The sequence below is a fragment of the Hypanus sabinus genome, chromosome 27 (assembly GCF_030144855.1).
Source record: "Hypanus sabinus isolate sHypSab1 chromosome 27, sHypSab1.hap1, whole genome shotgun sequence".
Lineage (NCBI taxonomy): Eukaryota > Metazoa > Chordata > Chondrichthyes > Myliobatiformes > Dasyatidae > Hypanus > Hypanus sabinus.
The window spans coordinates 44,626,025-44,730,678 of NC_082732.1; the positions used below are offsets into that span (position 1 = coordinate 44,626,025).

The following is a 104,654-nucleotide window of genomic DNA, read 5'->3' on the forward strand; positions in this document are numbered from 1 at the left end:
ATCATCAGTTTATACTAACAACACCAAGACTTAACATACAAACATTTAGCAGAGCGTCTGCAAATAAACCTGTGCCTCTCTCTGGACAAACGTTTCTGAAAGCATTCATGAACAGAGGACGGTGTTGAAGTATTTTGAGACCCAATGCAAGCTTTTCTGACCGTTCCTTTCTACCCCTGATGAAGGGTCTCGGCCTGAAATGTCGACTGTTCTTTCATTTCCACCGATTCTGAGTCCCTCCAGCAATTTGTGTGTGTTCTGGATTTCCAGCATCTGCAGAATCTCTTGTGTTTGTGATTTCCACACCGATGTCTGGCAAGAAAGCAGATTAAAAAGAGGTTAGAGATAGATATTTAAATTCTGGTTGGCCACAGCTGATGGGCAAAAAAAAGCAAGATGGTGTTGGTGAAAAACGACGATTGCAGAATCTATATTTAAGCTTTCCCTTTTCTTCCTCTGAGGGGAAGTCAGAGTTGTGGTAAAATGCATTTTGTGAACACGGCTGAACAGAATCCAAACAGAGTCTGAGTTGTCAACAGGCAACGATATTATTGTTGCTAAATGTTGCAGTGAAAATCAAACAATGATGTCCAATGATAATTCAGCCAGAAGCCAACGTGAACTTGATTAGTGACCCACACATCACAGAGGATTCCATTCTGATGTGCACGAGGATGGAGCTCAGGATGTTTGGGGAGTTTTATTAATTTAGGGAAGAATGCAATTTGCAAGAGCAAATGAGTTTGGCCTAAGGTTAAAATAGTCTTAACTAATAGCTGGGTAATTTAAATTAATGGCATTCTGAGGTCACCCTGCTACTGTGTGTAAGACAGGGTTGTGGGTTTAATTTCAGAGGGGCACTCTCCCTACAGTGACTAGTGCTCGGCTGAGCCCTGGTCATTTGAAGCAGGCTCACTCAGTGGCCTTTGGCTGCTGCAGCACATTGGTTGTTTCTCAGTCTTCGTTTCTGTGCAGTTTTTCATTGATTCTGTTGTATTTCATTATCCTACTGCGAATGCCTGCAAGAAAGTGAATCTCAGGGCAGTATATGGTGACTCTCAGTGGCCACTTTATTAGGGACGGGATGGACCCTGCTGTGGTCTTCTGCTGCTGGAGCCCATCCACTTGTTGTGCATTCACTGATGCTGTTCTGTACACCACTGTTGTAATGTGTGTTTATCTGAGTTCCTGTCAGCTTGATTCAGTCTGGCTATTCTCCTCTCACCTCTGGCATTAACTAGGCTTTTTTTGCCCACCGAACTGCCACTCACTGGATGTTTTTTGTTGTTTGCACCATTCTCTGTAAACGCTAGAGAATGTTGTGTCTGAGGTACTCAAACCACCCTGTCTGGCTCCAGCAATCAAATCACTTAGATCACATTTGTTCCCCATTCTGATGTTTGATCTGAACAACTAAACTTCTTGCCCAAATCTGTTAGAACTCTTCGAGGAAGTAACAAACAGGGTGAACAAAGGAGAGACAGTGGATGTCATTTACTTTGATTTTCAGAAGACATTTGATAAGGTGCCAAACATGAGGCTGCTTAACAAGATAAAATCCTATGGCATTACAGGAAAGATTCTGGCATGGATAGAGGAATGGCTGACAGGCAGGAGGCAGCAAGTGGGAATAAAAGGGCCATTTCTGTTTGGCTGTCAGTGACTAGTGGTGTTCCTCAGGGGTCAGTACTGGGACTGCTACTTTTCACATTGTTTGTCAATGATTTGGATAATGGAATTGATGGCTTTGTGGCAAAGTTTGCAGATGATACAAAAGTAGGTGGAGGGGTAGATAGTGCTGAGGAAGCAATGTGATTGCAGCAGGACTTAGACAAATTGGAAGAATGGGCAGATGGAATACAATGTTGAGAATTGTATGATAGTGCACTCTGGTAAAAGGAACAATAGTACGGACTATTATCTAAAAGGGGAGAAGGTTCAAACTTCACAGGTGCAGAAGGACTTAGGAGTCCTCGTGCAAGGCTCCCAGAAGGTTAATTTACAGGTTGAGTCTGTGGTAAAGAAGGCAAATGCAATATTGGCATTTATTTCAAGGGGAATAGAATATAAAAACAAGGAGATAATGCTGAGCCTTTATAAGACACTAGTCAGGCTGCACTTGGAGTATTGTCAACAGTTTTGGGCCCCATATCTCAGAAAGGATGTGTTGGCATTGGAGAGAGTCCAGAGGAGGTTCACGAGGATGATTCCAGGAATGAAGGGGTTAACATATGAGGAGCATTTGGCAGCTTTGGGCCTGTACTCACTGGAATTTAGAAGAACACGTGGGGATCCCATTGAAACCTACCGAATGTTGTAAGGGCTAGCTAGGGTGGATGTGGAGAGGATGTGTCCTATGGTGGGGGTGACCAGAACTAGAGGGCACAGCCTCAAAATTGAGGGGGTGACCTTATAGGACAAAGGTAAGGAGGAATTTTTTTTAGCCAGTGAATAGTAAACCTGAGGACATCTCTGCCCCAGACTGCGGTGGAGGCCAAGCCCGTGGGTATATTCAAACTGGAAGTTGATAGATTCCTGATTGGTCGGGGCATCGGGGGATATGGTGAGAGGGCAGGTGTATGGGGTTGAATGGGATCCAGAATCAGCCATGATGGGATGGTGGAGCAGACTCAATGGGCCAAATGGCCTAATTCTGCTCTTATGTCTTATGGGCTTATGTCTGCATGCTTCTATGTGTTGAGTGCTGCCACATGATTGGCTGATTAGATGTCTGCATTAATGAGCAGGTGTACAGGCATACCTAATAAAGTGACCACTGAGTGTACGTTGATAATACATTCAGCTTTACTGTGATTGTGGTTGTGCCGTTCCTCGCGAGACACTGAATGACAGGTGGAGGGCCTCACAGTTATCATGCTGAGGCGCTGCAGTCCCCGCTGGTGACCGTGCACTCTGGTGGTCAGCAGATGCAGAGAGTGATGGATTATGGACACCTCTTTGATCTTTCTTCACTCCGAGCTGGGAGCAGGCCTCTGTTCTCCCGATTATGTGTGAAGTTTGGGGAGGCAGGAGCTACAGATGAGAATTCACAGCCTCATGGCTTAGCAGCAAGACTTAAAAGGCCGGACCAGGGTCCTGACTTCATCAAAAGGCCAACAGTTCGTTGAGCTCATCGTAAACCATTCACAAATCAGCCCTTTTATAGCCCACAGGACGTGAACAATAAGGGAAATTCCAAAACAGTGGAGCGTTGTTCCAGGAACACCCTGATGTAGTGGAAGGGAAAGTCTCTCTCCTTGTTTATTTTCTACAATTGAAACTACCTTGCCAGAGTTTGGCAAAGAGATGCTTTTAACATTTCACCCAATTCAAGATTCAGGATTGTTTGAGGTATTGTCATTCTTCAGTACAGGAATGTAAAGGAGAACAAAATGATTGTTACCTTGGATCCCATGCAGCATAAAGAAAACACTGTAAGTAGAAATAAACATAGAAAAACCTACAGCACAATACAGACCCTTCGGCCCACAAAGTTGTGCCGAACATGTCCCACCCTTAAAAATGACTAAGCTTACCCATAGCCCTCTATTTTTCTAAGCTCCATGTACCTATCTAAAAGCCTCTTAAAAGACCCTATCGTATCCGCCTCCACCATCGTTGCTGGCAGCTCATTCCACGCACTCACCACTCTCTGAGTAAAAAACTCACCCCTGACATCTCCTCTGTACCTACTCCCCAGCACCTTAAACCTGTGTCCTCTTGTGGCAACCATTTCAGCCCTGGGAAAAAGAACACAATAAATATAAATATAAAAATAAAAGCAATCCAATAAAACATATGGATCAATAAACTGAATGAATTTCAGGCATGTGTTTGAACTTATATTTTAAAAGAGTAAAGGTTTCCTTCCTTTTAATCGTCAGCTTGTTTACGTGTACTTTGGCAAATACTCACACTGATGTGCCTCTGTACAGGGAGCTCACACTACCCCCTTCTACAGTCATTCACAGATCCCCAGGTACAGAGATTGTCAGAATTGTGAGGAGCGATCCAGGGTAGATTCCTGCCCTAAAGAAAAACCCCACAGAAGATTTATCTTATCAAGGGAAGGAGCAGGCCAGCCCCAACTGAAGAAGCAGCTCTGACAACTCAAAGAGTCTGATTGGGAGAACACAGAACAGTCCTCATCAAAGGGATCCACCGTGGAAAGGGTGAGCTCCTTTAAGTTCCTGCGTGCCAGCATCTGTGAAGATCTATCCTGGGCCCAACATATTGACACATTTACGAAGAGAGCATGCCAGTGCCTATATTTCATTAGGAGTTTGATGAGATTCGGTATGTCATCAAAGACACTGACAAATCTCCACAGAAGTACAGGGAAAAGATTTCTTACTGGTTGCATCGTCACCTGGTAGGGAGGGGCCACTGCACAGGATCAGAAAAAACTGCAGAGGCTTGAAAACTCAGCCAGCTCCACCACGGGCACTAACCTCCCCAGCATCAAGGAGGTCTTCAGAAGGTGGAATCCATCGTGAAGGACCCTTGCCATCCAGGACATGCCCTCTTCTCATTGCTACTATCAGGCAGGAGGTACAGGAGCCTGAGGCACATACTCAATGTTTCAGGAACAGCTCCTTCCCCTCTGCCAACAGATTCCTGAAAGGTCCATGAACACTACCTCACTATCTCGCTCTCTTTTTGCAATACTTGTTTATTTTATTTATGTATTCATATTTTAATTTACAGTCCACTCAGTGACCATTTTATTAGGTACCTCCTGCTCTCCTTCACCACTCTTTCAGGTAATAAGTTTCAAATTCAGGTGGATCATATCTCCTCACCTCCCTCTAACCCAGGGGTTCCCAACCTCGGTTAGGGTCAGGGGTCCACGGTATAAGAAGTATTGGGAACCCCTGTTAGAACCCTTTCACCAAGTACACTAAACATCCCCAAATTGTTGGCCTCACTACCAAAGAAAGTAACTTTCTTCCTGTTCACCGATCCAATCTCTCATGCTTTGTGCACTTTACTCTCAGCTGTTCCAAAGAAAATATTCCCAGCCTGATCAATGTCTCCTCGGAACTGCAAGTCATTAGATCTGCCAAACCCTCTCGACACCTCTCCAGCGCCACCACACTGTACTTGTGACCAGCACGGTCCGCACCGGCTGATCCGCCTTACAGTCAGGCTATGCAGCGGTATCATGAACAGTCTCTTCCTGTACCTGAACCACACCCTCCACCTCTCTACTGGTCAAGAGCACATCTCCCACATGTTCACACTTTAATCTGGACACAGTTTCAAGTAGACACGGAAACACTGATGTCAGAAGAATAGGTACCTCCAGCGAGGAATTATGGGAGGTGGGGGGAGATATGTCCTGACCAAAGAAAGTGTAAGGCACTCCTCCCTATGGGTCACCCTGGGCAAGGTGTAGCACATGTTCAGTGCCCCGATCAAGGTCATGTGAAGCCATGGGAGCAGGTGGTGGATGGTCGTATTAGCAGCTTGTGCACATCACAAGTCCTGGTTATGTGACCACTGACAACAGGTAGGGTTCCTGAATAGACAATAGGTGCAGAAGTAGACCATTCGGCCCCTCGAGTCTGCACCGCCATTCTGAGGTCATGGCTGATCATTCACTATCAATACCCAGTCCCTACCTTGTCCCCATATCCCTTGATTCCCCTATCCATCAGATATCTATCTAGCTCCTTCTTGAAAGCATCCAGAGAATTGGCCTCCACCGTCTTCCGAGGCAGTGCATTCCACACCTCCACAACTCTCTGGGAGAAGAAGTTTTTCCTCAACTCTGTTTTAAATAACTGACCTCTTATTCTCCATCCATGCCCTCTGGTACTGGACTCTCCCAACATCTGGAACATATTTCCTGCCTCAATCCTATCAAATCCTTTAATTATCTTAAACGTTTCAATCAGATCCCCTCTCAACCTCCTCAGTTCCAGTGTGTACAAGCCCGATCTCTCCAATCTCTCTGCGTTTGACAGCCCTGCCATCCCAGGAATCAACCTAGTGAATCTACGCTGCACTTCCTCAATTGCCAGAATGTCCTTCCTTAAACCTGGAGACCAAAACTGTACACAATATTCCAGGTGTGGTCTCACCAGGGCCCTGTACAAATGCAAAAGAACATCCTTGCTCTTGTATTCAATTCCCCTTGTAACAAAGGCCAACATTCCATTTGCCCTCTTCACTGCCTGTTGCACTTGCTCATTCACCTTCATTGACTGGTGAACTAGGACTCCTAGGTCTCTTTGCATTTCTCCCTTACTTAACTCTACACCGTTCAGACAATACCCTGCCCTCTTGTTCCTGCTTCCAAAGTGGATAACTTCACACTTATTCACATTGAATGACATCTGCCCACTCACCCAGCCTATCCAAGTCTCCCTGTATTCTCCTAACGTCCTCTTCGCATGTCACACTGCCACCCAGTTTAGTATTGTCAGCAAACTTGCTGATATAGTTTTCAATGCCCTCATCTAAATCGTTGACATAAATCGTAAAGAGCTGTGGTCCCAATACAGAGCCCTGTGGTACCCCACTAGTCACCTCCAGCCAGTCCGAGAAACACCCATTCACTGCTACCCTTTGCTTTCTATCTGCCAACCAGTTTTCTATCCATGTTGAAACCCTGCCCCCAATGCCATGAGCTCTGATTTTACTCACCAATCTCCTATGTGGCACCTTATCGAATGCCTTCTGAAAATCTAGGTACACTACATCCAGTGGCTTACTCTCGTCTAACATCCTTGTTACACCCTCAAAAAACTCCAACAGATTAGTCAAGCATGATTTGCCCTTGGTAAATCCATGCTGGCTCGGCCTAATCCTATTACTGCCATCAAGATATGCCACTATTTCGTCCTTAATAATGGACTCAAGCATCTTCCCCACGACTGACGTTAGGCTAACAGGGTGATAGTTCTCCGTTTTCTCCTTCCCTCCCTTCTTGAAAAGTGGGATAACATTAGCCACTCTCCAATCTTCAGGAACTGATCCTGAATCTAAGGAACATTGGAAAATGATTACCAATGCATCTGCAATTTCCTGAGCCACCTCTTTTAGAACCCTCGGATGCAGACCATCTGGACCCAGGGATTTATTAGCCTTTAGTCCTACCAGTGTACTCACCACAGTTTCTTTCCTAATGTCAATCTGTCTCAATTCCTCTGATATCTTATGACCCTGGCCCATCCATACATCTGGGAGATTGCTTGTGTCCTCCCTGGTGAAGACAGATCTAAAGTACGCATTAAATTCTGTTGCCATTTCCCTGCCATAACAATTTCTCCCAATTCATTCTTCAAGGGCCCAACATTGTTCTTAACTATCTTCTTTCTCTTCACATAGCTAAAAAAGCTTTTGCTATCCACACAAATGATGAGTGTGTGTCTTCGGGCTTCTGTACCTGCTCTCTGATGGTAGCAATGAGAAGAGGGCACGTCTGAAGGTCCTTAATGATGGATGCCACCACTTTGAGGGATCACCTTTTGATGGTTTCTTCGATGTTGGGGAGGCGAGTGCCCGTGATGCAGCTGGCTGAGCTTGCAACTTTCTGCAGCTCTTTCTGATCCTGTGCAGTGGCCTCACCGTACAGACGATGATGCAACCAGTTAGAGTGCTCTACACAGTAAAATCTATGAGAGCAAATCCATTCATTCCTGGCCCCTGTAAGCCCACTCACATCTGGGACAGGCAGCTCTGGGGAACTGATAGGAAGCACACCGCCATAGGACAAAATAAAAACAAAACACCGTGATGTAATGGCATATTGCGCAATTACTTTTGCATGTCTGGGAGAAAATTGACACAATTGTCCCCTAGACATTAGATAAATTCAAGTTAAGGAACTGCACAAGATTGTGGGTTGCAAAAACCAGGTGGTTTGATTACATTTTCATATGGTCTTTATTAAAACCATTCCACCAAGGAAAAAATATTATCAAGTGTTTCAAATTCCTCAAACTCTTATAAAAGTCTGTGGACCTGAATTTAATCTCTGCTGGTAATGTAATTATTTTTAAAGTTTTCTCTGGAATGATTTTTAGATAAAGTCCTATAATTGCATTTCACTGTAGATAATTACATAAGTTTTATTAATACAGATATTTTTAGCATGACTTTCATAATGATGAAATTTTAAAGATGAAAATGTGTAAGTGTTAATTTAATCACTGCTGGCAATCTAGTTTATTAAAATTTTCAGCTCTCTTTCTGAAATTAATTATCTGTTGGCTAAAATTAACTGCTTGTATTGTTTGCTGAACAGAAAAATCACTGTTGTCAATTGAACAATGTGAAGATTAATATTAAGATGGCGCCAAGCTGCAACACCATGGTTCACACGTCGTTGATTTTAGGCTTGTAGGGATGGTTTTGGGGACAGTGCGGGGGTTAGGGATCAAGTTAGGGGTTAGGGACAGGGATGAGGTGGAGTTAAAGGTCAGGAGCAGTAAATGAGGAGCCATTGGTCAGAGTGCACCGTTGTCAAAGGTCAGCATTCCCAGAGAGCAGACTGACAAGCACTGAGGAGGCCAGTGATCCTCAGGACCAGGCTGGTTCCAGCTGACAGGAAGGCGACAGTAACTCAAATATCCACACATTACAACAGCGGTGTGCAGAAAAGCGTCTCCAAATGCACAGCGCGTCAAATCTTGAAGTGGATGGGCTACAGCAGCAGAGGACCATGAATGTACACTCAATGGTTACTTTATTAGGTACAGGAAGTAACTAATGAAATGGCCACAGAGTGTATGCATATGTTACCAAATACGCAGCACATGGTGATTGTAAAATAGATAGAAATATGAGCGAGCGAAAGGTTAGACTGGTCTTAGAGTGGGTTAAAAGGTCGGCACAACATCGCTGGCCAAAGAGCCTGTTCTACACTGCAGTGTTCTATGTTCTATGCTCTGTATACTACCCAAAGTCAAAGGCAATGTCAAAGTAAATTATTATTGAAGTACGTATATTTTCTCATAGGCATTTATGGAAAAGTAAAGAAATACAATAGAATTTACAAAAATCTATACATAAAGACTGGCAAATGACTAATGTGCAAAAGATAGAAAAAATGTGCAAATAAAATGATAATACACTTATTAATAATAACAAAATTAATACAGGATAAACAAGTAAGAATAACTTATTTAAGCGATATCGTCATTCCAAACACATAACATACAGAAATCAGTAAGTGAAAAACACCATGAATTGAAAGACTATGAAACACAAACAAGGTATACATTGTCCCGATAGCTATACCTACGACTGGTATCGTCCCAAAGTCACCACACAATAGCATTAAACAATTACGGCTACACAGCAATATCTATGTAAACCTTCAGAAAGCCACAATACTAAACACCACTGGAATAGTCTGACTGTTCCTAGCATTTGACAAATGAGCGTGCTTGGCTATGCCCGTACCTCAGGTTTTACCAACTTGAGCTGAAAAAGAATAGTAAAAAATTAAAGCTCTGTATTATTATTGCTGACATGTGGGAGCAGAGCAGGGTGACACAGTAGCCAGGTGGTTAATGCATCACCTCACAGCAGCAGTGCCCCGGGTTCAATTCCCACCACTGTCTGTAAGGTGTTTGTGCAGTCTGCATGGTTCTCCTCCCGGATGTCCCAAAGATGTACGGCTTAGGATGCTAATGGGTATAATTGGGCAGAGCAGGATCACTGGGCTGGAAGAGCCTGTTACTGAGCCGTATGTTAACGTAAATGAATAAATAAGTCTATTGGGTCAGCTCAGTCATTCCATCATGGATGATTTATTTTCTCTATCAACTCTATTTTCCTGTCTTCACCCCGTAATCTTTGACATCCTGACTAATCAAGAACCTATCAACCTCCACTTTGACATGAGGAAATCCCCAGATGCTGGAAATTCAAGCAATACACACAAAATGCTGGTGGAACACAGCAGGCCAGGCAGCATCTATAGGAAGAAGTACTGTCGACTTTTCCGGCCGAGACCCTTCATCAGGACTAACCAAAAGAAAAGGTAGTAAGGTATCTTACCTCCACTTTGAATATACCCAATGACTTGGCCTCTGCAGCCGTCTGTGGCAACGAAATTCACAGATTCACCCTCTGGCTAAACACATTGTAGTGTAGCAGTTAGCATAATGTTTTACAGTACCAGTGACCCGGGTCCATTCCCACTGTAAGGAGACTGTACTTCTCTGCGTGATTGGGTGGGTCTCCTCCAAGTGCTCTGATTTCCTCCCACATCTCAATGATGTGTGGGTTACAGTTAGTGAGTAGGTTATGTGTCTGCATAGCTTGCTCTCTTATGTACATTGGTTGCTTGTCTGTCTTTGTCGTGTGTGGTTTTTCACTGATTCTATTGTGTTTTTTCTTATTTACTGTGAATGCCCACAAGAAAATGAATCCCAGGGTGGCTTATGGTAACATAATATACTTCGATCAAAAACTTACTTTGAACTTTGAAATTTGTGAATATGTTTTGTTGACACCAGAAGCATGCCAACAGTCAGCTCCCAGCACACCCTTAGACTGCGTTGGTTGTTGACACAAAACAAGACATTTCACTGTATATTCCAATGTTTGGATGTATGCGTGACAAATAAAGCTATTCGTTAAATAAAAAGGTCTTTATCTTCCCAATGGAAGGTTCACAGCACACTGAGGTAAACTGAATTGAATTGGCTTTATTACTTACATCATTCACGTTACATCTCCATTCAAATGTGCAAAAGTCAATTATAATAATTTATAGTAAATAATATATACAACAGGACAGTCAATATAGCATAGAAATACAGTAGCGTCAGCATCTCTCCCATTTCCCACACATCTGCCCTCAACCCATCCACCCACCACCCCACTTGGGATAGGGTTCCCCTTGTCCTCGCCTACCACCCCATCAGCCTCCGGATCCAACGTATAATTCTCCGTAACTTCCGCCACCTCCAACGGGATCCCACTACCCAGCACATCTTTCCCTCCCCCCTTTCTGCTTTCCGCAGAGATCGCTCCCTACGCGACTCCCTTGTCCATTCATTCCCCCCCACCCCCCAATCCCTTCTCACCGCTCTCCCTCCTGGCACTTATCCTTGTAAACGGAACAAGTGCTACACCTGCTCTTACACTTCCTCCCTCACCACCATTCAGGGCCCCAGACAGTCCTTCCAGGTGAGGCCACACTTCACCTGTGAGTCGGCTGGTGTGGTATACTGCATCCGGTGTTCCCGGTGTGGCCTTTTATATATTGGTGAGACCCGACACAGACTGGGAGACCGTTTCGCTAAGCACCTACGCTCAGTCCGCCAGAGAAAGCAGGATCTCCCAGTGGCCACATATTTTAATTCCACGTCCCATTCCCATTCTGATATGTCTATCCATGGCCTCCTCTACTGTCAAGATGAAGCCACACTCAGATTAGAGGAACAACACCTTATATACTGGCTGGGTAGCCTCCAACCTGATGGCATGAACATTGACTTCTCTAACTTCCGTTAATGCCCCTTCCCTTCTTACCCCATCCCTGATATATTTAGTTTTTTTTTCTCTCTCTGCCCATCACTCGGCCTGTTCTCCATCTCCCTCTGGTGCTCCCCTCCCCCTTTTCTTTCTCCCTAGGCCTCCTGTCCCATGATCCTTTCCCTTCTCCAGCTCTGTATCCCTTTTGCCAATCACCTGTCTGGCTCTCAGGTTCACCCCACCCCCTCTGGTCTTCTCCTATCATTTCTCATTTCCCCTCCCCCTCCTACTTTCAAATCTCTTACTATCCTGACGAAGGGTCTCGGCCCGAAACGTTGACAGTGCTTCTCCCTATAGATGCTGCCTGGCCTGCTGTGTTCCACCAGCATTTTGTGAGCGTCAGCATGAAATAAGCAGATGATGGGGTTTGAAACAACCTTTGCTAGGCCCTATCAGCAAAGCATCTGAGAATCAGTTTTACAGAATAGAATTCTGCTGTCGTAGTCATGATTTCTGAATTAGAATCAGATTTAATATCACTGGCATAAGTCATGAAATTTGTTGTTGTGAGGCACCAGTATATTATAACACAGAATAATAAAAAAATCTATAAATTACAATAAGAAATATATATAAAATGCATAAATAGTGCAGAAATGAGTGAGGTATTGAACCTATCAGAAATCTGATGGTGGAGGGGAAGAAGCTGTTGTTGAAATGTTGAGTGTGTGCTTTTAGGCTCCTGTATCACCTCCCTGATGGTAGCAATGAGAAGAGGGCATGTCCTGGGTAATGGGGGTCCTTAATGATGAATGCCGCCTTTTTCAGGCATCACCATTTGAAGATGTCCAAAAGACATAGGAGCAGAATTAGGCCATTCAGCCCAACAAGCCTGCTCATGGCTGATCCTGGATCCCACTCAACCCCATACACCTGCCTTCTCGCCACATCCTTTGATGCCCTGACCAATCAACTTTTGCTTTAAGTATACCCACAGACTTGGCCTCCACCACAGTGTGTGGCAGAGCATTCCACAGATTCACTACTCTCTAGATTTTAAAAAATCCCTCCTTATCTCTGTGCTAAAAAGTCACCCCTCAATTTTGAGGCTGGATACCCCCACCATAAGAAACACCCTCTCCACATCCACCCTATCAAGTCCTTTCAACATTCAGTGGGTTTCAATGAGATCCCCATGCATTCTTCTGAATTCCAGTGACTACAGGTCCAAAGCTGCCGAAAGTTCCTCATATGTTAACCCCTTCATTCCCAGAATCATCTTCGAGAACCTTCTCTGGACTCTCTCCGATGACAACACACCCTTTCTGTTATATGGGGCCCAAAATGCCCTCAATGCTGTAGGGCAGTGGGGGCGGGCGGGAGGGGTTGCTAGTACCCAGCATTCTTTTTCCTGCTGCCATACTCAGCAAATCTATAGAACAGTAATAATAACAGGCTCAACGAAAGATCAAGTAAAGCATGGAATGCTGCATGAATGCTTTAAAGAGAACATCTCGGGTGCTGGCTGAGTTTACAACTTTCTGCAGCTTTTTTCAATCCTGTGCAGTGGCCCCTCCATGCCAGACAGTGATTCAGCCAGTTAGAATGCTCTCCACCGTACATCCGTAGAAATTTGCAAGAGTCATTGGTGACATGCCAGTTCTCCTTAAACTCCACACTTCTGTTGAAAGGTCTCCAGCCTGAAGCATTGAGTCTGTTTCTCTTTCCAGAGGTGCTCCCTGACTTGCTGAAGGTCTCCCGCCTTTCCTAATAGGAGTCATTTACCAGTTTGACCTAATGACTTCAAAGAAAATAGAGACAATAAAATAAAGCGCTTTACAGCTTGTTTTTAGCCAAACATCCCTCTGCAAAGCTAGCCCATGTAATTTACATCTAGAAGCTATTCATTCACAAAGCATTGATGCCTTAACAGCCTCCGTTCCAAGTTAAGTGAGAATGGACAGATGTTCGATTAGAGTACAATGCTATGTGAATGCTTTAAAGAGAACATCTGGGGATTATAAATTCTTCTGATCAAACAGAACTGGATGGGAACCTCTTTGTTTAAAGTTCTACATATACGTATCAATTAAATGCAGTCACTGCTCATACGTGTTCTGGACGTTGGGTTATTTAGGTAAATAAATAGTGCAAAGAGATAGGGGAAAATATTAAGGATGTGTTCATGGGTTCATTGTCCATCAGAAATCTGATGGCAGAGGGGAAGAAGCTGTTCCTGAAACACTGAGAGTGTTTAAGATCCTGTACCTCCTCTCTGATGTTAGCAATGAGGAGAGGGCACACCCTGAGTGCTGGGGGTCCCTAATGATAGATGCTGTCTGAGGATGGCCTGCAGACACCGCGATGGACGAGAGCAGGAATTCTGCAGCTCAATGTAACTGCCTGCCTTTAATGAGAGCAACCAAATCTTATTTATTGTAGCAATTAAACGGCAGAGCCCACTGAGCCAATAAAGCACGAGTAATTTTTAAAGCATCTGTGGTTCAACTAATGGCAGATCATATCAGATTACAAATTGGTTTGAGTTGGCCTAATTCAGCCCTTACATGGAACATAACTGGATCTGTCTCTAACCAAACTGATTCGAACAGCACAACAAACAAGTCAAATTTCAAAGTAAATTTATTATCAACATACATGCCTGTTACCATATACAATCCTGAGATTCATTTTCTCATGGGCATTCACAGCAAATACAAAGAAACACATTAGAATCAGTGAAAGATTGCACCCCACAAGGTAATTTTTGCAAAAGACAACAAACTGCACAAATACAAAAAGAAAAAAGAAGGGAAAAAAGAAACAAATATAATAATAATAATAATAATAATAATAAATAGATAAGCAATAAATATCGAGAGCATGAGATGAAGTGTTCTTGAAAGTGGGTCAACAGCTCAGTGATGAAGCAAGCAAAGTTGACTGAAGTTCTCCCCTTTGGTTCAAGAGCCTGATGGTTGAGGAGTAATAACTGTTCCTGAACATGGTGGTGTGGGTCGTGAGGCCCCTGAACCTCCTTCCTGATGGCAGCAGTGAGAAGAGAGCATGGCCTGGATGGTGAGGGTCCTTGATGATGGATGCTGCTTTCCTGCGACAGAGGTCCATGTAGATGTATTCAATGGTGGGAAAGGATTCACTCATGATGGACTGGGCTGTATCTACTACTTTCTGTAGCCGTTTCAGTTTAAAAAAGAGAGAGAGAGAAGAGATTCTGCAGATGTTGGAAATCCAGAGCAACACACACAAAATGCTGGAGGAAGTCAGCAGGCCGGGCAGTGTCTTTGGAGGGAAATAAACAGTTGATACTGGGGGTTGACACTCTTCATCGGGAGGAGATAGGTTGTAGGTTGTGGGGAACAGGCAGGAAAATCTTGCAACCACTGGACTACAATATGATTCTGGTTTCCTTATCTAATGAGAGATGTACTGTATAGGAGACAGATCAGAAAGGTTCACTGGTTGGCTCCTGGCATGAAGGGACAAACCAGTGAACCTTCTGAAAGCTGACGCACCAGATTGTGACCAGTGCCCTCAAGAACCTGATTGAGTGGTAATCTCACCGAAACGTCAGTTTCTGAGCAACAGTGACCTGTTTTTCCAATGTAAAGTGACATATATGTGATAAGTAACTCTAAATTGGAGAATGTTGTCCCACAGTTTCTTGTCTGAGGAGCAATAATAATGCTGTGAGGTAATGTTACAGCTCTATAAAACCCTGGTGAGACCACACTTGGAATATCGTATTCCGTTCTGGTCGCCTCATTACGGGAAGGATAGAGAAGATTTGGAGATGGGTGCAGAGAAGATTTACCAGGATTACAGAGTGTGTCTTATGTAATAGGTTGAGTGAGCTACAGCTTTTCACCTTGGAGTAAAGGAGGATGAGAGGTGACTTGATAGGGGTGTACAAGATGATAAGAGACAAAGATTGGACAGTCAAAAGCCTTTTCCCAGGGTACACACACACACACACACACACACACACACACACACACACACACACACACACACACACACACACACACACACACACACATCCAAACCTCTGGTCTGTCACTGGAAGATTCACTCTCACACAAAAGGGAACAATTCTTCTACATAGATGAATTTGTGTTATCTCTCAGCTTCTTTATTTCAGGGATTGCCCTGGGATCAAGGGTGACTCATTTCAAAAGGAGTGGGAGTTGCCAGGGTGTAAATCAGTTTAATATGGTCGGCTCTTTGATCACCAGCTCCCACACATCCTGGAGAGAGACCTTGATCCAGCAGCGGGGAGACCCATGGGAGCAGAACACACCCTGCAGCTCAGACAGAACACACAGGTACTGGTGAGGCATACAGATACACACACACACACACACACACACACACACAGACTCACAAGCTCAGACACACTCACACACACAGACTCACACCCATATAGCCTCAGACACACACACATTCACACGTATGACTTAGACACACTTACACACTCACAGACACACACACACGCACCAACAGACACACATAGACTGACACATTCACACATGTAGTCAGACATATTTACACACTCACAGACACACGCACCACACGGAAACACGCATACGTGCACATACACAGACACACACCACACGGAAACACGCATACATGCACATACACACACGTACATACACAGACACACATACGTACACACGTGCACTTTTTGTTTTGCCGGTGTGGGGAGGGGGGGGGATTGTTGTTCGTTGCCGCTTACGTGCAGGTGGGGGGACCTGAGGGGGACTTTGGGGTTCACACATTTAACTGTTGTTCATTCTTTGGGGCACTTCTCTGTTTTTGTGGATGTTTTGCAAAGAAAAAGCATTCCAGGATGTATATTGTATACATTTCTCTGACATTAAATTGAACCTTTGAACATAGACTGAGAAACACACACACACACGTGTGTTGGGCCAAAGGGCCCATTTCGCCTCTGTTTGATTCTACAAGTCGTGATGAGGAGAAAATGAATGGTTATCTTTTTTGTTAGTGTGGATTAGTTGGGCCAAATGGCATGCTCCATGCTGTGTAATTCTATCAGATTTCCTACAGGAAGCACCATTGACAAATGGCCGGCAAGACAGTGCACAGACTGGCCAGTGAAAGGTTCAGCTCTGACTTGATGTCCTTTAGCACCCTGACTCTCCCCTCCAAAGGCAGAAGTCTCGGGACAGGTTTGTTTGGAAAACCAATTCGGGACCTGGACTTGTCCCAAAGAGTACTGTGGATTCTGTGAACTCGGCTTCACCCTCCTCTCTGGGTGCAGCAGGGGCTGGGTTGCTGAAGAGTGGCGAGTTCCCCTGGGATCCTCCAGCCAACCTTGAATGGATTTCTCATCTGCTTGTCTGAGGTAAATATGAATGACAGGTGGTGAAACAAAGCGCGCCTATAACCTATCAACCCTAACTGGTACATCCTTGGACTGCAGGAGGAAACCCACGTGGTCACGGGTAGAATGTACAAACTCCTTACAGACAGCAGTGGAAACTGAACCTGAGTAGCTGCCACTGTAATAAAGTTATGCTACCATACTGCCCTCTACACCACTGTGCCTCCCACAAGGGCTGGGCCTCTGTCCTGGACAATAACACGGCAGGGACACCATGGGACAGCAGTTAGGGAACGGCTCAGATGTGCTCAGACACTCTGGAGCTTGGAGTTCTATTCTGGTGACGTTCTGTAAGGAGTTTGTACTTGCTCCCTGTCAGTGCGTGAGGTTCCTCCCACAGTCCAAAGACCTACGGGTTAGCAGGTGAGTTAGTCACTATAAGTTGTCCCTTGATTAGGTAGGTTGCTGGGCAGTGCAGCTCATTGGGCTGGTAGGGCCTGTTCCACATTGTATCTCTAAATAACATTTTAAAGGTTATCAAGCAGTAGTCTGCCTCAGTGATTTTGACTGAGTGATAAACATTGCCCAGGAGATTAGAAAGAACTGGCCTGTTCTTCTCCAAAACAGCCCCATGGGATTTTTTTTGTTCTATCTACTTGGGAGCAGACGAATCTTGGTTTAAAATCTTTCATCCACCAATAATATGTTCAACCCATTGTCTCCTGTGGAAAATTGCCTCCTTCCCTGCTTTCCAAGGCTGTTTAACATGCAAGATTGTTTAATGTCATTCCCAGTACACAAGTGTAAAGGAGAACAAAATAATTGTTACTCCAGATCCGATTCAGCACTTAAAAGACATAATAAGAGAAAGAACATAATAATAATTAAAGAAACACAATAAATATAAATTCATAAGAAAGCCCATGTACATAGATTGATTGTATGTCCATAAACTGATACTAGGCTCAGGAATGTCTGTACATAAAGTGACTCGGACAGGAAATGATAAAGTAGTGGTGGTTGGGGTGTGGAGGGGTGGGTTAGTGGGTGGAGGTGTTGATCAGCCTTTCTGCTTGGGGAAAGTAACTGTTTTTGAGACTGGTGGTCCTGGTGTGGATGCTACGTAGCCTCCTTCCTGATGGGAGTGGGACAAACAGTCCATGAGCAGGGTGGGTGGGGTCTATCATGATGTTGCTGGCACTTGTCGTGACTAACTTTCATGGGGGCATTTATAACACCACAGCGAGAGAGCTGTCAGTATTCAGATGGAATGTGGGCAAGTGAGTTTGATTAACACAATACTATATACAGAGATTCCCATAATTGGGGCTTTTACTGCCTGTGCATTTTTGATGAATGACATGAACCCATGGTTGGGTAGTTAGCCAATCACAGTTCTATGAGCTTGAAAGCCAATTCAGGTTGTAGGCAAGCTAGCTGAAGCAGTTCCTTTGTTGAATCTGAGCCAGAATATTGCTTACAGTCATATTCAACAAGAATCTCATCTTTAACAGGAACCTCATTTTTGACAACAATCTCATTTTCAATAGAAATCTCCCATCCAACAGGAATCCTGTCTTCAGTAGGAATCTCACATCCAACAGGAATCTCATTTTCAACAGGAATTTCGTATTCAACAAGAATCTCATATTCAAGAGCAATCTTATATTCTACAGGAATCTCGTTTTTAACATGAATTTCATATTCAACAGCAATCTCATATTCAGCAGGAACCTCATTTTGAACAGGAATTCTGCTTTCAGCAGGAATTTTGTTTTCAATGTGAATCTTATATTCAGCAGGAATTTCATATTCACCAGGAACATTGTTTTCAACAGGAGCCTCACTTTTAACAGGAGTATCATTTTCAACAGGAATCTCACATTCAACAGGAATCTTGTTTTCAACAGGAATTTCATATTCAACAGCAATCTCATATTTAACTGGAATCACGATTTCAACAGAAATCTCATCTTCAACAGGGATCCTGTTTTCAATAGGAATATGCAGGAAACAACACTCAAAGGTAGGCGTTTAATAAACTGAGACAATTCAGTCAGGATAGTTCTATCATTCTAGCACTTTCAGAAAAGATTTCAGTCCACAACATTAGTTTCCTGCACAGCAAAGTAGTATTCCTTTCGTAGGCATGCAGGAATTTACAGGCAATCCTGATGAAGGTCCTTGGCCTGAAACATTGGCAGTTTATTCTTCTCTGTAGATACTGAGTTGCTCCAGCATTTGTGTGTGTTGCTCTGGATTTCCTGCATCTGCAGAATTGTGTGTTTACATTTTGATGTTCAAATTCCAAACTGTTCAGCACACTCTTTGGGCAAGATTTTCCTTGTGGGCAGCTGGTGATATTTGTGACCGTGTGCTGTGGATTCATACAGGCATTCAGAACTTGGTTGTCGAAGCAGATATGGTAGGCACTGGATAGGTACATGGAGCATGGGGTTTAGAGGGAGATGGGCCAAATGCAGGAAATTGAGACAAGCTGGGTGAGCATGGACTGTTGGGCTGAAGAGCCTGTAAATACGCAGTGTCACTCAATTACTCTGCAAATGTCAGTATGTTACTCTGTGACACTCACTGGACAGCAGCATCCATAATCAGGGGCCCCCACTATCCAGGTTCATCTCACTGCTGCAGGAGGTACAGGAGCCTCAGGACCCACACTGCCAGGTTCAGGAACAGTTATTACCCCTCAGGCTCCTAAACCAGAGGGGATAACTTCACTCAGCCCATCTCTGAAATGATTCCACAATCTATGGACTCACTTTCAAGGACTCTTCATCTCCTGTTCTTGATATTTATTGCTTATTCATTTATTATTATTTATTTCTTCTGTATTTGCTCAGTTTGTTTTCTTTTGCACATCGCCTGTTTGTCTGTCTCTGCTGTGTGTAGTTTTTTGTTGATTTTATTGTGTTTCTTTGTATTTACTGTGATGCCATGATGAATTTCAGGGCTGGATATGGTGACATACATGTTCTCTGATAATAAATTTACTTTGAATTTTCAATTAGAATTTCTGTCTGAATATCATTTGGGAAAATATTACACTGCTGATTATTAGGTGTACAGGATTAAGATCAGTCAGCGGTTGAGTGGTGTTCAAACAACAACCTTGCACTCAATATCAGTAAGACCAAAGAATTGATTATAGACTTCAGGAAGGGGAATTTGAGGGAACACACATCAGTCTTCATCGAGGGACCAGTAGTGGAAAGGGTGAGCATTCATGGTCCCAGGTATCAACATCTCTGAAGTCCATTCTGGGCCCAACATATTGATACAATTACAAAGAAGACGTGGCAAACAGCAATATTTCATTAGAAGTTTGAGGAGATTTGATCTGTCACCATAGACTGTTGCAAATTTCTACAGATGTACCATGGAGAGCATACTAACTGGCTGCATCACCACCTGGTACGGTGGGGCCACCACAGGATTGGAAAAAAAAATTATAAACTCCATTGTGGGCACTAGCCTCCCCAGCATAGAGAACACCTTCCAAAGGTGGTGACTCAAAAACACCTCCATCACCAAGGACAAGTCTCCTGCTCAATGCCACCATCTAGAAGGAGGTACAGAAGCCTGACAACTCACACCTAACATTGTCAGAACAGCATTTCGCCTCCACCATCAGACTTCTGAATGGACAATGAACCCATGGACTGTACCTCAAAATTTATTCTCTTTTACTGTACTACTTAGTTTATTATATATATACACACACACTCATGGGAGAGGGGGGGAGAGAGAAAGAGGGAGGGAGATGGATCTCGTTGATCTATGTAAGTGGTGAAGATCTTGTGCTCTGTAATTATAATAATGTGTGTGTGACTGTGTATCTGTGTGTCTAACTCTGTGTGTGTGTGTATGTGTTTATGTGTATGCCTGTGTGTCTCTGATATGTATATGTCTGTGTTTGACTCTGTGTGTGTGTGTGTGTGAGTGCACACGTGTGTATGTCTGTATATATATGTGTGTCTGTATGTGTGACTCAGTGTCTGTGTGTGTGTATGTGTGTGTGTGTGAGTGCACACGTGTGTATGTCTGTATATATATGTGTGTCTGTATGTGTGACTCAGTGTCTGTGTGTGTGTATGTGTGTGTGTGTGTGAGTGCACACGTGTGTATGTCTGTATATATATGTGTGTCTGTATGTGTGACTCAGTGTCTGTGTGTGTGTATGTATGTGTTTGTGTGTGTGTGCGCGTGTGTATGTCTGTATGTATGTGTGTGTTTGTATGTGTGACTCAGTGTCTGTGTGTGTATGTATGTGTGTGTGTTTGACTCTATGTGTGTAGATGTGTGTGTGTGTGTGTGCGTGTGTCTTTGACTGTGTATGTGTGTGGGGGGGGGGTGAACACGCAATAAATTAGCATTAATTGAGAATCAGTTATGGTGTATGGGTTTGGCACCACATCACCGGGTTCCAGCGAGTAGCTGGCATTTGCTTCCACTGGGCGATGTCTGAGCTGGTTGCCTGGCAACGGAGGCTGCAGCTAATAATCCCTGCCTGCTGCTGACATACTGATTACCGAGACATCGCAGATTCCTCACCAATATCTAAATCAAATAAAAACCCGAATGCAGCAGAGCGCCTCTCTTGGAGTGCATTCCTTGGATTTAACGATCTGGGAGCCAATGGCTTCAGGCGACATAGCAGCAAAGTAACACACTCAAAATGCTGAAGGAACTCAGCAGGTCAGGGAGCATCCATGGAAATTAGTGAACAGTCGAGACCCTCCATCAGGACTAGAAAGGAAGGAGGCGCAAGAATAAGAAGATGGGGGAGGGGGGAGGAGATCAAGCCGGAAAGTGAGAGGTGAGGTGAATCAGGAGGGACGGAGTAGTGAGAAGCTGGGAGGAGATGGGCGGTACAGGTAAAGGGTTGTGAAGAAAGCCTCTGGTAGGAGAGGAGAGTGGATCATGGAAGAAAGGGAAGAGGAGGGGAACCAGATGGAGGTGACAGGCAGGTGAGGAGAAGAGAAGAGATAAGAGTGCGGAATAGAAGATGTCTTTGTAGGGTCCTGTCGGTGTGCATCCCACAAAATGCTGGAGGAACTCAGCAAGTCAGGCAGCGTCTATGGAGGAGAATTAACAGTGAATTCATTTCCATAGACGTCGCCTGACCTACTGATTTCCTCCAGCATTTTGTGCGTGTGTCACTGCAGGTTTCCAGCATCCGCAAAACCTCTTGTGAAAAGCTAACATCTATGTCAGGACCACCAGACTCAAAAACAGTTACTTTCCCCAAGCAGTATGGCTGATCAACACCTCCACACCCCCAACCACCACTACTTTATCATTTCCCATCATATGTACGGACGCTCCTGTGCCGAACGTCACTTTATGGACATGCGATCAATCTATGTACATAAGCTATCTTATGCATTTCTATTTATTGCGGGGTCTTTTGTGCCGCATTGGATCCAGAGTAATAACTATTTCGTTCTCCTTTACACTTGTGACATTAAACAATGTTACAGACGCCCCAGGTCCGGGGTAGAGCAGCCCCCCGGCTGCACCGCGCTACCACACAAGCCGCTCAGACGGCAGACCTGACCCGAATGCTTTGGGGGTGGGGTTTGCTGCCTTGTTCCCTAGTTATTGGAGAGTTTTCGTCACGTGCTGCAATTTTTAGGGGATGCAAATGAATGTGGCATTTTCTCTGCTCCCCCCCGCCAGCTCTCGGTGGGAAGGGAGCGATGGTGCGAAGCGCCGGGGCCAGGGCGCAGGCTGAAGGTAAGGGCGACCCGCAGTCGTGCTAATGCGCGACCGGGGAACCGGTGCAGGACGGCGCTGCATCAGCCTCGCATCGCTGGGGTGCGGGGCTCAATCGTCTGTAGCTAGATTTCATGTTGGCAATTCGCTGGGATCAGGCAAATGGTCTTCCCCAGCGCTGTGGAGAGCGGGTTGTCACTGTTAACCTGCCGAGGCAGGATGTGCGGGCATTGCTGCAGGAACGGGGCGGATTGGAGGAGTGTGCCAATCGCACATCAAGAGGCAGCGCACTACAAACACGGGCTGTCTTTATTGTTATCGGCATGCCCCTGGTTCCCTTTTCATTCCGCCCACAAGGGCCAGAGTGCGGGGAATGGTCCCGTGCGGCAGGGAAGCAGTCGGCCTGGCATTCTTAGACTTAGACTGCTGGGGTTTCTCATTTGCAAAGAACTGCTTGTCTTCTGGGACCTCTGCGCTGTGCGTGTTTGAAATGATGTCTGGTAGACACAACATCTCCAGGACGGGTAAGTTCTGGAAAAGCTGTTGCTGTTCTCGAGCGTCTGTGTGCGAGCGAGGAGAAATACTTAGTATTGGAACCACTGAAATTAAATAACTTTGCTCAGGGATGATTGAATGGGAGTTGACTGACAGAAGACAAATATTTGCGATCTGTCTACTGGCATGTTCAAAGAGAATGCCAGTGGGCTCTGGGTTGATCTAAATAATACTAGCAATGACTTCTAATAATTTTATTTTCATGCTTATGTGTTTGGGATTGTTAGTGCCCTGACCATGCACCAGGGTATACAAGGAGTCATATTGTTTTATGCACACAAAATGCTGGAAGACCAGTCAGCATCTATGGAGGGAAATTTGTAAGTCACCCCTTCAGGCGGAGACCCTTCATCAGGATCTAGCTTGACCTCCTTTCCTCTCCCCCAACTTCTTTGGCCTTCTGCCCCCTTCCTTTCCAGTCCTGATTGAAGTTCTCCATTCCTCTCCATAGATGCTGCCTGGCCTGCTGAATTCCTCCAGCATTTTGTGTGTGTTGATCTGGATTTCCATCATCTGCAAAATCTCTGGTGTTTTTGTTATCAATCAGGATTAAAAGTTTTAATTTGAGGAAAAAAATGATGACTAGCTTCTTAGTATCATGGAAGATGGAAATGGGCCCTGGGGCTCACCTTGTTCATGCTGCTTGTCCCTTTAGTCTGGTGGCTGTTCGTTATGGTTGGTTAAAACCTGCAGTTTGTTTGCTGAATCACTGCTTCTCCCGAGATGTTCAACAAATCGGTGGATGCATATCAGAATCAGGTTTAATATCACTCGCTTGTGTCCTGAAATTCCACAAACTCGGAGAATTCCACAAACGCGGAGAATTCCACAAACTCAACAAGACCAGCCACGTAACCACTGTGGTTAGTAAGAGGTTGGGTAACGCTGGGGGATTGACTTGCACCATGACGTCACTGTCTACAAGGTACATGCCAGGATGGGATGGAATAATCACCACTTGCCCTCACGAACAGAGAGCCAACAATTCAAGGAGCCCCAACAAAAATGTTGGAGGAACCCAGCAGGTCAGTTGGCAACTGTGGAGGGAAATGAACTGATGACATTTTGAGCCAAGGCCCTTCACCAGGACATAAGACTTTCAGATGTATGAGCAGAATTAGACCATTCAGCCCATTGACTCTGCTTTGTCAGTCAATGCGGCTGCTTTATTTTTCCTCTCAACCCCATTCTCCTGCCTTTCCCCCATAACCTTTGACACCTTGACTAATCAAGAAACTGTCAACTTCCGCTATAAATATATGCAATGACTTGGTCTCTACAGTCATCTGTGGCAATGAATTCGACATTCTCCACCCTCTGGCTAAAGAAATTCCCCCTCATCTCTGTTCTAAATGGACGTCCCTCTATTCTGAGGCTGTGCTCTTCGGTCCAAGACTTTCCCACTATAGGAAACATCCTCTCCACTGAAGCAGGGTTTGTCCAGGATTTGAACCTTGGATCTTGCACACATCAGAGCAAATATGTCATTCAGAGAGGATTGTACCCTTGGTCCATTCCTGCCGCTCCCATCCCCCATCCCCCAACTGCCCTGGGTTGTCCATTTATGGTCAGCTTAGCATCGTCGAGAGAAATTCCAAAATTGGAATTGTCACATGTACCAAGGTACAGGGAAAGGTCTGTCTCGCTATCGGTTCATTCAGTCTGATCATTACACAGTGTATTGAAGTAGAATAAGGTCAAACAATAACAATATAGAATAAAGTGTAATAGCTACAGAGAAAGTGCAGAGGAGATAAACAAAGTAGGCATCATGATAGATTAGCGGTTAATATGACGCTGTTGTAACTCAGGGCATCTGAGTTCAGGGTTCATTCATGGTGTCTTCTGTAAGGAGTTTGTATATGCTCCCTGTGCAATGTCTGGGTTTCCTCCCACAGTTGAAAGCCATACTGGTTAGTAGGTTAATTGGTCATTGTAAATGATCCTGTGATTAGGCTAGGATTAAATTGGTGGGTTGCTGGGCGATGCATCTCATTGCACCAGAAGGGCCTGTCTGTGCTGTTTCTGTAAATAAATAAATCATAACAAGTTAGCTTGTGAGGTCAATAGTCCATCTTGTCATGCTAGGGAACCATTCAATAGTCGTAGAACAGTGGGGCAGAAGCTGTCCTCTAGTTTGCTGGTACGAGATTTCGGACTTGGACCCGCCCACTACAGGAAACATCCTCTTCACGTCATCTTTATCTCAGCCTTTGTTCTTGAGGAGTTTGGTGTCTAACTTTCTACTGGTTCTTTGGCTCAATTGCAGAGTTACCCAGTGACCTGTGAGAGAGTTCAGAGGCAAGGTCTATGCTTGATGTGCCGTTGCTATTCGCCACCATGCTCTGAGGGAACATTTTAATTCTCTCCTGCCTGACAAAAGGCATTTTGATAAACTTTATTAAATTCAGCACAAGTTCTTTAAAAATTTGTTATTCCTGCTTTTTATTTTGTCAGAGTCCAAATACTTTCCCTGAGGCTCTAGTAATGTGAATCACTGTTTTTATTGCAATACCTGGAATTCCAGAATTACTGGAGTTAATGATTATAAGCTGTGAGAAAAGGATCGCTTCCCTTCCAATAACACGAGGCCAGACACACAAGTGTTAAGTGTTTGCTGTGGAGTGGAATGAAAAGTGCATTACAGCATAGAGCTGAGAGCAGAAAAGGGCAGGTATTTACAGTGTGAACCAGTCTCAGAATAGGATAGAATATAAGGTGGAGAATCTGTGGAATTCATTGCCTCAGACGCCAGTGGAGTCTAAATCATTGGGTACATTTAGAGTAGAGGTTGATAGGTTCTTGGTCATTAAGGGTGTTAAAGGTCACAAGGAGAAGGTAACAGAATGAAGTTAATAAATTAGCCAACACACACAAAATGCTGGTGGAACACAGCAGGCCAGGCAGCATCTGTAACGAGAAGGACCTTCGTCAGAAGGGTCTCGGTCCGAAACGTCGACAGTGCTTCTCCTTGTAGGTGCTGCCTGGCCTGCTGTGTTCCACCAGCATTTTGTGTCTGTTGTTTGAATTTCCAGCATCTGCAGATTTCTTCGTGTTTGTTTAATAAATTATCCATGCTGGTTTGGCAGAGCAGACTCGTTGGGCCAAATGTCCTCATCCTGCTCCTCCATCTAATGGTCTTGAGACTTGATGAAGGATCTCACTGAAAATGTTGACAGTTCATTTCTCCCCACAGATGCTGCTCAACCTGCTGAGTTCCTCCAGCATTTACAGTGAAAGTTGATAGGTTCTTGATTAGTTAGGGTGTCAGAGGCAGGAGAATGGGTTTGAGAGGGGTAATAAATCAGCCACAGTCAAACTCAGAATTACCGGCACAGTTTGTGAAATTTGTTGTTATGCAGCAGAGCACATTGCCATATGTGATTTAAAAAATTATATATATAAACATTAAATAGTGCAGAAAGAAAGCTAAAAAAAGAAAAAAGAGAGTGAGGTAGTGTTCATGGATCCTTCAGAAATCTGATGGCAGAGAGGAAGAAGCTGTTCCTGGATCACTGAGTGTGTGCCTTCAGCTTCCTGTACCTCCTCCTGATGGTAGCAATGAGAAGAGGGAATGTCCTGGGTGTTGGGGGTCATAATGATGAACACCACCTTTTTCAGGCATTCCGTTTTGAAGAGGGCAGATATTCACGGTGATATCCCCCCAAGGTTTGTTTTACTGCTGTTGTTTCTTGGCCGAACTCAGCAACGAAGTGTTTAGGTGAGGAGAATGATTGTTCTGTCCCAGAAGTGCTCAACACTTCAGAGTTCAAGGCCCAGGACAATAAATGGCCCAAACGAGCAGCCCCAGTATTAACTATTCTGGGCCCAGCATATTGATGCAATTACAAAAAAGGCATGACAGTGGCTACATTTCATTAGGAGTTTGAGGAGAATTAGTATGTCAACAAAGACTCTTGAAAATTTCTACGGGACATGGAGACCATTCTAACTGGTTGCATCACTGTTTGGTATGGGGCGGGCACAGGATCGAAAGAAGCTGTAGAAATTTGTAAACCCAATCAGTTCCATCATGGGCACTGGCCTCACCAGCATTGAGGACACTTTCAAAAGGCGATACCTCAAAAAGGCGGCATCCATCATTAAGGACCCCCGTCACCCAGAACATGCCCTCTTCTCTTTGCTATCATCAGGGAGGAGGTACAGGAACCTGAAGACACATACTCAATGTTTCAAGAACAGCATTTTCTTCTCCACCATCAGATTTCTGAATGGACAATGAACACTACCTCATGATTTTTCAGTTTGCTCTTTCTGTATCATTGATTTTGATATATCACTGTTTTGCTGCTGCAACATAAGAAATTTCTTGACATTTGTCAGTCAAAAATAAAATGGAGGGTTATGAAGGTACGGAGGGTTAAGGGCTGAGTGCAGGTTGGTGGGACTAGGTGAGAGTAAGTGTTCGGCATGGACTAGAAGGGCCGAGATGGCCTGTTTCCGTGTTCTAGTTGTTATATGGTTACATGGTTATACAAGCAACAAATGTATTTTAAAAAAAACATAGTTCCTGCTGTTACAATCCCAGCTTATTTTCAGTTCACACATTTGTATATCAACTAGTTATGTATGCACTATGTAAATAAATAAAGCAAAATATACAAAACCGGTACGGTAGTGGCAATTCTAAAAAACAATACCAACATCATTAGAATACCACCAACCCTGTACCTTATACACAACATCAAAAATATTTTAAAAAACCATCTCATCTTGACGGAGAGGTATACTCACTTTGGCACACAGGTGCTTAACTTTCAAACATATGCAGGCTAGACTGTGAAACAAAATTTCTTCTATATTATGTATTGCATTGAACTGCTGCTGCTAAATTAACAAATTTCACATCACATGCCGGTGATAATAAACCAGATTCTGATCCTGAATTCTCCTTGCTCACGCTACGTGAACAGATATTACCACATTCACATTACTCTGTTACATTGACATTTGGTCATGAAATCAGAAAATGAGACAAAAATAAACCATCACAAAAGCTTTTATGATATATTGCCTTGTAGTTAAATTACTGGAAAGACTAAAGGCTGATTTATACTTGTGTGTCACATGGACGCCATAGGTGCCCCGTACCCTACGCCGTAGGATGATGTGCACCTCTCCAGAAAAGTTGCTGGTGCATCATGGTGACACAGACCACAACAACTGTGATTGGTCGGTTTGGTAGCATCGCATTTCCGGTTGCTTCTTCTCCGCCATGTCCGTAGGCTGTGCGTACAGCGATGCGAAATTGATAAACCAAATCGTCAAATCTACCTGCCGACATGGGAAAATGTTTGAAGTGCATTTCCCCGTCCATGCCTCTCACGAAGAAACTCAACAAAGTGGCATAGAAACCTCACCGCCAACTAGTGTTTTGGCGCACACCAACGCATGCTGGCTATGGCGTAGAGCGACGCAGAAGTGAAAATCAGGGCTATGGCGTAGGCTGTGGTGTAGCCCGTACGCCAAGTATAAATCAGCCTTAACCTACTCGGTGCACAAGAAACTTCGCACACCCACTCTATCCAGTGCCGATACCTGACTGGCAAAAATCTAAAGCATCCACATGTAAAGCGTGTCAAAGTACCAATATTCTAGATTTACAAACAAGTACAAATTAATTTATATGGATATTATAAAATATTAGTCACCTTTCCTCACCCTTTGACCAGTATCCCTGGGGGGGGGGAATAGCCCCCAGTAACTGATGTGCTTTCTAGAACATTGTATTTTTCCCTTCCACTCCACACATGCATAATCACGTCACTGTTTTCTCTTGAAGGTGCAGGGAGATAGTTTAGTGTTACCAGGGTGAATACACAAGTGACTTTTAACAATAACAAATCATATTCGATGGTCACCTGGTTACATATTAAACCTGATTCTGATTCTCTTGCTGGTTGCTGACTCCTTCCCTTACTTCCTTTCACAAGAGGTGGGATCTTCCAGCTTTCTCCTTCAATAGATGCACCTCACCGCTCCCCATGTCTCCAGCTGGCCCCTGTTGCAGGGGTAGGTGAGGTAAATGGCTCCTGCTGCAGGATTGTCCTGCTCAACCCTTCTCTAGCCTGATCGCAGAGAGACATCCGGATCCAAATGTATTTTCCAGCCTCTGAGGTCTAATGATCCCCTGGGTTCTCAACTCAGCTAGGCCGGTCTTTGAGGCCCTGTCATCGGTGGGTCCTTAGGGTCGAGGCCCGAGAGTCGAATCCCTGAGACCTGATGTCTGCAAGTGCAAGGGTGAAGAAGATGTGCTGTCCTGGGGTTGAAGGACTGCATGTGCGTGGGAAGGAGGGGAGAACAGGGCCTGCTTTGCTCTGATGCTGTTTTGTTGCTTGTTCTGTTCTGAATACTGTGAACATGTTATGTTGGAGCCAGAGTGAGTGGCAACACTTTGATGTACATGTGATAAATTTGTATCTTAATAAATTCTCCCAATAGATTGGTGAAAAATTATAATAAGCAGTTCCATATATCACTACTTGAATCACCCCTTTCTATTAGGAATCCCACAGCACACCACGATTCCTTCAACACAATCTCTCAAAATGTCCTCCATCCTCTATCAACCTCACACCCATTTTATTGCCTCAGGAGTCGCAGCACATCCCAACAGCAAACATGTTGTTCCACTGGACAAGGTAGACATGTTATGTTGGCACTGGAATGTGTGCTGACACCTGCAGGTTGTCCTCAGCACATCCTTGGATGTATTGTTTGTTAACACCACTCTCTTAAGTGTACAGGGGGTACGTTTTAAATCTGGGTGATTCACTCAGTCTGACCATCCTATGCTGTGCTCATAATCGGGCTGGGTCTGACTCATTCAATTAGTCCCTAATGGTTAACAACAGCCATGGTTCCTGTCATCCACGAGAGGGCACTTTGTTTGCTCATCACTGGCTGCATGCATCTTCCTTTAAGCGCTCGGTTTGTCTTGGGATATTTAAGGAATATATGGCAGTTCGAATTCATCAAGCACTCTACAACATTCCGACGTATAAACTTCACTGAAACACTGTCAATTTAAAAGAAGATGAGCGAATTGTTCAGTGCGAGCAAAACCACACAGTCGCCACTTCATTGGATATCACCCATAATTAATTAAGACTATTAGACATAGGAGCAGAATTAGGCCACTTGGCCCACCAAGACTGTTCTGCTATTTCATCCTGGCTGATCTAATCTTCCTTTCAGCCCCAATCTCTTCCTTCTCCCCGTATACCATTCATGCCCTGACCAATCAAAAATCTGTCAACCTCTGCCTTAAATATATTTATAAAGACTTGGCCTCCACAGCTGTCTGTAGCAAAGAATTCCACAGATTCATCTCTCCAGCTGAAGAAATTCCTCCTCCTCTCCATTCTAAAAGGACACCCTCTATTCTGAAACTGTCTCCTCTGGTCTTGGACTCTCCCACCAAAATAACATTCTTTCAACATCCACTCTATCAAGGCCTTTCACCATTCGATAGGTTTCAATGAGTTCACCCCCTCATTCTTCTGAATTCCAGTGTACACAGGCCCAGAGCCATCAAACACTCTTCACATGACAAGCCATTCAATCCTGGAATCATTTTCTTGAACATCCTTAGAACCCTCTCCAGTTTCAGCACAAGCATTCTGAGATAGGGGGCCCAAATCTGCTCACAATACTCCAAGTGAGGCCTCACCAGTGCTTTATAAAATCACAACATTACATCCTTGCTTTTATATTCTTGTCCTCTTGAAATGACTGCTAACGTCGCTTTTTCCTTCCTCTCCACAGACTCATCCTGCAAATTAACCTTTAGGGAAGTCCGCACAAGGACTCTCAAGTCCCTTTGCACCTCAGTTTTTGTTATTTTCTGTCCTTTTAGAAAATAGCCATTCCTTTCATTTCTTCTACCAAAGTACATGACCATACAATTCCTAACACTGTATTCCATCAGCCATTTCTTTGCCTATTCTTCTAATCTGCTTTGGTAGCCTCTCTTATTTGCTCAAAACTAACTACCTGTCCCTCCACCTATCTTCATATCGTCTGCAAACTTTGCAAAAAGCCATCAATTCCATCATTCAAATAATTAACATATAATGTAAAAAGAATTGGACCCAACACAGACCCTGTGGAACACCACTAGTCACCAGCAACCAGCCAGAACAGGCTCCCTTTATTCCCACTCTTCGCCTCCTGCCAATCAGTCACTGCTTTATCCATTCTAGAATCTTTCCTGTAATACCACGGGCTCGTAGCTTGTTAAGCACCCTCGTGTGGCTTCTGTTAAAGTTCTTCTGAAAATCCAAGTACACAACATAACCGATTCTCCTTTGTCTATCCTGCTTGCTATTTCTTCAAAGAATTCCAACCGATTTGTCAGGCAAGATTTTCCATTGAGAAAACCATGCTGACTAGGGCCTATTTTATCATATGCATAGAAGTACCCTGAGACCTCATGCTTAATAATCGACACCAACATCTTCCCAACCACTGAGGTCAGACTAACTGGCCTGTGGTTTCCTTTCTTCTGCTTCTCTCCCTTCATGAAGAGTGGAGTGATATTTGCAATTTTCCAGTCTTCCAGAACCATTCCAGAATCTAGTCATTCTTGAAAGATCATTACTAATGTCTAATCTCTTCAGCCACCTCATTCAGAACTCTGGGGTGTACACCGTCTGATCCAGGTGACTTATCAGCCTTTGGACCTTTCAGTTTCCCAAGAATCTTCTTTCTAATAAAGATAACATCACAAACTTCATGACCCCTGACACCTGGAGCTTCCACTATACTGCTGTTATCTTCCACAGTGGAGACTGATACAAAATACTTGTTCAGTTCATCCGCTATTTCATTGTCACCATTACGACCTCTCCAGTATCATTTTCCAGCAGTCCAGTATCTACTCTTGCCTCTCTTTTACACTTTATGTATCTAAAGAAACTTTTGATATCCTCTTTAATATTATTTGCTAGCTTCTTTCATATTCTATCTTCACCTTAATTACTTTTTAGTTGCCTTATGTTGGTTTTTAAAAGCTTCTGAATGCTTCCACTTCTCACTAACTTTTGCTCTATTAATTAAGCCCTCTCTTGGGCTTTTATGTTGACTTTGACTTTTTTTTAGCCATAGTTGTGTCATCTTTCCTTTAGAATATGTCTTCCTCTTTGGGATGCATATATCTTGTGCCTTCCAAATTGCTTCCAGAAATTCCAGCCATTGCTGCTCTGTCATCATCCCTGCCAGTGTTCTTTTCCAATCAGTTCTGGCCAACTCCTCTGTCATGCTTCTGTAATTCCTTTTACTTCACTGGAATACTGATATTTTAGCTTCTTCTCAAAGTTCATAGTGAATTTGATCCTATTATGGTCACTTGCATCTAAGGTGTTTTTTTTTACCTTAAGCCTTTGAATCATTGCACAACATACAATCCAGAATAGCTGATCCCTTGTGGGCTCAACTGTGAGCTGCTTTAAAAAGCTAACTCATAGGCACTCTAAAATTTCCCCCTCCTGGAATTAAGCACCAACCTGATTTTTCCAATCTACCTGCGTATTTTCATCATTCCTGCTGAAGGGTCTTGGCCTGAAACGTTGGCTACTCTTTTCTCACGGATGCTGCCTGATCTGCTGAGTTCTTCCAGCGTTGTGTACGTATTCTTTGATCCACAGCATCTGCAGTTGTATTTTTGTGTACCTGCACATTAAAGTGTCCCATGACTATTGCAACATTGCCCTTTTGACATGCATTTTCTACCCCCTGTTGTAATTTGTAGGCCACATCCCTACTACTGTTTGGGGATCTGTTTACAATTCCAATCAAGATCTTTTTACCCTTGCGGTTCCTCAGTTCTATCCATAATGATTCAACACCTTTCTACCTTTTGTCACCTTTCTAATGATTTGATTTCATTCTTTACCAACAGAGCAACACCACCCCCTCTGCCTTCCTGCTGGCCCTTTGTATACCACTGGACATTAAGCTCCCAGCTATAGTCTTTCATTCATGATTCCATGATGTCTGTAACATCACACGTGCTAATCTACAACTTACAATCTACAATCCAGTTCATCAACCTTATTCTGTATACTGCATGCTTTCAGATACAACATCTTCAATCCTTAATACGTCCTTTTTGATTTTTGATTGCACCATGCTCAACCTTTTGGTTCCTAACTTTGTCTGAGGTCTGACCAGCATTTGCCTTCATAACCTCTCCACTAACTGTTCTGGCACTCTGATTCTCTGTGCGACAGTAGAACGTACGTCATGGTACAATAGTGTCTGCTTTGTTATTCTGAACAATATTATTGCACATTGGTACATTATTATTGTGTGTATTATAATTCAGTACTTTATTATTAGTTAAGTCTGCACACTGTTAAGTGTGTTTTTAAATGTTGCTGCTGTAACCAAAGAATTTCCCACTCAGGATCAATAAAGTACTTCTTAGTATTGAAGTCATTATTATCATCCCCCAATGTTTCATTTAAGCACCTCACCTGTGGCTAAGGATATTTTAAATATCTCTTCAATTTCTGCACCTGCCTTTCATAGGGTATGAGGAAACACCTTGTCAGGTTTCAGGGGTTTATACACCCTAATTTGACTCAAGGCAGCAAACACCTCCTCAGCTCCCCTTCTGTAGTCTGTATAGGGTCCATGACCTCACTGCTGCCTCACATCTATAGACACTGTCCATCTCCTGAGGAAATACAAAAGATCCATTTAAGATCCTCCCATCTCTTTCAGCTCCAGGTATAGATTACCACACTGATCTTCCAGACGACCAATTTTGTCCCCTTGCTATCATTTTTCTCTTAATATATCTGCCAAAGCCCTTGGGATTCTCCTTCAGCTTGTCTGCTAGCGCCTACCTCATGCCTTCTTTCAGCCTTCCTGATTCCCTTCTTAAGTGTTCTCTTGCATTTAAACTAGAATTGCTGGGGGGTGGGAACCAAACTGAAGTGATGGAGGAAGGGACAGTTGACCCACAAATGGAGAAAGCTTGGAGACGCAAGAGGGCGGATAAGCAGGCGATAGAGGAGGGACGCGCTGAGACCGATGGTTTGAGATGTGTCTATTTTAATGCAAGAAGTATTATGAACAAAGTGGATGAGCTTGGAGCGTTGCTCAGCAATTGGGGTTATGATGTTGTGACCATGATAGAGACTTGGATGGTGCAGGGGCAGGCTACTTCAAATGCCAGGCTATAGATGTTTCAGAAAGGTCAGGGAGGGAGGCAAAAGAGGTGGGGACGTGGCACTGTTGATCAGAGATAGTGTCACAGCTGCAGAAAAGGAGGAAGTCATGGAGGGATTGTCTACGGAGTCTCTGTGGGTGGAAGTTAGAAACAGGAAGGGGTCAATAACTCTACTGGGTGTTTTTTTATAGACCACCCAATAGTAACAGGGACATTGAGGAGCAGATAGAGAGACAGATTCTGGAAAGAAGTAATAATAACAGGGTTGTTGTGGGAGATTTTAATTTCCCAAGTATTGATTGGCATCTCCCTAGAGTGAAAGGTTCAGATGGGGTGGAGTTTGTTAGGTGTGTACAGGAAGGTTTCTTGACACTATGTAGATAAGCCAATAAGAGGAGAGGCTGTACTTGATCTGGTATTGGGAAATGAACCTGGTCAGGTGTCGGGTCTCTCAGTGGAAGAGCTTTTTGGAGATAGTAATCACAATCCTATCTCCTTTACCATAGCATTGGAGAGGGATAGGAACAGACAAGTCAGGGATATGTTTAATTGGAGTAAGGGGAAATATGAGACTATCAGGCAGGAACTTGGAAGCTGAAATTGGAAAAAGACGTTCTCAGGGAAATGTATGGAAGACGTGGCAAATGTTCAGAGGATATTTACGTGGGGTTCTGCGTAGATACATTCCAATGAGACAGGGAAAGGATGGTAGGGTACAGGAACTGTGATGTACAAAGGTTTTTGTAAATCTAGACAAGAAGAAAAGAAGAGATTACACAAGGTTCAAAAAGCTTGGTAATGATAGAGATCTAGAAAAATATAAGGCTAGCAGGAAGGTGCTTAAGAATGAAATTAGGAGAGCCAGAAGGGGCCATGAGAAGGCCTTGGCAGACAGGATTAAGGAAAACCCCAAGGCATTCTACAAAAAACAAGAGAATAAGATGTGAGAGAATAGGACCAATGAAGTGTGACAGTGGAAAAGTGTGTATGGAACAGGAGGAGATAGCAGAGGTACTTAATGAATACTTTGCTTCAGTATTCACTACAGAGAAGGAACTTGGTGATTGTAGGGATGACTTACAGCAGACTGAAAAGCTTGAGCATGTAGATATTAAGGAAGAGGACGTTCTGAAAGTTTTGAAAAGCATCAAGTTGGATAAATCACCAGGACTGGATGAGATGTACCCCTGGCTACTATGGAAAGCAAGGGAGGAGATTGCTGAGCCTCTGACGATGATCTTTGCATCATCAATGAGAACGGGAGAGGTTCTGGAGGATTGGAGAGTTGCCGATGTTGTTTCCTTATTCAAGAAAGGGAGTAGAGATTGCCCAGAAAATTATAGACCAGTGAGTATTACTTCAGTGTTTGGTAAGTTGATGGAGAAGATCCTGAGAGGCAGGATTTATGAACATTTGGAGAGGCATAATATGATTAGGAATAGTCAGCATGGCTTTATCAAAGGCAGGTCGTACATTATGAGCCTGATTGAATTTTTTGAGGATGCGACTAAGCACGTTAATGAAGGTAGAGCAGTAAATGTAGTGTGTATGGATTTCAGCAAGGCATTTGATAAGGAACCCCATGCAAGGCTTATTGAGAAAGTAAGGAAGCATGGGATCCAAGGGGAAATTGCTTTGTGGATCCAGACCTGGCTTGCCCACAGAAGGCAAAGAGTGGTTGTAGACGGGTCATATTCTGTATGGAGGCCAGTGACCAGTGGTATGCCTCAGTGATCTGTTCTGGGACCCCTACTCTTCTTGATTTTTACAAATGATCAGGATGAGGAAGTTGATGGATGGGTTAGTAAATTTGCTGATGACACAAAGGTTGGGGGTGTTGTGGATAGTGTGGAGGGCTGTCAGAGGTTACAGTGGGACATTGATAGGATACAAAACTGGGTTGAGAAGTGGTAGATAGTGTTCAACCCCGATAAGTGTGAGGTGGTTCATTTTGGTAGGTCAAATATGATGACAGAATATAGCATTAATGGTAAGACTCTTGGCAGTGTGGAGGATCAGAGGGATCTTGGGATCGTATCCATAGGATACTCAAAGCTGTCATGGGATTGAGTTTAAGAGCCGAGAGGTAATGTTGCAGCTGTGTAGGACCCTGGTCAGACCCCACTTGGAGTACTGTGCTCAGTTCTGGTCGCCTCACTTAAGTAAGGACATGGAAGCCATAGAAAGGGCGCAGAGGAGATTTACAAGGATGTTGCCTGGATTGGGGAGCATACCTTATGAGAATAGGTTGAGTGAACTCGAATTTTTCTCCTTGGAGCGACGGAGGATGAGAGGTGACCTGATAGAGGTGTATAAGATGATGAGAGGTATTGATCATGTGGATAGTCAGAGTCTTTTTCCCAGGGCTGAAATGGCTAGCACGAGAGGGCATAATTTTAAGGTGTTTCGAAGTAGGTACAGAGGAGATGTCAGGGGTAAGTTTTTTACACAGAGAGTGGTGAGTGCGTGAAATGGGCTGCTGGCGATGGTGGTGGAGGCAGATATGATAGGGTCTTTTAAGAGACTCCTGGGTAGGTACGTGGTGCTTAGAAAAATAGAGGGTTATGGGTAACCTTGGGTAATTTCTAAGGTAAGGACATGTTCAGCACAGCTTTGTGGGCCAAAGGGCCTGTACTGTGCTGTAGATTTTCTATGTTTCTATGTCTTGTGCACTATAAGCACCTCGTTTGTTCCTATCTGCCTGGACTTGCTCTGCACCTCCTTATTTTTCTTAACCAAGGCCTCAATATCTCTCAAAAACCAAGGTTTCCAATACCTGTTATTCTTGCTTGTTATTCTGAGAGAAGCATGCATACTCTGTACCCTCAAAATTTCACTTTTAAACACTTCCTATTTATGAAGTATACCTTTGCCAGAAAGCAGACCAATGTAATCCACACTTGCCAGATCTTCTCTGATACCAACAAAATTGGGCTTTCTCCAATTCAGAATCCGAACCCAAGGGCCAGACTTACCCTTTTCCATAATTGCCTTTTTCATAATGGTATTATGATTACTAAATGCAAAATGTTCCAGTACATATATTTCTGTGTCCTCCTCTGTCTCATTTCCTAATAGGAGATCTCGTATTGCACTCTCTCTAGTTGGGACTTCACTGTATTGATTAAGAAAACTGTCCTGAAAACATTTGACAAATTTTTTCCCATCCAGCCCTTTTGCAAAATGGGATACCCAGTCAATATAAAGTATAAAATATAAAGTATGAGCAGAATTAGATCATTCGGCCCATCAAGTGTGCTCCACCATTTCATCACGAGTGGTCCAATTTTCTCCTCAGCACCAATCTCCTGTCTTCTCCTCATATCCCTTCATGCCCAGACCTATCAGGAATCTATCCTAAATATATATAAAGACTTGGCCTCCACAGCTGCCTGTAGCAAAGAATTCCACAGATTCACCACGCTCTGGCTAAAGAAATTTCTCTTCATCTCCATTCTAAAAAGAAGTCCCGCTCTCTGGAGTGTGTGTCCTCCGGTCTTGGACTCTTCCATCGTGGAAACATCCTCTTCACATCCACCCTATCGAGGCCCTTCACCATTTGATAGGTTCCAATGAGGTCACCCCTCATTCTTCTGAATTCAATTGAATACAGCAGGCCCAGAGCCATCAAACACTCTTCACATGACAAGCCATTCAATCCTGGAATCATTTTCATGAACCTCCATTGAACCCTCTCCAGTCTAAGACAAGGAGCCCAAAACTACTCACAGTACTCCAAGTGAGGCCTCACCAGTGCTTTATAAATTCTCAACATTACATCCTTGATTTTATATTCTAGTCCTCTTGAAATGACTGCTAACATTGCATTTTCCTTCCTCACCACTGACTCATCCTACAAATTAACCCTCGGGGAATCCTGCACCAGGACTCCCGTGTCTCTTTTCACCTCAGTTTTTTTTATGTATTTCTCTCCATTTTGAAAATAGTCACCCTTTCATTTCTTCTACCAAAGTGCACGATCAAACACATCCTGATACTATTCCATCCGCCACTTATTTGCCCATTCTCCTAATCTGCCCAAGTCCTTCTGTGGCCTATTTACTTCCTCTAAACTACCTGCCCCTCCACTTAACTTCATATCATCTGCAAAATTTGCAACAAAGCCTACAATTCCATCATCCAAATCGTTGACATATAACGTAAAAACAATTGGTCCCACCACAGACCATTGTGGAACACGACATCACCAGCAGCCAGCTAGAAAAGGCTCCTTTTATTCTCACTCTTTGCCTCAGCTACTGCCTTATCCATGCTAGAATTTTTCCTGTAATACGATGGGCTCATAGCTTGTTAAGCAGCCTCATGTCAGGCACCTTGTCAAAGGCCTTCTGAAAATGTAAGTATACAACATCAATCGATATGTGGAAAATTAAAAATAATCACCTACTCTCACAGACTTGTTTCTTGCAAAAGCCTGTGATCTTTCAACAAATTTGCTCCTCTAAATCTTGTGGGCTATTTATACTATAATCCTATTAAGGTGGTCATACCTTTCCTATTCCTCACTTCCGCCCATAAACCCTCAGTTGACGATCTCACCAGTCTGCCTTGTCTGAGCTGTAGCATTTTCCCTGACTATAATGCCACCCCTTTGCTCTTTAAACCCGACCACTCTGTTGCATCTAAAACAATGGAACCCCAGAACATTGAACTGCCAGTCCAGCCCTTCCTGCAACCAAGTTGCATTAATGTCTACAATGTCATAATTCCACATACTGATCCATGCCCTAAGCTCAACTCATCTGCCTCTCCTACAATATACCTTGCATTGAAATATAGGCAGCTCAGAACGTTAGTCCCACTGTGCTCGACCTTTTGAATTTTCTTACCTTTTTATGTAGGCTTAACAATGTCTTTCTCCACAACCTTTCCACGATCTGCACTGGCACTCTGGCTCCCATCCCCTGCAACTCTTGTTTAAACCCCACCATGCAGCATTAACAAACCTTCCTGCTAGGAAATTAGGCCCCCTTGAGGTCAAGTACAAAACATTCCTTCTGTACGAGTCTCACGTTCCTTGAAAGAGAGCCCAATGATCCAAAAATCTGAAGCCCCCCCTCCTCCACCAACTCATTAGCCATGTGTTAAACTGTATGATCTCCCTGTTTCTGACCTCACTAGCACATGGCACGGGTAGCAATCCTGAGGTCATAACTCTGGAAGTCCTGTCCTTTAACTTGGCACCTAACACCCTGAACTCAGTTTGTGGCACCTTGTCACCCTGCCTACTCATATAATTGGTACTGACGTGAACCATGACCTCTGGCTGCTCATCATCCCACCTAAGAATGCTGTGGACTTGATCCAAGGTGCTGCCGACCCTGACACCCTGGAGGCAACTTTCCGTCTGGGAATCTCATTCTTGTCCACAGGACCTCTAACTCACAAATCCCCTATCACTACAGTTCATCTCTCATCTCTTCTCTCTTCCCCCCCCCCCCCCCCCCACCGAGCCACTTAGCCATTCTCGGTGCCAGAAACCTGCTCATGCAGCTTCTCCCTGATAGGTTGTCCCTCCAACGGTATCCAAACCAGTATACTCATTACTGAGGGGAATGGTCACAGGGGTACTCTGCACTGGCTGCTTATTCCCTTTCTCTCCTGACAGTCACCCAGGCACCTGCCCCTGCCGCTTAGGGGTGACTACCTCTCTGCAGGTCCTATCTCTCACCTTCTCAATCTCCCCTGTGAGCTGAAGGTCATTAAGCTGCAGCTTCAGTTCCCTAACACAGTCCTTAAGGAGCTGCGCTTCATGTAGATGTAGTTATCATGGAGAGTGGAGGTCTCCCAAAGTTTCCACATCTCACACAAGGAGCATGCCACTAACCCTGTACACATTCACAGTGCATCAGCTATGTACTAATAGGAAATAAAACACTTACTTACAGTCTGAGTCTGTGCTTGCCCAAGCCTTTTCTCACTGAAGCCTGTTGAGCCAAAGCCAGACCACTCCAACAATGGCTGCTCTACCTACACCTCTTAATTGGCTAAAACAATGACTCAATCCCGATGAGACTTGCAGTTTTCACATTGCTCCCACCCTGCAAGATGGTACTCTCTCCCTCACTACCTCAAACAGTGACTCACTCCCGACAAGACTTGACTCGCTCTCAATGAGAAGGTGTGATGTGTTGTGTGTTCAGAGATGCTCTTCTGCACACCACTGTTGTAACGTGTGGTTATTTGAGTTACTGTCACCTTCCCGTCAGCTTGAACCAGTCAGGCCATCCTCTGCCCTTCCTCAGTAACAAGATGTTTTTTCCCACAGAACTGCCACTCACTGGATTATTTTTATTGTGTTTTTTGCGTCATTCTTTTTTTGTGGCATGTGAAAATCCCGGTAGTTCAAAGTTTCTGAGATACTCAAACCACCCAGTCTGACACCAACAATCATTCCACAGTCAAAGTCAGTTGGATCACATTTCTTCCCCACTCTGATGTTTGGTCTGATCGACAACCGAACTTGACCGTGTCCACATGCTTTTATGCATTGAGTCACTGCCACTTGATCGACTGATGAGATATTTGCATTAATGATCAGGTGCACCTAATATTTATTGTATACTTTAATAATAAATTTACTTCGAACTTTGAAGGTGTTAAAGACACAGACTTTTAAAATGCAGAGAAATTCCTGAGTTTCAGTGTCTCTGCAGCTGAATGAGACTATCAGTTTTAGAGAAAATTGGTACTCATTCAACTGAGATCAGAATGAGGTGTGATCCGGTTTTTGGTGATGGACACTGCCGATGCTCTTTTAGTGATGGATGCCATTGATGCTCTGTAACAAAAACAATGCAATCTTCTTGTGTTCTAGAAATATTATTTCCATACATCTATTTGGAAACAAATCACATGTGGACTGTTGTATTGAACTTGGGTTTAATTAGCAGAGTTGTGTTAGAAGTGCAGATGGTAAGGATTAATTGTGCCTTAAGGGAAGATATGGACTGGAAGTCTCCACAGGCCTGAGATGTTGCCAAAAGCTTCCACTGGCCTCCACAGCCCAGACGTGGTAGTTTTACAGCAGTTCCGTGGTGGTTCAAGCTTTCTCCTTCTCCTATCCATGTAATCTCAAATAATTACTAACATTTTTGATGTATAGAACAAGGACTCTTCTCCTTCAGTCCATCAGCCCTACTTGGACACAGGCCACCAACACCAGCTCACCAGAATCTTCTGCCCTGGGCCCATCTGTCAGTCTGTCAAGCTGCAGCCGCTTGAAGATTCTCTTCTACCAGGAACGAGGTCTTTGGAGCTTCTGTTGGCATTTCTGTAACTCTTGGATGTTGCGAGCCCCATGCTTGACCCTCCTCCTTTCACAGCTGGGCTTGGGACAATCCATGGCAGAGTTAACAAAAACTCAATATCACCGAATTCATGTGGGAAAAGTTAACTGGGAAAGGAACATATATTTTAGTCTTGTAATTCAAGCTGAAGTTGTAAGAGAATGGACCATGTTATAAGAAGGATCTGTGTAACTTGTGTTATCTGTGATGTGTCTACCCCCAAGTCTACAGATGCTCAGTGAAGAGTATCCTAACTGGTTGCACGACAGCCTGGCATGGAAGCACAAATGCCCAGGAACAGAGGAGTCAAAAAGAATTGGGACACCATGCTGCATAGCAGTTAGTGTGATTCTATTACACCTTGGGGGGATCGGAGTTCAGAGTTCAATTTTGATGCCCTCTGTAAGGAGTTTGTACATTCCTTCCCGTGAGCACATGGGTTTCCTCCGGGTGCTCTGGTTTCTTCCCACTGTCCAGAGGTGTACTACTTAGTAGGTTAATTGGTCATTGTAAATTTTCCTGTGATGAGGCTAGGGTTGTGGGAAGAGTGATTGGTTGGGCCAGAAGGGCTTGTTTCGTGCCATATCACTAAAATAAAATAGCATATCTCCAGAAAGTGGTAGATACAACCCAGTCCATCACAGGCAAGGCTCTTTGGTTGATTTTCCTCTTCTTTCTGCAGGGTATCAACCCAAAAAGCATCCCTTTCTCTCCACCCCCTACTCATGCAGATGCTGCTCAACGCACTGAGTTCCTCCAGCAGTTCATGTTTCCCCAGGATCCTGCATCAGGAGTCTCTTGTCTCCAATCTACCTGAACCTCTTCCCCTCTCCCCTCTCCTCTCTCTCTGGCTCTGTAAACCCCTCCACTTTTTTACCCCACCTGCATCCCAATCTTGCTTACCATCCACGACTGAGTTATAGAGAAGCGTGAATCAGTTTGGACTTTATTCTCTGGAACGTAGGAGACTGAGGGGAGATTTGATAGAGGTATACACAATTATGAGGGGTATAGATGGGGTAAATGCAAGATGTCTTTTTCCACTGAGGTTGGGTCAGACGAGAACTAGAGGTCATGGGTTAAGGGTGAAAGGTGAGATAATTAAGAGGAACCAGGATCTTCACTCAGCATGGTGCAAGTGTAGAGCGAGTTTCCGGCGGAAGTAGTGGATGCAGGTTTGATTTCAACATTTAAAAGAAGTTCAGATACATCCATAGATAGGAGGGTTTTATGAAGGGCTGTGGCCCTGGTGCAGGTCAATAGGACTAGGCAAAATAACAGTTCAGCACAGACTAGATGGGCTGAAGGGCATTTTCTCTGCTGTTGTGCTCTACAACTCTAAGATGGGGTCATCTATGCCTCATATGTTGAAGTGCTTTCCTGAAGCCCTTTTCTCAGTAAGGAACCTTTTGCTAACTGCTCGAACGTTCCCCATGTTGCTGCTAGCAGACTGGCTGATTTGAATGCTAAAGGCTTTGTACCCTTTTGTTAAGTGCGTAACTGCGCTAAATATAGTTTGATGTTCCTTAATACATTTTCCTCAATGTTAAGGCTGGCAACGTCATTTCCAATTCCGTTGTTAAATGTTGCTGCGACTCCTGAGGTGATGAAATGGGTGAGGGGTCTGCAGAGGGTGGAGGGCATGGTGATGTTCACGGGGTGACGTTGAATGGGTTGTGGTGTGCTGTGGACTTCCTAACGTAGGAAGGTGAGTCGAGTTGTGAGCTGTGGTACTGCTTATTATAATTTTCCACCAATCTACTGTTGAGAGAATTTATTAAGATTCAAGATTCGAATTTATTTATCACACACACACAGTGAAATATTTCATCTGTGTTAATAACCAACACCCGAGGATGAGCTGGGGGCAGCCCACAAGTGTCTCCACACATAGCATTCCCGCAATGATCGGCAGAACAACACAGAACACAACAAGCAAAAACCAACAGCAGCAAAACAAGCCCCATTCCTCCCTTCCTCACGCATCTGTACATCTCTGTATGTCCTATCTATCACTCCTTCAGCCTCCCGAAAGATCCGCTCTCAGCCAGTTCCAGCTCCGGTTCCTTGACGCAGATTGTTAGAAGCTGCAGCTGGGTGCACTTCCCGCAGAGACACGGGAGATCTCCCTGCCTTCCCACATCCACTATCCTGCCTGGCATCCCTACTGCTCTAACTGAGTAAATGCAAAGTGTGGGGGTGGCGGGGAGCTCTACCTACAAATTTTTTCTGGCCTTCTGTAGTACAGTAGTAATTTTATGTATTGCACTGTTCTACTGCTGCAAAAAACCCCACAAATTTCATGACATGTAAGTGATGATAAACCTGATTCTGATATAGGTCTCCATTGTGGACTGAGAGTGGGAAGGGGGCAGGGAGAGAGGAATCACGTTTGAGAAAAATGGAAGGAAGAGGGGAGGGAGCAGGAAGCACCAGAGAGATAGTCTGTAATGATTAATAAAGCAGTTGTTTGGAATTGTATAACCTTGTCTGGTGTCTCAGGGCAGGGTGTGCATGCATCCTTGCCATCCCCTGCTCCTGGCATGCGTTCTCTGCCAACCCGCAGTGCTCCACTCTCATCGTTCCAAAAATCTTTTGCTCCTGCCAGATTTACAAACTTGTTCTCCGCACCATGTTGACAAGTACTGTGTTGTGGAGGGGTGGCACAGTACTCAATCTTATGCATATCAAGAAATGCAATAGAATTTAAGTAAATTGTCCATAAATAAAGACTGACAAAGAATGAACCACTGTGCAAAAGCTGCAATGTGCACTTGAGAGGGAACAGCAGAAGTAAGCCAGGTGAACAGCCTGTTTTGGGAAAAGGATGTTTAAACTCTTGTAAAAAGCTAAGATAGTGCTCTAGTGTAATGGTTAACACTAGTCCAAGAGCTCTTGAAGTATGTCAATCAGTTACAATCTTTAATTCTGTTTCCTTGCAGGATTTTTAACTGTGGCCGAAGGATTTGTTTGAATAATGTTCCGGAGCAGAATTGTGTGTTGGATTCAAGCAGACAGTGTGGTTGCTTTTAGGATCCTGACGTGAGTAGATCCTTTCTCCGCATTGCCTTTGTATGCACAGGTTTTTGTAAACCCCAGCACCGTCTCTTCTTAATGGCTGCAGAGTTTAGAAAAATGAGGTAGGATTATATTGAAACATAAGATCTAAGAAGGTATGACCGGGTAGAGGTTGATGTTTCCCATGAGGAAACATTGAATTGAATAGAACTTTATTCTTATTGCTCAGGACAATGAGATTGCAGTGCCACTCTAGTCCATGCAAAATAGATATTTACAGTACATGCAGTACGGCTTAATTTTTTTTTAAATCCCATATTTATATGCAGTAAGTGACCCCAATAGTCTGTAACACTCGCAGACCATCAGCAAGCTGGGGTGTCGCATTATTCCGCTGCACAACAGCCCTCAGGAAGAAGCTGTTTCTCAGTCTTACTGTCTTGGCCAAGATGTTTCTGTATCTCCTACCAGATGGCAGGAGATTGAACAGACAGTGTCTGTGATGGGATGGGTCTTCAATGATGTTCCAAGCACGCCGTAGGCATCGAGAGTTGTACATTGTCTCTACGTCCAGTAGTTGAGTCCCCAGTGGTGTGCTGAGCCATCCCAGTCACCCGTTGGAGCGCTTTGTGATCTGTCTTGCTGCAGCTGGATCCACATTGTTACCCGTTATGTCAGTATGCTCTCTATCATATAAAAGTTGGCCGGCGGTTTTTTGGTCAGACTAGCTCTGCTTAAGCACCTCAGGTGGTATAGTCACTGTTGTGCCTTCCCTACTATCGAGGAGTGTTGACCCACCAAGGGAGCCCCTCGGTGATGTTCATCCCCAAAAACTGAATAGCGGGGCTTGATCGAGACCTCTTGCCTTCCTGAAATCAATTATAATTTCTTTTGTCGTCTTGATGTTGAGTGATTGGTTATGGTTCCTGCACCAATTGGACAGTTACTACACCTCTCTATATGTGGGTTCGATATCGTTTATGATTATGATCATCACAGTGTGTTGTCTGCGAATTTGCAAGAGTCTAGAACTGCCAGACTGGATAACAACTTCTTCCCTCGGGCTGTGAGACTAACGAACACCCAGCCACCACCGAGGTCTGGTCGCTAGGACAGTGAGATGTTTACTGTTTATCTGTGCTGTGCATTACATGCACTTTGAATTATATTTTATTATTTGTGATAATATTTTAGTTTATCTGTTGCGTGGGTACACTGTGGTCTGGAGGAATGTTGTTTAGTTTGCTTGTGTATAGTCGGATGACGATAAACTTGATTTTGAACTTGAGAGTGAGACTGACAAGGCGACACACAGCCACGGAAAGCTGAGGCACCGGGGAATTTTGCCCTGCAGAGAATGGTGAATCCCTGGAGTTCTGTAGCCCTGTGGGTTGTGGAGACTGCATCAGTGGGATGTTGAAAGAGGTGATGGATAAATATTTGAAAGTCTGAATAGCCATGGAAGAATATGAGCCAAGGTCATGATCAAAGAGCAGCCTTGGTCATGTTCAAACTTCAAAATATATATATGTCACCATATACGACCCTGAGATTCCTTTTCTTGTAAGCATTCACTGTAAATACAAAGAAAACAAAAACTGCAAACAAAATAATAAAAACAGGAAAAGCAATGAAGATTGAGAACACAAGTTGCAAAGTCCCTGAGAGTGAGTCCATGGGTTGTGAGGACAGTTCAGTGTTGGGGTGAGTGAAGTTGAATGAAGTTATCTCCTCGGGTTCAAGAGTCTGATGGTTGAGGGGTAATAACTGTTCCTGAACCTAGTAGTGTGGGTCCTGAGGCTCCAGTACCACCTTCCTGATGGCAGCAGTGAGAAGAGAGCATGGCCGGAGTGGTGGAGGTCCCTGATGACGGATGCTGCTTTCCTGCGACAGTGCTCCATGTAGATGTGCACAATGGTGGGGAGGCTTTACCATCCTCGGTTTAGTAATGGGATAGAGTTGATGAAGTGTCCAAACAAAGACTGTGTGCTTTGGGAAGGAGGGAATTATTGAAGCTCTCCTCAATAACCCCTGCCTCCAAGTGCATGAGCACATTCCAGCCTTGGATAAAGCTTTGCTTTTTGTTATTCCTACGTGGGATGTGGACATCAGAGCCAAGGTCAGTGTTTATCAACCTCGAGAAGCTGAGCTTTCGCTGAGCCCTTGTGATGCAGTGCTGTTGGGATTTCAGTCAATGACGATGAAGAGCTGGTGGTAAATTTTCAAGTTAGGTTGGGTTGGGCATTTGTGGCCTTGCACAAGTGAGGCTGCCCCATGTTTTGTGGAGGAATGACCCAACTTGGACACCCAAGCAGGTTTGATGGTTGTCTGCTAGGCTGGTTACTCAATTTTTTTTGTTCTTGGTGTCCAATGCGCACATCACTGATGTCCTTAGATTCAGATTTATTTGTAGTGTGTGTATTGAAACAGACAATGACCCGTCATTTGCACTAACAACCTAAGGCTGAGCTGGGGGCAGTCTGCGAGTGCCAGCATAGCATGCCTGCAAAGTTCAACCCCTTTCCTCCCTCCCACCCACTCAGGCTGCCTTGGTTCTTCCAGAGGACTTGCGGACATGCAGGGTGGGTGTTTGCTCCTGTACCCATCCCATTATACTCCCACCCACCCACTGACCCTCTCGCTACTCCACCTGCTCCTAATCTCACTCCCATCGGTCTCTGCTTGCCTCAGCAGCAGGTCATTGAGAACAGACCATCTGCTGCTGGACAATCCTGACATACCAGCAGCTTTGGGGCTCCTGGTTGTTTGTCTTGGGGTAAGGTAGGTGGGCAGACAGCAGTGCCCTCACCCTCACTCCAGTTCAGTGTGAGAGAATCTCCGGCTGAGATCCAGCCCCATCTATTCCTGAAATTCAAGTTCAAGTCTGTTGTCATCTGACTGTACATGTATACAACCAAGTGAAACTGTGATCCTCCAGTCCACACGCAGCACATGAAACAAAATATTACCACAGTGGTGCACAGCACAGATAAACAGTAAACAGCTCGGTGTCCTGGTGATGAGACGTCTCACAGTGTCATTAGTCTCACAGGCTGAGGTTTCTTAGCTGTTACCCAGACTGACAGTTCTAGTCCCAGTACTCCTGTACCTCCTTCCTGATGACAGGGATTCAAAGAGATTGTGGGATGGGTGGTAGGGATCCTCAACAAGGCTCTCCGAGCCCCTCGTCCGCAATACCCCATAAATGTCACAAATCCAATCAGAATCAGCTTTAATATCAATGGCATATGTTGTGAAGTTGGGGATGGGGTGAAGACCCCAGTGCCTTCCTTGACAGTTTTTTTTTTACTGTCTCTTGTCCTTATTAGTTTGTAGTCTCTAGTTTTTACTGGTCCCTATAGGGATTGGCATCCAACCCATTCAGTTGGGTTGGGAACTCAGCTGCTGGGTAAATAGTGCTGTTGTGCCTGTGTAAATCTGTCCTTGAACACTGACAATCACAGCCATTTATATCTACATCTGAAGTGGTGACCGTGCAGTTCATGAAGTAAGTGAAGCAGACGCTTGGCTTATTGTCTCATGCTTGGGCAGTCACGGTATTGATTTCAAATTCTGTTTCTAAATAAACCACTGAGGCTTTCCCCGGTTTTCTGTCCTAGTCACTGCTCTCGTCAGCGTCTGTCCTGCCTTTTTTAAATAAGAGTATTCACCAATACATCGTTAAAAGCAGTTACTTACCCCAAGCAGTAAGGCTGATCAACACCTCCACTCACTAACCCACCCCTCCACACCCCCAACCACCACTACTTTATCATTTCCTGTCAGTCACCTTATGCAGACACTCCTGTGTTGAGCATCACTTTGTGGACATACCATCAATCTATGTATACAAGTTATCTTATGTATTTATATTTATTGTGTTTTTTTATTATTGTGTTCTTTATCTTATTGTGTTTTTTTGTGGTTCATCAGATTGGGAGTAACAATTATTTTGTTCTCCTTTACTCTTGTGTACTGGAAATGACATTGAACAATCTAGAATAGTGAATGCAGTAATCAGGTCTTCATACACTACAGGTTCAAATCAAACTACAGTGACCATCGACAACACAATTTGATGAAGCTGGCGCATAATTTTAAGATGATTGGATGAAAACGTGGGGTGTCGGAGGTTAAGTTCTTTACACAGAGATTGGTGGGTTGTGGAATGCCCTGCCAGGGGTGGAGGGTTGGTGGTACATATAGAGACATTAGACATACTTAAGAGACTCCGAGGTAGGCACATGGATGATAGAAAAAATGGAAGGCTATGTGGTAGGGAAGGGTTAGATTGATCTTGGAGTAGGTTATGCATTGACACAATGACCTGTAGTATGCTGTAATGCTGCACTCGAGCCCCAATGTCTGTACCGCTGATGCATTAGGTCCACCTTCATGTGTGAATTCCCTCCATCGAGGAATGGTACAGTAGTGTCACGCCATGGGTGGCGTGGACTTTAAAGATCAGATGGCAGGCCACAATAGCACATTCAGTGCAAAGGTGTTTATTGGGTGTGAGATATAAACAAAATAGAAAAAATGTGAAAATATTTGGCAGAGTGTTCTGTGCACACAGCACTCTCTACCTCTGACATCCCCCCTACCCCCTATACCTTCCTGCAAACACCTTAAAACGTGAGCAGTGGAGTCCAAGACCAGGGATCGCAATCTTCAAATATTTTTTAAACTGAGAATCAGCACGGAATTGGCCTGTTGAACCGCACCGCCCAATGATCACCCAATTTAACCCCAGCCTAATCATGGGACGGTTTACAATGACCAATTACTCTACCAGCTGGTATGTCTTTGGACTGTGAGAGGAAACTGGAGCACCTGGAGAAAACATACAAACTCCTTACAGGCAGTGGTGGGAATTGAACCTGGGGTAACCACTACGCTACTGTGCTGCCCACATGGGTCACGTCATTCAGTATAGATAGACCACACAACATAGGAGCAGAATTAGGCTGTTTGGCCCAACGAGTCTGCTGCACTTTTCAATTATGGCTGATTCATTATCCCTCTCCAACCCATTCTACTGCCTTCTCCCCATAACCTTTGACACTCTGACTAATCAAGAACTGTTCAATCTCAATTTTAAATAGACTGAATGACTTGGCCTCTACAGCTATCTGTGGCAATGATTCACCATCCTCTGGCTAAAGAAATTCCTCACCCCATTCTAAAGGGATGTCCCTCTACTCCAAGGTTGTGGCTTCTGGTCCTACATTCTCTCAGGATTGAAAATGTCCTCTCCACATCCATTCTATCTAGGCCTTCCAGTATTTAATGGGTTTTAGTAAAATCCCCTCCTTGTTCTTCTAACTCCAACAAGTACAGCTCTGGAGTCATCAAATGCTCCTCATATGTCAACCCTTTCATTCAGGGGATCGTTATTGTGAACCTCTGGACTCTCCCCAATGCCATTTCTTAAAATAAAGGGCCCAAAACTGCTTACGATACTCCAAGTGCAATCTCAGCATTACATGCTTCTATTTACAGTGTTTACGGTATGTACAGTGCAGGGTACATCAGCTAGAAATCTTGTTAACATTAATAAAAAACATGAGTTTCTGCAGATGCTGGAAAGTGCTGGAGGAACTCAGACAGCATCAATGGAGGGGAATAAACAGCCAGTGTTTTCGGCTGAGATGCACAGTCCTGATGAAGGATGTTGGCTCAAAATGCCTACTGTTTACCCAGTGACTTAGCCTTGTGCAATGAATTCCAGATTCACCACCCTCTAGCTAAAGAAATTCCTCCCCATCTCAGTTCCAAATGGACGTCCTCTATTCTGAGGCTGTGACAAGTAATGTGTATCTGGAGGAGATAGGTGAGGGGAAAGTATTGCCCTGAGAGGAGATCTCGTCTGCTCTGCATACATTCCCTCAAAGAAAGAATTTGTAGAGTGCTTACGAGATGGCTTTTTAGAACTAAGGAAAAGGCAATTCTGGATTGGGTAATGAACCAAATTTGATTAGGGGCTTAAGGTAAAAGAACCCTTAGGAGGCAGTGATCGTAATATGATACAAATCACCCTGTAGTTTGAGAAGGAGAAGGTAAAGTCAGATCCATCAGTATCACAGTGGAGTAAAGGGAATTACAGAGGATTGATAGAGGAGCTGACCAAAGTTAATTGGAAGGGGACACTAGCAGGGATGACAGCAGAGCAGCAATGGCTAGAGTTTCTGGGAGCGATTCAGAAGCCACCGGATAGATACAGATTCACTTCACTGTTCAAGAAGGGAGAGAGGCAGAAGAAAGGAAACTATAGGCCAATTAGCTTGATGTCAATGGTTGGGAAGATGTTGGAGTCGATTATTAAGTATGAAGTTTTGGGGTACTTGGAGGCACATGATAAAATAGGCCATAGTCAGCGTGGTTTCTGAACAGGGAAGTCTTGCCTGACAAACCTGTTGGTATTCTTTGAGAAATAACAAGCAGGACAGACAAAGGAGAATCAGTGGATATTGTTCAATTGGATTTTCAGAAGGTCTTTGATAAGGTGCCACACGTGAGGCTGCTTAACAAGAATAGAGCCTATGGTATTATGAGAAAGATTCTAGCTTGGACATAAGATGGGCTGACTGGCAGGAAACAGAGTGGGAATAAAGGGGCTACCAGTGACTGGAGGTATTCCGCAGGGATTGCTGTTGGAACTGCTTATTTGCATGATGGAATTGATTACTTTATTGCCAAGTGTGTAGGCAGAGGGGCTCAGGTGTTGGCGTGGGGTGGAGCATTTGTCCTCTTTCTGGGTTGGGACGTGCCAGAAGTTTAGTTACCATCTCCTGCAATGCCCCTGAGCACAGGCACCTGTCAAATACCAGAGACCGGGTTGAATTTGTGCCAGAATCAGCTTTATTATCACTGATGTATATCATGAAATTTGTTGTTTTCCAGCAACAGTACAGTACGATACATAAAATATACTATAAGTTGCGATAAACATCATATACAGTATAAATGCTGTACACTGTAGGAATAGATATAATGTAATTTAATTAGATAGCCAGAGATAAAATTAAGTAAGTAATGCAAAATGAGAGCAAAGATATTGAGGTAATGTACATGGGTTCATTGTCCATTCAGAAATCTGGAGGCAGAGGGGAAGAAGCTGTTCCTGAAACACTGAGTGTGTGTCTTCTACCTCCTCCTCGATGGTGGCAATGAGAAGAGGGCATGTCCTGGGTGATGGGGGTCACTAATGAAGGATGTCACCCTCTTGACACATCGCTTATTGAAGACATCCTCGATGCTGGGGGGACTGACTGAGCTTCTAACTTTCTAAAGCCTATTCTGATCCTGTGTAGAGGCCTCTCTGTAGCGATGCAACCAGTCAGAAAGGTCACCATGGTTAGAATGCCGTGAAGTTTGTGGTTTGTGGCAGCAATACAGTGCAATACAAACAATACAAGATGCAATAGGATATGTAAACAAGTAGTACAGAAAGAAAGCAAACTGTTGAAGTATTGGGTACACTTTATTCCATCTACCAAAGTGCACGACCGTACTCTTCCCTATAATACACTCCATCTGCCTCCTCTTTGCCCATTTCCCCCAATTGGTCAAAGTCCTTCACAGACTCCCTGCTTCCTCAACACTATTTGCTCCTCCATTTATCTTCATGGCTGTTCCTGAAACACTGAGTGTGGGTTTCATGCTCCTGTTCCTCCTCCCTGGTGATGGCAATGAGAAGAAGGCGTGTCCTAGGTGGTGAGGGTCCTTAATGATGGGTGCCGGGTGTCTCTGTGAAACAGTAACACAGCTGTTTGAAAGCTGCCGACAGCAGCTGTACAGTGAGCCGACGGCCCTGTGTGTTCCTGCTCCGAATGACGTGCGTGGTATTAAAATGTAATGATAGTGGGAGAGGAATCTGTGACAGTAATTACTCGCTCGTGACATACTTGTGTAAATGAACAAAGACTGTGTGTGACCTCCAGAGGCACGTTATCTGCTGCCAAAACATTCTCTGAAACCACTGAAAAGGCCAGTTTTTCAGTTTATCACAGTTGAACTAAGCATCTATTGACATTAGAAACAGGGCAACGAATCTGAAATCTCTTGCAACCAGTTGGCTTTTGGCTGTCGAACAGAAAAGGTTGGTCTCTTGCAGAAGCCTCCCTAAAATGAGACAGCTGGCTCCATGCTGGGTAATTAATGCTTTGTTTCCCGATTTTTAAATGGCCGAAGCTTTTAGCAGCTTGAGTGTTTTCCTGATTCCTGGAGCCACATGAGGTAAAGTTTTATTTTCCCTTTTGGCGGTTGTCCAGACAGAGACTGCACGCTTGGTTTCTGTCCAACTTCTTTGCATTTCGTTGCCGGAGTGCTCTATCTTTCAGCTAAGAAGGATTTGATTTTATCAATTCGTATGCTAATTATTCCTGTCAAATTATATTAATTATTTTAATGATGAAAAGGACATTTCAGCCCTTTATCAAAGCAGAAAGTAGTACATTCCACTTTTGTTTTGGTGTACACACCTGAATTGTGTAGGGTGTCGGTGTGCGGGTTGGAGGGGGTCCAGAAAAGGATCACAGGAATCATTCCAGGAATGAAAGGATTGAAACATGAGGAACGTGCGATGGCTCTGGGCCTGTATTCACTGGAGTTTAGAAGAATGAGAGGGGATCTCATTGAAACCTATCAATAATTGAAAGGCCCGGAAGAGTGGATGTGGGGAGGATGTTCCCTATAGTGGGGGAGTCTAGGACCAGGGGACACAGATAGAGTGGATGTGGGGAGGATGTTCCCTATAGTGGGGGAGTCTAGGACCAGGGGACACAGATAGAGTGGATATGGAGAGGATGTTCCCTATAGTGGGGGAGTATAGGACCAGGGGACACAGATAGAGTGGATGTGGAGAGGATGTTTCCTATAGTGGGGGAGTCTAGGGCCAGAGGACACAGATAGAGTGGATGTGGGGAGGATGTTCCCTATAGTGGGGGAGTCTAGGACCAGAGGGCACAGATAGAGTGGATGTGGAGAGGATGTTTCCTGTAGTGGGGGAGTCTAGGACCAGAGGACACAGATAGAGTGGATGTGGGGAGGATGTTCCCTATAGTGGGGGAGTCTAGGACAGGCGGACACAGCCTCAGAATAGAGGGATGTCTATTTAGAAAAAGAGGAACTTCTTTAGCCAGAGGTGGAGAATTTGTGGAATTCTTTGCTGCAGACGGCTGCGGAGGCCAAGTTAATGGGTATGTTTACAGTGAAGGTTGATAAGTTCTTGATTAGTCAGGATGTCAAAAGTTACGGGGAGAAGGCAAGAGAATGGAGTTTAGAGGGATGATAAATCGGCCATGATGGAATGACAGGGCAGACTTGATGGCCCAAATGGCCTAATTCTGTTCCTTATCTTGTGTCTCATTTGGTGAGGGAGTGCTATGTGTGAGTGCGCGGCATAGTGGTGACAGCAAGTGCCAAGTGTAGGTATATGAAACAAATTTCACCACGTACTCCTGATGGCCAGTTTATTAGGTACAGGATTGACCTAACGTACTGTGTGCACGTTCATAGTTTTCTGTCGTTGTGGCCCATCCTCTTCAAGGTTCGACATGTTGCTCATTCAGAGATGATCTTCTGCACACCACTGTTGTAACGTGTGGTTATTTGAGTTACTGTCTTCTTCCTGTCAGCTTGAACCAGTCTGGCCATTCTCCTCTGACCTCTCATTAACAAGGCATTTTCACCCACAGAAATGTCGTTCACTGGATGCTTTTGTTTCTCGCACCATTCTCTGTAAACTCCAGAAAATGTTGTGTGTGAAAATCCCAGGATTTTTTGAAATATTCAAATCACTCCATCTGGCACCAGCTATCATTCCACAGTCAAAGTCACTTAGATCACATTTCTTCCCCCATTCTGATGTTTGGTTTGAACAACAACTGAACCTCTTGTTCGTGTCTTCATGCTTTTATGCATTGAGTTGCTGCCACGTGATTGGCTGACTAGGTCTTTGCATTAACGAGCTGATGTAGTGCGGGTGAGTGACGATAAACCGGATTGTGATTCTCGTTCTGACTTGCTCGTTTGAGGAAAGAAGAGGATGGTTTTGGAAGGACTTGCCCTCTGTCAGGACAGACTTTCAGCCTTGCCCGGGTTCAGAACTGCTGGAGTCAAGTGTCTGTTATGAAAGGTGTGGACACTGGCTGAATTTCAATGCTTTGATGGTCTGCATGAGACTGTACACTGTCCTTTGGAAAAGGTGTAGAACAGGCTTCCCAGAATGCTGCTTTGATCAGAGGGACTGGCGCGCAGTGAAATGCATCGTTTTCGCCAAATCAAATGAACAAGGATTGTGCTGCACGTACCTCACCCACAAGTTACTAACCCTAACCTGTACACGTTTGGAGGAATCCAGAGCACCGGGAGAAATCCACACAGTCACAGGAAAAACGTGCAGGCTCTTTCCAGACAGCGTTGGGAATTGAACCTGGGTCACTGGCTCTAAAGGAGCATTACACAAGCCATTCAATGAGACTCAATTCAATCAGATTCCGAAGAGAGAGAGCTAAAGATTAGCTTTCTTTGTTGCATGTGCATCGAAACGTACAGTGAAATGTGTCATTTACATCAAATTAAATCACTGAAGGTTGCACTTGGCAGTCCACAAGTATTGCCACACTTCTGGCATCAGCCTTGCATGCCCACCTTCCTAACCCGACCCATGCGGTACGTCTTTGGACAGTGGGAGTAAACTGGAGTGCCCGGAGGAAACAAGAAGAATGAACAAAGTCCTTTCAGGCAACGGGGGGAGGGGGATTGAACCCCATTCGGTGATTGCTGACTCTGTAGAGCCATTTAATGAGATTGCGACTGGGTCAGTGGCATACCAAGGCTTTGCTACCATCGCCTTGTCCTGCTCCTGAATGACCCTCCTCCTCTTCCAGGAGGGCAGGGACCGCTGGCTCAGTCCTCCTCCACCAGGGAGAACTTCCCTCCTGGATTCTGCTTGCCATGGGGTGGCTGGCTGTGCAGAACAATCGCAGAGGGTGGTTGCTGATGTAATATACGGTCACTGCTTTGAGAACAAACTCCCAGTTCTCTAGAGTTTGTTCTCAAAGCAGTGACCGTATATTACATTAGCAACTACCCTCTGCGATTTACTAGTCCTGATGAAGGGTCTCGGCCCGAAACGTCGACAGTGCTTCTCCCTATAGATGCTGCCTGGCCTGCTGTGTTCCACCAGCATTTTGTGTGTTTTGCTTGAATTTCCAGCATCTGCAGATTTCCTCGTGTTTGCCATCTCTCGAGTGCAGGAATCACACAGACTGCCAAACAGAAAAAACAGTGGATTTTGTTCCTTTAATATTTTTGTTTCCGACTACTCATCACCGTGGACAACTCGCAGATGAAGGGTCTCTGCCTGAAATGTCGACTGTTTATTCGTCTCCACTGATGCTGTCTGACCTGCTGAGTTCCTCCAGCATTTAGTGTGTGTTGCTCTGGATTTCCAGCATGTGCAGAATTGCTTGTGTTTAAAATTCAGGGCTTCCTGGATTAGAACTTACATCTGCTTTGCATCACTCTAATTATTATCCACTTCTTCTGCATAAGTGTAATGTTGGCACGTGTCCAAAAATGAGCACATGTAGTCCTGGAGCTCTCCACTGTGGTTTGGCCTGTGGGAAACTGCTCAAAGTCTGATGTGAGGTTTGGTCTGGGTTATCAACCTTCTCCTGCCTGCAAGGGGCACCACAGTAGAACAGCAGTTAGCGCAATGCTTTTACAGATCAGGGCATCGGAGGTCAGAGTTCAATTCTGGCATCCTCTGTAAGTTTGTACGTTCTCCCTGTGACTGCATGGGTTTCCTCCAGGTGCTCTGATTTCCTCCCACTGTCCGAAAACGTATGGGTTAGTAGGGTAAATGGTCATTGTAAATTGTCCTGTGATTAGACCAGGGTTAAATCGGTGGGTTTGTTGGGTGGTGTGGCTCGTTGGGCCCAGAAGGTCTGTTCTGTGTTGTACCCCTAAATTTAAAAAAAAGAATAATAAAAAAGTCTCGGAGTCACCGGTGGTGCCGAGTGTTTGAAAAACCTCTTTCTTCATCGCTCTCTCACTCCAGTTGAAGGTGAGATCCCCAAGGGCATGTTAGCACCTCCTGAGTCCTGGACACTGGCACAGAGATCAGCACAGAGCAACAAAGGGTGAGGGGTGAGTGAGCTATTAAGAGGCACAAGTTGATAATACAAACAACACATTTCACTGTATGTTTTGATGTAGATGTGATAAATAAATCTGAATGTGAGGATGGGGTAGACAGCCAGCACCTTTTCCAGCGTGGAAATAGAATAACTTTAATGTGATTGGAGGAAAGTATAGGGGGGGATGTCAACAGTATGTTTTGTTAGACACAGAGCGGTGGGTGCATGGAACATGCTGTCAGGTATGATGCTGGAGGAAGATACATCAGAGATATTTAAGACTCTTAGATAGTCACGTGGATGAGAGAGTTAGGTTAACGTTGGAGTAGGCTGAAAGGCTGGCAGAACATTGTGGGCCAAAGGGCCTGTACTTTTTGTTCTGTGTTTCATTGTGACTACAAATACAGTGTTTGCTTGTATACAGTGAAGACAAGACTTGTTTGGATTTTAATTTTTTTTTTGCAATGCTGTGGTACATGGTTGTCTGACCAGCTTTGCGCAGTGCCCCACCCTTTGTTCACTAGGAGTTATTTACAGATTGAAAGGAACAATGCTCCTGAGAGGGAACGGTTTAAAACACTTCTCAGGGAAAGACGAGGGCTCTGGGTGATAAGCCTAAAGGTTATAACTGACAATAACAAAATCCTGTTACTGCAACATCTGCACAGTGCTGCTTTAGGGTTGGGCAAGTTCAGAGGGCACTGTCTGAGAACAGAGGGACATCCCATTAGAACAGAGATGAAGAATTTCTTTAGCCAGAGGGTGGTGAATCTGTGGAATTCATTGCCACAGACAGCTGTGGAGGCTGAGTCATTGGGTATATTTAAAGCAGACGCTGATGTGTTCTTGATTCGTCGAGGTGTCAAAGGTTATGAGGAGAAGGCAGGAGAATGGGGTTGAGAGGGACAATGAATCGACGATGGAATGGCAGAGCAGGCTTGATGGATTGAGTGGTCTAACTCTTCTCCTATGCCTTGTGGTCTAATTGGGGATACCGATTAGACCATTAGACACAGGAGCAGAGTGAGGCCAAGTGGTCCATCGAGTCAGCCCAGGTGCCTGTTTTCTGGGCCCAATACGTGACTTATTCCCACCTCTCAGGCAGCTCACTGGCCTCTGTGAGTTTGTTTAAACATCAGTTCCATTTCCCATACGCCACAGGACTGCGGATGACTCTGTAGTAACATTGGATATTGTTCCCTTGTTATTTTTCCGGGAATCCTCTCTGTAAGATACATTCAGGAAGAGTATTCGGATGTATCTTGTTTCCCTCTTCCTCTTTCAGCTCAAGTTCGATGCTCTGGAGACTTGCCCACGGTGACCTCTGCCCTCCCTGGTGTTCTCTTCTGCAATGGGCTCTGGCTCTCTGTCTGCTGCAATGTCTCTGGAGTTTAGAAGAATGATGAGGAATCTCATAGAAACCTGACAAATACTGAAAAGCCTTGATAGAGTGGATGTAGTGAGGGAGTCTAGGACCAAATAGAGGGACATCCCTTTACAGCAGAGATGAGGAATTTGTTTAGCCAGAGGGTGGTGAGACTGTGGAATTCATTGTCACAGAGGGCTGTGGAGGCCCACTCATTGGGTATATTCAAAGTGGAGGCTGATAGATTCTTGAGTAGTCAGGTTGTCGAAGATTGCAGGGAGAAGGCAGGAAATTGGGGTTGAAGAGGATAATAAATCAGTCATGATGGAATGGTGGAGCAGACTTGAGCCGAATGCTGTACTTGGGCTCTCGTCACACTGAGGTATTGCTCCTGGGCAGGCGGTGGGAACCCACTGCACCTGTACCATCCACAGCCTTTGGCAATCCTGAAAGAGTGTGACTTGTTCCACTCGGGCTCTTTGAGTCCTCAGGAGGTAGGGAGACCAAGCCAGACAGACTCACTCTGACACTGACGGAGGCTGTGTTGTGCACTTCCTTCTCTTGCTGCAGGGTCTTTGGGTAGTCTTATTAAAACTCCGTATCAAAAGAGGCCTCCACAACCCTCTGTGGCAATAAATTCCACAGAATCACCACCCTCTGGCTAAAGAAATTACTCATCTCTTCCTTCTGTTTTGAGGCTGTGTCCTCTGGTCCCAGACTCCCCCACTACAGGAAACATCCTCTCCACATCCACTCTATCTGTGTCCTCTGGTCCCAGACTCCCTCACTATAGGAAACATCCTCTCCACATCCACTCTATCTGTGTCCTCTGGTCCCAGACTCCCTCACTATTGGAAACATCCTCTACACATCCACTCTATCTGTGTCCTCTGGTCCTAGACTCCCCCACTACAGGAAACATCCTCTCCACATCCACTCTATCTCTGTCCTCTGGTCCCAGACTCCCCCACTATAGGAAACATCCTCTCCACATCCACTCTATCTGTGTCCTCTGGTCCTAGACTCCCCCACTATAGGAAACACCCTCTCTACATCCACTCTATCTGTGTCCTCTGGTCCCAGACTCCCTCACTATTGGAAACATCCTCTCCACATCCACTCTATCTGTGTCCTCTGGTCCTAGACTCCCTCACTATTGGAAACATCCTCTCCACATCCACTCTATCTGTGTCCTCTGGTCCCAGACTCCCTCACTATTGGAAACATCCTCTCCACATCCACTCTATCTGTGTCCTCTGGTCCCAGACTCCCTCACTATTGGAAACATCCTCTACACATCCACTCTATCTGTGTCCTCTGGTCCTAGACTCCCCCACTATAGGAAACATCCTCTCCACATCCACTCTATCTGTGTCCTCTGGTCCCAGACTCCCTCACTATTGGAAACATCCTCTACACATCCACTCTATCTGTGTCCTCTGGTCCTAGACTCCCCCACTATAGGAAACATCCTCTCCACATCCACTCTATCTGTGTCCTCTGGTCCTAGACTCCCCCACTATTGGAAACATCCTCTACACATCCACTCTATCTGTGTCCTCTGGTCCTAGACTCCCCCACTATAGGAAACATCCTCTACACATCCACTCTATCTGTGTCCTCTGGTCCCAGACTCCCTCACTATTGGAAACATCCTCTACACATCCACTCTATCTGTGTCCTCTGGTCCCAGACTCCCTCACTATTGGAAACATCCTCTACACATCTGCTCTATCTGTGTCCTCTGGTCCCAGACTCCCTCACTATAGGAAACATCCTCTCCACATCTGCTCTATCTGTGTCCTCTGGTCCCAGACTCCCTCACTATTGGAAACATCCTCTACACATCCACTCTATCTGTGTCCTCTGGTCCCAGATTCCCTCACTATTGGAAACATCCTCTACACATCCACTCTATCTGTGTCCTCTGGTCCCAGACTCCCTCACTATTGGAAACATCCTCTACACATCTGCTCTATCTGTGTCCTCTGGTCCCAGACTCCCTCACTATAGGAAACATCCTCTCCACATCTGCTCTATCTGTGTCCTCTGGTCCCAGACTCCCTCACTATTGGAAACATCCTCTACACATCTGCTCTGTCAAGGCTCTTCAATATTAGAAAAGTTTCCATGAAATTTCCCCTCATTGCCTAAATTACAGAGAGTACAGGCCCAGAGCCTGTACCTTTTCATTCCCAGTATCTTTCTTGTGAACCTCCTCTGGATTCTGTCCAATGCCAGCACATAATCACTGAGATATAAGGCACAAGTCTGCTATTACAGCTTGAGGCATCAGAGTTTGGAGTTCAATTCGGACATCATCAGTAAGCAGTTTGTTTCTTCCTTCCCATGAACCATGTGGGTTTCCTCCAGGTGCTCCAGTTTCTTCCCACAGTCCACAGACATACCGGTTAGCAGGTGAAGTGATCAAAGTAAGTTGGGCTAGGGTTAAAATCAGTGGTTTAATGGCAGCACGGCTTGCTGGGCTGAAAGGATCTGTCCCACTCCAAATAAATAAATAAACGAGCAAAAACTCTGCGGGTCAGGCAGCATCTGTGGAGCAGAATAAAGAGCCAATATTTAGGGCTGAGGATTTTCGTCGTCTTAATTCCTCTCCGTAGATGCTGCCTGATCTGCTGAGTTACTTCAGGCATTTTGTGTGTGTGTTACACAACAGTAAGAACTGCCAAGTAAAGACTGGACGTATTGAGTTAGTGGTCTGGGTTTTTGTTCAGTTGCACTGACTAGATTTGGAGTTTTAACACAGTTTTCCAATCCTGCAAGTGATGGTGTGAACATTGTTTAGTGTTTGTAAGGTTGCTGCATTACTGCAGACTGGCCCCACCTATCCTGCCACTCCTTAAAATCTAAGCTTTAACCTCTCCCACCGTCTGCCAGCTTACAGATGTATAAAATCAGATACTCTTAAAAGTGTTCTGCCCTTGTGGGGACCTGTTTGTTAAACACTTACCAACTCAAGCAGTACTGTAGAGAATTGTGTTGGAGCTCTGAGCTTTGCAAGGAGCACTTTTGCCCAACCTGAACCAGAGTTTCAGTCGCAGTTTTATCGTCGCAAATTCAGAATCAGGTTTACTATCACTGACATTCAGTGCCTATAAACAGTATTCACCCTCCCCCACCCCACAGTTGGAAGTTTTCTTGTTTTATTGTTTTACAACATTGAATCACAGTGGAGATAATTTGGCTTTTTTGACACTGATCAACAGAAAAAGACATTTACATGTCAAAAGGAAAACAGATCACAACAAAGTGATCTAAATTTATTACATTATTAAACACAAAATAATTGATCACATTATTACTCGCCCCCTTCAAGTCAGTATTTAGTAGATGCACCTTTGGCAGCGATTATAGCCTTCAGTCAGTGTGGACAGGTCTCTATCAGCTTTGTACATCTGGACAATGCAAATTTTCCCCATTCTTCTTTACAAAACTGCTCAAGTTCTGTCAGATTGCATGGGGATCATGAGTGAACAGCCCTTTTCAAGTCCAGCCACAAATTCGCAATTGAATTGAGGTCTGGACTCTAACATGGCCACTCCAGGACATTAACTTCATTGTTTTTAAGCCATTCCTATGTAATTTTGGCTTTATGCTTGGGGTCATTGTCTTGCTGGAAAGCAAATCTTCTCCCAAGTCACAGTTCTCTTGCAGACTGCATCAAGTTTTTCTCCAGGATTTCCCTGCATTTTGCTGCATTCATTTTGCCCTCTACTTTCACAAGCCTTCCAGGGTCTGCTACAGTGAGGCATCCCCACAGCGTGATGCAGCCATCACCATGCTTCATGGTAGGGATGGTGTATTTTTGATGACGTGTGGTGTTTGGCTTTTGTCAAACATAGTGTTTAGTCTGATGGCCAAAACATTCAATTTTGGTTTCATCAGACCATAGACCCTTTGTCCGGCTGACTTCAGTCTCCCACATGCCTTCTGGGAAACTTTAGCCAAGATTTCATGTGAGTTTTTTCAACAGTGGCTTTCTCTTTGTCACTGTCTCATAAAACTCCAAATGGTGAAGCACCTGGGCAACAGTTGTTGTATGCACAGTCTCTCCCATCTCAGCCAATGAAGTTTGTAACTCCTCCAGAGCTGTCATAGGTCTCTTGGTGGCCACTTAACTAATTATGTGGCTTCTAAAACCAGTTGGATGCCCCAGTGATGATTTAGTGTGTCATATAAAAGCGGGTGAATCATTTTGTTTTGTATTCATAATTCATTTAGACCACTTTGTAGAGATCTGTTTGGCCACGAAAGAGTCTTTTTCTGTTGATCAGTGACAAAAAAGCCGAATTAAATCAACTATGATTTAATGTTGTAAAACAATAAAACATGAAAACTTCCCAGGTGGGTGAACACATTTTATAGGCACTGTATGTTGTGAAATTTGTTGTTTTGTGGCAGCGGTACATTGCAATAAATAATAATTTAAAAAAACTATAAATTACAATACAAAAATTAAATTAATTAATGCAAAAAGGGAGGTAATAAATCGTGAAGTAGTGTACAGGATTCAATGTCCATTCAGAAATCTGATGGGGGGAATTGTATTTTTCACAAACAGAATTAGGTTTATCATCACTGACATTATGTTGTGAAATTTGTGGCAGCTGTTCTAAGGTTCATTTATTATCAAAGCATGTATCCATATACAGCTCTGAAATTTGCCTTCTCCAGACAGCCACAAAACGAGAAAGAACTTGGGAGTCGTTCAGAGAGAAACATTAGACCATCACCCCCAAACAAATAAAGAACAGCATCCCAATCATCAACCCCCAAAACCCCAAGCAGAACTGGAATATAAACCCCCAAAAAACTAATAGAACATCAACCCTCAAACCCCCTCCCCTTGCACAACAAAACAGAAAAGGAACAGGTGATTAAAAACAAAATACAAAATATAAAAACCATAAGTCTGGAAAAAGTCCACAGTCCGTAAAGGCAATCGTCCAATCCATAACCGCAGAACCACAATACCATCCTCCAGTATCACTGACATTCATAGAAAGAGAACACCTCACGAGTACAATGCTATACATAAAAAATTATATAAATTACAAAAATAGTGCAAAAGAGGACGATTCAATGTCCATTCAGAAATCTGGTGGTGAAGGAGAAGAAGCTGTTCCTGAAACTTTGAGTGTGTGTCTTCAGGCTCCAGGACCCCCTCCCTGATGGTGGCAATGAGAAGAGGGCATGTCCCAGATGGTTTGTGCCCTTCATGTTGGATGCTGCCTTCTTGAGGCATCACTGTTTGAAGCCATCCTGGATGCTGGGGAGGCCAGTGCCCATGGTGGCGCTGGCTGAGTTTGCAACCTTCTGCAGCTTTTTCCGACCCTGTGCAGTAGTCGCTCCATATGTCCTTTACCAACTCCATGGAAGTGGTGGGAACTGCCTCAGGAATTCTCCTGGGAATCCCAGCAGCAGGCGGGCAGAGCGACTGACGCAGTGAGTGCAGGTCTGATCTGGCATGTCTGGGTAAACGGGGCCTGTCTTCACTGAGACGATGAGGCCACCACTACTGGCGCCGTGCATGACCTCAAAGAGGCTGGCCTTCTTGGGAGGGGGAGTGATGGAAGATTTGGGCTGTACACAGCTCAGGGTGGACTCCTGGGTTAAGGTGTTGCCCACAGTGAGGCTGGCTGTCTACTGTTAGGACAGGAGGCTGGAGGAATGATTTACTGACTGAACCAGAGGTGACGATAGCATAAATCTCTTCACCGAGCGGCGTTGCTGTGGCGACAGTAACCAATTAGAATTGCTTCCATTATTACGCTGACCCCATAAGCTCGTGTTACAAGGTCTGCCAGTGACACTTGTCTGCACAGTGAAGCTGTTTGTAGCAACTGTCAGATCCCGAGGTTATCCCCACTGAGATCCCTGTGTCCGTGGGCTGGGCTCGTCCTTGTAGGTCCTGTAGTTGCTGCCAACTTTACCCGATGGGCAGAACTCATTATTGTGAGTGCCGTGAACGTTGTTTGTGGAGGTTTGCTCTTCACAGCTGGACAACACTGTGGGACTCGTCAGAAAAAACGTTTCCCTGCTGGCTTCACAGCCTTGAAGGTTCACCAACAACCTTCCGAACAAAGTTGCACACAAAGAGCCTGGCCCCCAGTGGACGCCAGTACGCTGCCGTTCCCCCGATGACTCTGCTGGAAACCTGCCGTGTGTTATGGGAGGGGAATCCCATTAACTTTCACAAAAGGACCAGCATCAATGTTGTATGCCACCAGATGAAGGGGCGTCAGTTGTCTCTGCTGTCTCTGGCTGGAGGGATTCCTGTGGTTTCCATGGAGATGCTGAGGTTTGGTTTGGGCGGGCGGCTGGCTTGCTGTTTTCAGAGGGGGACAAAGTTCTGTGATGGTCAAAGTCAAAGTAAATTTATTGTCACTGCATGTAGTTTAGATTCATTTTCTTGTGGACATTCACAGTAAGTACAGAGAAACAACCAAAACAGAAGCATAATAATAACAATGAATAAATAAATAAACAATAAATATTGAAAACGTCAGATGAAGTGTACTTGAAAGTGGGTCCATAGGTAATGGGAACAGTTCAGTGATTGGGTGAGTGAAGTTGAATGACATTATTCCCTTTGGTTCAGGAGCTTGCTGGTTGAGGGGTAATAACTGTTCCTGAATCTGTTGGTGTGGGACCTGAGGCTCCTATACCTTCTTCCTGATGGCAGCTGCAAGATGAGAGCTTGGCCTGGGTGGTGGGGGTCTCTGATGATGGATGCTGCTTTCCTGCGACAGCTTTTCATGCAGATGTGCTCAGTGGTGAGGATGGCTTTACCTGTGATTGGGCCGTATCCACTACTTTCTGTAAATTTTCCAGTCAAAGTGTTTCCATAAACAGGCAGTGATGCATCCAGTCAGTATACTGTCCACCACACGAACGTGGAAGTTTGTCAGAGTTTTAGATGACATGCCAATTTTTCCACAGACTTCTAAGGAAGTAGAGGTGCTGCCATGCTTTCTGTTTAATGGCACTTGTGTGCTGTGCCCAGCAGAGATCCTCCGAGTGATAACACCGAGGAATTTAAAGTTGCTGCTGAGTGTTTTGTGTTTCTGAGCTGTCACTGTGCTTGCAGGTGTAATCTGATCATTCAGTTGAGAAGGATGTTGTCTATTGGTGGGTCCTCAGGTGACCGTGGGGATTGTCTATTGGTGGATCATCAGGTGATCGTAGGGATTGTCTATTGGTGGGTCCTCAGGTGACCGTAGGGATTGTCTATTGGTGGATCATCAGGTGACCGTGGGGATTGTCTATTGGTGGATCATCAGGTGACCGTAGGGGTTGTCTATTGGTGGATCATCAGGTGACCGTGGGGATTGTCTATTGGTGGATCATCAGGTGACCGTAGGGATTGTCTATTGGTGGATCATCAGGTGACCGTGGGGATTGTCTATTGGTGGGTCCTCAGGTGACCGTAGGGATTGTCTGTTGGTGGGTCCTCAGGTGACCGTAGGGATTGTCTATTGGTGGTCCTCAGGTGACCCTATGGATTGTCTATTGGTGGTCCTCAGGTGACCGTAGGGATTGTCTATTGGTGGATCATCAGGTGACCGTGGGGATTGTCTATTGGTGGGTCCTCAGGTGACTGTAGGGATTGTCTGTTGGTGGATCATCAGGTGACCGTAGGGATTGTCAATTGGTGGGTCCTCAGGTGACCGTAGGGATTGTCTATTGGTGGTCCTCAGGTGACCGTAGGGATTGTCTATTGGTGGGTCCTCAGGTGACTGTAGGGATTGTCTATTGGTGGGTCCTCAGGTGACTGTAGGGATTGTCTATTGGTGGGTCATCAGGTGACCGTAGGGATTGTCTATTGGTGGGTCCTCAGGTGACCGTAGGGATTGTCTATTGGTGGGTCCTCAGGTGACCGTAGGGGTTGTCTATTGGTGGGTCCTCAGGTGACTGTAGGGGTTGTCTATTGGTGGGTCCTCAGGTGACTGTAGGGATCGTCTATTGGTGGGTCCTCAGGTGACCGTAGGGATTGTCTATTGGTGGGTCCTCAGGTGACCGTAGGGATTGTCTATTGGTGGGTCCTCAGGTGACCGTAGGGATTGTCTATTGGTGGTCCTCAGGTGACCGTAGGGATTGTCTATTGGTGGGTCCTCAGGTGACCGTAGGGGTTGTCTATTGGTGGGTCCTCAGGTGACAGTAGGGATTGTCTGTTGGTGGGTCCTCAGGTGACCGTAGGGATTGTCTATTGGTGGGTCCTCAGGTGACCGTAGGTATTGTCTATTGGTGGTCCTCAGGTGACCGTAGGGATTGTCTATTGGTGGGTCCTCAGGTGACCGTAGGGATTGTCTATTTGTGGGTCCTCAGGTGACTGTAGGGATTGTCTATTGGTGGGTCCTCAGGTGACCGTAGGGATTGTCTATTGGTGGGTCCTCAGGTGACCGTAGGGATTGTCTATTGGTGGGTCCTCAGGTGACCGTAGGGGTTGTCTATTGGTGGGTCCTCAGGTGACCGTAGGGGTTGTCTATTGGTGGGTCCTCAGGTGACGTAGGGGTTGTCTATTGGTGGGTCCTCAGGTGACCGTAGGGATTGTCTATTGGTGGGTCCTCAGGTGACCGTAGGGATTGTCTATTGGTGGGTCCTCAGGTGACCGTAGGGGTTGTCTATTGGTGGGTCCTCAGGTGACCGTAGGGGTTGTCTATTGGTGGGTCCTCAGGTGACCGTAGGGGTTGTCTATTGGTGGGTCCTCAGGTGACCGTAGGGGTTGTCTATTGGTGGATCCACAGGTGACTGTAGAGACTGATCTGGGATCCACATATTATGCTGCAGTGTGGGCAAGAAAAGTGGTGACTGTGTCCATGCAAAAGGTCTGATTTCAACAGTCCGAAATCCCACAGAACTCTGTCTGTTGAAATAATGGAGAAACTAGTGGCTACAATTGCTGGTTCCAGGTGCAACAATTTGCCGGGTGAACTGGGTGGGCCAGGCAGCATCTGCTGGGTGAACTGGGTGGGCCAGGCAGCATCTGCTGGGTGAACTGGGTGGGCCAGGCAGCATCTGCTGGGTGAACTGGGTGGGCCAGGCAGCATCTGCTGGGTGAACTGGGTGAGCCAGGCAGCATCTGCTGGGTGAACTGGGTGGGCCAGGCAGCATCTGCTGGGTGAACTGGGTGGGCCAGGCAGCATCTGCTGGGGTGAACTGGGTGAGCCAGGCAGCATCTGCTGGGTGAACTGGGTGGGCCAGGCAGCATCTGCTGGGTGAACTGGGTGGGCCAGGCAGCATCTGCTGGGTGAACTGGGTGGGCCAGGCAGCATCTGCTGGGTGAACTGGGTGGGCCAGGCAGCATCTGCTGGGTGAACTGGGTGAGCCAGGCAGCATCTGCTGGGTGAACTGGGTGGGCCAGGCAGCATCTGCTGGGTGAACTGGGTGATCCAGGCAGCATCTGCTGGGTGAACTGGGTGGGCCAGGCAGCTTCTGCTGGGGTGAACTGGGTGAGCCAGGCAGCATCTGCTGGGTGAACTGGGTGGGCCAGGCAGCATCTGCTGGGTGAACTGGGTGAGCCGGGTTGCATTGAATGTATCCTCGTTTCCAATCCTGATTTACTAGATGTCAAAGAGGTATAGATCGAGTGGACAACCGAAGAGTTTTCCTCAAGGCGGAAATGGCTAATACAAGAGGTCATCATTTGAATGTGATTGGATGAAAGAATAGTGGGAGGGGGAATGTCAGAGGTAATGTTTTACAACATGGTGGAACGCTCTGCCCGTGGTGTTAGAGCCAGATACATTTGGGACATTCAGGAGACACTTAGTTAGGCACATGAATGATAGAAAAATGGAGGGCTAAATGGGAGGGGAGGGTTAGATTGATCTTGGAGTAGGTCAAAAGTACGGGACAACATCGTGTTCTGAAGGGTCTGTTCTGTTGCTGTAGTTTATGAATTGTCGATAATTCTTTTCCCTTACAGATGCTGTTTGACCTACTGAGTTCCTCCAGCAGGTGTTTGCTCTGCAAGATAGTTGGATGAGATGACCCCCAAAGTTGGTCAGAAGAGGAGGGTGTTAAAGTGAAGAGTTAGATACTGTGAAGTGTGGAGTCTCGAGGAGGGATTTTGAGTTGGGAGCACTGACAGCTTGGGTATAGCCAGCAGCTTTGAACAGACCAGAACACACCAGGTTATAGGGCCATGGGAGATTATAGGAAGGGATTTGGAAATGAGGATGGAAATGTTACACTTAGTGTAGGCCTCTATTCCCCCCCCCCTCCCCCTCCCATCAGCAGAAGATTCAAAAGCCTGAAAGCTCTTTCCACCAGACTCGAGGAAATTTTGACTCTGCTGTTACAAAATTATTGAATGGTCTCCATGTTCTTGTGTCCTTACTTTCAAGGATCTGTGGGTCCTGTTCTGTCTGCTGTCTTTCTTTGTTTCGTGGCTGCCTGAAAGGTGAAGAATCTCCAGATTGTATATAGTCTGTATAATTTGTACTTTGAACTTTTGAACATGGCTCCTGGCCTGGTGCAGGAGGGAGACCATCAACACTTACTATTTATACCAATCCATCAACTAACCCCCACCCCCTCACTTACACGCTAGGGGCAATTTAGAGCAATCATTTAAGATTGCAGCATAAATTAAGTAATTTATCTGCACTGCTCAGCACACGGAAACCAGCCTCCCCTTCATGAACTCTGTCTACACTTCTCACTGCCTCAGCAAAGCAGCCGGCAAAATCAGAGACCCCACCCATACTGAACATTCTCCTTTCTCAACTGCCCCCCCCCCCAACAGGCAGAAGATACAAAAGTCTGAAAGCACGTGCCACCAGGCTCAAGAACAGCTTCTACTTCTGCTGTTATACGATCATTGAAAGGTCTCCTAGTACATTAAGATTGACTCCTGACCTCACAATCTATCTAATCATGGTCTTGTCTGCACACACTGCACTTTCTCTGCAGTCGGTTAATTGGCCACATGGGTGTAGTTGAGCAGAGTGGACTCCTTGGGCCAGAAGGGCCTTATATTGTGCTCTGTCTCCAAATAAAAAGTCCAACTTGCAAATACAAAATCTTTGACTTTGGCTTTGATTTGATTACTGGCCTCTAGATTGAACCAATGACTCTGCCAGTATCCTCTCAGCCCACTCTCTGTCTTCCTGCCTGCGAGAAACTTCTTAAAACTCAGCTGAAGCCCTGTGTGCTGAATCCCCTGCGGTGGTGACTGTCTCTGAGCTGATGGTCTGGGTTCTGAATCCCCTGGGGTGGTGACTGAGCTGATGATCTGGGTTCTGAATCCCCTGGGGTGGTGACTGTCTCTGAGCTGATGGTCTGGGTTCTGAATCCCCTGGGGTGGTGACTGAGCTGATGATCTGGGTTCTGAATCCCCTGGGGTGGTGACTGTCTCTGAGCTGATGGTCTGGGTGCTGAATCCCCTGGAGTGGTGACTGTCTCTGAGCTGATGGTCTGGGTGCTGAATCCCCTGGGGTGGTGACTGAGCTGATGATGTGGGTTCTGAATCCCCTGGGGTGGTGACTGGCTTTGTGGCTGCAGACTCACTTTCATGAACTTAAGCTGCTGTTGTTTGCACAATTTGTTTTTTTCTGCACATTGGGTGTTTGGTCTGTTTTTTAATGGGTTCTATTGGGTTTCTTTATTTGGTGGCTGCTATTAAACATTCCTTGTGTGATAAGCCTTTCAATTCCGGAATCATTTTCATAAACTCCCTTTGAACCCTCTCCAACGTCTGCATATTGTTTTCTAGATAAGGGGCCCAGAACTGCTCATAATACCCCAAGTGGGGCCTCACCAGTGCCTCATAAAGCCTCAGCATTATATCCTTGCTTTTATATTCTAGTCTTTGGATTTTTGAATTCTCTCTGTTTATGAAAATAGTCTGTGCTTTTATTCCTTCTGCAAAAGTAACGACCGTGCACTTCCTGACACCATATTTCATCAGCCACTTCTTTGCCCATTCTCCAAACCGAAGTCCTTCTGCAGACTCTCTGCTTTCTCAACACTACCTGCTCCTCCACCTATCTTTGTATCATCTGCAAACATGGCCACAAAGCCATCAATTGCATCATCCAACTCATTGACATATAATGTTTTAAGAAGCAGTATCAACACCAACCCCTGCGGAACACCAGTAGCTTCCGGCAGCCTCCCTGTATTCCCACTCTTTGCCCCCACCAGTCAGCCAATGTTCTATCCATGGTAGTATCTTCCCTGTAATACCATGGGTTCTGTTTCAACCCTGAGGTAAAAAATAATGTCTGTCTACTCTAGCTATTCCTCTCATAACTTTATAAATCTATATCTGATCTCCTCTCAGTGTCTGTCACTCCAGTAAAAACAACCCTGGTTTGTCCAAACTTTCATTATAGCACAGACCTAATCTCGGCAGCATTCTGCTAAACCTCTCCAAAGCCTGAACATCCTTCCTATAATGGGGTGACCAGAACTGTACACAATACTCCAGGTGCAGCCTAACCAGAGTTTTATAAAGTTGCAACATAACTTCCTGAGTTTTGAACTCAATGTCTCGACTAATAAAGGCAAGCAGAAAAAAAAATTGGAAGTATGTTTATTGTCAAAGTACGTATATGTCACCATATACAACCCCGAGATTCATTTTCTTGTGGGTATTCGTGGTAAATACAAGAAACAATAGAATCAAAGAAAGTAAACACAAAGTACACTGCAGATGCTGTGGTCAAAGCAACACATATAACACACTGGAGGAACTCAGCAGGTCGGGCAGCATCCGTGGACAGTCCTGATGAAGGGTCTTGGCCCGAAACGTTGACTGTTCATTTCCGTGGATGCTACCCGACCTGCTGAGTTCCCCCAGCTTGTTGTACATGTTGCCAGAATCAAAGAAAGACTGCACCCAACAGGACGGACAAGCAACCCATGTGCAAAAGAGCAAGTTGTGCAAATACAAATGAAAAAATATGAACAAATAAGCAACAAATATTCAGAACATGAGTTGAAGAGTCCTTGGAAGTGACAAGTTCTGTCATTAGATCACAATACCATAAGATATGGAGCAGAATTAGGACCATCAATTCTGCTGTGCCATCCAGTCATGACGATCATCCCTCTCAATCTCATTCTCCCGCCTCCTCCCTGCAATCTTTGGTGCCCTGACCAATCAAGAGCCTGTCAACCTCTACTTCAAAAATACCCAATGACCTGGCCTCCACAGCCAACTGTGGCAATGAATATCACAGATTCATCACCCCATAGCTAAAGAAATTCCTCCTTTTCTCTGTTCTAAGTGGACATCCCTCTATTGTGAGGCTATGCACTCTGATCCTAGACTCCCCACTACAGGAAACTTCCACTCTATCTAGAACTTTCAATATTCAATTGGATTCGATGAAATCCCCTCTCATTCTTCTAAACTCTAGTGAGTACAGGTTCAGAGCTATCAAACGTTAATGCTTTCATCTTAGTGAACTTTCTCTGGGCCCTCTCCAATGACATCTTTTCCAGAACTGCTCTAGTGCAGATTGACCAATGCCTTATAAAGCCTCAGCATTCTACCCGTGTCTTCACGGTTGAAGACACTACCAGTGTTCACTTCCCAAGCTAGTATCACTGCCGAAGATCAAAGCCTGAAGGCAGATTGACGTTTGGAAATCGAAGCTCGATGGACGAGGGTTTGAGCCAGGCGTCTGGAGACTGGAGGCCTGTCTGTGTCTCTGAGTGGGTAGGAGTTTTGCTGTTGTTCTCCAAGGCATTGTAGACATTGCTGTGGTGAGACTGGAATGTGTGGTGACACTTGCAGGCTGCCACAAGCACATCCTTAAATCCAACAATGCATTTCACTGTATGTTTTGATGTACATGTGATAAATGAATTAGTCAGAATTTGATTTACATGGTTCCTGAGGATTGTGGGCATGCTATATTGGCGCTGGAATTTGTGTTGACACTTGTGGGCTGCCTCCAGGTGTGTTATTTGTTAACACAAACAACGCATTTCAGTGAAAGTTTCTACGTTCGCCTGAACCAGGAGCGAGGCTTGATCCATTTAAGTGCCACGCCAACTGGGAAAGGTTGAGTACTGGCTGGAAGCAGCCCGAAGCATATTGCTGTAGCGGGGCCCAGTGCTCGGACAGTTTAAATGCCGGGCCAGGTAGGCTGGAAGGGCAGGGCATTGGGGCCGGAGGCTTCACAGTGATTTGCCTTGCTATCTGATGAGCTGAGACCAAGGCTATGAGCCAACTCCTGCTGCTCCGAGATCCCGGTCTACGGACTCAATTTGGTTCAGAATGCTATTGTTTGCATGATTTGTGTTTTTTTCCTCTTTTGCTGTGCATCGGGTGTTGTTTTGTCTTAAATTGGGTTATTCTGCGTTTCTTACTTTGTGGCTACCTGTAAGCTGATGAATCTCAAGGTTGCATAATTTATACCTACTTTGTACTTTGAACTGTGATTAATAAACTTGAATCTGAAGTGAGCAGGCGGCTGATTGGGATGTCCTGTTAAAGTAAGAAAGGAGAAGTCACCACAAGCGAGAGAAAAAATTAGAACTGGGTTGTTAGTTCAAATGTCCGCCTCCTGACCCTGGAGTACTTTCCTCATCATTAACACAACGAGGCTACAATGCCACATGGGGTCAGACTTCAAAGAGCAGCAGCAGCCTTGTTGATGACCCTGATTTCTTTGTAGAGATGTACTGTATGATCTTAAGAGCACGCACAACTGTAACTTGACCCTGTTCTGATCAGTTTGGCCGAGGTATGGATGGAAAAGTAAGGAACTTTGTAGCAAGATCGGTTTACTGCACTTAATTGGCTTATCTTTAATCATGATGCACCATACTGCAGGTTCGGTTACAACAAAAGTCGTGGATTCAGCCCAGTTCATCATGGGTAAATCCCTCCCCACCATTGAGCACATCTACATTGAGCAGGAAAGCAGCGTCCATCATCAAGGACCCCCACCAGCCAGGCCACGCTCTCTTCTTGCTGCTGCCATCAGGTAGAAGGTACAGGAGCCTCAGGGCTCACACCACCAGGTTCAGGAACAGTTACTACCCCTCAAACATCAGACTCTTGAACCAGAGGGATAACTTCACTGAGCCCAACACAAAACTGATCCCACAACCTATGGAGTCACTTTCAAGGATTCTTCATCTCATGTTCTTGATATTTATTGACTATTTATCATTATTTTTCTTGTTTTTTTTGCTGTTTCTTTGTATTTACTGTGAATACCTCCAAGAAAATGACTCTCAGGGTTGTATATGGTGACAAACGTACTTTGATAATAAAGTTACTGAACAGAGCGAGGGTTGGCTTCTCTTCCTCTGTACTGTTCAGTTGCCCATCGGAGTCACTGACGCTGTGCTTCTGCCTGAGTGATACCGCATTGATTCCCCACCCTGTCACGACTGCCAGCAGAGTTCTGTTGGTAGTGCGGAGCAGTGGAGCCTCCTTCCCTCACCACAGTTCATTACCTGTGGCATTTGTGGGGTTGGATTAGACCATAAAACATGGGAATATAATTAGGCCATTCAGCCCAAAGAGTCTGCCTTGCCTTTCCATAATGGCTAATTTACCTCTGAATCCCATTCTGCCTGTAACCTTTGTCATTCTTACTAATCAAGAACCTTTCAACTACCACTTCAAATATACCCGATGACTTGGCTTCGATGGCAACAAATTCCACAGATTTACCACCCATTACCTAAAGAAATTCCTCTTCATGACTATTCTAAATGGATGTCCCTCTATTCTGAGGCTGTGCCCTCTGGTCCTAGACTCCCCCACTAAAGGAAACATCCTCTCCACATCCACTATATCTGTGTCCTCTGGTCCTAGACTCCCCCACTATAGGAAACATCCTGTCCACATCCAATCTATCTGTGCCCTCTGGTCCTAGACTCCCCCACTAAAGGAAACATCCTCTCCACATCCACTATATCTGTGTCCTCTGGTCCTAGACTCCCCCACTAAAGGAAACATCTTCTCCACATCCACTCTGTCCAGGCCTTTGAATATTCTATAGGTTTTGATGAGATCCCCTGATTCTTCCAAACTCAAGAACCTATCAACCACCACATGACTACAGGCCCAGTCGTTCCTCATACATCAATCCTTTCATACCCGGATCATTTTAACGAGCTTTCTGTAGACCCTCTCCAATGCCAGCACATCTTTTCTCCGATAAAGGACCAAAGCCTACTCACAGTACTCCAAATGTGGTCTGACCAAAGCCTTGTATTTGGTGAGAGCAGACCTCCCTTAAGGATCTCTGCTACCTGGGAGTTGCTACCATCAGAGAGGAGGCACAGGAGCCTACAACCACATGTCCAATGTTTTAGAGATAGCTTCTTCCCCTCTGCCATCAGATTTCTGAATAGTCCTTGAAAGATAGCCTTTATTTCTTCCACCAATCACCTCCCAGATTCTTACCCTATCCCCCGTTCCCCACCTACCTTCCTCCACACCTGGTCTCACCTATCACCTGCCAGCCTGTACTCCTTCCCCTCCCCCACCTTCTTCCTTTACAGTCCTGATGAAGGGTCTCAGCCCAGTCTGTTGACCGTTTATTCCTCTCCATAGACGCCGCCTCACCTGCTGAGTTCCTCCAGCATTTTGAGTGTTGTTCTAGATTTCCAATGTCTGTAGACTCTCTTCTGTCCTTAAAGATGTCCTCATTGGCAGGGAGGCTTCATCTGTGATGAAGCTGGTTGAGTGTGCAGCCCCTTTATAGCCTCTTACAATCTCTGAAACTGCTCGTGGTTTCAGGCCTGACTGATTCACCTCTTTGCAGGGAGGTGACTTAATACCCGATTTAACTCGCCCTCTCAACATAAATGTATAAACTGGAAGATGGGGTGTGTGCATCCTGTTGAGAATATTTTTTATCCATAGTTAGATTTCAGAGTCAGAATCAGGCTCACTATCACTGTCAGAGTGAAATTTGATGTTTTGCTGCAGCAGTACACTGGAATACATAGTAATAAAGATCTGTACATTACAATAAGAATATATATTCCATGAAATGAGTAGTGCAAGAAGAGAGGGAAAAGTAATGAGATGGTGTAGATTACTGATGGTGGAGGGAAGAAACTGTTCCTGAAGCGTTGAGAGAGGCTTTTCAGGCCCCTGTGCTTCCCTGGTGATAGCGGTGAGAGGATTGCTGCCAGGTCCTGGGTGATTTAAGCTGATTCTGTTTTTAATCGTAAACGACAACACGCGTGAGCCTGTTTGTTTAGTTGAGTCTGCTGCCACGAATAACGGAGCAGTGTGTGACTGTGACTGCACACTGTCCGGGTACTGCTGACTGTCTCCAAACCTCTGCCCACGCCGGCACTGCCAGCGTCTGCCTCCCAGTCATCGCCGAGCCGCAGCCGAGGAGGCGGCAAGAATTCAAATGAGACCCGCAGTTCCCATCCCTTCCCCAACCCCCACCTCTCCCCCTCCCTCGCCTTTAACACTGCAGTAACTCCCAATGTTGCTCTCGGCTGCAAAATAATAGTTTCACTGCAATGCGAGACCCGCTAGTTATCGCGCTGGGGAAATAATGGGATTCACCTAAAATTTGCAGTGTGTGTGTGGGAGGGGGGAGACAGGGAGAGGGAGAAACGGGGATGGGGAGGGACGAGGAGAGGGGTGGGTGAGAGAATGGGAGAAGGGGCGGGGAGAGAGTGGGAGAGGAAGAGGGGTGGGGAGAGGGAGAAACTGGGATGGGGTGAGAGGGGACGGGGAGAGGGGTGGGGAGAGTGGCAGAGGGAAGGGGGTGGGGAGAGGGAGAAACAGGGATGGGGTGAGAGGGGACGGGGAGAGGGGTGGGGAGAGTGGCAGAGGGAAGGGGGTGGGGAGAGGGAGAAACGGGGATGGGGTGAGAGGGGACAGGGAGAGGGGTGGGGAGCCACTGGGAAGAGTGGGAGAGGGAAGGGGGTGGGGAGAGGGAGAAACAGGGATGGGGTGAGAGGGGACGGGGAGAGGGGTGGGGAGAGTGGCAGAGGGAAGGGGGTGGGGAGAGGGAGAAACGGGGATGGGGTGAGAGGGGTGGGGAGCCACTGGGGAGAGTGGCAGAGGGAAGGGGGTGGGGAGAGGGAGAAACGGGGATGGGGTGAGAGGGGTGGGGAGCCACTGGGGAGAGTGGGAGAGGGAGAAACGGGGATGGGGTGAGAGGGGACGGGGAGAGGGGTGGGGAGAGTGGGAGAGGGAAGGGGTGGGGAGAGGGAGAAACGGGGATGGGGTGAGAGGGGTGGGGAGCCACTGGGGAGAGTGGGAGAGGGAGAAACGGGGATGGGGTGAGAGGGGACGGGGAGAGGGGTGGGGAGAGTGGGAGAGGGAAGGGGTGGGGAGAGGGAGAAACGGGGATGGGGTGAGAGGGGTGGGGAGCCACTGGGGAGAGTGGGAGAGGGAGAAACGGGGATGGGGGTGAGAGGGGACGGGGAGAGGGGTGGGGAGAGTGGGAGAGGGAAGGGGGTGGGGAGAGGGAGAAACGGGGATGGGGTGAGAGGGGTGGGGAGCCACTGGGGAGAGTGGGAGAGGGAGAAACGGGGATGGGGTGAGAGGGGTGGGGAGCCACTGGGGAGAGTGGGAGAGGGAGAAACGGGGATGGGGTGAGAGGGGACGGGGAGAGGGGTGGGGAGAGTGGGAGAGGGAAGGGGTTGGGGGAGACACCGGGGAGAGGGAGCCTGTTCTTGTGAGTGTCTTCCGTGGGAATGTGTTTTCCGTAGCGGTGCTTACAGAATAGCAGCGATCAGAGACGTTGGTGACTGACCGACCGCCCAGGTAAATGTGAAGAATCGCTGATCCGCGCTTGGGCCATCCAAGGGCCGTGACTGCTTTTAATTTGCGAGTCTTTGTGTTTCTGGAATCTGCAGGTTTGAGGTACGGAAACGAATGATCAGAATCTGGTTTGTTATTGCTGACATATGTCGTGGAATGTGTTTTGCGGTGGTGCGATACATAAAATAAATACTATAAATTGCAATAAGAAATGTACATAAAATTTAAACTAAGTAGTGCAAAAAGAGATCAAAAATAATGAGGTAGTATTCCTGGGTTCATTGTCCATTCAGAAATCAGATGGTGGAGGGGAAGAAGCTGTTATTGAATCGTTGAATTTGGGTCTCCGGCTCCTGTACCTCCTCCCTGATGGTAGCAATGAGAAAAAGGCATGTCTTAGGTGATGGGGGACCTTAATGACAGATGCCACCTTTTTGAGGCATCACCCTTTGCAGATGCCCTCGATGCTGGGGAGGCTGGTACCCGTGATGGAACTGGCCGAGTTTGCAACTTTCTGCGAGAATTGTCGTTTCCTCTTTAAGCACTGGATGTCGAGTCTGCGGGGCGGTTACGCTTGGTTAGTCTGTTCCGGAGCCTGTTAGATAATTGATTGGCGGTAGGGTGGGTATATTCCCGACTGAAGAGGAGGGTAGTGACCGGCTGTTGCTGCGCAGAGCGGAGCCGGTGAGTTGGGCTGCAAAGGGTTAAGTCTGCTGTCACAGACGGGCTGTCCTTTCCACAACCCTCCCTCCGCCCCCTGTGGGCCGTTGCCGTCAGAGGGAGAGTGCAGGCGGCCCGGAGTGACCCCTGCGCTTCCCAGCGGAACCAGGGAATAAATTAGTCCGGAGTCTGGAGTCCGGAATGCGGCTGCAAGGGACGAGGAGACGCGATGGATCGGCGGCACCCGGCCCGGGAACACGGTAAGCCGCCGGGCAGCCCGGGGGTAATTGCAGGCATGGGGAGGTGGGCTGAGGGGTAATGCTGATGACTTGTCACACCCTATGGACATGGGGTCGGTCGGGAGTCTCTGCCTGTCGGCGTCGCTCCGCGTGTCAATTCTTGGTCTCGCTGCTCTCGGGGGCTTTACGCCGGAGTGCAGGTGAGGTTGCTGGCCGGGAAAAAGAAACGCTGGGGAGACGGGATCTTTAGAAGACAGTAGAAAGGTTGATCAATCCCTCCACCCACTAACTCGCCCCTCCACAGCCCCTGCTGTGGCGGTAAGGAAGGCTGTCCATGGGTAGTCAAAATATATCTCCGGCGCCAACCTACCCTCCATCAAGGACGGAAAACATCATAAATTTTAACATTTAAGAAAAACTTGGACAGGTACATGAATGAGAGGTGTATGGAGGGATATGGTCCAGGTGCAGGTCAGTGGGACTAGTCAGAAAAATGGTTCGGCACAGCCAAGAAGGGCCAAAAGGCCCGTTTCTGTGCTGTAACGTTCTATAGATCCCACCCACCCTGCTCATGGACTGTCTGTCCCACTCCCATCAGGGAGGAGGCTATGTAGCATCCATGCCAGGACCACCAGATTCAAAAGCAGTTACTTTCCCCAAGCAATAAGGCTGATCAACACTTCCACCCACTAACCCACCCCTCCACACCCCCAACCAACACATTTCCCGTCAGAGTCACCTTATGTACAGACACTTCTGTGCCTAGTGTCACTGTATTGATGTACAATCAATCTATGTATATAAGCTATCTTATGGATTTATATTTATTGAGTTTTTATTATTATGTTCTTTATCTTATTGTGTTTACTTATGTGCTGCACCAGATCTGGAGTAACAATTATCTTGTTCTCCTTTACACTTGTGTACTGGAAATGACATTAAACAGTTTTGAGCAACACACACAAAATGCTGCAGGAGTTCAGCGGGCCAGACAGCACCCTGAATGCAAAATGGTTTAGTTGGCCCTCGGTTGAGTGTTATAATTGTTTTATTTCTGATGTGGATTTCTGCTGCCTGAGACCTGATCCACATACTGTGTGGGCCTCGCACTCAACCAACCCGCAGGGGGATGCTCCTGAGAGGAGGGAGTGCCTCTCTGTGCCTCTGCTGCCTTCTTGTGGTGGGAGAGGGTGTTGGGATACAGTGGCTCCCAGGACACTTGCATTTTGTTCCAAAACCTTATTCACACAAAAAATACAAACATCAGATCTACAAGACTGTTAATTTCAAATTAAAATATGGATTCTACTATCTACAATTCTCACCCATCTCAGAAATGCCTCACTGTACCCATAGTGACCGCATGCTCCATCTCTGTGGACCCTTGGGCAAGAACGGTCACTTGGGCAGAGCCTGGACCGTCCACCACCTGGACCTATGAATGGTCATCTTGGGCAGAATCAGGAACAAGCTTACCAGTAAATCCTCTGAATGATCTCCCCACACCCCAGTGTATCAGGAGTAGGGGCCTGAAGTGCAATCATTACCTGAGCAGCAGCCCCTTCAGATAGGAACTCTTGTTCCATATAAATGTGGTTCACTGACTCCTCAGAATGGACAAGTGGACGGGGTGTCGGTGAACCAACTTAAAAAGCTGTTGTACAGCATTGGCCTGGGCAACAGCTTCCACCCCAGCTCCCCCATGCATAATGGAAGAACTCCCCCCCCCCCCCCCGATAAAGAGACTCCCACTGGCGACCTTCCCCAGGACACTTGCCTTCCACCTTGCGAACGTTCAAAACCAAGTTGCTCTCATTTTTAGTGGGGATGTAGGCGGGGTTGGGAGGGAGATTCTGTGCTCGTTTCCTGTCTGTGAGCGCCAAACTCTGTGGTACAGGCCATAAGTGGAAGGAATGCTTTGTTAGCCAACGTGATTAGGGAACCGCATCATCGAGCACCTCTGCTCCATCTGCAAAAAGCAGTATTTCCTGGTGGCCAACCATTTAAATTCCTATCCCCATTCCTGGTGAGACATGTTGGCCCATTGCCTCCTCTTCTGCCACTTGCACCTCATATTCCATATAGCTGGCTTCCAACCTGAGGGCATGCATGTGGACATTTCCAACTTGCTATAGTTTATCCCCCTCTGCCTTCCCTTTTCTTCAGTTCCCCACTCTGACCCCTTGCCTCTTCTCACCTTTCCCTGGCCCCCTGCTCCTTCCTTTTCTCCCATGGCCCTCTCTCCTCCCCTACCAGATTCTGTCTTGTCCAGTACTTTACCTTTTCCACCCACCACCTTCCAGTTTCTTACTTTAGTCCTCGCCCTGCCCACCTGGCTTCACCTGCTTCCCTCCTACCTTATTCTGGTTTCTTCTCCTTTACTTTCCAGACTCGGTGAAGGGTCTTGGCCCAAAACCTCAGCTGTTTATTCCCCTCCATTGATGCTTCCCGATCTGCCAAGTTCTGCCAGTATTTTGTGGCTGTTGCTCTAAATCTCCAGCATCTGCAGAATCTGTGTTTGCTGTGATACAGGTCTATGTCTGAGACCCTGATCTTTACCGGAAGGGCCTGTTCCATGCTGTATCTTCAAATTAAATAAAAATAAAATAGATTTGCTGTTCGAGAGGCTTTTAGACAGGTAATGGAGGATACGTGTGCAGGCAGAAGAGATTTAGTTTAATTTGGCATCATGGCCAGCACAGATATTGTGGGCCAAATGGCCTGATCCTGTGTTGTACTGCTCTATGTTCCTTGTTTTCCTCTATTCCTCACTCTGACCTTTTACTACTTCTCACCTGCCCATCACCTCCCTCTTAGACCCCTCTTCCATTCCTTTCTCCTCTTCTATCAGATTCCTTCATCTCCATGCTGTGACCTTTCAAACCCACCTGTTCTCACCAATCACCTTCCACCTCGCCTCCTTCCCCTCCCCCACCTTTTTATTCTGATGTCTTCCCCCTTCCTTCTCAGTCCTGAAGGGTCTTTGCTTGAAACATTGACTATCTACTCATTTCCATTGAACTCCTCCAGCATCTTGTGTGTTGCTCTGGATCTTCAACATCTCAGATTTTCTCATGTCTATGTTCCCAAGCTGTGATGGAATATTCCTGCTTTTTGCAGTTATCTCCACTGAGATCAGGCCTCTTGCAGTGTCAGGATGAAACACCATATACCCTTGATGATAAATTAAGTTGGTATATTATTGTCACGTGTGGTTAGAGTAACATCATTACAGTGCCAACAACACTAGTTCAATTCTTGCCCTGCTGGTAAGGAGTTTGTATATTCTCCCTGTGACATAGGGGGCTTTGTCCAGGTGTTCGAGTTTCCTGTCAGTGACGAGACCTCGGTGGTGGCAGGGTATTCATTGGTCTCACAGCCTGAGGGAAGAGGCTGTTAACCTAGTCGGAGTCCTAGTGCTGGTGCTTTACCAGCTGACGCCCCACCCACACCACCCCTGCAGTCCTCCCTGTCTGTACCAAGTACACAAAGCTGGAACTGTGGGTGGAACCACCGACCCACCCTGCCTGCCCCCCACCTTCTTGTCAAACTGTGGGGTGGCACGGTTAGTTAATGCTTTACGGGTGTTCTGGCTTCCTTCCACATTTCAAAGATGTACGGGTTAGTAGGTTAATCGTTGATCGAGTCAGAGAGCGCTACAGCACAGAGGTAGCCCTTCAGCTCATCTAGTCCATGCCAAACTATTACTCTGCCTAGTCCTATCAACCCTTAGCTGGAATTTAGTCCTCTATCCCCTCCCATCCAACCTTCTCTGAAATGTTGCAGTCGAACCTGCAGGTCACACGGGTGTAATTGTGGGATGCCGGCTCATTAAAGTTTCAAGATGGTTTAATGTCACTTCTGGTACACAAGTGTAAAGGAGAACAAAATAACTGTTACTCCAGATCCGATGCAACGTAAAAAAACAATATGCACAATAAGATAAAGGACACAATAAATATAAAAACATAAGATTGTTTATATATATATATATGTATTGATTGTAACATGACTAACAGGAAATGATAAAGTAGTGGTGGTTGGGGGTGTGGAGAGGTGGGTTAGTGGGTGGAGGTGTTGATCAGCCTCACTGCTTAGGGAAAGTAACTGTTTTTGCGTCTGGTGGTCCTGGTGTGGATGCTACGTAGTCTCCCCCCTGATGGGAGTGGGACAAACAGTCCAGGATGAGGATGGATGGGTGGGATCCTTCATGATTTTACTGGCCCTTTTCCGGCACATTTCTGCATACTTGTCCTTGATGGTGGATAGGCTGGTGCCGGTGAAACATTGGGCAGTTTTGACTGCCTGCTGTTGAGCTTTCCTGTATGTTTCAGTGCCGAGCAGTGATGCTGCTTGTTCGGATGCTCCCTACTGCACACCTAAAGAATGACATGAGCGTAGGTGTGCAAAGTTAGTTCTCTTCGGTCTCCTCAGAGAGTAGTGGTAGAAATTAGAACACAATCCACAAGCTCAGAAGCAGCCTGCCAAGGTGCTTCAGTTGCTCGGATTTGCACCATGACTATAGGTGCAGGTTCTCTGCTGGGTGTGGGCGGACATCTGCTGATGGTGGCGGATGTGATGAGTTATCTGTAGAGAAATTCCACCCGATGCTAAGGCCACACGCTGCCGTGAGACACCAAACTGCAACGGTAATTTAGAGAGTCAGTGTGGAAAGGGCCCATCCGGTCCAACGAGTTGCAATGCCCAACAACCCACCGACTCGACCCTAACCTAACCACGGGACAATTTACAATGGCCAATCAACCTGCTAACCTGTACACCTTTGGACTCTGGGAGGAAATAGGAACTCCCGGAGGAAATGCACATGCTCATGGGGAGAATATACAGACTTCTTTTAGGTGGTGTTGGATTTGAAATCTAAACTCCAAAACGCCCAGAGCTGTAATAATATTGTGCTAACTACTACACAACCATGGCATTATGCTGTGTCTGTGCTGTCAGGATTGAACGCAGATCCTTCTCACAACTTATTCAGCCACTGACAGGGTTGTCAAGGTGGGTACAGGCACACCAGTGGTGGCTTAGGACGGTTTAGAAAGACGCAGGGAGTGAAGGGTTAACAATCATGTGCAGGCAGACAGATCTAATTTAGCATCATGCTCGATGATCTTGGAAATGAAAGAGTTAACACACGAGGAGGTTTTGATGGCCCTGGGCCTGTAATTACTGGAGTTTAGAGGTTTGAGAAGGGACCTCATTAAAATCTATGAAATATTGAAAGGCCTAGATAGAGCGAATGTGGAGAGGATGTTTCCCATAGTGGGGGGAGTCTAGGACCAGAATAGAGGGGTGTCCATTTAGAACAAAGTTGAGGAGGAATTTCTTTAGCCAGAGGATGGTGAATCTGTGGAATTAATTGCCACAGACAGCTAAGGAGGACAAGTCATTGGATATATTTAAAGCAGACGTTGATAGGTTTTTGATTAGGGAGAAGGCAGGAAAATGACGTTCAGAGGGATAATAAATCACCCATGATCGAATGGAAGAGCAGGCTTGATGGGCCAAATGGCCTAATTTTCCTAGGTCTTATGATGTTTCACCAGCCGACCCGCCATCAAAGACATGTATACAGAAAGATGGCAGAAAGGTGCCAGTAACATCATGATGAATCCCAGCCACCCTTAGAATTTCAGTAGATTTGTTAACTAACCCCAGTGTTAAAAGGTTGTTGAGGAGAGTTGTGAACTCAGTTGAATGATAGTGCCCTTGTTATGGGGAAAGACTGCAGCGAGTGAGGTGTGCTTTGATCCTGGAGAGATTCTGTGAACAGTGGAATGACCAGAGGATGTTGGAGCAGAATTAAGCCATTCAACCCATTGGTGTGCTCTGCTGTTCCATCGTGCTGGATCTATTTTCCCTCTCAACCCCGTTCTCCTGCCTTCTCGTAGTGCTGGCTGCTTACTGATGCACAAAGTGCAACGTGCTGGCAAGGCAAAAAGCCAAGGGAATCCCGTCTTTTATCTTATCGTAACTGCGAATTAAATCTGATTTCTGCTCTCTCCAGAATCCTTGCATGCACCCTATCCAGTCCTGGTGTGCTGTCGAAATTTTATCAGAATCACGTTTAATATCACTGACATGTGTCATAATATTTGTTGTCTTTGTGGCAGCAGTACGTTGTAGTACATAATCATAGAGAAATGAAAATATATGTATAAAATAGTTAAGTAAGTTGTGCAAAAATAGAAATAGTGAGGTAGTGTTCATGGGTTCAATGTCCATTCAGAAATCGGATGGTGGAGGGGAAGAAGCTGTTCCTGAACTGTTGAGTGTGTGTCTTCAGGATCCTGTACCTCCTTCCTGATGGTAACAATGAGAAGATGGCATGTCCTGGGTGCCAGGGGTCCTAAGGACGGATGCCGCCTTTTCGAGATATCGCTCCTTGAAGGTGTTCTGGATACTATGGAGATTGGTGCCCATAATAGAGCTGACTAAGTTCTGCAGCTTATTTTGATCCTGTGCTGTAGCCCACCCCCAACCCCCACCAGTCGGTGATACAGTAGTTAGAATACTCTCCACGGTACGTTTGTAGAAATTTGCAAGTGTCTTTGGTGACATACCAGTTCTCAAACGCCTAATGAAATATAGCTGCTGTCGTGCCTTCTTTTTAGCTGCATCAGAGTGTTGGGCCCAGGATAGATCCTCGGAGATATTGACACTGAGGAACTTGAAACTGCTCATTCTTTCCATTTTTGATCCCTCTGTGAGGATTGGTGTGTGTTCCCTCGTCTTACTCTTCCTCAAGGGTAATATCACTGACTTAGGCCATGAAATTTGTTGTTTTGGGCAATAAAAATATACTATAAATTACAATAAGAAATGTTTATTTTAAGATTAAATAAGTAGCCGAAAATGAGAGCAAAAATAATGAGGTAGCGTTCACGGACCGTTCAGAAATCTGACGGTGGTGGGTAGAAGCTTCTGCATCTTTTTCCGATCCTGTGGCCCCTCCACAGCAGACGGCGATGCAACCAGTTAGAAAGTCATGTGTCATGAAATGTGTTGTTTTGAGGCAGCGGTACATTGCATTACATTTAAAAATATTTTAAGTTACGAAAGGAAAGATAAAGGAAGTAGTGCAAGAAGAGAGCAGAATAGTGGGGTGGTGTTGTTGGGACATTCAGAAATCTGAAGGCAGTGGGGTGAGGTTCCTGTGCCTCCTTTATGATGGGCATGCCCTGGGTGATGGGGGTCCTTAATGGTGGTTACTGCTGCCTTGAGGCATCGCTTTGGGAAGGAGTTCTCAGTGTTGGTGAGGCTGAGTTCACAGGAGACCAGGAGTGAGGAAGGCAGCCTGACAGAGGAGGGAGGAGCAGAAGAAACCTGGCCTTTTCCATGAGACGCTTTCGCCTCAGTGAGGAGATTGTGGGTTTAGATGCTTCTGCAGGGACATGAATGTAACAGTTCAGGATGGCACTCAGGGCAGTGCTGAAGGGCTGATTCCCTCTGCTGACCATAAGCTATAGGAACAGAATTGGGCCATTTGGCCCGTCGAGTCTGCCCTCTCAACCCCCTTCTCCCTATAACCTTTGATGTCCTGACTAATCAGGAACCTGCCAATCTCCACTTTAAATATACACAATGACTTGACCTCCACTAACTATGGTGGTGAATTCCATTGTTTCACCACCTTCTGGCTAAAGAAATTCCTCCTCATTGGGCCAAAGGGCCTGTATTGTGCTGTAGTTTTTCTGTGTTTCTATCTCTGTCCTAAATGGATGTCCTTTTCTGAGGCTGGGCACTCTGGTCATAGACACTTCCCCTACAGGAAACCTTCCCTCCACCTCCACTCTATCCAGGCCTTTCAATACTCAATAGGCTTCAAAAAGATCTCGTCTCATCCTTCTAAACTCCAGTGAGTATGGACCTGGAGCCACCAAACGCTCATCATATATTAGCTATTTTCAACTCTTATTCAACAGACCACAGGTACACACAGGTGCAGTATGTTTTGTTGAATGAGATGTGAGACCCAAACCCCATCTCCTCTTTCAATTGAAGGAAGAACAGGGAAATTGTCCGTGTGTTCCTGAGTCAAAGTTGCTTGTTGAACCATGACAGTGGCACTTTGCTGTGCACAAATTGCCCTGTTATCTGTCGACGCTTTGGGCCGAGACCCTTCATCAGGACAGCTTCTGAAGAAGAGTCTCATTCCTCTCAACAGATGCTGCCTGACTTACTGAGCTCCTTGAGTGCGTAGCCCAGGATTTCCAGCATCTGTAGAATCTTTTCTGTCTCTGATTTGTTGGCCTGTTAACTGTACTGTACTCCTCAGTCTCTTCAGTGGCTGTAGCCTGGTTTGGGATGATGGTCCACAAAAGCATTGCCCAGTTGGTCTTTTCCCCCCACTGCCACAGATATACCTTGCTCCGCTCAGCCAAGCTCACCAGGCTGGATATGGCAGCCCTCACGGTTTGGAATCGATCATTGAGTATCTGGAGTCTGTCGAAAGGTCCTGTACTATATTGTAGTGCCCTATGTAGCATTGGAAGTGTGAGGTATCCTCCATCTCTCTGCTGTGAATTTCTGCAGTTCGATATGTGCTTTGTGAAGGCTATGACTGCTGGCTTGTTGGTTCCTTTGAACGAGGTGTCAGATCACACATGGTCAGAAACAGAAGTGCCTTTGTAGTGCTGGTCAGTGCAATTAACTCAATCTGACCGTAGAATTTGATAGTTGAAGTAACCAACTCTCTACCCCAGCAGAGGCGGTAAGTATAAACACTCTGTTAGTATCAGCAGTCGTCTCCTCCCCCTAACTGCTGAGTTTTTAATAGCCTCCTGTTGCCTTAACCCAGGAGCCATACTATTTCTAAAAGGTAAGCATCAGGGGTGTCAAATTCTTCTATGGTGTTTATGATAATAGTAACTTATTTATAGAGCATTTTTCATACAGATGATGTAGTTCTAAGTGATTTATAATGGGGGGGAAAGTACAAATGTGTAAATATAAGACAAAAAATGTTAGTTAAAAGCAAGGGTAAATAAATTGTTTTTGAACTGGCATTTATTACATTTAATATTAACAGTATAAATAATTTTAAAAAATATATTATTAATAATTATAATGACATTTGTATAGGAAGAGGCTCAGTTATATTGCTGATCCTTTACATTCATGCAGCAAACTGAAAACAAAGGCCGCAGGCCTCATTGGCAGTTGCCTAGCAACGCCATTATCATTGGTCATGGCATATATTGCTCCGGATCTGGCTGTGATTGTAGGGAAACCTTGTGGCTATAAGGAAGCTGTCTATAGGATCAGTCCTCTGGCACTGGACCAAGCTAGGGAAGGGTAGGGAGAATGATGTTGGAGAGTTGTAGGGTATAGAAACAGGCCATTTGGCCCTCCATCTATACATTTCCTTGTGTACTAATTCCAGTTGCATCAATCAGGTTTAAATGTCATGGAATTTGTTGTTTTATGACAGCAACATACAGTACTACAAGTTAAAATAAATAGTGCACAATGGGAGTAGCGAATTCATGCATTGTTCAGAAATTTGATGGTGGAGGGGAAGAAGCTGAGTTTGCATCTTCTGGCTCTTTCCTGTACCTCCTCTCTGGTAGTAATGAGACAAGAGGATGTCTCAGATGGTGAGGGTTCTCAAAGATGCCTCCTTCTTGCGATGCCCCCCGATGGAGATGTCCTGGATGCTGGGGCGGGTTGTGCCTGTGATGGAGTCCTATAACTCTCTGCAGCTTTTTCCTCTCCTGTACATTGGAACCTCTGTACCAGACGGTGATGCAGTAGTTAGAATGCTCTCCATGGCACATCTGTAGACATTTGGTAGTCTTTGGTGATAAATTCCTAATGAAGTGGAGCAGTGATGTGTTGCCTTTATGGTTGCATTACAAAGCAGAGAATGGCGCTGTTTCTGTGCACTGACAATGACCACATGATCCATTGTGGTGTCGGTTCTAGATTTGGACACCATAAGAACACCAGTCTTCATTGGAATTGTGCCTTGGGACCTCAGTAACCTCAGAGCACAGAAAGGCCCAAGTTCAAGTTCAGTTTATTGTTGTTCAACCGCACAAATGTATGCTGCCAAACAAAACAGCGTTCCTCCAGACCGCGGTGCACAACACAGTTCTGTGTTTAACAATGTGGAGCTGAGAGCAAATTTGTAAATCCGGCAGGAGCAAAGGATGTTGGGGATGGCGAGGATGAAGTGTCTCGGGAGGGGTGTTGGACAGGGGGCAAAGAAGGAGAGTTGAGGCAGAGGATGACGAGGGTGCAGACGCATCCAGCCCTGAGACACCGGGCAAGGTCATTTGATCCCAAACCAATGGTTTACTATCATTACAGAATGTCTCTCTGGAGCTTCCCTCTCCCTCCCCTCTCTCTTCCCCCTTTCCCAACCATGATTCCCCTCTCCCTGCCCCCTTCCCTCTCTCAGTCCACAATGGAGACCCATATCAGAATCAGGTTTATCATCACTCACATGTGGCATGAAATTTGTTTTTGTGGCAGCAGTACAGTGTAATACATAAAATTACTGCAGCCCTGTGCAAGAGACTTGGGCTATATATAAGTTTTGCACAGCACTATACCTCACACACACACAACACAAAGTATTATTACCACAAGTAAATTAACAACAATAAGGTGCATTAATGACACAAGTTGGAAAGTAAACAGTATAGCACTGCTGGTGCTTCATGTGTGGTGAAACCTGGGTGCTGGCAGGGAGTTCAGTGAAGAACCTGTTTCTCATCCTGACAGTCCAGTTGTGGTACCTCCTGCCCGATGGTATGGGGTCAGAGAGACTGTTGGATGGATCGGAGGGATCATTGACAACGCTGAGGGCCCTGCATACACAGGTGGCATGGTACTGTAGGGGTTGAACATGCTTTACTGTACGGGCAACACGGGTTCAATTCCTGCCACTGTCTGAAACGAGTTTGTACGCGTGGGTTTCCTGCCCCAGCCCAAGGACCTACCGTTGGATAGGTTGTTGTTAGTTTTCCAGTGATTAGGCTGGGGTTAAATTGGGAATTGCTGGGTGGCTTGGCTCGAAGGGCCAAAAGGGCCTGTCCCATGCTGTATCTCAATAATAAACAAAGCTCACTACGAGCTCCTTACAGACAGTGTCGAGAATTGAACCCCAATCGCTGGTTTTGTAAACTCACACTAACAACTTTGCTACCAGGCCACCACAAACCTCATGAACCCTAATCGCTGGGGCTGAAAAGAGTTGCACTAAGCACCACACTACCCTGTCCTCCCCTCCCCACCCGGAGCAGAAGCTCCTCAGCCTCATCCAGTGAACCTCCTGTTCCCCCTCCCCACCTGCTGCTCCCTGCGACTGGTTGTGGGTTAGCTTCTACACAGGTGTCTGTCCAACCCCACCGCTGTCTGTCAGACACTGATAGCAGGTCTCAAATGTTGCTTGTCTCCTGCGATTGTCAGATAAGGTTTCAGGCTCTGCCAGTTTCCTTATCGGACCAGCGATCCTGTCAGTGGGTCCCGGTTCACCACTAGCTTGTCTCTGTTCTCGGTGTGTCTGCTCACTTAAGGCAGGATAGGGATCTGCAGCTGGCATCATGCTGCTGTCGTCAGAATTCGAGTCAGGTTTAATATCACTGGCATATGTCATGAAATTAGTTGTCTTTGAGGCGCAGGTACATTGCAATACATAATAAAAAACCTATAAATTATAATAACATTTATATAAAATATTAAGTAAGTTGTGCAAGAAGAGAGCAAAAAAAAGAAAACAATAGTGAGGTGGTGTTCATGGGTTCAATGTCTGTTCAGAAATCTGATGGCAGAGGGGAAGAAGCTGTTCCTGAAACATTGAGTGTGTGTCTTCAGGCTCCTGTACCTCCTCCTCGATGGTACCAGTGAGGAGGGGCATGTCCTGGTGATGGGGGTCCTGAATGATGGATGCTGCCTTCTTGCGGCATTATGCCTGCTTCTCGTTAGGAGCTTGTTCACTGGTCCCACGGGGTGGGGCAGCATCTCTGGCTGGGGCAGGGGCAATTCCCCTCACCCCCACACTCAATATTTCAGAGACAGCTTCCATTGGATTCTGATAGTTTTCATCCAAGGTTCTTTCGGGAGTTAAGGAAGAGGCAAAAAAAACGTGTTGCTTCATGATCGTTTTATAGAACAAAGAAAATGTAAAATAGACAGTGACAGGAGCCGAGGCTCGTGTGTGAAGTGAGGGAGAAGAATAAAGAAGATGGGGCCACTGCGTAGTCAGCTCGTGTTATACGCAGAGATAACAAACATTCCATTCAAATTCACAGAAAAGATTTGGCAATCAGGAAGCCCCTATTCAAATAATGCGGTACCAGAGAAGCTTCCAGAGCTTTCCAGAATCATACAAACGTAACCATTAGTGAACAGTTGCATGTACATTCTGTGACCACTTGGAAATTTATGAAACAGTTCGACATAAGTGGTTATATAAAAAAATTCAAACTTTGTGTCCAAATACGGACAAACAACCAGTGCCCAAAGGGGGACAAACAGCAAGTACTAAATAAATAATACTGAGAACATGAGTTGTAGAGACATTGAAAGTGTTAATAGGTTGTGGAGTCGGTTCAGTATTGAGGTGAGTGAAGCTAACCCCTCTGGTTCAGAAGCCTGCTGGTTGAAGGGTAGTAACTGTTCCTGAGCTCAGTGATCCGAAGGCTTCTGTACCTCCTTCCCGATGGTAATAGTGAGAAGAGACCATGGATTGGATGATGGGTTCCTTGATGATGGATGCTGATTTATTGTGTTTCAAGTGAGCTTTGAAACAATGCATTGCTTTCTCTTGACTAAGTAGATAATGCAGCTGTGGTTCCGAGGGGCAGGAGACTCCTTCCTGAGGGCCTGCTCGATGTTGCTGTCAGAGAGCAGGTAGGAACTTAATAATCAGAACTATCAACTGATGGCCTTTGGAGCCAAAGAGACAGCAGATGCTGGAATCTGGAGCAATACTCAGGAGTTTGCCTGGTCAGACAGCACCCGCGATGAGAAGTGCAAAGTTAGTATTCATTTCAAGAGGACTGGAATATAAAAGCAAAGATGTAATGCAGAGGCTTTGGTCAGACTGCACTTGGAGTATTGTAAGCAGCTTTGGGCTCCTTATCTCAAAAGGGATGTGCTGGCATCTTTGGAAGGGGCTCAGCCCAAAAGCGGACTGTCCGTGTCCTGCTCGACTGTCCATTTCCCTCCACTGATGCTGCCTGGCTCTCTGAGTTCCGGCCAGCACTTTGTATGTTGCCTCTGACTGCTTATGGCAGGATCTTGCACATTAGGAAGAGGCTGTTTGGTGTCCTGTGGTGTGATGTTAGATGATGGGGAGGTTTAGGTGGTCCCGACTCTGAGGCACACCACACTCTAATCTCTATAAGATAACCTCAGGGACTGAGGTTCACAGGGTTGTCCAAAGTTCAATGCCGGGGGCGAAAACAAATTCTAAATACACTCCAACTTCATGTTCTGTGGAGAGAGAAACAGTTTACGTTTCACCCCAACAACCTGAATGATCTGATGGAAGGTCATTAACCTGAAACAGTACCTCTGCTTCATTCTGCACAGACGCTGCCTGACCTGCTGAGTCTTTCCAGTATTTCTAGCTTTTATTTTCAGATTCCCGGTGTCTGTTGGTTGTGACGTCTGACCGCTGAGATCACAGAAGAGCAGCAAAGGATGTCTTAGAACTCTGCTTGGACAGTCCCAAGCCCGGCTGCGAAAGGGGGTTTGGGCATGGGGCAAGCTACCCTGTCCCGTAAAAACCCAGAGCTACAGAAACACCAACAGAAGCTCCAAAGGCTTCATCCTTTGAAGAGGAAGGATCTTTACCTGGAAGATGTGTGAAGTGATGTGAGGAAAGTAGAAGCCACAGGGCCAATCAACTGTCTATAGGCGCAGGACTGAGGACTCTGACGAGCTGCTGTTGGGGCCCTGTGCCCCAGTGGGGGTGGTAGACTGACGAAGACGAAGAGGAGAGAGTCAAAGGCAACTAACAGTGTACCAAAGGAACTCAGCAGGTTAAGCAGCATCTCAGGGAGGAAGGAGATGATCAACTTTGTCAAAACCCTGCCTCTGGACAGAGTAGAGGGATGACGGCCGGTATACTTATGGACTATGGAAACAAGTCCTCACACGGGCTTTCAATCACAGACCTCAATTCCTTTCACCCCACTCCCACAGACACTGCTCGACCAGCTGAGCTCCCACTGCAGATTGTGTGTTGGGCACACATACCTGAAAACGTAGAGTAAAACATGCTGTTTTATGTTAATAACCAACACAGTCCAAGAACGTGTTGCCACACTTCTGGTGCCAACAGAGCATGCCCATAACTGACTAACCCTAACCGGTATGTCTTTGGACTGTGGGAGGAAACCAGAGCACCCGGAGGAAATACACGTGGTCATGGGGAGAACATACAAACTCCTTACAGACAGCAGTAGGAATTGAACCTGGGTTGTTTGCATTGTAAAGTGTTGAGCTAACTGTGGCACTGTCGTGTCGTGATAAGAGGCATGTTACTGGCTCCCACCAGCTCAACAAAACCATTTGTCACCATCTGGAGCTCCAGATGTTGTCTACATGGACTTTAGTGAGGTGTTTGACAAGGTCCCCTGAGAGAGTCTCATCCCTTGTTAGGACTATGGAAGATCTGAGGCAGTGGTGAGAACTTTAGAGTACAGAATGCAGAAACAGGCCATTTCAGCCCATCTAGGCTTTACCAACCTGGTTTTCTGCTTCGAAGCATCTAACTTCAACTGGACCATAACCCTCGGACCTCACTCATCCATGTACCTATCCAAACTTCTCTTAAGTGTTTTCATCAAACCCACATTCACCACTTTCTCAGTAACCCCTGTTCTCATCTCCCTCAGTCCTCAACTGCACCACAGCATGGTAGGTCAACGCTTTACAGTGGCAGTGGTCAGCACTCGGTGTTCAGTTCCTGCCACTGTCCACGGAGTTTGTACGTTCTTCCTGTGAATGCTTGGGTTCCTCCGGGTGCTCCGGTTTCCTCCCACAGACCAAAGATGTACGTGTTAGGGTTAGCAAGTGGTGGCATGCTGCTGTGGTGCTGGCAACAGATGACATTTGCAGTCTGTCCCAAGCACAGTCCCCGGACTGTGTTGCTCATTGATGCATTTGGCACATTTCACTGGACGTTTCAATGTTTTGATGTACATGTGACAAATGAAGCCGAGCTTTAATCTAATCAAATTTTCTTCAGATACTCAACATTAAACCACAGGGTCCCAGTGAAAGTGGTTGAGATGTCAACATATCTGTGAGGGCTCTGCTAGTGGGGGCCACCCATAGATGTTACGTCCCAGTTGTCTACATATACACAAGCCAAAACGCAAACTAGCACAGTAGAATATGGAGAGCAAGCTGTTCCCCATGCAGCAAGCTCCCCCTCTCCACCCAGCTGATGAATCCAAAGGAACGGCAGAGATTAATACAGTTTGGTACCAGTGGCATCACAGGAGTTGCCAGTCAGCGTTGAACTCAATGTTGGACTGCCTTGGGGACTTCAGCTCCTGATTTTTCTGCCAAAGTGCCAGTAAATGCCTTTGCCCCTTCTCTTGTCAGTAGAAACCATTCTGCCAGGCTTAGGAGCTAAGCCACATGTGAAGGCCAGGAGTTAGTCTTGGTTGTCAGAGGCCATTTGAGGCTCATGCCATTGGGAGCATTTACTAGGTAGTGGGAGCTTGGCCCCTTTACCACCCCCGGCTGTAACAGCCTTAAGAAACATATCCCTGCAGCAAAATACAAGATCACCCTGTTCTAAAATAATTGGTGAAGTTGTGGAAATGAATAATCCAGCGGATTGCCATGAAATATTGATGAGGTGGGGCGGCAGGCTTGTGTCGAGCACCTCACCATGGAGCACCGAGCCATCTGTCTAAACACTCGGAACTCATCTGTGAAAGTGACCAGGCTGTAATACGCACCCCCCGTGCTCTCCACTGAAACATTAATCAGTCAATTCCCGGCAGTTAAAATTTAATGCCATTGCTCTGTAAAAATGCAGCAATGTGGAAATGATTGGAATAATAGATGTGGAATCTGCGGGAGACCGAACATAGAACAGTGCAGCACAGGAACAAGCCCTCTGGTCCACAATTCCCTCTCTTTTAATTTGACCTACCAAGGTCCAACGCTTCACTTTTGGCCAGGTTAACCTCCGTCCTCCATTTCTCTGCCCACATTGACATCCCGCTGTATTCTTTACCCGTCTTTGTCTGTCTATCCACTACACCACTAATCATCGTATCATCTGCAAACTTACTAACCCACCCATCTACGTTTTCACCCAGGTCGTTTATGTACATCACAAACAGCAGCGGTTCAGATCCCTGCTGGGCACCACTAATCACGGACCTTCAAGCTATAATAAGTCCCTTCGCCCACTACCCCATGGCTTCAATGGTTAAGCCAGTTCTGAATCCAAACAACCTATTCACTGCAGATCCCTCCTCGGAGCCTTCGCTAACTCTCCTTCCTCGGAGATTTTTTGGCTCCTCCAGTTTTGGTCACTTGACCATTCTGAGTTTAATTGTACTACCGGGGTTAGTGACTCCCCAGCCTGGTGCACAAGATCAGAAATTCTCCCCCACAACTTCCCTGTTTTATTCTTGTGCGGGTTTAATTATAATGCAAGTAGGAGTGTCTATTTCTGATGCACTTTCAGGCTGCTCATTCCAAAGATCAGCGTTATTACAACACTCTTCGGGAACATCGATCGCGAACCCTTGTCGCGGTTGCACCAGATGTTCTTTGTGTTCCCTGTAGTCCCTGATCGGTTGGGCTCAGTAACAGAATCTATAATTAGCCTTGTAGTACGTTTTCAGTTTGGGCAGATGGGCTTGTCAGCCGTGGTTAACAGACCAGCTCGGAGAAAGAAGACTGATCTCAAACCTCCGCTGCCTTGTGGCTATACACACGTCGTTGGACAGAGGCAAACGATGCATTTCACTGTGTGTTTTAATGTATTTAAAAATACAGTAAAAAGCTAGGCTTGCATATTATTCATACAGATCAGATCATTACCCAGTGCACTGAGGTAGAACAAGCCGAAACGGTAACAATGCAGAATAAAGTGTAACAGTGACAGAGAAAGTGAGATGCAAGGGACATGATAAAGTGCAAGATCATAATGAGGTCGATTGTGAGGTCAAGAATCTATTTGAACATACTAGAGAGCCATTCAGTTGTCTGATAACAATGGGATAGAACATAAGAATGTAGGAAGTAGCAGGAGTAGGCCACCTGGGCTGACGAGTCTGCTCCGCCATTCAATAAGATTGTGGCTGATCTGACCATGGACTCATCTGCGCTGACCTGCCTTTTCCCCATAAACTGAAACTCCCCACTATGCAAAAGAAGCTGTTGTTGAGCCTGGTGGTATGTTTCAGACTTTTGTAACTTCTGCCTGATGGGATAGAGAGAAGAGGGACTTCCCAGGTTGGGAGTCATGGCTGCTTTACTGAGGCAGTGAGGAGTGTGGACAGAACCCATGGAGGGGGGGGCTGATTTCTGTGATTTGCCGAGCTCCATCTATAACTGCAGTTTCTTGCATCATGTGAAGAGCAGATGCCATACCGAGCAGTAATGCATAGCAGATAATCGCCAACTCTCTGGGCATGTACCTGCGGTGGTTCAGCCGTGAGGATAATGTGGCGGCACCGTTGTTAGAGACCTGACTTGTGGCTCTCGTGATCCAGTTCATTGCTGACCTTGGGTGCTGTGCATGTGAAGCTTGACGGTGACCGCTCGAGTTCCCCTTGCGTGCTCCAGCTTTCTCCCATGTTGCAGAGACGTACAGATCGGTGGGTTAATTTGTCACTGTGAATTGCCCCTTGCCTGTGCTGCAGTCTGTCCCAGCTCTTTGAAAGCCTGGTTGGACCACATTGGGAATACCGTGTTCCACTCTCGTCACCTCATTATAGGAAGGATGTGGAAGCTTTGGAGAGGGTGCAGAGGAGATTTACCAAGACGTTGCCCAACTAGAGAGCTTGTCTTCTGAGGATAGGTGAGTGAGTGAGGGCTTTTCTCTCTGGAGAGAAGGACTTGATAGAGGTGTACAAGATGATAAGAAGCATAGATTGAGCGGACAGTTAGAGACTTCTCCCAGGGCAGGAATAGCTAATACCTGTATAAGGCGACTTAAATTTAACATGATTGGATGAAAGTATAGCGGGTATGTCAGAGGTTATTCTTTTACACATCGAGCAGTGGGTGCATGAAACACCGTGGGGGTAGAGGCAGATACATTAGGGTCAGTTAAGAGACTCTTAGGGAAGTACATGGATGATCGAAAGATGTGGGGTTATGTAGGAGGGAAGGGTTAAATTGATTTTGGAGCAGGTTAAAGGGTCGGTGCAACATTGTGGGCTGAAGGGCCAGCACTATGCTGTAATGTTCTATGTTCAGTCAGGGAAAGACTGATAAGAATGTGAGGAGAATAAATTCAGATTGGTGGACCTGTCTACGAGAACATCAGTGCAATTTCAATGGGCTGAATGGCCAAATTCTGCTCCTCTGTCTGTGGACCTGTTTGCACACAGTAAATCGTCTGTGGCTACGGCTGGTCAGAATGAGTAAGGAAGTTCTCAGGATACAAGATTCCCCAGGGTATTCGGTGGGAGTGCTGGTTAGCCAGGGTCTGCTGAGGTACAGAGGGGCCATGAGGTTTATGCTTACCTCGAGGGAAGGTTGAGAAGTCTCTGCTGCAAACTTCACTTTCTAGAGTTGAATATAAGAACATAAGAAATAGGGGCAGGAGTCGGCCATCTGGCCTGTCGAGCCTGCTCTGACATTCAATAAGATCATGGCCGATCTGGCTGTGGACTCATTTCCACCTACCTGCCTTTTCCCCATAACCCTTATTTCCCCTCTTGTGCAAAAATCTATCCAATCTTGTCTCAGATATATCTACTGAGATAGCCTCCACTGCTTCCTCAGTACACAGTTGAGTCAAAAATATCGCTATGAAACCGACTGGGAGGGAAAGCGGGATTTTGAGCAAAACAGCTGAATGCACACTAGGGAAGTTGGAGCCCTTGGGGACGATTGACTGGGTTAGATCCAGGGTAGAGGTCAGGAAGTCTTAATTTTAAGTCTTAGAGTAAAACAGTGGGGAAACAGGACCTTCGGCCCCTCTAGTCATGCAGCCACAGCATCCTCCCTGCTCGTCCCAGTTGCCTGCATTCAGCCCTTAACTGTCCAAGCCCTCCCCTCTCTGTACCAATCCAAATGTTACAATCGTACCCACCTCGACCACTTCCTCTGGCAGTTCATTCCAGGTCCTCACTGCCCTCTGTGTGATGAAGTCCAAAGGACAAGCAGAATTTCCTTAGGGTGCAAACCCTGAATCCAACAGTCTAACACCAAACCATGAAATACTCGCGCAGAATTGTGCCACACCGCAGGGAAGCAGGCCAAAGTGTCCAGTCAACATTTTCTGCCTGTCTACACCGGTACCTTTTGCTTGTGCCTGTACTTGGTATGTTGTCCTAATTTTCATCGTCTGTGTGTATGTGTTCACACGCGCATCACTGTGTGTGTGTGTATACATATACTGTATACTAATTGTGCTAATTTTGCCACTAACTACCCTAATCAATTTTTAAAAAATGCTTCCCCACACCCTTCTTAACTGCCCCCCCCCCGCCCAGACACTCCCATTCACCCACACACTAGGCCAACTCATCAGCCCCCACCTTCGTGTCTTTGGGCTGTGGGAGGAAATCAGAGACCCTGGGTGAGGGGAAGCGTGCAAACTCCACACAGACAGCACCCAAGTTCAGGATCACAGGAGCCGTGGGGCTGCAGAACAACAGACTGCACCACTTGGAGAGGAGAGGATGTGATTTATTTACATTTATTATTTTAGAGGTACAGTGCACAACAGGCTGTTCCAGCCCAGTGAGAAGCCCACCTATCTACTAGTCATGGACAGTTTACAATGACCAATACCCAGACCACCCAGAGGAGACCCACACGGTCACAGGGAGAATGTACAAGCTCCTTACAAGCAGCGCCTAAGTGAACTCTGAACTCTGACACCTCAAACTGTAATAGCGTCACGCGAACGGCTACGCTACCGTAGCGCCCGTTCATACAGGACCTTGGCCTGAAACACCAACTGTTTATTCCTCTTCATAGCCGCTGCCTGGACTGCTGAGTTCCTCCAGCATTTGTGCATGTTGCTCTGGATTTCTAGCACCTGCACAATATCTTCTGTTATGTCGAGGATCGGGTGTGAGTCTGTAGGGGATTGGGTGTGAGTCTGTGCAGGGTTTGTGTTTGCGTAGGGGATCTAGAATGCTGTTTCCTATGAATATAAGCATCTCTCAGTTGGACATACTGCAGGAGCTTCTGAACGTCCCATAGTTTGATTCAGTTAAACCTTCTGCTTAGTGAAGGACCTCTTTGAATACGCAGACAGTCTCAATGATTCTGTGAAGCCATCAGTCTTATCCCTGTGCTCAAAAATGAGAAAATGTCTTAGACCAACAATTCGATGTAAGGCATTGAGTGTGTCTTCAGACTCCTGCACCACCTCTCTGATGGTAGCAACGAAGAGGGCATGTTCTGGGTGTTGGGGGGTACTTGATGATGGCTACCATTATTATGAGTTCTGGCCAGTGCTCCATTGTGATGGAAGGACCCTTTTCGAGCTTGGATCTCCATGTAAATAAATAATGTCACATCCTCACCCGTCCCTGCATTGGGACCAGTCCAAATGGAGGATCCCCGGGAAAGGCACGAAGTACATGGTGGGGGGGGGGGGGGGGGGGTGACTTCACAAAACTGACTGTTCTACACTACCCAGCTCCAACCCCACCCACCCTCAGACTGCCCTGAGATGAGTGACAGGTGTCTGTCTCGCTGTTGAGGTAGGAGGGAGGTGCTTTGGCTGGGGTGAGAGGGCCCTGCTCTCCCTGGACCTGTTTGAACTGACTGTTAAGAAGGCCTTAGTGATGGATGTTTCATGTTGAAGGAGTCCTCGATGCTGGGAGGCCAGTGCCCATGATGGAGCTGACTGAGTTTGCAACTTTCTGCAGCTTTTTCCCATCCTGTGTAGTGGTCTCTCCATTCCAGGCAGTGATGCAACCAGTTAGAATTCTGAAAGGACAACGTACCCACAAACACGCCCTCACTTATTTTTTTATGTGCTGTCTTTCTGCACTACCTACTGAATTTTCTATGTATGGGCTGGCTGGTAGAGTAGTGGCACCAGCACTGGACTTTGAACTGGATGGTGCTGAGTTCGAACCTGGCCGGGTCCTGACCTGGGCAGCAGCAGTATCTGTGTGGAAGAAAGGCCACGAGAACCCTATCCAGCTACACTATCCACCAGCAGATGGCACTCGTCATCGTAGGACATAGAACAGTACAGCACAGTACAGGCCCTTCAGCCCACAATATTGTGCCGACCCTTAAACCCTGCCTCCCATATATCCCCCCGACCTTAAATTCCTCCATATACCTTCCTCGTAGTCATTGTCGTTATCATCAACAACACACACACACAGAAAAGTCCTGGGCACGTATATACAGCCAGGGTGCCTGAGACTTGTGCTCAGTACTGTAGTAATTTTATGTATTACACAAAAAAAAAACAAATTTCATGACATATGTGAGTGATGATAAACTAGATTCTGATATGGGTCTCTATTGTGGACTGAGAGGGGAATCATGGTTGGCAAGAGGGGAGGGAGCAGGAAGCACCGGAGAGGCATTCAGTAATGATCAAAAAACCAATTGTATGAAATGACTGAGCCTGGAGGTGTCTGCACCTATGCCACCCCATCACCTCCTGGCACTCCTTCTCTGCCACCTGTCCCACACCCCTCCCAAGACACTCCACCCTCACCATTCTCAACATCCTTCCTTTGTTCCCAGCAGATTTACAAGCTCGCTCTCCGCTCCCCTTTGACGAATACAGTACTGTGCAAAGGTCTTATATACAGTAACTGTATATACTGTATGTGCCTGAGACATTGATACAGCACAGTCCTTATTGTCATTTACATATTGTAATGTACTGCTGCCACAAAACAATAAGTTTCACAATACGTGCCGGTGATGTGTCTGATTGTGAAGGTGTGTAATATCGTAAGACCACAGGAGCAGAATCAGCTGGATCTGGTGTGTTGGTCTTCATTTGTCGGAGGAGTAAGTTCAAGAGCTGTGAGGTAATGTTGCAGCTCTGGTTGGAATGACCGACTTGGGAACAGTTCTGCTATGCATCAGCTGCGACCCACAAATACCTTGGCAGTAGATAAGTGTTTTCAGCTTGTCAAATGGCGGAATTGCTTGTAGTTTTAAGGTGCCTCACATTTGTTTCCCATTAACTCAGATAGACTCTGTCAACACAGGCCGTGGTCTGTGGAAACCCGACGCTGCAGTCTGGCCCCGCACCCCACGAGCAGTCAAAACACCAGCATCTGCAGATCGCACAGACCGCCCTCCTTCTATGGGAACTCCCTCCCAGCAGGAGGAATTATTTCACCCTGTCCCTCACAGCGAGAGGTGCACTGGGCGAGGGCTTCCTGTACATAAATCACAGAAACGTTTTTACTGCTGGTTCACCCAGTGGAATGTAAACGTAGAACTCCACAGGCCATTCGGCCCATGAGGTTCTGCTCACCCTTTAACCCACTCCAAGAGCCATCAGGAACAGATATACAGAAGGGTATTGGGAAAGGGCCAGTAACATTATGAAGGATCCCACCTCTGCCCCACAGTATCCAAAGTGGAGGCTCTATGGCATACACACCAGGACCACCAGACTCAGTTACTTTCCCCAAGCAGTAAGGCCGATCAACACCTCCACCCACTAACCCACCCCTCCACACCCCCAAGCACCACTGCTTTATCATTTCCTGTCAGAGTCACCTCATGTACAGACACTCCTGTGCCGAACGTCACTTTAGAGACATACAATGAATCTATGTATTTAAGCTATCATATGGATTTATATTTATTGTGCTTTTATTGTTGTTCTTTATCTTATTGTGTTTATTTTTGTGCTGCATCAGATGTGGAGTAACAGTTATTTTGTTCTCCTTTACACTTGTGCACTGGAAATGACATTAAACAATCTTGAATCTCTGCCTGACTTGAACCCCTGCCCCCAGGTTTCAGAGGAGTCTCCTCTCCACCCCTATCCAGCTGTGGCCGAGTCCCCCGGGTTTAGACCACACCTTCTACATGCAATAGTGTCTTCCGGGTACCAGGGACACGGCGACGAAAACTAGGGACGGAGATATTGCAGTGGGATTCAGATTGTGTAATGTCCTTTCCAGCACACAGTGTAAAGAACAAAATAATTGTTACTCCGGAACCGATACAGCACAACAAATTCACAATAAGATAAGGAACAGAATAAAAAGCAACCTGTTAGGATGCTCGCTTGTAGAGTGGCATGAGTATAGATGTGCCTCGACCAACTCCCTTCAGACTCATCGGAGGGAGAGTAGGGGCAAATGGTCAAATGCAGGGTCCAGTTCTAAAAGGCTCAAGTAGTTGTTCAGGCTCCTCATCCTCTCCATCCATGGTGCTTCCTCCATTGGCCCCGTATCTTCTGTGCCATCCACGTACCTTCCCAGATTCTTTTTAAGCAATGTGTTGGTATCTACCTCCACCACCTCCTAAGACTGTCAGACATAGGAGCAGAATCTGCCGTTCCATTATCCCTCTCAACCCCACTCTCCTGCCTCGTCACCATAACCTTTGATGTCTTGACTAATCAAGACCTTATCAACCTTCGTTTTAAATATACTCAATGACTTGGCCTCCACAGCCACCTAAAGCAAAAAATTCCACAGATTCACCACCCTCTGACTAAAGAAGCTCCTCCTCATGTCTGTACTGAATGGATGTCCCTCGATATCTGAGACTGTGTCCTCTGGTTCTAGACTCCCCCACGATCGGAAAGATCCTCTCCATGTCCATTCTATCTGTGTCCTCTGGTTTGAGACTCCCCCACGATAGGAAACATCCTCTCCACATCCACTCTATCTGTGTCCTCTGGTCCTAGACTCCCCCACTATAGGAAACATCCTCTCCACATCCACTCTATCTGTGCCCTCTGGTCCTAGACTCCCCCACTACAGGAAACATACTCTCCACATCCTCTCTATCTGTGCCCTCTGGTCCTAGACTCCCCCACTATAGGAAACATCCTCTCCACATCCACTCTATCTGTGCCCTCTGGTCCTAGACTCCCCCACTACAGGAAACATACTCTCCACATCCTCTCTATCTGTGCCCTCTGGTCCTAGACTCCCCCACTATAGGAAACATCCTCTCCACATCCACTCTATCTGTGTCCTCTGGTTCTAGACTCCCCCATGATCGGAAAGATCCTCTCCATGTCCATTCTATCTGTGTCCTCTGGTTCGAGACTCCCCCATGATAGGAAACATTCTCTCCACATCCACTCTATCTGTGCCCTCTGGTCCTAGACTCCCCCACTATAGGAAGCATCCTCTCCAAATCCACTCTATCTGTGTCCTCTGGTCTTAGACTCCACCACTACAGGAAACATCCTCTCCACATCCACTCTATCTGTGTCCTCTGGTCCTAGACTCCCCCCACTACAGGAAACATCCTCTCCACATCCACTCTATCTGTGTCCTCTGGTCCTAGACTCCCCCGCGATAGGAAACATCCTCTCCACATCCACTCTATCTGTGTCCTCTGGTCCTAGACTCCCCCACTACAGGAAACAACTTCTCCACATCCACTCTATCTGTGTCCTCTGGTCCTAGACTCCCCCACTACAGGAAGCATCCTCTCCAAATCCACTCTATCTGTGTCCTCTGGTCTTAGACTCCCCCCACTATAGGAAACATCCTCTCCACATCCACTCTATCTGTGTCCTCTGGTCCTAGACTCCCCCACTATAGGAAACATCCTCTCCATATCCACTCTATCTGTGTCCTCTGGTTCTAGACTCCCCCACGATCAGAAAGATCCTCTCCATGTCCATTCTATCTGTGTCCTCTGGTTTGAGACTCCCCCACTACAGGAAACATCTTCTCCACATCCACTCTATCTGTGTCCTCTGGTCCTAGACTCCCCCACTATAGGATACATCCTCTCCACATCCACTCTATCTGTGTCCTCTGGTCCTAGACTCCCCCACTACAGGAAACATCTTCTCCACATCCACTCTATCTGTGTCCTCTGGTCCTAGACTCCCCCATTGTAGGAAACATCCTCTCCACATCCACTCTATCTGTGGTCCTAGACTCCCCCTCTATAGGAAACATCCTCTCCACATCCACTCTATCTGTGTCCTCTGGTCCTAGACTCCCCCACTATAGGAAACATCCTCTCCACATCCACTCTATCTGTGCCCTCTGGTCCTAGACTCCCCCACTACAGGAAACATCCTCTCCACATCCACTCTATCTGTGTCCTCTGGTCCTAGACTCCCCCACTATAGGAAACATCCTCTCCATATCCACTCTATCTCGGCCTTTCAGGATTTGATAGGTTTCAATGAGATCCCCACTCATTCTTCTAAGTTCAATGAGTACAGACCCGGAGCCATCAAATGCTCTTCATACATTAACCCTTTCATTCCTGTGATCATTCTAGTGAACCTCGTCTGGCAGCTCATCCAGTATATCCATCAGACTGTGCCCGCCAGTCTGACACACCCCTAGCTGGGATAAAAAGACTATCTTTGCCCCCTCTCCAAAGCCTCGACATCCTTTCTATAATGGGGCAACTAGAACTGTACGCAATAATCCAGATGTGGCCGAGCTAGAGTTTTATAAAGCTGCAACATAACTTCCCGATGAAGGGTCTTGGCATGTGTTTATTCTCCTTCAGAGATGCTGCCTGACCCGCTGAGTCCTTCAGCGTGTCGTGTGTTTTGTTCAATCATATCTGCCTCTACCACGACGCTGAGCAGCACATTGCAGACATCTCCACTCTCTGTAACAAAAAAACTTGCCCTTCACATCTCCTCTGAACTTACCCCTAACTTTCAACCGCTTCTCCCTAGGCTAGGTGAACTGCTGGTTACTGGTTACTAGTTACTGTCACTGTTGGGTGAAGTTCACCCGGTTCCCTACAAGTCGCTGGGCCAGCTGCTACAGAAAGCTCTCGGCTTTCATGGAGAGGGAAAACCCAGAGAGAATTTGAGAGGAGGTTAGAATAACATCTTGGGATTGGCAGTTGGACAAATGCTCTTTTGTTGGCTCTTGACTTTGTGTGAATTCTATTCCCAGCAACACAACGCCGGCATGTAGTGTAGCAATTAGCTTAATGTTTTACAGCTGAAAGATCAGAGTTCGATTCCCACTGCTGTCAGTAAAGGGTCTGTACATTCTCCCCGTGACTGTGGCAGTTTTCTTCAAGTGCTCTGGTTTCCGCCCACGTTTCAAAGACGTACGGGTTCGGGTTATATAGTTGTGGATAAAGACATACGGGTTCATCAGTAAGTTTTTGGCAAAGCTGTACAGGTTAGGGTGAGTAAGTTGTGGACAAAAATGTACAGGTTAGGGTGAGTAAGTTGTGGACAAAGACGTACAGGTTCAGGTGAGTAAGTTGTGGACAAAGACGTACAGGTCAGGGTGAGTAAGTTGTGGACAAAGGCGTGCAGGTTCGGGTGAGTAAGTTGTGGACAAAGACATGCAGGTTCGGGTGAGTAAGTTGTGGACAAAGACGTGCAGGTTCAGGTGAGTAAGTTGTGGACAAAGACGTGCAGGTTCAGGTGAATAAGTTGTGGACAAAGACGTGCAGGTTCAGGTGAGTAAGTTGTGGACAAAGACGTACAGGTTCAGGTGAGTAAGTTGTGGACAAAGACGTACAGGTTCAGGTGAGTAAGTTGTGGACAAAGACGTGCAGGTTCAGG

The 104,654-nt window shown here is 45.9% G+C and overlaps 1 long non-coding RNA gene across 3 annotated transcripts; it reads left to right on the top strand.

Annotated features, from left to right (window-relative positions):
* Positions 1-22,453: 22,453 nt before the first annotated feature.
* LOC132382287 (uncharacterized) lies at positions 22,454-75,647 on the top strand. Of its 3 annotated transcripts, none has more exons than XR_009508271.1 (3): positions 22,454-22,561; positions 44,548-44,647; positions 72,951-75,647. It is a non-coding gene; the product is annotated as an uncharacterized LOC132382287 (long non-coding RNA). The 3 variants fall into 3 exon arrangements; XR_009508272.1 differs by lacking the exon at positions 72,951-75,647 and adding an exon at positions 68,085-68,746; XR_009508270.1 differs by lacking the exon at positions 72,951-75,647 and adding an exon at positions 48,662-50,062.
* The last annotated feature ends 29,007 nt before the right edge of the window (positions 75,648-104,654 follow it).